Here is a 104,038-nt window from a genome sequence, read left to right as displayed (position 1 = left end):
TCTTAAGAAAAGTGACTCTGTAACGCGCCTTGAAGATTCAAGCCAACTCCTGTTCTAACACCTTGTCCGGCTGTATTGCGTATGTTAGCGCCCTCCCTATGTCTTTATTCGATTTTGTTAATCTAATTTTTATCTTGTTTGACTTTGGTTTGCAGTGTAAATTTGGTTCCATAAGTTTTGTAATAGCATTGCGGAAGCTAAAATTTACAAAATCATTGGGATGCCTTAAAGGCTTAAACTACAATTAACATATTCAACACAATATAAGCACACCCAATATCTAAATTCATATGGATCAAAGCAATCTTAACCAAATGCTTATAAAGTATAAAATTCAATACATTCTAAATTATCACAAATTTTATCGGACAATATTTTACTCCACCTATAGAGGACGGTTCACACACCATCCTAGGGTTCACAAACCCCTCCTAGGATTTTAGTATATTCCAAAATACCCTCTTGATATCAATTTTCGCCCTCTCCCGCCCCTCATTGAATGGGATCCCATTCACCATGGGTGGAGGAAAACTAAGTCCTACTTTATTTATAAAAAAGCCTATCAAATTTTAAGTTCTTGACCAACACCATAACCATCTCAACTACTAACTTACAATTGAGAAAGGTAGAGTAGAAAAGGGTCACTTTCGAAATCAAAGAGTTTTTACTAACCCAAAATTTAAATTGAGGACAGCTGCTAGCATACTTGGCTTGAGGTTAGTACTGTTGAGGCTAGTACAGTTGAGCTTAGCCTCCATGAGGTTTTGAGTTCGAGACCTCCTGTTCCTCATCTAATGTAGGACATTTAAAATAAAATACAAACCATTTTTTCCCGACTGCATTCGATTTTGCCTTAAAACATTTGATTTCGGTAAAAAAATTGGGAAAAATTACACTGTCACCCCCTAAGGTTTGTACTAAATACAGAGTGACCCCCTATGTTTTTAAATTTTACAGCCACACCCCCTAAATGAACGATGTTAAATAATACAATGTAAAATACGAACTTTGCCCTCTTCTAAGATCATTAACCAAAAATTGTTAAATAACACAATTTAAAGAACAAAAAGACCCCTTAACCATTATCAAAATTTGGTTTCAGTTCTTTTTTGGCACCCTTACATTAAATGTGTATTTGGTAGCTTTTTAAGAAGGAAGAAGCGAACCCAAGAACACCAGCCACCATACCAAAATGGCTTGTAGGGTTGACATATGAAATTTAAATATATATATATATTATTAGGGAGAGGGTTACCCACAATGCCAATGTGGGGATCTCCCATGCCATAGCAGTGGTAGCACGGATAAATGTATCATCTATATGGGACCCATATATCATATATGTTTAGGGTAGAGAAAGAAAACAATAAAAAAAATCTCATGTGAGAGGGTGATAGTACATTCGCATCATGGGAAACTTTTTTTTAATATTTTTATGAAGAAAGGAAAGACTCATTTGAATGGTTTAGCCTTAGATATGCTTATGAAGGTGGTCCATCTTATTGTGCCACATGGAATGATGATGCTTTGGATTAGCTGAATTTTAAATTTCAGTCTAACTCAATCAAATATTCTCCAGTGTAATAACATGCATCTTAAGCCCATTTATGTCTATGCACACTTACACTATTCCAACCAGAATTGTGCACTCTCCCATAGTCCTGCTTTTCAAACCTCTATTTTACCGTCTAGCAAATCTATATTTGAGTTGAAATTTTAAATGTGAAGGAGAGACCCTAAATCTGTCCCCCCATCAAATTTTCCATGTGGCAACCATTTGGGACTTTGGTTGTTCTGATAAGTTTTGCCTTTATTACAAAAAATTTATACATATATACAAAAAAATATGCTTACATTCACTGAAAATTTAGACCGATAAATCCAACCGAAATGACCGAAGTATCCCAAAATTTCATTTTCAGGGGACTTAAATAGTCACAAATTTATATTGGGGGAGGGGGATAATTAGAACGCATATAGGGGCATCAACATGGATATGATTTTTTTTTTTAATTATTTCAAGAGGGTTTGGGTGTTAATTTCACACACTCCTATGTTTGAGTGGAGAAGCACAGGACCAAGCAACGTTTCTCTTTCTTTTTCTTTTCTAACAAAAGACAAACTAACAGGACCAAACAACATTCTTTTTTCCTTTTCCTTTAACAAAAAATCCATAGAAGAATAATTCTTCTCCAGATAAACTAAGTTTACAAGACATTTGGGGTGGATATACCCACCAAACACGAGAAACACCTAAACCTGAAACTCCTTTAGCTACTACGGTTTTGTAGTTGAGATAAGCCAAAAATTTAAGATCCGAAGAACCAAAGGGGATGTTTCTTTCATCCAATAAATTGAACACAATAGCCTCTACATTGGCAAAAACCAAGAGAGGATAGGTCAAAGAGGGGTGTTTGGGGTCCACCAGTGAAATGACCTAAATACCCTTTGTTTTATATGGCTGGATCCTCCAACTCCTGCCACGGCTAGAGGAGAGCTGAATTACGGACCTGGCTCTCCACTAGCTGTGGCGGAAGCTAGAGGATCCAAGCCCCCCTGTAAATAATCCAAACACCCTTGTTTTTGCTGGACTAGATCCTCCAGCTCCCGCTACAGCTGAAGGACGAATTGCAAACTAACCGAGGGAGTTTAATTATCACGGCTTTAAGGGTGCTGGTTCCCATACACATTGGCCGGGGCCCATTAGAAACAAACTCTAAATTTTCTTCAGCATGCCTACTACCTGCCTGGCAAAAGAAACAAGAGAGGAAAAATCAAATGTAGAGCTCATTATTGGGTCTGATAGATACTTGAACGTCGAAGTCTTCTCCAAATTATGTTCGAAAGCACCATACCTCTACGGCTCTACTACTTCCTTTGGCCTCACGCGTGATTCCTTAGTACTTACAGAATGCCAGCTCCTGTCCTGTGGAGGGATGGATAGATGACTAGTGAGAGATATAGGGGGTAAGGATTGTTAGGTGTGGTGTGGAAGATAAAAATGAAAAAATGGGCATTTCTGCAACCATTGTTCAAACCTTGAAAAAGCTCCTACCAATCTCTCCACTCTCTTATGATTTGGAAAAATTATTGGAAAGATTTAGTTGATGGGTGTGTATCGATCACCGTCGATACTAATATCGGTATCAATATATATATATATATATATATATGGATCATATCGGATTAGATTGTTGGGCAGTTATGAAGCAGTACGTAGCTATTAAAGTTCAATGTCCTAGATTTTGAATCGATGTTGTATACCCCTCCTCTTTACTTTGCCCTAATTATATGTTCCTTCCCTCAACTTTCACTTTGCCTTAATTATACATTCCTAAAGTTGAGGGAAGGAACGTGTAATTAGGGCAAAGTATAGGATAATGGATGTAAATTTCTCTTTTTATTATTAAAATGTTATCTCTTCTAAGATCCATGCAACTGACTCCATTAAGTTGGGATAAGGCTAAGTTCTTGTGTTGTTGTTACATCGATTAGATTAAACCGTTTTATCCCTCGAAGTTAGGAATGTTGTCTTCTCAATGGATCCTTATAAAGCCCTGGACTGGATGGACCTTCTATATGCTTCTTTCAAAAAAAAAATTTCTCTTATACATAATGATCTATTTTTGCTAGTTTTTTTATTTTTTTTTTTAGTAATTGCACTCGTCCCCTTGAGATCAATAACTTTTTTTTTTTCATTGCCATGATGCCAAAACAACAAAATGCTTTTGAAGTAGACCATTTTAGGTCTATTAGCTTATATAATTTAGTGTATAAAATCATATCTAAAGTTTTAGCTAATAGTAATAAACTTATTTTTTTTCTTATCGAAAATGAGTAATAAACTTTTTTTGAATAGATTTATAATCATGAATTTTCTTGTCAATTAGGTTCAGCAATTGAAGCTGAAGGGAGTTGAAGAAGGAATCAAAGATGCAACAGCATAAAGGCATCCAGGGTATAGACATTTGGAAAGAATCAGTTCAGCTAGTACGGTGGTTATATACTGATCACATTGTGGAATGACTTGGTCTATGTTTGATTAATTAACAAAAATTCGGTTCTAAAATCTTCATGATCTGTAGAAATTTAAAAAGTGTAAAGGGTGCTTGTTATTGTTGCTCACAATAGAACAGTATAAGCTAGGTCTTTTTTCACATTTGTGCCATAAGGTACAATTCCCTTCCCTTCCCTTCCCCTCCCTCCCCCTTGTAGTGGTAAAAAAAATTCTCTTGTAACATAGACCAAAACTAAACTTGGACCACCTTTTCAGACTAGCAAACATGAATTAAACCTGAAACTCTTCCATTCGAATCTATTCTTGAATCCAATATTTTAATTTTCGTTACCGAACTTCAACATATGATTTGACCATAAAATGAAGAAAGATTTCCTTAGCAGGGTTAGGGAATAATCCAACATTGAGTATGTTAGGGGCTTTGGTTCACTTCATACACACTGTTGGATAATTCAACACCTTCAAGGAACTTTAGCAGCCAAGATTGGTAAACTTAATAATTGACCATAAATCCTTTTCTCTGTGTGCATGAAGCCCTGCAAAGAGAAAATTTAGTTGAAAATTATTTGAACCATTCCATGCCCTGGTAATGATAATTTACATTTTAAATTTTACTGAGACAAATTAACCAGGTGTTAAATTCCTTGAGACATGATTTTCACAATTTCATGCCCTCGCGCTACTCATGATCACACAGGTAATAAATTCCTCGTCCTCGTAGAACTTGCTGGCTTCTAAACAGCCCTCCTCGATGCAGCTACTACTGGATGTCTTTCTCTAGTCACCAATATCTTGCAAAGGGTATTTCCAAATATCCACTCAGACAATTAGAATGCATGTATAGAGTCTTAATTCTAAGCCCATAGCATGTACATTTTCTCAAACATTAGAGGTTACCTGTAGAATCTGGTTCAGGAAACTGGCAACACAAATATGTTAAATGCAAATATTTGGAAAAAGATAAGAAAGAAACATCATATCTTATGTAAACTTCAAAATGAAACAATATTTTCTAACCCAGACAAGAGAATGACAAGGCAAATCAGACCAATTTATTTCATAATTCAAATATTTTGTAAGATAATCTGTTTTACACAACACACATTATATATTTATATACATCATAGCAGAATATCTACCAACACCGTGGATATGGTTAATGCATGCCCTATTAAGCTTTTGAAGATTGATTGCTAAGTGATAGGATTGAGCCAGGAACAGAACTAAGTGCAATGGTGGATTGGTTAGGATCTTGGTTCAGGTTCAGGAGAGGAAACCAGTCACCAAAGCCCAACCCAATTATCGAGCAGGATTTTGAAAATGTTACCCAAATCTGGGACAGGAAAGCCAATGGCATTATCCAGCTTCACACAACAGAAAACCCATTTTAGTTATCAAGCAAGTTCTGTCACGCATCATGCCAATGATGTATGAACAGTTGGTTGGCAGGTGGGCCAGAAATTGCTGCCACTGTTTGAAGACATCTTCATCCACAGGCCTGGCAAGTAATCATTGAGCCAGTTCATGATAAATAATAACTATTTATCACGTTCAAGTTACTGACCAGTTTCATCGAAATTGACTTGCTCTCCAGTAGCAAAGATGTCCCAGAAGATAGCACTAAGAAAATATAGGAATGCTGTAAAAATCAGGAATCCACGAAAAGAACCCATGAGCTCGACAAAGAAACCAGCTCCAACAGTTCCCACAATTGCTGCCAATGTCCCAGCAGTATTTGACATCCCTGAAACAAAGAAAAAAAAATGTTGTTGTCATTACACATAAATTTCTTCTAATGCAGAAGTGCAAAACCAACAGTTTTACAAGGCCCTGGAACATCACTACACTTTTCTGATAGAAAAAGCATAATTGCAGTTTACAGGTATCTTATTCTTAACTTAGTTATTTTGCCCAAACATGGATAGATAGATCAACAGAAAAACATGAGGTAATATTGTGACACAAGACAGTCCATTTTCTGATGAGAACATCTAAAGTATCCATTTGATTAAACAAAGGATGCAGAGTGGTGCACCCCAGATACAAATAGGGGCTGTGCAAAGCAGGGGAAGAGCCTTTTGGTCCACATAATTTGATAAAAATATGATTCAGAATCACTTAAACAAACCATTTTTGTACTAAAAGGTTACTGTATTCATTTAGTAATAAGATGCAAACTCCATATGCATCATGGATAACATGCAATTGGGTGGCCGAGGCATTTCATCAGCAAATGCAAACATAATTACCAGAGAGAGAGAGAGAGACTTTATAGGATGGTTGGGGTCCAAACTTGGAATCCATCTGATTTACATTGGACCAGGTGGATATGAACAGGCAACATGGGAATTAAATGCTTTATCACCTAGATCCAATCCCAACAACTGATAGGAATACAAACGTCCAATGAAAATAATGCAATTTGAATTTTAATCAAGTGTTGCATATCATAGTTGGAACTTATCCGACAAATAGAGGAAAAACATGAGTGCCTCAATTCAACTAAGCCCCAGCCAAACTAAACTTGTTTCACCATTTAACTCTATTTAAAATCATGTTTTCCGTTAACCCAAGGCCATCCACATTTTTCTCACCATGTCCTCACAGTGTCTCGCTGCTTCATTTTTAGCCTGACCCTAGTTCTTTCAACTCTTAATCTGCAACATATAACTCCAAACCGGGAACTCAAAGGCTTTTGTGTGCATGCTCAAACCAACCCAAATGACTCTCCCTCAACTTATCACCTATCAGAACCACTCCTAAAACCGTAGTAAACTGAATAAAATTTCAATTCTTACCATCCCAAGAAAAAATATCTAACTAGAAATAACCTAGTTTATGTGTGTGTGTGTGTGTGTGTGTGAAAGAGTACCACGTAGAACATAAGATTGATTACATAAAATATGTAATGAAATGGATGATGAAGAGTACCATGTAGAACACCAGCATACTGTGGGGAAATCTCCTGGCCACATGGAAAGGCAGGGGAAAGATTAGAAAAATGAAAAATCCAGTGATGCCTTCTTGCTACAACTAGAATGATTTCGAAACAACAAACCTGAAAGTTCACGAGGAAACCAGAATGTCCAAAAGATTTCAAACCAACAGCTACTGTAAGCCAAGCAGATGCAACAGATGGATTTTTCGCTGCATTTAGACCAAGGAGTGCAATCCCCGGACCAAAAAATCCAATTGACTGTGTAAAGGCAACGAACTGATTGTTACTAATTATGTTAAGCTCAATAAGCATGTGGATGAGTAGAATGAAAATTGATAATAGAGGATGACTAAAATCTCAGCGTCCAAGTTTCCAAGCATTAGACCAATCTTTCCAACCACCATACTAACTAGTAAGCATCTCATCATACATAAGAAAAAAGTAAATAAACATAAATAAATAGAAGAGAAACAGAACAAAGACAAAAAAAAAATACTCCGTCAAGAAGAGTTGCTACAAATCATGTTGAGATCTTATCATTAAAAAGAGAGAGAGAGAGAGAGAGAGAGAGAGAGAGAGAGAGAAGGATCAACCAATGTACCTGCATGGGGAATAAAGAAACCTTCTCTAAGGCATCATAGTTCCTCATGACAAGTTTCCTTATAAATTAACCTTCAAAATTGCATATAGGTATCAATTCCTCTCTCTCATTGGAAGATCCATTGAAAATTTTCTTTTCAAAAGGATTTACAAAGTAAAGGTTCCAGGTCTTTCTGTAAATTATGGATAATAATTTCCACAAAACATGTGATATCTAAACAAAATTGCACCCTATTATTTCAAAGGATCTGGATGCTATCCGTTTAGGGGAACCGACTAATAAAGCAATTCTTTATCCAGAAGGAATGTCATTTTCCAAAATTGATGATCTAATAAAGTAATTCCTTGTTTCCTTTTCCTTCTTTTCTAGCTGCCATTTAGTATGGAGAAGGCTTGGATGCACTTAGTACTTCTTTTCTTTTGGCATCTTATCCATATAAATATGCTGTGCCAATCATGTTAAGATCATACTCCTGTTTTAGATGCAAATTATGATCCAGGTTTACTTTTCATTAGGAAGATGTCCGCAACTTATGAATGTGATCCACAATGAGAACTATGATGCATTAATGCCCTATGCAGATCTTAGAGCTCTGTAAAAATGATTTTTTTGTGTTGCTTAACGTCCAGAATATCACTTGAAGAAAGCATAATAAGAATGATATCTAGACTTTCGCTCACATACAAGATTGATGAAATAGACGGATGACATACCTGCATGACCTTACGAGTAAAAGTGACACTTGTACCATTGCGGATCAACATGTCTGACCAATCACCAGCCAAATATCCAAAAATTGCCATCATAGTCCATGGCACTGCACTAAACCATGCTGCATGTTTGAGGTCAACATGATAAATCTGTTACAGAGTGTGGGCATCTAATAATTAGTTCTCTTTACAATTGCATATTTAGGTAGACATCATCCCACATGGATTATAATTTACGTTAGAAATTAACTCTTAGAGACTTACAGTGTTGAAGTAAATGGGCATCCATGAGAGAAGAAGAAAGTATCCCTGCATATGCAGTCAGCAATAAGTAATATCGTACTGATCCTTGATATGTGCGCATGTTTGTACTCGTGTGTGTGTGTGTGTGAGAGAGAGAGAGAGAGAGAGGTTTCTGTGTACAATTAGTGATAGAGCTACATTTACATTACCCAGCTGTGCATAGCATTTGCAGAAATTACAGTCCAGGTTGGTAGCTTTGAAAGTAAGCGCCTGAACGGAGGGATCACTTTGGTTGTCTTAGATTTCTTCTCTGTAGATGGTATTGAAGAAGTTTTCCTCATACTCCGTATGTACTCTAACTCAGATTTTGATATTTGAGGATGGCGCTCAGGTGTACTTGATGTTGCAGACAGCCAAACCAAAACCCAAAGAAATCCAGATAGTCCAAATATTACAAAAGGTCCAAATACACCACCCTTTGACATGAGGATTGGAGAAAGCAATAGACCAATCACATTTCCAAGTTGGAATCCAGCCATTGCAATTCCAACAGCACGGGATCTTTCTGTTTGAGGGAACCACCTAAAAGAGAAGTCAGTTCAAACAGTTCAAAATCTGTCCCAGAAATACCATAAGAGCTAACATATCAAGAGATAAATTATATCATTAAATCGTGGAATCTTCAAAGAAAGAATATGAAACATTCCAATACCTTGCAATCATATTGTTCATGCTAGGAAGAGCCACACCTTCAGCAACGCCAAGAAGAACTCGTGCTGCAAGTAAAGCCAATAAAGAAGTTTCTGCAGCCCAAGGAGTAAGAAACGTAGCCAGGGACCACAGAGCCACACCCCATGCCATGACTACTTTACCACCATAATAATCCACCAGTGCACCCCCAGCAATTGGTGACATTAGGTATCCCCATAGGAAAGCTGACTGCAATTAGTAGTCGGTGAAAAATCAGGAAATAATGAACAGAAGCCAATAAGGGTTTTTTTTTTCTCTTTTAATTAATGATGAAAATTTTATTACTAATACCAAACAGTACACTACAAAATGCTTGACCTATGGACATGGCAATCTCAATAATAACTCAGAAAAGAACCACAGGGTTTTCTTTTTGTTTGAAAGAAACACATCATATCAGAAGAACTGTATCTAAATCTAGCCTTAGCTACCCTCTGTTTGGCTAACTCATCAGGAAAAGAGCTCTGAAACCTATTGCTAATCAGCAAAGGACTTGACAATCTCTCTCAGTTGTATGATGATGCGAATATAGACAGTTAGCCTCAGCACCTCAGCAGTAGCGACTAGTAATCAAATCCGATAATTTTTATAGAATGGAAAGAATTTACAAGATTACATCCTTAAACTGTTGAACCAAGAAAGGCAAGGACAACACAAAACATTGAGAAACAATAATTATAATGGTAATACATTTTAACACTAGCCAATCTTTAACTCCATTATTCTATATACTATCAGATAAAGACATCCTGCAGAACGTGCCAATCAACTGTTAATGAGAGATAACTACTCCACCTTTGACTTTGAGTAATCAAACACCAACCAAGACGAGAGTGGGTAAATGGCACTTGAGCATAACAGTTGACTGAAAATCAAACCCAGCCCTTACTTAAAACTAAGAAAGTATTGAGATAAGCCCACCAAGAACAAGATAACATTATCAATTTAAATTTAAAGAAAGAGTAGATTGGAGATAATTAAATCTGGGAAACATACCTGAACTATACCAGTAAAAGATTTGGTCCATCCGTGAGCCACGGACAAGGGGACAATCGCCACAGACATTACAACCCGATCTGCATTACAGAGAGATAAAGCCAGGCCGAGCATCGCAACCACCTTAACTCTTTCCGACGTGACGAATTCAAAAAAATTTGGCGCCTGCAATTCGTTCTCGTTCGACCACGAACTGCCCCGAAATGATTGAGCATCGTTTGAAAAAGCCCTAGTAGGTCTGGGTGAGTTTGAGATGGAACGAAGCTCAACTGCATCTTCCCGCAGTCGAATTCTCAGAGGACCCCATGAGGGGAGATTCTTGGAGAATTTTGCCTTGGATGACCTCGGAGAAAACGAAGAAAACTGAGAGGTTCTCGATTGAAGCTGATTCTTATGTCTTGTGACTTTCCGGGAGCTCGAAGAACAAAGAATTAATCGATTGCAAGGACATCGAGAACTCATGCTGTGCTCTCCAGGCCCAGAGAACGACAATGAACAAGAAAAGTGCAACTACATAATGGCTACAGCCTACAGCGGCTTGGGAGTTCCTCCAAAGTCACTAGAAATAGTGGACACGAAAGATTAGAATATATGTGTAATTCATGGTAAATCTCGGATTGGATCGGATCGGATCGGATTCGTATCGGCCTACGCCGATCATGATCGATCCTACTTGGTATTAGTGGATCGTTCCTTGGATCGGTCAACTCGGTCGGATCACCTAAATCTCGAGGTCGGTTGATTCACCTGGATCGGATCCATATCGGCCATGATTTTCCTATTTACTTTTAATTTTCATAATTTTTTTTTGGGAAGTAGTTTTCTATACGGGAGTGTGGCCTACGTTAGTACTCCCATGTGTCTCTCTCTCCTCCTTAAAACAAGGGGGCAAGGGTGTCTTTTCACATGGAAAAGAGAGAGATAGACTCATGGGAGTGTTGGCATAGGCCACACTCCCGGACAGAGATCTATTTCCCTTTTTTTTTATATATATTTTCTGACTGATGAAACCAATCCAGGAAAATTCGATTTTTGGTCTTTTTTTTTTTGTACCAATTTTGACCAATCCAGATCAATATCGGCCCTAGATCGGATATTCGAACCCACTTAATTGTGGATCTCATTCTCGTTGAAACTCTCCTATCTAATATTATGGTATTGGTATAGAATTTACTTACTTCCTTAAGTAACATTGAAAATAAATATCAATCATGAATGAAAATTCATCCAAACTCTGGCATCAGAGATTAGGTCACATCTCTATAGATAAACTCAAAAGGTTAGTGAGTAATGGAGTCCTAGAGACTCTAGACTTCATTGATTTTAGAATATGTGTGGACTGTATTAAAGGAAAGCAGACCAACAAGTCCGAGAAAGGAACTGGGCGTGATACTGAAACTCTAGATATTATACATATTGATATATGTGGACCATTTGTCACACCCTGTCTGAATGGTCAAAGATTCTTCATTATATTTATCGATGATCATACTACATAAGGGTATTCATGGACCATTTGCCGCACCCTGTCTAAATGGTCAAAGATGCTTCATTACATTTATCAATAACCATATTAGATACATGTATCTCTATCTTATGGATCATAAAGATGAGACACTTAATGTCTTTAAGATCTATAAAGCAGAAGTAGAGAAACAGACTGAAAATGTTATAAACATGATAAGATTAGACAGATGAGGTAAATATTATGGAAGGTACACAAAACTTGGACAGAGACCAGGTCCATTTGCCCAATATCTTACTGAGTAAGATATAGTATCTCAATATACCATGCCTAGGTCTCCAGACCAAAATGACGTAGTTGAAAGAATGAACCGAACGCTTATGGATATGGTAAGAAATATGACCAGTAACTCCAACCTTCCTTTGACCTTGTGGAGTAAAGCCTCAAAAGCAACAGTGTATACATTGAATATGGTACTATTGAAAGCAGTTCCAAAGACTCCTTATGAACTTTGGACTGGATGGAAATCTAACTTAAGGCATACACGTAGGGGTGCAAGTTTAGCCCTGTCAACCCTAATCCGCCCTGGCTCCTCCTAAGCCATAACAGAGTCTGGGCTAAGATATTTGGCCCTGAGGGTGGGTCAGGGCTGAAAATTTTTGGCCTTGAGTCAGGGTCGGGTCATGTCAAGGTTGAGGCCTCGGGCTAACCTTGGCCCAGCCTATCTGGACCCTATTTTAAGTTGTACTATAAAATATATAAATGTTACACCCCCATCCCACAAAGGGATAAAATACAATAAAAGAGGTATAATTAGGATGACACGTGTCACCCCACACTGCCAGGATCTCGATGCAGTGGCTTGAATCACAGTCAACTCAATACAACTCATATGTACATCAGAGTACGGAAAGAAATACATTTACAATAAAAGTAAATGTAGATGCAAAATAAAAGAAGCGTTTACAATAATAAGAGCGTTCAAAAGTCTATGCGATAGACAAATAATATATTACATCATTTCTCAAGAGGTTAATTAAAATTAAGAACAAACAGTAATTATTAGAGAGTTTATACCATACAATTGATGAAACTAAAAAGGAATAAAGAAATAAGTATCTCGATCCAAGTGCCCCATTGGCATAGTCATCAACATCTTATCAACATCATAGATATAAATCATCGATTGCACGTCAGCAACACCGAACAAAACACATCCAAGAGAAAGAGCCACATGAATTTTCACCAAAACATCAACTGCAATGCATCTAAAAAGGTTGCGCAAAGAGGGGTAAGCTCCACTGAGCCCAGTGAGGGGATGGGGAACATACAAGCAATAACATATAGTCCATGATGCATGAATTATTAACCAGTTATCCACCTAGCAAGCATATCTAAGTCACTAGGTACTTGCTACTGCAATAACTCGGGAAACATCATGGATCACTTATCTTATCACCGTCGATGAAACCTCAATTGTTACAAGGAAGCTCGCGCTGATAGAAGCCACTCGCCACCCAGAGGCAAACCTCGATAACCAATGATCTCACCTGACCTGGCCTCGTATCACTCCTTAGGCACCATAGGTAGCCTTGGTTACCCAACACCTAAACCCCTGTTGGTAAGTGGATCGAAAATCCTAACCATTCTATATGAATTATCGTGTCGAGAGGTATTCCGGCACATGACGTCCCATACCATCTTGTACCGGGTACCAGCACAACACGGCGTATGACAGACCATATAATAGCACTAACTGTATGATGTAATATGATACTATCGTATCGAGAGGTATTCCGGCACATGACGTCCCATATCATCTTGTACCGGGTACCAGCACAACATGGCACATAACAGACCAATTATAAGCATGATGAAGACATTAACAAGTCACATCCATAACGCATACATTCGTAATTTTCACAAATATAGTTATAAAAAAGTAAGAATGAGTATGCATGAGAAATGACATACAAGCACAACATAATGCAAAACACTCCCAAATTAAGTCAAATCCCAACCCCACTTACCTATTAGTTCGCGAATTCGTTTATTAGGATTCATCGTCGATCAACGTATGATAAGCCTCACCGTAAGAGTAATGGTGCCTAAAGAAGTGTAACAAAGTGAGTTAGGTGAGGTAAGAGGGGTCTCGAAGACTAGGCTTAAAGGTAACACAATAGAGTTTAGGTGGACTCTTGAGTGGAGGCACAGTGCCTGGGTCCACCCCGGGCAAAATACTCTAAAACCCATGACTGGACTCTTGGGTGGATTCTGGTCTGAGTCCACCACTGTGTCCAGCATAAACCAGCAAGCATGCAGACTCACAGGGCGGACTCTGGTTTGGGTCCACCTCTGGGTCCAGCGCGAACTAGTAAGCATGCGGACTCTGGTCTGGGTCCACTCCTGGGTCCAGCACGAACTAGCAAGCATGCGGACTCTGGTCTGGGTCCACTCCTGGGTCCAGTGCGAACCAGCAAGCATGTGGACTCATAGGGCGGACTCTGGTCTGGGTCCACCCTCTGCTGAATCCAAAAATCCTAAGGTTTGAGCTCCCAAACCCAATTTCACTCGGATTTTAGTCTGCAAGGACTTGGGGGAAGGGTCTTTAAACTACCTAGGGTCATAATACCTTAACCCAATCAAGGGATTGTTGGGTTCAAAGAGTAAATCAAACCAAATGATTCAAAATTAGGGTTTCTCCATCAAGAACCCTAGATCTAAGAAATAGATCCCAATAGAAGGTAAAGAGAGGTCTTAAAGGTGAGCTTCAAGCCCTCAAGTAAGTAGGATATCAAATCCAAAAGCATCCCTGGGTTCCAAATGGAATCCAAGGTCAAAACCCCCAATTGAATGGTTTTTCCCCAAACCCAAAAGAAATTCAAGAAGAGAGAAAGAGATAGGTTCAAGAACCTACCTTGCCAAGATGAAGACTCCTAAAGTAGAGTGCACAAGTCCAAGATCTCCCAATTCCCTTCTTCTCTTCTTCTTCTTCTTCTTCTTCTTCTCCTTTCCTTCTCCTTTTTCTTTTTTTTTTTCCTTTCTCTCCACACCTCCACGATTTGGCTAGGTTAGAAGAGATAAGGTTAGTGAGTGGGTGCCAAATAGTTTGTGAGTGGATAGGTTAGTTTAGCAAAAGTGATAAAGTAAGTGGATTAATAGATTAATCCACATAAATCCAAAAAATTTATTTGTCTTTAATGGGTCCCTAAGATATTTGTAATAGGTGAGTGGATAGTTGAATTATCCACATAACTCTAAAATCCTTATTTATCTCTAGTGGGTCCCTAAGATATTTTAAGACCCCATACTAAAATACAAAAGAAGATGATGGGATCCACGATACCTTATCCACAATAAATCATATGGCAGGTGTGGACTCATCATCGGATCCAGTTTAGGGTCCAGTCTACCAGAAATAGGATAAACCCAAGATAATAAATTTTGGACTTTGGCCCACCTTTCGAGGGTTACGAAGGGAGCACATACACATGATATTTAAAGATTAAATGTTCACATTCAAGCGGTCACATCGCCCATCAGATCGAAATTCCACCATTTTTATTTCAATTAATTCCTTGATTGTCACGACCCGTAATCACAGGTATTGACCGTTGACAATGCTGCAACACCTACCAGTGAAAGTTCAACGTGGTCCAAAGAATTAAGGTATAGTTTGGGTGCGGGTATAACATTCCCCCAACCTTACAAGAAATTTCATCCCCGAAATTTGTTGTACCTTGTAAGTTGAAAAGAGAGGGGTACCTCGTCCACAATTGTACAATAGACGAGTCATAAAGGTTAGGAACGAGTTGGCCCCACAAAAAGGGTCAAAACAAAGGTGTTCGCCTAATAGGATTCTCGGTTGAATCTTCCTGGGAGATGATCTGATCGAAGATCCGACGAATTTTTTTGGCTAAAACTTCAATCTTAAAAATTAAAGTTTTCACTTCCCAACCCAATTTTCAACTTTATAAATTTCTAGATTTTACTATCTTGGGTTCATTTTCAATTTCTCTTTGTTCATACATGTAATGGACTAGGTTTGTGTTTTTCTTTCTTTTAAATCCATACGCATCTAACATGCTAATGCATGCTTTATATTTGATTTAGAAAAGCCCAAGTTATCATCAAGTTTGAGATCAAAAATTTATAATCCAAAGTTGTAGCAAATTCTGTTGTCATGCTTTGTATATTTATTAAGGCATTGTTTGTAGTAATGTCCCGACTTATTTGTATTATGGAGGCTTGGTTTAGCAGTTCAGTCACAGATTTTACTCTTCCAAACCAGGACCCTACTTTCTCAAAAATCAACATAAGGTTCACCAGTCACAATAGGCTGAAACCTTGGTCAAAATTACACTAGGTAGCACTCACATACTCCCAAACTGTGTTCATGAATTTTGGACAGAGTTAGAGTGATTGAGGAAGAGCTCAACTCTGACAGAAAAGACAAAAATGAACATATGAAAGTTTCTCAATCACGACAGCAAGCAACCTCAAAATGGGTCCAACTCAGAATCTATTTTCACTCCTAGAAGGTCAAAAACCCCAAAATCTCATCCTAATCTGACCTACATTGGGTCTTGGGATTTGGGTCCGAAATATAGCTCCAAAACTCTAACACACCATAGGTTTTCAAAGTAAGGAAAAATTAGAACCTTAGTCTTAAAACAGAATGGGTTCCAATGCAACAAAATTAGAAATTACTTTAATGCAGAGTAGTTTTCAATGTAATAAAAATCAGAAATCAGCTTTAAAATAGTGTAGTCAATCTAAACCATCAATCTAAGTCAAATTTGGGAAATCCCTAACCGTACAATGATTCTCATTCTCTACCCGAATTCGACATGGTCTTATGTTTACTTTTCAATTTCTTTCATCAATTAAAGTCGTTGTGAGCATTTCATTTTAGTTTTAAGCATTTCAAACTATGGTCTCAACTTAAGGTCGAAACCTATAATTCTTAGTTTGCAAAATTTCTTGCTGCTGTGTTTTATCTCCTATTGGTACATTATTTTTGATTGACTTTTGACCCATTTGCTCTATGTGTGATTTGTTTAGCATTGACTTCATGTTTCTTAGCATGTTCACCAAGGGTTTTAAGTAATTTTGAGGAAAAGCCCCCTACTCTAGGTCAAGTCTTTCATAATCCTTGTCTTTTATAAAAGAAACAAACACAAAAGACATCAATCCTATCATTGGAGATTGATGTATACTGCCTAGATCATCCATTTACTGATTTCAGAATTTTTTGCACTTAAGTTATAATGTATTGGTACTTTTCTTTTTTCTCATAATTTTACTTAAATGAGGCTTGATTCTTTCCTTTAGTTTGCATTGATCATTCATTGTGCAAGTGTTTGTTTGACTCCAAGTATTTAGAGCTATGTCCTCAAGCTTGGGGTAGAAATTGATAAACCTAAGTCCTTTCTCAAAATCTACTATTATGGTTTTGTTTATATTAGGAATTGTTTGCAGCATAACATCAACCTATTTACGCTATATAAGGTTTATATAATACTACTTTCATAGACTTTGCATTTCCAAACCAAGAATCTAGACAAGGTTTTAAGAAAGAAACCCAACCCAAGGTTTAATTCTAAATTTTCTTGGTTATATACAGATTGGATTGTCAATGTAGGATTTTAATTGTGTCACTATAACTTTATACAAGTTGTATACGTTACACGTCTTCTGCTTCACCAATCAAAATCAGATTTTTTTTTTCTTTTAAAAAGGTACATAATAAAGTTGCTAGCATACTCTAAGTTGGATTTTTTTTTCTTTTATATGACATATCGTATCCTAAGCATATGTTAGCATTATAGTTTCAGGTTAGTGGTGACATTTGAACATCACCAAACCAATCTCATCTTCCTTATCTTCTTAAGTATTTTATACTTATGATTCAAGGATTTCACCTCTAAATTTACTTCTTTTTTATTTATTTATTTATTTATTTTTATTTTTTGCAAAATGACTTAAAAGTTTTGCACATGGGGTTGTTAGTCTTATTTATATACCTTACTAGGATTTCAGCATCCAAAACATGCAAGTTCCCTTTATTCTCTTCATTTACACTCTTCTTACTTATTATAACAGTGTACCATGTTCGATACATAGAATAGCATTAAAACTTCATTTTATGATTCCATTTGGTCAAAGTATAAATATTTCTATTTTTAACAAAATTTTGTAGGTCTTACCCTTTTATAGTTTAAGGATTAAATCTTTGACTTTGCTGTATTTTATAAAAGGATAGAGGGATTAGGTTCTTGGGTTTGTATGGCATAGATCTGTACTACTTTTCTTACAAGGCTTTTACTTTGAAGACTTTCACTTCTGATTCTCCAATACCTAACTCAACTTTAGAATGAATTGGAATATTGATGGAATCCCTACTGTTTACTCCCAATATGGAGGGGACATTTGGTGACCCATTACTCCACTCATATCCATTGTTGAGTAAAATTTTGTCAAATTCTTCAGTTCCAATTTTCATACTCTTACCCACGCAAGACTACAAAACCAACACCTGACACAATACCATACGCCAAATAAGCTTTGGGATTGAAAAGTTTAATCCATCGGTTTGCAGCTGTATAACTTTACCGAAGCTCAACTACGTGCCTACGCAGCATGAAAGAGAAAGGTAAAACCTCCTCTCCAACCACTAGACTAAGTAACAAGTCCTTCGGTGAATCCCTCATCGACAGTCAGACTAAGTACTAAGTGATTCTTAACAACCTCAGCCGGCAGCTAAGAGAACGCAGCCCCAAAAGATAACGCATGCACAGGTCATAGGTATAGATAAGGTACCTATTACGGTGCCCGGTGTTGACTCTGTCTTCTCTACAATCAAGGTGAAAAGCTGCCTTGGGACCTACCGTCCTATTGTGGCTACTCAGGATATGTGACATGTGGATCTGACACATACTTGGCTCCATGATATGGGCAAACCTTGGCTGTATGCCCCAGCAGATTGCAATCGTAACACTAGAAGTTTGGCCTAGACGACTGAAGGGTAACTGTAAATTGTGTCGTTTGGCCAGGTTGGTTTACATCCCTTCCACCAGAGCTTGTTAGAGTCGAATTAGGATAGGGTCCTTTGGGAGCCTTACTAGGTGTCTCAGACTCTCATGAGGTCAAAGGTTTCTTCTTAGATCCTTGAGTTCGAGGTGGCGGTATAGGTTTATCTTGAAGTGCATCGCTTGTAGATGATGCAACAACTACGAAGGAATTCCACCTAACACGGTCTGTGTCTGTTGTGCTGATTGGATCCGTGCATTCACGCTGGCCATGAACTCTTGTTATTACCTTCTTAAGGCTGCCAACATATCCTCCACATATTTGTCTTGTTATTGTTGAAAACTCATCACCATATCGTTCACTATGAAGATAACCTCATCAGTAGTGAGGGAAGGTTGAGCAGTAGGTACAGGAGGTGGTACTTGTGCAGGAAGCACTGGTTGCCTTTCTCCAGCCCGCATTACCGCTAGGAATTAGGCATTCATGGTTTGTATAAAGGCCCACTGTTCTTGTCTCATGATTCGTAACATACTCCCCAGTATTACCATCACGTTGCATTGCTTGGGTAGGACGGACGAGTGGTACAACCGTGTCTGAGGCATCTGAAGCCTCATCACAGGGAGGGGAGAAATTTTCATCTGAACGGGTGTGAACCATTATAAATATCTGTTCATAATTCTCAACCCATCACGCACATTTAGTAGGTTTCATAGCGTGAAAGAGAAATCCAAGTCTAGAGAGTCTTCACATATACACATACAACAAATCAAAAGTAGAGAGGGAAATCATAAGGAAAGAGTACTAGAACCTAGTTGGCAATGACAATGACATGAAGCTAGGCTTAGGGGCCATGACCCACCTTTATTATGTTTTATGCTCTTTACATTTATTAGTTTAAGTTGGAGTAGTTTATTAATTTCCTTCTATGTAAGAATAACAAGAAACCCAATTGAATTTTAGAAAATTCAATCTTAGTGGATGCCTCAAGGGTAGGTCTATATAATTAAGCTGAATCTACGAATGGAACGCTAATTCATCATTACTGTTTCATATTATTGTTGTTTTATTATTGATGTTTTCGACTTTCACGCCTATCTAGTCTTCTGCCTAGGTTTTATTATACAATATCATGTAAAGTAAATCGATATTCGAGCAAAATAAAAGAAGCGTTTACAATAATAAAAGCGTTCAAAAGTCTATGTGATAGACAAATAATATATTACATCATTTCTCAAGAAGTTAATTAAAATTAAGAACAAACAGTAATTATTAGAGAGTTTATACCATACAATTGATTAAACTAAAAAGAAATAAAGAAATAAGTATCTCGATCCAAGTGCCCTATTGGTATAGTCATCAACATCTTATCAACATCATAGATATAAATCATCGATTGCACGTCAGCAACACCGAGCAAAATACATCCAAGAGAAAGAGCCACATGAATTTCTATCAAAACATCACCTGCAATGCATCTAAAAAGGTTGTGCAAAGAGGGGTAAGCTCCACTGAGCCCAGTGAGGGGATGGGGAACATACAAGCAATAACATATAGTCCATGATGCATGAATTATTAACCATTTATCCACCTAGCAAGCATATCTAAGTCACTAGGTACTTGCTACTGCAATAACTCGGGAAACATCATGGATCACTTATCTTATCACCGTCGATGAAACCTCAATTGTTACAAGGGAGCTCACGCCGATAGAAGCCACTCGCCACCCAGAGGCAAACCTCGATAACCAATGATCTCACCTGACCTGGCCTTGTATCACTCCTCAGGCACCATAGGTAGCCTTGGTTACCCAACACCTAAACCCCTGTTGGTAAGGGGATCGAAAATCCTAACCATTCTATATGAACTATTGTGTCGAGAGGTATTCCGGCACATGACGTCCCATACCATCTTGTACCGGGTACCAGCACAACACGGCGCATGACAGACCATATAATAGCACTAACTGTATGATGCAATATGATACTATCGTATCGAGAGGTATTCCGGCACATGACATCCTATACCATCTTGTACCGAGTACCAGCACAACACGGTGCATAACAGACCAATTATAAGCATAATGAAGACATTAACAAGCCACATCCATAACGCATACATTCGTAATTTTCACAAATATAGTTATAAAAAAGCAATAATGAGTATGCATGGATCCCTAAGATATTTTAAAACCTCACACTAAAATACAAAAGAAGATGATGGAGCCCACGATACCTTATCCACAATAAATCATATGATAGGTATGGACTCACCACCGGGTCCAGTTCAAGGTCCAGTCCACCAAAAATAGGGTAAACCCAAGGTAATAAATTTTGGGCTTTGGCCCACCTTTCGAGGGTTACGAAGGGAGCACATACACATGATATTTAAGGATTAAATGTTCACCTTCACGTGGTCACATCGTCCATCAGATCAAAATTTTACCCTTTTTATTCCAATTAACTCCTTGACTGTCACGACCCGCAATCACAGGTATTGACCGTTGACAACGCCGCAACATCTACCAGTGAAGGTTCAACGTGGTCCAAAGAATTAAGATATAGTTTGGGTGCGGGTATAACAATAAATATTATAAATGGTAAACGTCATCCACATTTTATTATATAATATATTATATATGAAGACAGTAAAGTGATATAATACATTTTATTACAATGTTATTTTTTGTAAAATTGATAATTTTCTCCTCGGTCCATTACAGCCCATACATTTCCTTCCCCCTCCCCATGATCAGGGCCAATTAAGGTCAGCCCGGCCCAACCCTGAGGGTGGGTCAGGGTTGGATTTTTCTGGCCCTGAGTTAGGGTTGGGTCAGGCCTGGGCCCAGCTAAGGGGACTTAGGGTTGGACTAGGGTTCTATAAAGCCCGGCCCAACCCGACTCTGTTGCAGTCCTACATACACGTGTATGAAGTTGTCCAGTTGAAGTTAGGATGCACAGCCCACATGAAAGGAAATTGGACCTTAAGACAGTCAGTGATTTTTTCATTGGCTATCTAAATAGGTCTAAGGGTTAATAGTTTTTTTGTTCATACCATTCACTTACTATTGTAGAATCTAAGAATGCCAAATTTCTAGAGGATGACAATAACAGTGGGAGTTCGAAATTACGAAACATTCAGTTTCATAAACAACCAGTTCAGGTTCCATCTCCTGCACAAGAAAGTGGAGGAATCATTATTCCTCCAATCATTGTTTATATGGGTTCATTATCAAGTGAACCAGCACATCATGACAATGTGGTTCTTACTGAACCTTTTGCTGCTGAGCTTATTGTTCATCCTCCTACTGTAGAAAATGAGGACATAGAAATTGAACAATAAAATTAAGAAGATCCTAAAGAGTTTTTTTTTTTTTTTATGAAAAGAAAAACTGTATTAACCAAGATAAGAGGGTGTGTACATCTGTTTAGTGTCGTAACTATGCTTCCTGTACAGTTTAAAAACTAAATTAGCAAAGTTTTCAGTTGCCTCTACTAGGCCAAGAAAGAGGGATAGGATGTTCCAGGGTAAAGGGGATGGGGATTGAAATGTTAGAAAGTCAAACAGTTTTGTATTGCATAACTATATCTTCCTAATATTGATGTTTGCATGTTGTGCTTTCTCCCAGCCTTGCAACTGTCCAAAAAGCTCGCTTCTACTGCATCCTGCGTTGGAAGTCTACCTGCATCTGTTAGGACACTCTGACCATCTATCAAAATATAATAAGTCCACCTTGCTAAATTAAGATCTGGTTCATAAATTCCTACGACTAGCAAACCAGATATGTCCAAATTAAATTTAGCAAAGTAAGGGCCACTTTGTACTAAAGGGGTTGTATGGGTAATGGGCAAATTCCTTTAAGGGGGGTGAGATCCATATCTGCCATCCATCGTAATACATTGTTGATGACCACCCGAGGGTCAGCTTGAACATTGCACATGATAACTTTGTTCCTTACATTCCATATGAAATAACAAGTGATAATGAAAATAAAAAAAAAACCAAATTAACGAAACAGTATCCAAATGAAGGGAGCCACGCAAAGATGCAATAAGGTGGATGAAAGATGGGACAGAGAAATGCTCAGTTCTCAGTCCAAGAGGACCAGAAGCCCAGACAATCTTAGTCCAATCACAAGATAAGAATAGATGTCATATGGACTCAACACAAGAGCCACAGAGAACACATTGAGGCTCGACAGCCATCCATTTGAAAAGGGTGCCACGGATAAGGATCCCTGCATGTAAAACACAACAAAAAAAGATTTTAAAACGTAGGTGAATGTTTAGTTTCCAAAAAAACTTTCACCATTTGGATAGTGAAGGGTTGAGGGCATAAGTGTTGGAAATGAAATGGGCAGCCTTCTTTGAGAAGCAATCATTGTTAGTTAAAGTACACCTCCAAGAATCTTCATTCTATGATAAATTAAGTCTAAGAATGGCATGTACAGATGAAGGTTGGAAACAAGCAAGCAACTTTGAACGATCCCAGGTATTATTATGCAATAAATCACAGACAAATGTAAAATTGGGAGAAGGATGAATAACCTGGGGGGAGGAGTTACCTGATGTGGATGGAATCCACCGATCATACCAACATGAGGTAGACTCACCATTTCTATATGCCAATAAGATATGTTCTTCAAGTCTGGGAGTACCTTGGCAATACTGTTCCAAGTCCAAGACCCTCTTTTACGGGCAGTCTTGGGGTCAAAAATAGAGGATCTTGGGAAATATTTAGCCTTTAATACTCTGGCCCAAATAGAAGAAGGTTCAGTCAGCAATCTCCAACCTAGTTTGAGTATTAAGGCTTTGTTATGGACCGTTGATTTCCGCAGTCCTAGGCCTCCCAATGCGGTAGGCCTGCAGATTGTATCCCATCCAATTAAGTGGCAGTTTTTCCTGTCCCTGTGGTCATTATTCCAGAAACTTAGATAGTTGCTATCCAATTCCTTATAGGTTCTTTGTGGGAGAAGAAAATGGGACATGTGGTAAGAGGGGGTGGATGCCAGGACTGATTGGATCAATACCCGTCTTCCAACAAAAGAGAGGAGGCTAGCTTTCCAAGTAGAAAGTTTAGAGTGAACACGGTCCACCAAAGGGAGTAGGTCTTTGTGCTTAGATCTAGAGTAGCATAGTTTTGTCCCTAGGTAGATGGAGTTGGGGGTCATCTCCTTCATATGAAGTAAAGAGCACAAGTGTTTTTTGTGGTTCAAGGACACTCCCTTACTGAAGAAAATATCACATTTATTGAAGTTGACTTCTTATCCAGTGATGTCTGAGAAGAGGTCAAGTATGGATTTTATTGTTGAAAAATCATCCTCAGTTGCTCGACAAAAAATGAAAGTGTCATCGGCAAAGAGCAGGTGGGAGATTTCAGGGGCAATGTGGGCGACTTTAATTCCTTTGAAAAGTCCAATCTCCATAAATGCATCAAGTAACCTGGAGAGGACCTCCATACTTAACAGAAAAAGGTAGGGGCTTAGGAGGCAGCCTTGTTGCAACCCCGTTGAAGTTTGAGGTAACCAAAAGAACTACCCTGAATTTTGAAAGAGAAGGACGTAGTGAAAATAAGATAAAGCACAAGAAAAATCCAATGTTCATCAAACCCTAGAAACCTGAAGAGATTAGAAATTAACTGTCATTCAACTCTATCATAGACTTTAGACATGTCAAGCTTGATAGCAGCAAAGCCAGTTTTCCTTTTATGGTTTTTCAAGTAAATAAAGATTTTCTATGCAATGGCAATGTTATCCCCTATCTGCTGGTCGAAAACAAACGCAGATTGAAAAGGAGAGATAAAGGAGGGTAGGAGGGGCTTAAGTCTGTTGGCCAAAATCATAGCCAAAATTTTGTAGCTGACATTACAGAGGCTAATAGGTTTGAAATTTGCAACCGAAGTCGCATTATCTTTCTTGGGGATCATACAAAATAAAATATGGTTACAACCGGAGAGAAGTTCCCCGGAGAGGAAGAAAGAGCGAACAAAATCCACAACATGTTCCCAGATAAAGTCCCAACAGTGGTGGTAAAAGCACGCCACTTGTAATTTCTTCTAATTTTCATCAAATTGTGAGGTTGATGATAGATTTGAAGTAGATCCAACATCATTCTCACACATCATGAGCTGTACAGATTCCATTTTATGGCTTAATGCCATGAAGGATGAAATGAATTCTATGGCAAAGAATCAAGTTTATGATATTCTTGAGCTGTCAGAAGGAGCCATCCATGTGGGATGTAAATGGATTTATAAAACCAAAAGAGACTCTATTGGTAACATTGAGAGATACAAGGCCCGACTTGTGGCGAAAGGGTTTAATCAGAAAGAAGACATTGATTATAAACCAAATAAAGAGACTCATAAATGTTTTGTTTAGTGTAACAACTCTAGATCAAAATGGACTCTAAACATAATCCAAACTGAACCCAATGTTGTTCGATCTATTTTTATGCTTTTTTTAAACAAACCCGGTAGGAAAAAAAAAAGAACAATTGTGGCTATTTGATGAGCAATTTGAAAAAGATTCAAAAAAAGAGACAAACCTTACAACAAAGGGCCCAATATTACGAACTCTCGACCCTCCACCTCCACCGCCACCACACATGTCTGATTGATATATTCAACAATCTTACTTGGATGGCTAAACTAGTATTCTCAAATACGAGTAGTGAAAATATGTGCAGAATAGCATTTTATGTAATTTAGTGCAAGCAGAATAAATACTTCTATTAATATGGATTCCACCTGTGTTACTGTTCTTTCTTAATGGCAAAAATTTTAAAAAAAAAAAAAATTTTTGACTCAAAAATATTAATTTGGAATAAAAACATTGTCAAACAGCCCCTAATAAGTTACAAACGAGCAAAGTCTAGAATGGAAACAAAGAAAGCAGTTTTGATATCAACCCAAAGGTTGAAGAGATAAAACAATTTGAAGCTCAAATGTGGATTTGAAGCACGGATATGTTGAACTAAATCAAATAATCATTTCCCCTTTACCCACTCATCTATGGGTTGTTTTTTCATAACTAACAGCAAGCACCTAATTTCAAATATTGCGGAAATTATACTCTTACAGCATGAATCCAAGCTCTACGAATGAGAATGCCACCCATATCAGATTGATGTTAGCATGACAAACCCACATAAGAAATTGACAGTCCTTTATTTGGTGTTCTTCCTGTTAATCTATTTGTTTCCTGGTGGGTAGTGCTCTGAGTCTCTGAGCATCCACCAGAATCAAGTTGCTGCATCTTCAAGTCTCACATACTTATATTAAGGGAAGATGCATCAATACAGGTAGTGTAGACAAGTGAAATCAGATTGAGGCCTTGAAATCATAGCTATTAAAATGATGCATCTTTTTTACACTAAAATAAATGGATCATCCTCAGTATAAGCTGACCAGTGATTTCTTCTTACAGGACGAACTCCAACATCGACAATGAAATTAGGTAATAAATTACAACAACCTAAAAGGGGAAAACAAACAGAGTGAGAGAGAGAGAGAGAGAGATGTGAAACAAAGCCTTTGTCCACAAGGGTGTTAGAGTTGTTAGAGTATCTTGTATAAGGGTAGTTCTGTCATTGTCTTGTTAGAAGACATGACTAAGCTGTATTTTTTCTTGTTCTTATTTTATTTCCTTTTACCTCCCTAGGGAGGCCTATGTAATTTATAAGAGTTTATTAATGAAGTAAGTTGTGTGTGGAGAATCTCAACACACAACCAATTCTCTCCTAACTCTTCTTCTCTTCTCTTCTCCTCTTCTTCCCTTCTTCTTCCTCCTTGTTGATAACTCCTTAAACTTCCATTAGAATCGATCCATTGAAACTTTAACTTGGTATCAGAGCAAGCATCTCTGGTTTAAGAGTCGGCTCAGCTCAGTGGTTGTCTTCTCCTCTCTTTGGAACCCTATAAATGTAAAGGGGGTTCCATTAGAGGCTATATATGTGAAATACTATACTTCCCACAGTCTTGAGAGTAGTATTCTTCAAACCAAGTCCATATGGAGGGAGTTTTAAGAGCTGCAGAAGTGTTTTGAAGCCTTGGAAGATGTCTGCGCAGTTACCGTCAGCCTCTGAAGCTTTTCTCTTGTTTTTCCTTCTTCCCTCCATCTCTTGGAGTGAGACCTGGTACTTTTGAATCGCCTAGGGAAGCTGTAGCAGACCCCTAACTTCTTGGTTGTTGAGAGGAAGGGTATTTAGCTCCCAAATGTTGTGAAGCATTGGCAGAAACCTCTGTTTTTCCACCAGCAGTGGGCTATTTCAGGTTAGATGCAGCCTTTGGCAGATTGGTTTGTCTTGAAACCTGACTCATTCAAGTCGTATGGGAGTATTGTTTTGAAGCCCTAAGAGCTTGTTCTTGAAGGTGGAAGATTGGAAGGCTGCTGCTGTCTTTTTTACTGCTGCACAGGTATTAGCAGCTCTGTTTCTGCTTCATGTTTGCCTGATTTTTTGAAGCTTGTGCATCGGGTGCTTGTTTGTTGTTGAGCATGTAATGTGTACATCATGGTACTCTTGTTGGATGTTATGAACTGAAGTTTCTTGATTGTTAGATGGCTTTGGCCTTTTTTATGCTTGTTTTTTGCTCTCTATATACCTATTGTTTTCTAGGCTTGGTCTCAGCCTAGTGGTTTGGTTGATTTTGCACTATTTGTGTATTGGTTTGCCTACTTGTTTGGGTTGAGTATACTCCCCACTTGAGCAAAAACATTGTGTTAGTTGTTGAAGTGTTTGTCTATTATGTCTACTATGTCTGGACAAGATTCTGAAGTCAGTGGGCCTATTGTAGCTGGCAACTTAAAGAGTGGGTTCCCAACCATATCTTCCTTTAACAATCCCAACACCCAAATTTCTGTTGTGAAGTTGGATAACACCAACTACTTGGATTGGTCCCGGTTTGTGAAGTTCCTCCGCAGTAGGGGAAAGTTGGGATACATTACTGGGTCTATCACAGCTCCTGCTACTACTGATATAGGTTATCTAAAGTGGGAGACTGAGAACTCTACTGTTATGACTTGGCTCATATTCTTCATGAAACCTGAGATAGGTAGGAGGTTTATGAGTAAGGAGACTGCGAAAGATATCTGGGACAGTGTCTCCAAAGTTTTTGACAGAGTTGGAGCTGCAACAAAGGTGTATCAAATCCTCCAAAAGATCATCTATATGAAGCAGGGTGATAATAGTATCTCAGAGTACTACAACTCTATTATTAGCTTGTGGGAGGAGTATGATCACTATTACAACCTTCAGTTGTCCAATTCTATTGATCAGGCAAAGGTCTACAGGAGCCAAGAAAAGGAAAGGATCCTTATTTTGTTGGGTGGCCTTAACCCGGAGTATGAGCCTCTTCGCCTGCAAATCTTAGGTAGGTCTCCCTTTCCATCTCTGGATGAAGTGTGCAGCTACTTGCAAAGTGAGAAAACCAGGAGGACCACTATGGATGTTGCACCCTCCACTGAGAGATCTACTCTAGTTTCTAGTTCCCACAGGGATTGGAAAAGTGGGGGGAAAGGCCAAGGGCCACCTTGTGGAGATCACCATGAGCGATTCAAATGTGATCATTGTGGCAAGCTTGGGCACACCAAGGACAGGTGTTGGGATCTACATGGACAGCCCCCTGGTATGCGCGGTGGTTCATCTAGTACCCGTGGAGGTAAGCAATGGGGAGCTCAGGCTCACACTGTGACATCTCAGTCTGACCCACCTGGACCTCAGCCGGCTCCTGATTCCCTCTCACAGGATGATATTGCAGCCTTCCGTCGGCTGATGTCTCACCTTGGAGGGTCTGCTACTGCCTCTATCTCTGGAGGCTCTTCTACTTCTGCCTCAGCTCTGCAGGTCTCATCTGCCCCTTCTACTACACCTACCTGGATCATTGACTCTGGAGCCTCTAATCACATGACTAGTATGTCACAGTACTTTGATTCCTACTCCATTTGCTCTGACCGGGACAAGGTAAGGGTTGATGATGGTTCCCTTTCTTCTGTCTCTGGTAAAGGTAATGTGCGAGTTACTCCTTCTATTTCCCTTGAGTCTGTCCTTTATGTTCCTGATTTTGCTACTAACCTATTATCTGTGAGTCATCTCACCAAATCCTTACATTGTTGTATCACTTTCTTTCCTTCCTATTGTGTATTTCAAGATTTGGAGACAAAGAGGGTTATTGGCAATGGGACTGAGAAAGGAGGACTCTACCTTCTTGAGCCACGGTTACCTGCTCAATCTATAGCTGCAGCCTATGTTTGTGGTCGGAGCGATCGTAGTACTTTGGAGTTTGTTATGCTTTGGCATCACCGTTTGGGTCATCCCTCTTTTGTTGTTATGAGGAGACAATTACCCCACTTGTTTACTTCTTTCCCTTCATCTTATGTTTTTCAATGTGAATCTTGTATTTTTGCTAAACATTGTCGTACTTCTTACCCGTATCGTGGTAATAGATCTACTGCACCATTTGCTCTTCTTCATACTGATGTTTGGGGGCCTTCCCCTACTACTTCTTTGTCTGAATTTCGTTACTTTGTTTTGTTGAAGCAGAAGAGTGATGTGTGTGATGCTTTTAAGGATTTTTATCAACTTATTTGTACTCAGTTTGGTACTCGAATCCAACTTGTTAGGTCTGATAAGGGGGGTGAGTACATGTATGGGGGGCTCCAACAGTTCTTTACCGATAATGGTATCATCCATCAATTGGCTCGTGTTGACACCCCGCAGCAAAATGGGGTGGCTGAGCGCAAAAACCGCCATTTGCTGGAAGTCACCAGGGGTCTTTTCTTTAGTATACATGTGCCTAAGACCTTCTGGTCTGATGCACTCCTTACTGCTGCCTTTCTTATTAATCGGATGCCCACTCCACTCCTTGGCTCCCAGTCCCCCCTGGCGCTCCTTTCTCCTCAGTCCTCAGTTTTCTCCTTAACTCCCTGAGTCTTTGGTTGTGTTTGTTATGTTCATCTCAACAAATCAGCACATACCAAGCTTGATCCCAAAGCTCTCGAGTGCATCTTCTTGGGTTACTCTGATTCCACCAAAGGGTATAAGTGCTACCATCCTCCTTCCCGCAGGCGACTTCTCTCCAAAGATGTCACCTTCTTTGAGCCCATTCCTTATTTTTCTTCCCCTCAACATTCTGTTCAGGGGGAGAGTACTAGCAGTAAACAGAATGCTGATGTCATTCTCTTTCTATCTTCCTTGCCTACCTCCACTTCCCCATTCCTATTTGATATTGGAAAGTACAAAGAAGTAGATGGTGTTGTTGATATTGATGCTAGTAGTGATGGTGATGCTAGCAGAAAAAAGGAATACCAGGGAATAAGATTCAAAGAAGATGGTGTATTCACAAGGGGTGAATGCTTGTTGAAGGAAAAAAGGGAAGCAACCATGGTACAAGCGACCCTGCCAAAACCCCTCTTTGGATCCACATCCTCAGTCTCATCCTCCTCAGTTAGGTAATTCCCCTCCTTCTAAATTAGATCTTCCCATTGCAGTGCGAAAAGGGAAGAGGGCCTGTACTAATCCCATAGTCCAGTTTGTTTCCTATGACTCCATTTCTCCTACAGGTATTGTTTTTTCACTGCTCTAGAGTCTTCTTCCTTTCCAAAAAATGTCACAGAGGCCTTATCCGATCCAAAATGGATGCAAGCAATGATTGAGGAAATGGTGGCTCTAGAGAAGAACAATACTTGGACACTTATTGATCTTCCCAGGGGGAGAACTCCAGTTGGATGCAGATGGGTCTATACAATCAAGTATAGATCCGATGGTACAGTGGAAAGGTACAAAGCTAGGCTGGTTGCAAAAGGGTATAGTCAGGTGTATGGCATTGACTACCAGGAAACTTTTGCCCCTGTAGCCAAACATAACATAACTCCATCAGGGTCCTTCTTTCAGTGGCAGCCAATAAAGATTGGCCAATTTACCAATTAGATGTGAAAAATGCATTTCTTCACGGAGACTTAGCAGAAGAAGTGTACATGCAGCCTCCACCTGGTCTTAAGTGTCCCTCAGCTGAAGGGAAAATGTGTTTCTTGAAGAAAGCTCTCTATGGCCTCAAGCAGTCCAGCCAGGCTTGAGAGATTTAGACAAGCCATCCTCAAGAATGGGTATTCTCAGAGTCAAGCTGACCACACCTTGTTTATCAGGAGGAGTAATGGTACAGTTACCGCTCTCATTGTCTATGTTGATGACATTGTGGTTACTGAGAATGATGTTGCTGAGATAAACAAATTGAAGTCTTATCTGGCCAAACAGTTTGAGATCAAAGACCTTGGACTCTTAAAATATTTCTTGGGGATTGAAGTATCTAGATCAAGGAAAGGAATCAACATTTGCCAAAGGAAATTTGTCTTGGACCTTCTAAAGGAGACAGGGATGCTGGGGTGCAAACTAGCTACTTCCCCCATTGATCCGAATCATAAACTTGGTGATGAATGTGGCTCTTCTCTTATAGATACAAGTAAGTACCAAAGATTAGTTGGGAAACTAATCTACCTCTCCTTGACTCGACCCAACATCTCCTATGCAGTTGGGGTAGTGAGTCAGTTCATGCATGCTTCCAGGAGTGGACATCTGGATGCAGTGTATCGCATCATTAGATATTTGAAATCCTGTTCAGGAAAAAGTCTTCTATTTGCTAGGCATGACCATTTGCAGATTGAAGGCTACACAGATGCTGATTGGGCTGGTTCAGTCTCTGATAGGAGATCCACTTCTGGATACTGTACCTTTGTGGGTGATAATCTAGTTACCTGTAGGAGCAAGAAACAACCAGTTGTAGCTAGATCCAGTGCAGAGGCAGAGTTTAGAGCCATGGCTCATGGAGTGTGAGCTTATGTGGCTGAAGAGGCTTCTTCAAGACTTGAGCTTTACAACTGAAGGGCCAATGAGACTTTATTGTGACAACAAAGCTACCATAAGCATTGCCCATAATCCGGTTCAACATAATCGAACCAAGCATATTGAGGTTGATCGTCACTTCATCAAAGAGAAGTTGGATTCTGAGTGCATTTGTACTCTCTTTGTGAAGACTGATGATCAAGTAGCTGATATCTTCACCAAGGGTTTCCCTTCTAGTCACTTTAGTACCCTATTGTGCAAACTGGGAATGTATGACATTTATTCTCCAGCTTGAGGGGGAGTGTTAGAGTTGTTAGAGTATCTTGTATAAGGATAGTTCTGTCATTGTCCTGTTAGCAGACATAACTAAGTTGTATTTTTTCTTGTTCTTGTTTTATTTCCTTTTACCTCCCTAGGGAGGCCTATGTAATTTATAAGAGTTTATTAATGAAGTAAGTTGTGTGTGGAGAATCTCAACACACAACCGATTCTCTCCTAACTCTTCTTCTCTTCTCTTCTTCTCTTCTTCCTCCTTGCTGATAACTCCTTAAACTTCCATTAGAATTGATCCATTGAAACTTTAACTAAGGGAAGATTTAGACTTGCGAGAAAAAGCCAGCAATGTATACCTCCTACAAGACATTTTTATCAGCTTGAAGTGCCTACTGAGCTTCTCTGCTGGTGGCTGGTGCCTAGATGGTACACACATGAATTAACAATCCTTGTGCGAATAAAAGCACTAATTGAACCTTGGGTATTTAGCATTTTTGTTTCTTGCAAACGGTAGCCGTTGTTGTGCACCAAGGAATCTGAAGCATGATTCTAAAAACCAGAGTAAACCAACTGCTTGATCTAAGAAAATCAGAATACCTAGTTGGATGACAGTTATCCCAATTTGGTGCCAGGAGAGTTTTCACATCCAGACACCACTTTCTGTCAGAACACCTTATGTCATTGCCACAAAAGTACTTAATGAAACTAAATTAAATCATCTAAAGATTCAACATGTCGATATTGTCACCAGTAAACTATGAAAACAAAAATCCACCAATTTAACTACTCACAGGAGGCATGTATAATCCTTCTCATTTAACCAAAAAAACAAAAATTATTCATCTTATGAGGGTACTTTCCTTTTTCTTTTCCCATGACCTATCACTGAACCTCCAACAACTGTTTTGTCAATTGGTGAAGGAATACAAGGAAATATTGAGTACCATTACAAAATGTGCAAGCAGCCCGGAAAATTGCGGTTTCTGATTATAACGTCTCTCATGGTGTCAACTGCCAATTTATAGGACCTTACTCCCATTTACCACATCCGCTCTAGCCAATTCCACTGCCGTTCTAGCCAATTCCGCTGCTGCTCCAACATAGGTATGAGGAGTAAGCTTCAATAGATAAGACTTTGCTTCCTCAGGCAATTCCAACCCTTCAATGAACTCTTGTATACTTTCTTTGTTAACTGCCCTTCCTCTGGTTAGCTCCTTCAGCTTCTCATAAGGCTCTGGAATACCATATCTTCGCATGACCTAGACACAAGAAATAGTAACTCATGAGATACTCAAGAATGGGCTGGACTCTACAAGGACCATTGGACAAAATAAGAGAAACTGGAGAAACCTAATAATTCACCTGATTCCTGATATGTGTCAAAGTTAAACTCTTCCAACTATTCACAGAATTTACACAATAAGGACATGCAAGGCTCGTAATATGAATAGCCATCTCCTCTGAATGTACTAAAACATCGTATATAGATGTAAAGCTGGGGCCTACCACTCAAAGGATCCAACTTTTCCAATGGTGAGATCTTCTAGGGCAAACATTGCATAAATGCATCATGGCCGATTAACAATAGGAGCAACAGCTACAAAATTCTATCAGATTTGGATGGTTATGCTTCAGGATCATCAACTTAATGTCTTACTGAATAACCAATAAGAGGCATATAGATTGTAAAGCTTGAACTAACGTGAATAACGCTTACACTCAGGACTAGTGGACTACCCTGAATGTACATAACAATACTTACCAGTTTTCTCATGTATGAATTTTGATCATAAAACTCATTTGCATTTGTACCTATACCTCACATAGGAACTAGTAGAAACACTGGGACATCGTGCAGGAAATGTGCACATTGCATCACATTCTAGAAACAGATTTCTAATAAGGTGCACCAAACATTTTGAGTAGCATGTATTATGAAAAATATATATATATTTTAGAAAACAATATGAAATGCTTACAGTCTGTATTGGTTCGGCAAGCACCTCCCATGTCTGGTTTAAATCTTCACTTAAGCAAGCTTCATTTACCTGAAATCCAGATCAAATTGGTTAACTGAGATAATTCAGTTTAGAATCTGAGTGTTATGTACCAGATATTTAACTGGCACAAAAAATGAAATCTGAATGTCGACCCTCACATGATCCACCATTCCATTTAAATTGACCCAATCCAAAATTTCATGGAGATACTAACAGGGCAATTCATGAAGTAAATTGATCAAACAATAGCCTCACAGATGATTCCAATTATTGCAAGTTCAATGACCCATGAAAAATTTGTCAAATCCAAATTCTCAAGAAGTAGGAAAACATTAATTTAATCCACAATTGGGATCATTATGAGTAATATATGAAAACACTATTATTGTAAGCAAAGTAGTTTGCAACCAACACAAGAAGCTACTAGAATGATGCACAGTGTAGAAGAAAGCACCATAAGATCTTGCATTTATAGCTTACCTGAAGTTTGGTAATTCCCTGCAGTGCACTTCTGTAGGCAAGAAGAGAATGCCCCAATCCCACACCCACATTCCTTAGGACTGTTGAATCAGTCAGATCACGCTGCATACAACATTGAATAGCAAACAAACTGTTACTTAGAAACAGTAAGAGCAATTATTTTTTTAATCTTCAAAAGATGCTAAAATGACTCAGCAGCTGTATCAACAGCCGAGTAAAAGCCACTCCTTGCACTTGGCTCATAGAGGCTGTACAAAGATGCTCCATACAATTAGAATTTGGCGGGCAGGGGAGGGGGAACAACCGCTTGCAAGCATGGAATTTGCAATATGCATACTTGAAATGTCCTAAAACTTTCACAAACTTCAATTGATATGCTCAAGAAGACAATACTTAAGAGGCTCTTCAAGGTTACAACTTACAACCAACATCTAGGAGAATGAAGAAGAGTTTATGAGAGGAGGGGTGGGGGGAGGAAACCAATTAAGTTATTACCTGCCAGCGTGAAATAGATAATTTCATGCTTAGTTGGGAAAGAACTCCATGAGCCACTCCCAGATTACCCTCACTATTTTCAAAATCAATAGGATTCACTTTGTGAGGCATAGTCGAGGATCCGATCTCACCAGCCTTGGTTATCTGAAAAGTCATATCCAAGGATATACCATGAGGTATAGTTGAAGATTCAACAACAACAACAACAACAATAACAACAACAACATGACTCACCTGCTTAAAGTAACCTAAGGATATATATCCCCATATATCCTTGTCGAAATCCATCAAGATAGTGTTGAACCGGGTTATTGCATGGAAAAGTCTTGCCATGTAGTCATGAGATTCAATCTGCATATAAAATACTCAACAATCACAACTAAAATCAGCATAAATAGATGAGGAATCCAAGCTAAAGGTAAATGCATGAATATGCCTGCAAGACAAGAAGGTCAGCAAATAATGAATAGATTCGAGGTTGCTATCAACATGTCATGCTCCAGCTACAACGTAACATTTGTATCTTGAGTATTCCGTCACTATATCAATTGAAAATACCTTCCACTAAAGCAACGATTGAATCTGGGAACTTGGTACTTGCATTTTGTTTGAAGAATATGACCTAAATTTATTACTTACGCAGTAGAAATTTCTTGGCCCGGTACAAGACTGTTTGGAAGCCTAGACCGAGATGAACCGGTTCCAAATCTAGTTTCGGTCCAGTAGGATATTAGTTTCCTTGTTTAAGTTGTTTTCCAGTTTCTTTACTGGAGTCAATACCAGTTTTAGGAGAGTATTTATATGCAATTGTATTTATCGATTAACGAGGATTGAATATTGAAATGAAATTTTGATTGGAGTTGCGACCAACGATTGGCAGTGCGGTTTCTTCTCCCTTCCTCTTTCCCCTCGACCCAGTCCTCCTTCCCTGCGATTCTGAACCTTCTCTCAGGTGCTCTCTCTTATCTCTTCTTTCTTCCTTTCGTCTGTTAAATCTTCTTTCTTTCATTCTCCTGTTTCTCATTCTTCTTTCTTTCCTTCTCCTGTTTCTCATTTTTCTTTCCTTTTTCAATTTTTGTTATTTCTCCTGTCGTTGATAATACCATTGGGTTGAGAGACAAAAATTCAGACCTCGATTAAACCTTCACGTTCGACTGAGGTTTGGAGGTTTGTTTCCCTCCCAAGGAGACCAAATCCCTAAACTCTTGGCTCCTACAAATCCCTCTGCTGACAAAATAAAGTCTGGAACCTCAACAGGCCCCATTTTACCACCAGGTGAAGTTTCATAATTCTCTTGTCAATTTTTGGGCTTCAGATTTGATCACTTGTTGGGTTGATTTCATAGCCCAGTGGGTTAGGAATCCTCCATTAAAATTTCAGATTAAACTGAACTTGTTTGGGGAAGATCTCTTAATCTGAAATCAACACTGTTTCACTGCGTTTCCAATTCTATTGAGAGGCTGAAGAAGCCTAAGTTAGCAATTTACAACAAGCACTCTTCTCCCTGATTTTACCAAATAATCCTCATCTCTTAAAGCGAGTCAATTTTATTCCCATTCTTATTTAAAATTTCAGAAAGCCCTCCACTTCAAAGATTTAATTCCAGTTTGGCCCGTTCACTTATTACTTTACATTTAGGGCGCTGAACTATTCCCGAAATCACGAAAATGACACTCCTTGATTAATTGAGTTTTATCATTCAAGGTGGGCCCATAGCAACCCAAGAGGAGGGTTCTAGAACCCTAGTTGCATTATTTGGTATCAAAGCCTAACCTGGCCATGGATAATGTTATAATTATCAGAAACTAGTTAATCAGACTAGAGGCATAGGAAGAAGAAAGAAGAAAAGAAGGAATCCACGCAAATCCCAATGGAGGAAGAGACCTGCCGTAGAACTGAATGTTCTATCGCAGGTAAGCCACAGCTATATTAATAACAAATTAATAAATACTGTTAGGACAGAACTGCCCCTACATAAACCGACATAATGAAAAGCTGAAATAAACAAACGTAAAAAGACCTATCTGCCCTCATAAACACTTATTTCAACACTCCCCCCTCAAGTTAGAGCATATATATCACCCATGCTCAGCTTGTTACAACAAGACCGAAAACCAGGAGCAAATAAGGACTTCATAAACACATCAGCAATCTGACCAGATGAAGTGACAAACGGTGTCTCAACCAATTTCTTCAAGACGACACTGCGAACAAAGTCACAATCCACCTCTATATGCTTAGTCCTCTCATGAAAGACCGGATTACTAGCAATATAGATGGCTGCCTGGTTGTCACAAAACATCTTCATAGGGGTTGGAACTGGAAACCCCATCTCAAGTAGGAGAGATCTAATCCACATCAACTCTGCAATGGTATAGGCCATAATAGCTCTATACTCTGCTTCAACACTAGATCTGGCAACTATGGTCTGTTTCTTGCTTCGCCAAATAACCAGATTTCCTCCAACAAACGTACAATACCCTGTAGTAGACCGACGTTACTTGCCGAACCTGCCCAATCTGCATCTGAGTAGGCAACAAGCTCCATATGTTTATTTGGGTGATAAATTAGCCGCTTCCCGGGGGCTTCTTTCAAATACTGAAGAACCTGAATGGCTGCATCCCACTGAGACTTACAAGGGGATTGCATAAACTGGCTGAGAACCCCAACAACATAAGATATGTCGGGTCTAGTGACTGTCAAGTACAACAACTTTCCAACTAAGCTTCTGTAGGAGTGAACGTCCTTAAGACCCTCACCATCATCAGAGCCAAACTAGTGACTGTCAAGTATATCAGAGCACTCTTAATCAGATTAGAGTTTCCCCTCGATTTTCTGCTGATGCCTCTTTTTGATTTCCCCTTGTGGTGTGCAGCCACCCATAGCTGCTCCTACTTCCAATAATTAATGGAGTGATTTTATTACTACCTACCTGCGACTAGTTGCTGATTGGATGTCTACATCAACCACAATCACTGTTGCAAGGATCAATCTCCAGGGAAAACCCTGACAACTATCGATCTCTTATGGGAAGCTGGTTGTTGAAGCTCTGATACCATGTTATAATATCAGAAACTAGTTAATCAGACTAGAGGCATAGGAAGAAGAAGAGAAGGAATGCACGCAAATCCCAATGGAGGAAGAGACCTATGGTAGAACTGAATGGTCTATCGCAGGTCAGCCACAGCTATATTAATAACAAATGAATAAATACTGTTCGGACAGAAGTGCCCCTACATAAACCGACATAATGAAAATCTGAAATAAACAAAGGTAAAAAGATCTATCTACATATTTCAACAGATAGCAATGTTTTTAAGACCGGAGTTCGCTTGCCCAATGGAAGAACTGTTGTTTTCTTTATAGATGAAGGGAGAAGGGAGAAGTGAGAATTTTGTTTCATAGTCCGTGGTGGAGGTGTTGTCTTGTCTCAAACAAATGAAGCCGATGTATTCATCAAATTTTTTATTTCGCAATATTTTGATGGTGCTTATAGTGAGTTGTTTGAGTCTACCACAGACATCATTAAAGTTGGTCCATAATGGTTGGAAGCGCGAAAGGGTGTAGTTGATCACAATAGAAATTTGTGTACCATAAAGCCTTCACATATGACAGATGTTTCTTTTTCAAGAACTGGTTAACGAAATATACTTAAATCCAAAAGAGACAACAACAACAATCTAGCCACAAAAACAGCAAGTAACGGCAGAGGAAGACGAGAAGATTGTGGTTCATGACATGGATACAACTCTACCTGTTCAACCCTGATATTCCCAGGTTGACACTGAGAGGGGGTGAATCAGGGTCACAAAATTTCTCAAAAACATTCCCAACAAATGTTGTAACTCACCCTTGGTATTCCCAACAATGGTGGCACTGTATCAATCAACAGTGACGCAAACACAATGTCGTATGCACTTCCACCTCGTCACCACAAAGTGGTCAGGTATACCAAATAGTGCACACCTATCCTGTCATCACCATGGCACTCCAATATATCCAAACAAATGCAAACCACAAGAACACCAAATATAACATGGTTCGGCAATGTGCCTACATCCACAGAGTAATGGTCTAACCGAACTCAATGTTTACTCATACAAGTGATTTTTAATTGCAAGCTATAGCTCAAGAACACCCTATCCTGCTTCAACACTTGCCTGCACAAGTGCAAGGACAACAATCCCGTTTAGTGTATTTCAGCCACAACGACGACTTAGGAACACCGTCCTGCTTCAACCGTTGACGCAGCAAAGGCAAAGACTACAATCCCAAACCCTAGACAAGCCCCAACTTGCTAGGTTTACAATGAAAGATCAATAGAAATCAAATTCCCCCAATTACATTCATGGTCTAAGTTTATCAACATTAACCAAACACTAGAACAATAAAAATAGGGACTTACGAATGCAGATTACCTCAACCTATGTAATCCTGCTGACGACTGTCTTCCCTAACGTGTAAGAACCAAGCCCAATGCGCAACCTTCTTCAATGCAGTCCTCTCAATCACCAAAACCTTCCAACATAAAAAATTAGGGTTTTGGAATCATAGAATACCTCTCCCTAGGTATTCCCACACTTAGCAGCCTAGGGGTGGCAAAAAAGCTGGTCCAACCCTGACTCCGGACAGGGCTTAGGCCCTGTTTTTCAGCCCGCAGGGTGGGCATGGGCTTAATCCTTTCCTGGCCATAGCAGGGCCTGACTGGGCCTGGGTTGATGCCTCAGGTTGAGCCCGACCCTGCCCAGCCCGGCCCTATAATGCATATGCACGGCCCTGATTGACCCTGAATATATAATTACTTAATTACAATTACAATTCAGGGTCCATCAAGGCCTGGTCGGACCAGGCTAGGGTGAACCTTGGCAAGTTGGGCCTGGGTAGAGTGTTTTTTCGGCCCTGGCAGGGCCGTGCTGGGCTTGGGCAAACTTTAAGACCCCTAGGGTTGGGCTGGGGTTTTAAGATGTCTGGCCCAGCCCGGCCCGTTGATCCCCCTATCAGCAATGTCTCTAGAGGCAAATTAGTACGTTGCACGCTCCTCCATGTGCATGTGGATCAAGAAAATCACCATTGAAGCATTCTCTGTGAAAATCGCAGTCTTTATGAATATTTTCTCGTTTTTCTCTGCACAAGGACGTTCCTCTCGTTTATGTGAGCGCACAACACTTCGCGGCTCACAAAACGGAGTTATAACGAGAAAGTTATGTTTGTTTCAGTGAAACCCTGCGATCTAGGGGCAATTCTGTAATTTCTGGACGATTCCGTGACAATCCGCTTGTAACGAGATGGTGGCATGATAGTTCTATGCACCACGCGTTGGGCGGGTCAGATTCTAGCCGTCCAGTCTTCATTACAAAAGGCGAGCGATATTATGCTTCGGATGAGAATATTCTCACCAGATTTCATCGGGGAGAATACGGTGCAATTATATAGAATCTATGTGCTGATTTCCGTATACATGCATAACACGGTACCATTATTTAGACGGTTTGACATTGTGAATCGTGGCATACCGTAGTCAATACACCACCATTCAGGATGCTCTTGGAGGAATCTTTTGTCCACATACCGTGTGTGTTAGCTACACGATATCAGCCTTTGTTTCTCTTTGTGTCGTCATACCAATTCTCAGTACACCAAACCAATATCGAGGCACGCGATAGAATCTTTTGCGTCACATCGACATGTGCCTTTACGTGCCTTCATCTGAGCCACAATTCCAGCATCTGACGACATGACCTAAACTGGGTTGCATAAAGCCATAAATACTGATTCAGTGAATAGTAAAACACCAGAACTTGATCAACCCAACCAACCAATGTCCCAAAGCAGAATCTATCACGCTTCATGAGATTTTACCTCGAATTTCGAGCCAAGGACAGAAATAGAAAATGTGCGGAATGCTGCAACATATTGGAATACACATCTATTTTCAGGAAAAACTTTTAGTAGCTACCTTAAAGTCGTCCATACTCCCAATTTGCTACGTTTCTGTTCAGTCACACGGGAATCGCCATAACTCCTCCATCCAAGATCTGAATAACGTGAAACCACTTGCGTTGGAGCCATGACTCAACGAACTACAAGTTTCATTTAGAACTTTTCCCATTTCTGCCACTAAGCCTTCCAAAATTCGCTCTGAATATGCTGCTACTGCGTGAAGCTATGAATTTGCAACTTTTAATGTACAAGGCATTCACCTGCTACTTCCTCCTCAAACCAAACCCTGTGTAAGCACATAATACACTTTGATATGCTGCCAATGCATGCCATATGAATCTGGAAACATCTGTAACATTACCAAACCCTGTTCGCACCAAAATTGATCTGTCTGCTCTGCGAACTCACTATCTATCACTGTTGGAGCTGCCACAACACCTTTGCATCACCCAGACACGTTCAGAATGCCACACAACTTGCCAGCAATGACAGCCCATGATCCAGTTGGCCAACAAACCTTCTTGTGAAGAACATGAGGTTGTGGCCCTTGTGGATGAAGCGACAAAAGACTCTGCTGCAGTAGTGGACATTCTACCTATTGATTTTGTTATTCCACATATTTCAAGACGAGGATGTGCCATCAGTGCTTCATCTTCTAAACCTGGTTCGTGAAAATAGAGTGGAGCATGAGACATTCTTCACAGCTCTCCTATTTCAATTATCCTTGATTAATTGAGTTCTATGATCTATCATTCAGGGTAGACCCATAGCGACCCAAGAGGAGGGTGGTTTTGGACCCCCGGTTCATTAATTGGTCCATAGTTCGAGAACTCGCGAGATCTTGTCGAGTTTCTCAGTTTTTTGAAATCCCGAGACGAGACCGCCTACGAGTCTCAAAATGTCAATATCTCGCCGAGATCTTGGTCGAGACCTCGGTTTGACATAGGAAAATGCCCATCTAGGTCCTTTATATGAGTGCCAGATCTCGAGATCTTGCTGGAAATTCTTGGTATACAGACACCTATCTATGCCAAGAACCAAGACAGACAAGACAGACACTTATTTATGCCTAATATCATTTAAGTAAATGTTTCATTCACTTAAGATATTATTCATAAATAAGCAAATACCCCCCTATTTGAATCCAATAAAAATTGTTAAAAAAATCATATTCCAAAAGAAAAAAAAGTCAACCCCCCAGTTCAAGAACAAAAATTGGATTTTTGGCGGTAGGTGCAATTTTCAACTTTCTAATATTGGGGTTTTTCTCAATTTTAAAAATTCCATAAATCTTATTATGGTAAAACATTGCTAAAAACCAAAAGTGCGGTAAAATATTCATTTGTTTTGATATCCAAAAATATATTTTCATTTAGAGCGATTTTGATAGCATTCGCACACACCGAATTAAGTTTGACCGGTACATAACTCTTTCAATATAAATCAGATTTTAGCAATCTTGGACTTGTTGGAAAGCTTTCAACAAAGCTAAAATCTGATTTATATTGAAAGAGTTATGTACCGGTCAAACTTAATTCAGTATGCGCGAATGCTATCAAAATCGCTCTAAATGAAAAAATATTTTTGGACATCGAAACAAATGAATATTTTACCGCACTTTTGGTTTTTAGCAATGTTTTGCCATATTAAGATTTATGGAATTTTTAGATTTGAGAAAACCCAAGATTAGAAAGTTGAAAATTGCACCTACGCCGAAAATCCAGTTCCTGTTCTTGAACTGGGGGGTTGACTTTTTTTCCTTTTGGAATTTTATTTTTTAACTATTTTTATTGGATTCAAATAGGGGGTATTTGCTTATTTATGAATAATATCTTAAGTAAATACAAAAGCATTTACTTAAACGATATTAGGCATAAATAAGTATGTTTGTCCTATGCATGTCCTGGTTTCTAGCATAAGTGGTCTATGCTGCTTTCGCACTAACTGAAACTCCTATTTGGACTTTGTTTTTGCAAAATCTGATAGTGTCATTGTGTTTAAATGGCCTAAAATAAGCTGAATATCAAGTTTCAGACCCAAACTAGGTCTAAAACCCTCCGAGATGAGGCTTCGAATCGAGAAAAAAAAAAAGAGCACCAACTCGGCGAGATCTCGGCAAGATCTCGACTCGACTCGGTTTTTCAAGGGTCCGAGTAGGCACCAAGACCCGAGTTTTCGAACCTTGAATTGCTCTCGACAACAGTTTGGTGAATAGATTCAGGAATATTTTACTTTCATGGGCCATATTGACAGCAAAGGAAATATTAATTATAGTTAAAATGTGAAAGATGGTTGTCTCAAGTGAAAACATTCAAGAAAAAGAGGCTTCCCACCTTGGGATGAACAGAGTACAATCCCAGGAAGGACATTCTAGTGTATTGGAACCCCTTTTCCCTATAGGTTACTTTCCCACCAGCATTTAGTTGCCATACACAGCAAGAGTTCGTCCGTGCATGCCCGTGCTGATGTGTGAGTGTATGTGTCTGAGAGAGAGAGAGAGAGAGAGAGAGAGTATTCAGCTACCAGAAAGAAGAGGAAGAGAGGCTCCTGTGATAGCTTGAAGACCAGGGCCAATTCTTGTCCTGCATTTCATGGTTTGAACCCAGTTTTCTGGTTCAACTGAACCTGTCATTCAATAGATGGCTCAGTCCAATGGTGGGTATAGTTTGGGAGTTTTAATTTGATTATTTTATTGTCATTAGCTGGCTGGAATAGTAGTTACTTGATTCATATTTCTTCTTTATTTAGGTTGTTTGGTTAGACTAGAATACTTCCAAACACAGCCTTTCCTATTCTGTTTGGGTTATTTTCTTTCTTTATTTCAAGAGTTTGTGTCAGTTTAGAAGTACCCCATAACAGTAGGTTGATGGGAAAGAGTTGGGGTTAGATTAAGTCCAATTTTGAGTTCTGTTTTTAGAATTTTATTAGTATAAGGCTTAGCCTCCCCCACAATTTGATGAATATAATTGGTTTTCAGCCCTTCGGTACTGTGAGATTCAGAACTCTGTTTCGCTGTGAGATGCAGTGAAGCCTTAATAGGATTCCAATGAAGGCTAGTGGGACTCTAACCTAGGGTTTGCTGGGATTCCTGATTCATACCTACTCTTCTATTTACAGGTCTTTTGTAGAAAACCTAGGATCTGTAACCAGTAACTTTGGCAAGGGGAAAAGAGAGACAAGATGGAAGAAGAATAAATTGTAATGCTTGAGTGATCTGATCGATCAGACAAGCTCTTTATTTATAATAAAGAGAAAAATACAAAAGGGACAGAATTACCCCTACACTAGCCGACTCTATAAGAGGAGCAGGCTAAACCTAATAACATAACAAATAAACAACCTAAAAGGACCAGAATACCCCCACGGTATTCTGGTGTACATATTCCAACACTCCCCCTCAAGCTGGAGTATACATATATCAAAAGGAAGCTCCAGCTTGAACTAATAAGAAAAAAAATAAATAAATAAATGCTAACACTCCCCTCAAGTTGGCGCATATAAAGCACCAATGCCCAACTTGAACAAAATAGGAAGAAACTGAGTTGCAACAGAGTCCAGCTTGGCACACTAGCGGATGGATGAAGCTCCCAAATAATCATGGACATATTAAATCTTCAAGAACTGGGAGAGAACTGATCTTCAAAACCTAGACAGACTTGATCAGCAAACTAGGACAGGATTGTTCTGCAAAGCCTGGGAAGGGTCGATCTTCAAAATAGAGAGAAACACCGGTCTTAATAAAGGCAGAAAAAAGGGCAGACACAATCTTCCAAAAAAGGCAGCTTTCATCGATCTTCAATAACTGTTCAGTGATGAATCTCGGATCTTCACAGTAACATATAATCTTGAAGGTAAATAAATAGGCCAACAAACACTGGAAAAACCTGAATCAACCCAACTGTAAATCCTCAAATAGGCAACCAAACAAGATCCCAAAAATATCTTCAATGCTTCAATCTCCCCCTCATGGTAAATTCCACCCAATAACAAGAGATACCCAATGGCAATGGTGGAAAAAACTGATCTTCAATGTTTTACACAAATGTACTGCAATGTCTGCAGGGTTCTGCAAGTTCTGCAATGTTCAGCAATGGAATATTCAATCTCCCCCTCCCGTGTAGTGGTACACATGGACAAATAAAGGAGATGATACACGGAATAATGACAAAACTATAATTTTCCAGAATTTTCCAAAGGTGCTATAGGTAATTAAAAAAGGAAGGAATGGCAAATTATAATTTACCAGAAATGTCCAAAGGTGTTGTGGGTAAATACCAAAGGTTTGGGATTTGAAGGGAATTAGAAATATCGAAAGGAGACAGAGTTGGAAAAAAAGGATGGCATGGCTGTAATTTGGTTAAAATCCACTTTTAAACACAATCCAAGCCAAATGGCAAACTGGTAATAAACCAGGATTTACAAGGGTAAATTAGGTAGTCAAATAGGGGAATGGCAGAATTGCAATTAAATTGAAATCCAATTAAGCAAGCAATGGCATTCTAGTAAATAATTAGAATGTGCATGTTGTAATATAGATGAAAACTAATTGCAAATACCACCCAAGGCAAAAGGGTAATTTTGGAATTGAAAGTCATCAAAGGATGTGAGGGCATTAATAGTAAAAGGAGGAACAAATATGTAAAGAGGGCTTAAGAGATTATCTGGTAAAAAGGGAAGAACCAAATTCGTCTCCAACCTCCTACAATAAATAGAACCCAGCGACAACATTGCCACATCAGGCCAAGTCAAGGGAAGATCGGCAGCGGGTCGCAAAGAACCATCTAAGCAGTAGCAGGGGGTGATCAATTCAGCAGACGCCATCAACAAAAAAACCCAGAGATTATTTTACCAGATCCTTCAATTCAGAAAATCGACTCAGCAAGGCAGGTTGACAATTGCACAACGATATGAGCAAATAGCAGCAACACTTCGACTCAGAAGTTGCAGCAACAAAATTCCAGCAAAGGATCGATACCACCAGAAGTCAATAGCCAACAGCAGAGAACGACAGCCCATCCAGCAACTTATGAAACCCAACCACAACTCCAAACTCTCCTCCTCGCAACCGAGGAAAAGAACAGGAGGTGATCTGCAACTAGACGGAAATTGCAGCAGAGAACTAAGTAACCGCGAACATCAGAAAAAAGACCTTCTAATCTCCTCCGATAACAACAGGATAGCAATCAGGTTTCCAATAGACATCAAGTGTCCAATCGAAGAACCAAGAACAAGAGACTAGGGTTTTATAACCCAGAAACAGATCTTCAAAAACAAGAGAAAGCCGTTTTGAGTAAAAAAAAGGATAGCAGCGGCAGCCAGAGACAGAAAAGAAGGGGGTTCGAAGAATCGACAGCGGCAACTGGATTCAGCAATAAAAGAGATATCCAAAGTCGTAGGCAGAACAAACGACTGTGGAAGATTAAAAAAAAAAAGATAAAGATTAAATGGGCAGGAAACCCTAGTTCTTCTTTTCTTTCTATGAACTAGTGTTTCTCCATAAATCGGAGAACTTTGAACGACTCTCAAAACTGCAAACCAAGAAGAGAATCAATCACTGGTTACAACAGCTCTGATACCTTGTAGAAAACCTAGGATCTGTAACCAGTAACTTTAGAGAGGAGAAAAGAGAGAAGAGATGGAAGAAGAATAGATTGTAATGCTAGAGTGATCTGATCGATCAGGCAAGCTCTTTATTTATAATAAAGAGAAAAATACAAAGGGGACAGAATTACCCCTACACTAGCCGACTCTATAAGAGGAGCAGGCTAAACCTAATAACATAACATATAAACCTAAAAAGACCAGAATACCCCCACGGTATTCTGGTGTACATATTCCAACACCTTTCCTGTGCGTGCTTTTTCTTCAGTTCTTATTTCTGTTTCTTCTTAAATAATTACTAATCTATTCAACTCAAAAAAATAATTACTATTTTGATTTTTTGCCTTCCCGACCCATTCTTCTTCTATTTCAGTTCTGACTATCAGTTCTAAGTCCTGGTTTATGGTTTCTACATCCGAAATTCAGAACTTGCCATCGAATTCTTGAGTCCTATTGCTAGTCTGTTTCTAAAAACTGTAGAATCTGATTCTGATTTCATATTCGATTTATGGTTCTTTACTAGAAAAAATATATCCTGAAGAACTGTATAATCAATGGGTTTATACCAATGAAGAAAAAAAAGAACTTCAGTGAGGAGTTTTTAAATAGAATTTAAACCCTAGACAAAGAATTTCTTACTCTAGATGTACTTGGAAAAAAAATTCGAGTATGTAACGGGCTCACTTCCTGACAACCCAACCCACAGAAGGAAATGGACAGGCATTAATAAAAGCCGAAGCCTGGGCACATCGAGCCCGGGTCTAGTCCGTGGGCAATTTCATGCTCAAAATTCGATGAACGATGAAAAAGAATGCAAGTGGGTGGGTCGGTCAAGGGTGAAGGAGTCGGGAAAGAAGACTGGTCAGCAGTAGGGACTCGGTTCGTTCTTTGGTTATTTACCGTAACCGGCTAGATCTACAGAAGCTGTTACGGAATTGAGATTAGTTTATCATATTAATTCAGTTTCAAAATTCAAACTTGATTGTTTAAATTTGAATATTGAAATTCTGTTCTTCCTAGATTTTCAGTTTCCTAGTTCAAGTACGATTTTTACATGGTTCAGAATCTGGCCATCAGAATCTGATCTGACTTTGCAGAAATGTTCTCCAGCACATAAAAAGCCTTCAACCAGACTTATAGACCAATCATATCTGTTTTGAAGTTGTTTCTGGATATTCTCCTCAAAACTGATTTTGTTTCTTTAACTGTGAATCTGGTTTTCGTCAGGTTTCTAAGACCCTAATCTTTAAGCGGTCAGAATCCCATTAGAGAGATAGAGAGAGAGAACAGACCACTGATAGAAACTAGAGCATAGGTGGAAATATATTAATGCATCTCAAGGTAAGCAGAGACACATTTTTTGAATGTAAAAGATCAAAGGTGGCATTTGTATAAAAGACCAAACTGTTGGGCTGAATGAATTCCAACAATTCAAATGGACTGGCTAATGCAAACTGGGAGATATTTTCAATGGCAGTGTAGCAATTATTGAAGTCCATTCCAAGCAGCGAAAATGAGATAGAACAGAGCAAGCAACATGATTTTTTGTAGCACTAACGGTTCCCCTCAAGGCATTCTTAGAAATGACCCAGTAAAAGCGATCGAGCATTTCAGTGTCCACGGAAGAGACAGTGATGTAGTTCAAGAAACCAAGAAGGGCAGCAGCAAACCAGGCCATCAAACTGGACCAAGAATGGACTAATATGTGTTATTTTGAGTGTCCAATGGGTTGTATGACCATGGGCTTTATATTTTGGGGTTTACTTTTATAATGGGTCAATTCCATAAGCCCAAATATTAGTGATTTAAGTCATATACAGGATTAAGTAGTTATTTTCTGTTTCTTAATCATTAAAAATATTAGGTATATTTTGAATTTCTATGTTCAGTTAGAAAGTAGACTTTCCATATTATGTACTAACAATTTGAATTGCCCCAAGCTACTATAAAGTCCTTGGAATATTTGCTAGCTTCTTTCCTTTGGAAAGGTAATGATACTTCCAGATTTCTCCACCCCCTTCGCTGGGCTGCGGTGTGTCTGCCGAAGATTGAAGGAGGCTTGGGCATCAGAAGAATCAAAGAAGTCAACTTAGCGGGTATTTGCAAGTTAATCTGGAAGATTGCTTCTAAGCAAAAGAGCACCTAGGTGGACTGGATATACTCGGGGTACCTCCGGCACAATTCCATTTGGACAGCCTCCCTGTCGGCTAATTCTTCTTGGATTTGGCGCAAAATTTTAGAGTCCCGTCACCTAGTCAAACATGTCATCAAATCTCAGATTGGGGATGGTCTCTCTTCCTATCTTTGGCTGGATCACTAGCACCCGAAGGGGGTCCTCCTCCCGCTGGTTACTCCTCAGATCATTTATGCTTCTGGCCTACACAGGCTCTCCTTGGTGGCTGACATCCTTCTTCAGTCCGACTGGGCCCCCCCCTCCCACTTCCTCTCAGGACCATGCCACCATCTGGAATGACCTCTCCTCCATCAACAGGAGATCTTTTGACAACCATGACTGTGATAACTGGTTGGCAAACAATCCCCCAATCTGCTCCACCAAATCTGCCTGGGACATCATTCGGCACAAGGGTCCTATAGCCACTTGGAGAAAGTTGCTTTGGTTCAAGCACCACATCCCTAGGCACTGCTTTACCGTTTGGAGGATCTTCAACAATTGTCTCCCAACTCAAGCTTTTCTCCGGCACCGCCACATCCCAGTCTCCCCCTCTTGTTGCCTCTGCTGGAACAATTTGGAGGACACGGATCATCTCTTCTTTGAGTGCCCCACTGCAGCAGCAATCTGGAAAGGCATCTTGCTTAAATGTTGGCCAACCCCTAGAAGAATTCTTCCTTTCTCCAGGGAATGGATTTAGATTGACATGACCTTTGGAGGGTGCTCGTTATGTGACACTGTTGGGAAACTTGCTTTTTGTGCTACCTTGAACCACATTTGGATGGAGCGTAATATTAGGAAATAGACCTCCAACTCTAGATCTTACCGGCAGATTTGGGATTCCATTTCCTTTGATATTATGGCGAAATTATCGTCAGCCCCTCCTTCTTTTTGCCCTGACACCCCAAGGAACGGGCTTATTGTTGTCTCCTGGGGCCTCTCTTCTGTCTCCCTTGTTCCCCCCAACCAGCAAAGTTGAGGTTAGGGGTCTTCCTCATTTTTTGTTTTGTTGCTCCCCTTTGAGGGCACTGTAATTCTTTTTTCCTTCTTGGTAATGAATTTCTTATTCACCCAAAAAAAAATTTGGAGTCTTAGCCAACCCCATTTAGTTGGGATAAAGCTATGTTGTTGTTGTAGCAATATTGGAGTCTTAGTTTTTAGTTTGTAATGTTTCTAGAAAAGATATCTTAGAATAAGAGTAGTTTCTATTTTCGAAGTTTCCAATCTTGTAATGGTTGCTTTGTTATTTAATAAAGAGAATGGCTGGACAAAGGCCACGATTTGAGTTTGAAAAAAAGAGAGAAAGCTTGGCTTTGAAACTTGTGAGATGCAGCTGCTGTGAGAGATAGCTAGGGTGCGAGGCCCTTGAGGAGATAGGTGGGGGAACTTCTCTACGGTAGGTGAAATACCTACATATCCTTTTCTACTTTTCTACCTTTTTCTTTCTTTCTTCTTTCATTCACTGTTTCAGTTCTTCTCCATCTGCGATTCTGTTTCTTTCTATTGGTAAGTTTAGTCATCTGTTGGTTTCTATTTCAGACAAAACTTGCTCACCTCTGCATTCTGTTGATTCCCCTGAGTTTCAGGGCTCTGTTTTAATCAAGTCTTCGAGCTACTGACCTGTGCATGCTGATACAGGACCATAGAACTCAGTTGCTTTTCCCAGACTCTTTCTAATGTAGTTCTATATTGGTAGAAGACCAACTAGAAGCCAATAACCAGGATCTGTTCTTGAATGGGTAATTCAGCTAGGTCAAATATGTGAAAATTGTAAAATTAGGGTTAGGGTTTGATGGGACCTAGGGTTAGATGTTAGGGTTAAGATAGGAGAGTATGGATTATATAGGAGAGAAAAGATGCTGAAAGTTATAGTTAAATCAGATGACTAAATCTGAAGTTATTGAGGAATCCTAGTAGAAATAGGATTGAGGGGTAAATGGGTAATTTCAGACAATCGGCTGGGTGGATGCTGTGAAATTTGGATCAAGTCACTCTTAGGGTTTGAGGAGGATTCGATCAAAATTTCAGCATGTTCTAACTATTAGATTTGGCTGGGCAGAATTCTTGAGAAAATCACCTTGCATGTAACCTTCTAGAAGGGAGGAAGAATAATTGCAGAATTTCAATTTCAGACTTACTTGTTGTTTGAAAATATCTTACACCTTGCAGAGAATTTCCAACAACTGAATATGTTTCTTCAAGAGATCAGCTAGGGCAGAACTGGAACTTGAATGGAACTTGGATGGAGATCGATGGAATGGGGTTGGGTAAGGGAATGGCTATCTCAACCTGGGCATCTCACCCAACCTATCTCAGGATTTTCACCAAGGCTAAAGCCAATATTTCATTAATCAAATTCGTGTACAATGCTGGCCCCCCCTAACAAAATTATATAGAAGACTCAAAAATAGACATAAACACTAAAAAGGAAAGGCCTAACTCTATGCTTAACTAATAAGGTAACCTAAATTGACTAAGAAAGTGATAATAAAGAAAACAAACTCAAAATAGGACTCTAACTAAACTAAGGAAGTAAATCCCATTTTCCTATTTTCTACCCATTTTTTAGGCCCATTAACTTGGCCAGTTACAAAATAAATCCATGGGATCAAAAGCCCAACACCTACATAACCCAACCCAAAGCTTATTTTCAATAAGATAAGCCCTCTAAATTACTTATTTACATCACTTTCCCAATTAGTAACTTGTATTTTCTGGCTTTCTAATCTGGTTCTGAAGGTTAACTAGTGAGGTTTCTAGTTCTGCTAGTAACTAAGACTAATAATCACTGATCATGTTCTGTTTCCTGACTTTCTAATTCTGGGGTTGGTATACATTCTAATTCTGTGACAGACCAATAACTCCACATCCAGCCGTTGGATATTGATCAAACTTTGAGATTTTGTTTGGCATATCTCCTGGTACATTCAACCAGAATTCTGTCCCCATCCGATTACCCTGTTGTGAGTTACAGAACATACCTTCATTCTGGTTTATGTATTGCCCTGTAATCCTGGTTACCCTTGGTTTTCCTCATCACTAGCAATAGGTGATTAGGATCTCATTAGACAGAATGCAAGAAACTGGACTTAGATCTTTGTTTTAAGATGTCTAATCTCTTGAATATCACTTACATATCTCATCATGGATGAAAGGACACTTTTCTAATGTCATTCATTGTGAAAAGGGGGCCATGTCGATCAGCTTATAAGATTGACCAGGTGATGTAGATCACAAGTCCATATCTACCCGCACGAACAAACCCCAAAACCAGCCCAGCAAGGTTGTGGATTAGACTGCTATGAGAAGCAGCCTGGTCTAATGATGTGGCAAGTTTTTGTTGGTTCGATGGAGCATCATCACCTAAGGCAGCCCAAGCCCAAAGTGAAGCATGAAGAAGTTAAAAGACCAAAACACTGTTCACGTACTGTTCACGTGAACAGTGTCACAGCCCATATTTTCCTTGTGTGGAGATATTTCTTTGAAGCTTTTGTGGACCCATCAAGTGGAGAAAGATTCTATCCTAAAGCTGCCATAATTCAGTTTCTATTTTCAGTTTTAGAAAGTATATTAGGTAGTTTCTAATTTTAGTTTGTTCTATTTTTGTTTCCTTGCTTGTTTAGAAGGCTGAACTATAAGGCCTAGTAGTTTCTTATTTTAGTTGCCTTCTATTTTAGTTCGGATTTAGTAATTTCTATTTTCCTAAGTTTCTATTTTAGATTAGTTTCTATTTTGGAAAGTTTTTATTTTATTGTAAGCTTCCCTAAGCTATTAATAGGCATCACATTATAATGAAAAAACAGAATTGAATAATAGAATTTGTGGCCAAGCTTGCCATCAGTTATGGGAGAAATTTCATGTTTCAACAGCTGGGATAGCTGTGGGTAGGAGACCCAAGGTGAGAAGCCCATTCCCCCCTACCCCCTTCTTCTATCTTCTCTTCTTCCCTACCCCTGCTCGATCCCTACTGTTCTTTTCACTGTCTCAATCCTGCTGCAATCGATCTCCCGCTGGTTTCACTGGTTAGAGGTCGACTCTTGCATTACCAGGTCAGTTGTTCCAAGGTTGACTATAATTCTCTAACAATCCAAATACTCTTGTATGAAGTGATAAACAAGGTAAGCAAAAGCTATCAGTTCATAGATCTATTATACATACAAAAAAAGGGCGTACCCAGTGCACAAGGCTCCTGCCACTGCGGGGTCTGGGGAGGGTCATAATGTACGCAGCATTATCCCTGCTTCGCAAAGAGGCTGTTTCCAGAGACTCGAACCCGTGACCACTTGGTCACAATGGAGCAACCTTACTGTTGCACCAAGGTCCACCCTCTTGTCTATGATACACAAGTTTGTATATATAATGATCCTCCAACACAATATGATGAGGACGGGGGTTATGTCTAATATGTGAATGGTATGAAAATATCAAAGTTGGGATCATGAAATCAAATCAATAGATTTAATCAAAAAGGCAAAAATATGGCAAGTTTACCTGAGTAACATAAGGATTGAAACTCAATCCCAAAGACATGACAAATTCCTCTGCAATTCTAGGCCAGTTAATATCAGGATACGCAACAAGATGTGCATTGTAATTCCCAACTGCACCAGCGAACTTTCCCAGCAATCCAACTTGAGAAATCTCCTTCCTTTCTGTACTTAATCTGACAGCAAATATTGCCATTTCCTTTCCCAGAGTGGTAGGAGAAGCAGGCTACAGAGAAAGATAAACATGATAAATGAAACAAATATATTGGAAAACCAATTCACTTGCAAAACTAGATGATAATGACAACAGCAACAATAGTATGAGTAGTAAAGATAAATAAATAAATAAACAAAGAAACAATAATCACAGCAACTCAAAAATCACATCAAGGTGGTTGGTTCAAACAGAATGTTGAGATCAATCAAACTCCATATGGTAACAGAAGAACCAAATGTATCAACACTGTTCCAAAAAAAAAATTTTGGTTGCATATTCCTTCAAATGTATGGCAAGCCTGGGAAATGGTACACCATCCAAAATGGAAAAAGCAGAAAGGGGGAGGTCTCCAAAATATTTTTATATAATCACATATACTTGTGGTTTAAATCCTGAAGAATATAGTTTTTTTTTTAAGAAATGAAGAATGTGGTGTTAATCAACATATGAATACAATATCCTGATAGCATTCACTTTCTTACAACCTGAATCCCCATTTCCAATTCTTGCTTAAGACAATTAGGAATAAATTAGGATGAAGAGTAAAGTTGCACAATGGGCAGCGGCTTATTCCCTTTAAAGACATCCCTATCGTCCTTTTGTGTCTTGAATAGTCTCGCCGATTATCACATCAAATTTGTTATTTGAAGAGGTATTGAATCAGCAGCAACCCCCTCTGCTGGTAATGTGGACTAATCCCAAATCAGGAAAATCCAGTGGGAGATTAGCCCAAACAGGATCAGGACATAGGAATAAGAACCAGAAACATAAAAAAGTTATTAAGTTCAGCAAACTGAATCAGAAAAGCAAGAAACTTAAGTTGATGGATTATTCCACCAAGTAGAAAAGGCCTGCAAAGTTTGATGAAAATCTGACGGTTAGATGTTGAGATCTGGAGTAATCCTACAGCAACTAGGAAACTAGGAAGCAAGAACAAACTAAAATTTCGATTAGGATAGGTTCGAGACAGAAATTTAGAGATACGGAAATCAGAGAAATATTGAACAAATTGAAGTCAGAATAAGTGATCAGCAACAGGCCTTAAAGGTAATAACAGAATCTGAAAATTGAGAGCAAGAACAGCACAACCGCAAGTAGAGTAGATCTGACCTGATTTGATTGAAAGATAGAAAGATAAAACAGGTTATGAATCCACCTAAACCTCACTCGGAATCCACCAAAGCCTGCAAAGAGAATCCACTTTTCACTAAGGAATCCCCCTTAGTATACCCAGAATCCACCAGGTAACACCACTGAATCCCCAGAGATATGGTCCGAATCCACAGTAACAAAATTAAAAAACTGAACATTTTTGTTTCTTAAAATCAATGTTAATTGCACTAACAGCTACTCCAAAAGCCTGATGGACTAAAGAGAGAGCTTCCATCATTTAACCAATAGGAATAAGAGCTCCCATCATCTAACCAATAGCAAAGATCCAAACTAACATATTACAGTAACAACCAATAGGAAAAGAGGCGCCAACTCAGCTTGGAATAAAATAATCCCAAACCAAGATAAGCATTACAATAAAAAAAAGAGAGAAAATAACTTCTACAATACCCAAAACTAACTAATAAATCATGTATTCCTACCTCCTAATATTTTAGGCCCAATACATATGTAACCCAACCCAATGCTTATTTCCACTAAAATAAGCCCATTTTTCTGATTTATCTGCATCAGCTGGGTCAGATGAAACTGAACTCCGATGGGAATTCCTAGGGGAACCCAGGATCCTCAGCAGTTGCTAGAGATGCAAGGGGATGATTTTTGAAGTCTTTGCGGATTTGATAGTAGAGAATGATTTCATCAAAGTGGAGACCTAATCCTTTAAGAACGGGGTGGATATGCAAGGGGATGATTTTTGAAGTCTTTGCGGATTTGATAGTAGAGAATGATTTCATCAAAGTGGAGACCTAATCCTTTAAGAACGGGGTGGATATGGAATCTACATTTGGTAATTCCAAGACAGTGGTAGCTGCAAATGTCATCAAGTGGATTAAGCATTGATGTGACTGGCCTTGGTAATTCCATCTCATGTCTTTCTGTCCTCTTTTTACTAGGGCATCCCCCGTAAGTGACACACTGTGCTAATGCCCGAATGTGGTGATAAGTAGAGTTGGTAGATGTTATAAGGAGACGAAGGATAAATATCGCTTGTATCCAAGAGACAAGATGGAAGGGTAACAAAGCTAAGGTGTTGGATAACTTCAAACTTTGGTATACGGGAGACCATAGTAATAGAAGCAGAGTGGGCATAATTGTAGATAAAGATGTCAAGAATGATATAGTAGAGGTCAAAAGACTGGGACACAGGATTATATCCATCAAACTGGTTTTGGAGAAAGAGGTTGTCAATGTTGTTTGCGCTTATTTGGGAACACTTGGATGATCTATTGCAAGGTTTTGGTCAAGAAAGAATCCATTATTTTTTGAGGTGACCGGAACAAACATGTGGGAGGGATTGTAGAGGTTATGAAGGTGTATATGGTGGTTACAGAGCTGGGGAGAGGAACGAGGATGGGACCTCAATCCTAGACTTTGCGATAGCTTATGATCTTGCCATTGTGAACACTTCCTTCGAAAAAAGAGAGGAACGCTTAGTTACCTATAAAAGTAGGAATCATACCAGCCAAATAGACTTCATCCTAATAAGAAAGGCAGACAGAATGAGGTGCAAGGACTGTAAGGTTATCCCAAGGGAGAGCCTAACCACCCAACATAGATTGGTGGTCCGGAATATGTGCCTCAGTGTATAGAAAGGTAGGAGGAGGGGACCTATATACCCTAAGATAAGGTAGTGGAGATTAAAAGTGGAACTCCTGAGGACATTTACTGATAATGTGGTCAAACAAGGAAAGTGGGACTTTAAGGGAGACACCAATATGATGTCGAACGAGACGATGACTTGTATTAAGAGGGTTGCCAAAGATGTGCTAGGGGAAGTGACGAGTAATTGTCAGGCCACTAGAGAGACGTGGTGGTGGAGCAAGAAAAAGTGTTTTAAGAGATGGCAAAGGACTAAAGAAACAAAGGATAAAAAGAGGTATTATGATGATAGGAAGATTGTAGGGACTGGGGATGGCTAGGGCGAAGAAATATGAGGATCTCTATATCAACCTAAACACAAAAGAAGGGGGGAATATATATATATATATATATATATATATAAACAAACTCAGCCATATCCCAACTTAATGGGGTCGGCTACATGGATCCAAATAAAACAAAATATGGAAAACAGAGTTCTAACCAGGAAAAAAAAAGGGAAAGGACAAATGAAAGATGAGCAATAAATAGAAAAATGGACGATGAAAGATGAAAGATAGTAAGAGGAGAGAGGCATAGCCCAGCCCGTCAGGAGAATCTCAACTAAATGGGGTCTACGACATAGATCATTGACCTCCAATAGGCTCTGTCTGAGGTCATACTTGTAACAAGCCCTAGCCTATGCATGTCCTTCCCCACCACTTCTCCTATGGTCATTTTAGGTCTGCCCATAGTTCTTTTAGCTCCTTCAATCGAAATCACATCACTCCTCCTTACTGGGGCGTCACTAGGCCTCCGTTGAATATGACCATACCACCTTAAACGATATATATATATATATATATATATATATAGCAAAGATGAGAGAAAGGAAGAGTAGAGATTTCAACCAGGTGAGATATATCCAGGGTGATGATGGAAGAGTGTTGTTAAGAGATGAGGACAATGTGAAGAGATGGGAGAGTTTATTTGTAACCTACTAAATGGAGATAGGTCGAGAATAAATAATTAGGACGATTACATTATTCAACAAGATACCACACGTCATAGATATATACGAAAAGTTAGTGTGACGGAAGTTTAAGAAGCCTTGAGAAAGATGAAAGCAGGCAAAAACACCAAACCCATATGAGATTCCAATAGTAGTGTGGAAAACCCTTGGAAGTTGTGGGGTATATTGGTTAACCAATTTGTTTAACAGGATTATGAACACAAGGAAGATGTCAGATGAATAGAGGAGAAGCATTGTAGTCTTGATCTATAAAAATAAAGGTGATATCCAAAGTTACAATAACTATAGAAGCATAAAGATTATGAGCCACACTATAAAAAATTGGAGAGAAGGTTATTAAAGCCCGTTTGAGAAGAGAGACACATATCTTGGTGAACCAATTTAGTTTTATGCCAGGTAGATCCACGACAGATACTATCTACTTATTGAGGAGGCTCATGGAAAGATATAGAGATAGCAAGAAGAATCTCCATATGGCCTTTATTGACTTGGAAAAAACCTATAACCGAGTCCCTAGAGATTTAATTCAGCATGTTCTAGTAAAGAGAGAGGTATCAAATAAATGTGGATATAATAAAAGATATGTATGAGGCCACGGTAACTAGTATTAGATTTGCGGGAGGTCATAGCAAGGAATTCCCAATTACAATTGGGTTACATCAGGGTTCATCCTTAAGCCCTTATCTTTTCGCGCTTACTATAGATGACCTAACCAAGAGCATTCAAGACAAGGTCCCAAGGTATAAGCTCTTCACCGATGATATCATATTGGTGAATGAGAGAAAAGCAGGGATTAACGCTAAGTTAGAGCTTTGGAGATTAACCTTGGAAACAAGTAAGTAGCTTTAAGACTAGTAGAACGAAGACGAAGTATCAAGTATATGTTGTGCAATTTTAGTCATACTATGATGGATACCGACATGGTGTGAATTGCGGAAAGAGAGATACCGCAAAGTGACTATTTTAAATATCTGGGGTCAATCATAAATAAAGAAGGTGACATAGAAGAGGATGTTTCACACAGAATTAAAGTGGGATGGATGAAGTGGAGAGGTGCGTTCGAAGTGTTGTGCGACCAACGTATTCTTTTAAAGCTTAAAGGAAAGTTCTATAGGACTGTTGTACGACCAGCTATGATAAAAAATGTTGGGCGGTTAAGAAGTATCTTATTGAGAAGTAGAGATGAGGATGTTAAGATGAATGTGAGGAAAAACTAGGAAGTATAAAGTAAGGAATGATTACATTAGCTGACTTGGTAGTTGCCCCGATCAATGACAAGCTCCGAGAGAGTCGTTTAAGGTGGTATGGTCATGTCCAACGGAGGCCTAGGGACACCCCAGTAAGGAGGGATGATATGATTCCGATTGAGCATGCTAAAAGAGCTAGTGGCAGGCCTAAAATGACCATAGGAGAATTTGTGAGGAAGGACACGCATAATAGTCTAGGTCTTGTTCCAAGTATGACATCGAATAGAGCGTATTGGAAGGCAAGGATCCATGTAGCAGATCCTATTTAGCTGAGATTCTCATGACTTGCTGGGTTGTGCCTTTTCCTCTTGCTTTCCTCTTTCATCTTCAATCTTCAATCCTTCATTTTTCCTTTATTTCCCATCTTTCACTAGTCATTTTTTATTTTTCTTCTCTTTACCTCTTTTCCCATCTCTTCATTCTTTATTCCTACCTTGTTTTGTTTAGCTCCATGTAGCCAACCCCATTAAATTGGGATAAGGCTGAGTTTGTTGTTGTTTTGTTGTTGAGACTGACCTTCGGGAGTTACTCATTTAATTAAACAAGAAATTCACTAGGCATATTTTGCAAATGTTTCACTGGAAGCCGAGAGAAAGCAACAACTTAGCTGATGAGCTTTCTAAACAAGGCATAGTATCTTTCATGAGAGTTCAGCCTTATGTCCTGTTGTGGGTGGACTTAAGACAGTGCTGGGTTTGTCATTCCTAGACTGCCACTAATTCTTATTGTCTTTGTTTTGTTGTTGCATATTCACAATTTTTTTTTTAAAAAACAAAGGGCGTACCCAGTGCATGAGGCTCCCACCACTACGGGGTCTGGGATAATGTACACGGAAAAAGAACAAAGTAAAAAAGGCCGTACCCAAGCACAACCTTCGGAAAAAGAATAAAGTCATACATGCCAATACATTTGATGGTAAAAGCTGATTTTATGCATTGAGTGAAATAGTTCAGTATGACAGCCATAAAAAACCAATTGACAGAAGATAAGAATAAACAAAATATCTTCTCATGCAAAAAAAAAAATAGCTCAAATACCTGCCCATGAGTTCGAGAAAGCATAGAAATATGGGCATTCTCCTTTGCCATGACGCATATTGCTTCAATCAATTCACCCATGACAGGAAGCAACACTTTATTAAGAGTCTCTTTAAGCATCAGTGCATGGGCCATGTTGTTGATATCTTCGGATGTACAAGAGAAGTGGATAAATTCAATTACCTACAGAGAGGCAATATCATAATTTGATTACCATAAACTTCAAATAACTGAATAAATCAACCCATAAAGGGTAACTCGAAATGGAAATTCACATTAGTAGGAGTCCAATTTAGTTCAACCCAAAAGCGGAAAGATACTTCAGAAGCTCACGATACTGGATGTACAAATACTAACCTTTGCAATTTCTGGATGGGACTGGCACTTCTGTTTCAAGAAGTATTCTACTGCCTTAACATCATGGTTAGTCCTTCTCTCAATCTCCTTGATAGATAATGCATCATTCATACTAAATCCCTCAATTAATCCCTTCAAATAAGTTTGAGCTTCCTCTGTGAAGCTTGGAACCTCTGTGATTTCTGGAATTTGTGAAAGTTTAATCAACCAATTGATCTATAAGAGAATAAATCCAAGTTAATTTGAATCTAAATAACTTCCCACAATATGATGAATGTAACTCACAAGAACACAACTTATCATATACAATATTACATGGATGATATCATTTTTAAATAGTATAGAAAGAAGGCAAATATGGACAACATTCCACACAGCCTAGTTAACAAGTTAAACTAGAAAAACCAAAAATATAAATACTAACATAATTAGAAAACAGAATATCAAAGTCTCAATGATGCAATTAAGATTGTCCAACTAGACCTAATGAGTCTTTATTTTGGCCCATGGATGGGTTCTATGGGCCTAGGGCTTATATTTATGGATTTCTTGATGTAAAGGGCATCTTCTATAAGGCCATATTTGGGGTCGTAATTTTGTACATGGGGTTAAGTATATAAAAAAGATTGTGTGGGTCCCATGTGCTGTTAAGTTGGTTAGTTTAGTCTAGAAAAAGTCCTTTTTGGTTAAGAATTTTATGTCTTATTGTTAGTCATTAGTTTATGTCATTCAGAGTTTTTTATAGCAAGTATTTGGTCAATTTCAGTTAGTTTTTGTTTAGATAACTCAAAAGGATAACTGTATATTTGGTTTAGGAGTCCTGAAGTCATTTTATTTGGTCTTCATAAATAGGGTTGTAATTCTACACGAGCAGTGAAGAGAAATATTGGAGAGAGCTCAAGCTAAAATCATTTATTTATTTCACAAAAGGGAAAAGGCTGGGCACACCGCTTGTCTATCTCTCTTTTCCCCCTTAGCAATGACCCCCTTACCCTTCTTATATGATACTCCGTCCCATGCCCCCTTTTGGTGCCGCCGCTAGCTTACCGCACACGGGCAGTGATCCTATCCCTCTCCCTTCACAAAATCACCTTTAAGAGGCAATTCTTAAACTTTGTTAGCCTTTCATACTTAAACTTCCTTAAAAAAAAGGAAAGTTTAGATTGGATAGAGATCCCAGGCGACCTTAAAAATTTTAGTTATAAATCGATAAAATAATAAATAATAAAATACCAAAAAAATTATACTAGAGAACATAAAAACATAAAAAGAATGACGTAGCTTCAGATTGTTTTTGTCAAAGAGTTTCATCTTTTATAGTATCCAATGTTAGAATAGAATATGGGGTATTTACCTAATCAAAAGCTAATGTTTATCTTAAAAACGTTAAAAAGAGAATATACAAACCAAAAAGAATGATGTATTCAAAATCTTAAGTACATTTCAAAAAACAAAAAAAAACTATTAAAAGTGGTGTGAGCACATATATAAATATATATTTGGAAAGACACAAAAGATTTTGCCTATTTTACTAGGGCAATAATTTGAGTTGAATTGGACTTCCAGTTTAATAAGATTTACTTTACATATTCTAAAATGCTTAACTTGAAAGTGTTTGAGCTATTTTAGGACTCATTAACCATCTTGAAAAAATCGCTTTTTAGAGTTCTGTTTCTAATTTCTGATTTCAATTACTGTTGATGCTTCTATTACTAATATACCTGCATATCTAATTTTTCCAATACATCTATTCTAAGTGGCTATTTTTCTGAGATCAAATTCTGCTTCTATAGTCCAGTTCTTGAGTGTCCTATCCTCAGTAGGAACTTCTCATATCTCAGAATCTAACTTGAGGATTGATCAGAAATTTTAAGATTCTGTTCTCCCTAATTAAATAAGCCTTTGAACAGAATTTGGATTCTATTGAACTTAATGAGCTTGTGATATTGGATTTTTCTTGAATCTGGAAATTTCTCATAGTCAGAGAACCTGGCTTTCTACTGGTTTCTGAAACCTATCTATTAGGTGACCGAAACTGCATCACACAACTCTGTAACTGGAAAAAAACAGTTGATCCAAAGCCCGCTACAAGTACTCAACGCAGATTCCCTTGCCAGAGAAATGGATCAAATATGATGATGAAATAATAACAGTTAAGAACAAAAAATGTATGTGAACTGGAAGTAAGCACTAATTCCTACAAGTGTCAAATGGCATAAGTTGGCCATGTACATTTAATTATAGGCAAAAGGTGATACAATGTTTTCCCTGCACAGCCATCCATACAAGTCACTAATCCTAATGGAGACAATGGGTTCAAAATTCAAATGCCACCACAGAAGAATAAATTTCCAAGAAGATTAGTAGACACAACAGGAAGGTGAATTCAAAAACATACCTCAACCAGTACACGGAAGCGGATTAGACCAAATTCACTCATAAAGGGAGCTAAATCTTTGATTTTTCCCCAGTAACGACCATCCAAAGGAGATAAAGCCGTTAAACTGCAGAGGTCTAAATCACTGGAACATTCTACAGGCATCTTCCTCTGAAACATGAAAACTCAGAAATGAATTCATATTAACTTGAACTATTTTCTTCCAGGACAGACCAAAATGAGTTGAATTGAATGAAACAAGGAATTCAGCTTGTTTATACAGCATAAGCATTCTTCGAATAAATCACCTCCGCAATGGAGACACTGCTATTTTTTGGCGTGGCTCTGCAAGAGCAAATTCTGCAAGAAAAATCTTTGGACGTATGATATGACACATTCAGAGAAGGATGTGACTTTGAAAGTTCTCTCTGTCTGCAATGGCTTGACCTACTGGTGAAACCTGTTGGCTGAATGCTGTTCCAAACGCCCAGTGAGGCTCCTGACTCCATGGTTTAAACAAGAGAGTCCAGAGAAGCTGTGTTCAAAACTCAAATATCATGAAGAGATTTGCAGTCCTTTTTTTAAGAGCTAACAGATTTTATTGTGAAATCAAATAATAAAAAAGATACAACCTAAAAGAGGCTACACTGAGTGAAGCAGTCAAATCAGATCAGCCTGCAGGTATGGGCCCAAATCCCAAGAAATCGAGGAAGGATTCGAAGGACAGATCTGATTAAGACTTAAGTTTGAGATCTGATGATATAATAGAAGAATGTAAAATTTCAGATTTTAAACTATGGAACAAAAATAAAAACAGATATGGGCAATCGATGGAGGAATAGATGGGTAAAATGGTGGGTATCGTTGGGAGGTGGAGAAAGAGAAATTAAAGGAATAAAGATGAGGAAATAAGATGGTGTCGAAGGGTAAGAAAAAATAGGACCTAATTCAGATCTCAAAAGAATAGATGGAAGAAGTAAAGAGAAAAAACAGGAAATATAAGGAAGGGAGAAAGAAAGAACAACTAACCAGTCTGAAATAGGTGGTCCGGAATTTTTTTTTTTTTTTTTTTTTTTTGGGGGGGGGGGGGGTGAGAGAGCTTCCTTAGCTTATCACAGTTAATTTTGGTAACCAGCAAATACTCAATAAACAAATTAAAATACCCAATAAACAAATTATCAAACTCCACTATTGCAAGGGGGAAGTTTACTTATTTTTAGACCCAAAATTAAATGGGTCCTTCTATATGTCACTATGAAGCATGGTTTAAACTTTAAAGTACTAAAATACCCTACTCTACACATAATTTAAAAATAGAAAGCAAGCAAAACATTCAATTAATAGCTAAACAACTTAAATAAGCATTAGAAATGTTAAAGTGTTACATCAAACTGTTTAACAATGTTACAAGTTACAACTATCATCACATAAACTGAGTTTGAATCAAGTATTCACTCCCCAGTAGTGCCACATAGTCTTCCCATGATATAGTGTTGCTGCACTGTTGCATATAGTCCCCCCTTTGAGATGAATCTTGAAGATGTGTAGCTGAATCCTTCAAATGTGCAGTTGAACCAACTCTCCCGCAGGTTACAACTTCAAATCCAGAGCTAAAATGAGTCACAGCCTTCAAATGGGGAAGAAAACAGCTTTTGGACAAAACTCGATCGAGTTATGTGACTTTAAAGAGGTAGATGGGTCGAGATCTGAGTCGACCTGAGATCTCGGGCCGAGATCTCGACTGAGAAAGTGTAGTTTTTTAACTCATATACCAACTCGACTCGACTTCTCAAAAAAACGAGATCTCGCAAGTTCTTGAACTATGTCTGAGATGAAGGAAGCAACTTCGTTATCAAGGGAAGAAATAAGATACATGGAAGGGGAGAAAAGAGAGTGAGATCGATCTTCTTGGGAGAAAGAAGAAGAGAAGAAATCAGATTTTGGACACCAATCTCGTATGCACTGCTCAACAGCACCAAAACTCTTTACAAAAACTCATTCTTTATTCAAATCATCTCTAATTGATGGGAGATGTATTACATATATATATATATATATATAGATATATATATAGACCTTCTAAAATTCCTAATTTGACTCATAAAAGGACTCCTAATCACTCTAATACACTCAATAAAGTAAATAAACTCAAAACAGAATTCTATCTAGCTACTAAGTATCCTAATCAAACTTAAACACTCATTTTAACTACTAATCCCATGTACTAACACTATCCCCATTGTATAGGCTTATAAATTAGGCCCATTACATCAACAAACCCAAAAATAAGAAGCCTAAGGTCTATAGAACTCAACCATGGCCAAAATAAAGTCTTCTAAGGCCCAATTGATCCAATTGAACAATCTTAACTGCCACTATATTTTTCCCTACCCTCTTAAATCATTTTGGTGAATTGCAATGAAGGGTAAATTCAGTAAATTCACCTCTAATAGAATCTTGTAGGAAGAACTCAACAAGTCCTTTCTCTCTCTCTTGCATCCGACAACAACAGTGGATGAATCCGCCAGTCGTAATGGTGCCCTCTCTCCCAACCTGCTCCTCTGTCCATCTCTTGATTCTTGAATCTTCCTCTCTTCATCCCTTTCAATCTACCTCCCTCTTTGCCTATCATGTGTCCATCTTTGGAGTTTGGAGCATTTCTGTGTTCAAAACATCTACAGAGGATGATTATCCGTCTCAGGCAGCCTCTACAATTCTAGTGGATTTTCCCAACCATAGAGGGCTGGTGTAAATCACTCCCTGGTAATGGCATTGTTTCAGTACCCATGAACTCTCTTTTTGTATTTCCAATATTATTAAAGAGAACAGTATGCAGAAGTTTTGTATGCACGAAAAATTAGAGCAGTAATGTTTTTTTGAAGGCCTTTAAAGATTTTATACTCCTCTGAGAAATTTTTCGGTTTACAGTTGTGAGATTAACATATAAGTAGGTTTTCGGTATTCAGAAACAGTATAGAAGGGGATTCCTGATATATCTAATATTGCATGTGGATACAATCCCAGGTAGGGATCCCAATTGAAAGTTGATTGTACATATTCATTACGGGTTTAGTCACGCTGCAACTTGCGAAGAAGGAAGAAAAGAGATCTCAATTTGTCGGAGGCAGTCAAAATTCTGGTAAAGAAAGAAAGAAGGGATGGAAGCAGCCGTAGAAGCCTAAAAATAGAAGAGACCAAGAGAGAGTGGGGGATTTTACGAGCCCCACTTCGATGCTTAAAGACAGAGAGACCAAGAGAGAGTGGGGGAACAGGATGGCTTCCTGAACAGATGAGTGGCCGGCCGGACTTCCAGAGAACTCAGAATAAACAACTCCCCCCATTTGAAGCAAGAAATCTGTTAAAATAGTCAAATAGTTAAAGATGGAGAGAGGCACTGGGGGTTTACATGATGTCTGAACAGACTATAGTGGTGTATTCATTGTTCGCCGGTGACCGGACTGTGGTGGATTCGTCAATCCGTGGTCAAACTAGAGCTTTAGAAGAGAAGAGGAGAGGAGCGAGTAGGAGACAGAGGGGACTGATTTACAACTCTGGTGGATTTGGAGATTTTGATTTCGGTGTCTCATTAGATTTCTGTTTCGAATTGGGGGAGGGGAGGCAGAGGTCGAGGGGCACAGATGTGAGAGGCAGAGGTCTGAGGGTTCACGGGGCAGAGGAAGGCAGTAGGGGGTGTGAGTGGGCTTTCTGGCAGGGTTGCTCAAAGTAGGGAGGGAGCACAACAGGTGGCGGGGAGGGGCTGCTGCAGGGAGCTGGGGAGATAGAGTGGAGGAGGGGAGGGAGAAAGCAAGGAAGAGGGGTTGCTGCGGGATTTGAAGTGGACGGGTGAGAGAGAGAGAGAGAGGGGGGGAGTTGCAGAGGGCAAAGGGGAGCCAAGTGGAAAGGGACCATAGGGTTTGGTGCAATTTATTAGTGTAAAATTAGTATTCTACCCTCAATATATTGAATAATATAAATGAAATCATGGGCAAAAAAGTCCTAGTGAAGTGGATTGCTTCACTCTCCATCGTGTTGAGAAAGATAACACAAATTAAAAAGACTACTCTAAACAGGGGAGCAGTTATTTCACGCCCAATCTTGCTAGTTATATACATGTTGGGCCTTTGATCCATGGGTTTTCAACGTAATAGGCCACATTTATGGGCCTAAACTCTGGGTAATAAGGTTACATACGGGATTAGTTAGTAGATTTCTTTTTATTTGGTTAGTGGTCATGTGATCACTTAAGTGATCATGTGACTTGGTTAAGTGGTCATGTGACTATTTAATTATTATTTAAGCTGGGCTGGATTAGGACTCTATTAGTCCAGCCATGTTTTGAATCTATTTCCTTTGTTATTTCACTTTCCTAGTCAGTTTAGGTTACCTAATAGGTTAAGGATTAGGTTAGACCCTTCCTTTTTAGTGTAGGAGTCCATTTACGAGTCTTTTATATAAGGTTGTAAGGGGGGCAAACATTGAACACGAATTTTGATTAATGAAAAGCTAGTTGCTGCTCTTTTTCTCCATTGAAGATTTTTGTCTTGTGTTTGATCAAGGCTGCTGGGATTGGTGTTTGATCCAATCAACACCTAGCGGTGTGAAGCCTGGGTGGATCGTTTGAAGGAATCGGTGTTTGATCCGATTGACACCTTGCGGTGGGAAGCCCGGGTGGTCCAAATTGGTTATTTGTTTTCTCCATTGTTGTTACGTTCAAGTTCTATATCCAAGTTCTGATTTCAAGAGTGATTCTACATCATCAAGCATTGTTCAAGTCTACAACATCACCCCAAGTCTGATCCCATCTGTTCTTCATCCACAAGTCTAGAACTGAAAACCTGCAACTACTCTTCTTCCCTTCAAAAAGGTCACATGCAAGGTGGTTTTCGTGAGAATTCTACCCAGCCAAATCTAACTGTTAGAACCTGCTAAAATTTTGATTGAATCTGCCTCAAACCCTAAGAGAGACTCGATACAAATTTTTACCATCTACCCAGCAAATTTTTGGAAATTACCCTTTTACCCCTCTCTCCTATCTCTACTACGAAACCTCCATAACTCCAGATTTAAGTCATTTAACCATCTGATTTAACCGTAACTTTCAGCATATATTCCCCTCCACCCTAACTTTAAGCCCATTCAACCACCTGATTTCCTGTTATTATAAACCCTAGATGCCATCATCTTCCACCTTTCAAAAACCCAAAACCCTAAACCTAACTTGCAGCCAATTCATTCCAACACACATTCCTCCAAAAAAACTTAATGTAACCTTCACTGATAGACCCACACCTGCCTAGCATAACCAACACCTCAAACCCTAACCCTAATTTTGACCAAAAATCATATTTTGCCCTATTCGGACTACCAGTTCATATCAGATCCTGGTGTACTGGCTCTTAGTTGGTCTCCTACCAATCTAGGACTACATTAGGTGGGTGGGAAAGGAATATATGGAATGGACATTATTGATTATTACCCTTCGAATTTATTTGGAACTAATCTTGGAACAATTTTCACCTCCTAAACAGATGACAAAAAGCAATCTAAATTCTAAAAACTGACAAAGAATGTCTCAGAGATTTTATCCAAGACTAAAGCTTCCCTCTCATTTATATATAAGCTGCAATTCTCAAACTTCTATTAGAATCGAACTTCATAAAGCCAATAACACAATCATCCACTTGTATTGCAAGACACAATAACAGGGGAGGAAAACAAGGTTTCAAAATCCAAACCGACGAAATTCCAAGTGTTACAAGGTTTTGAAAGCATCTGAGCAGATCAATGATCAATCAAGACGGATCTGCAGGTGATGAGCCAATCAGCCAATCACCAAGATTCTGTTTCAAGGGATGATATTTCCTAGACCTACCAATCAGATCTAACGGCTATGATTGCTCAGATCTGATCTCAGATTTAATGATTAGGATTTGAGGGAAAATATCAACAGAAATCAAATATGATTTTCCAGATTTAAAGAAAAGGAATAAACTAGCTAAATATGAGAGGTTGATGGATATTGTGTAGGAAATTAACTCCTAATATTAAGATCTAAATGATCAGACGATGGAAGGAAGGAGGGAAGAGAGGGTTGTCAATGGGTTGATGAAGAGAGAAGATAATTAGAGGGAGAGAGAGGAGATAAGGAGAGAGAGAATTCCTATTACCAAATTGAAGAATGGAGAAAAAGGAAGAGATATAGGTCCAACTAAGCCCTTACCAAAATCAACAAAATTAAATCCATCAACATAATCGATGGACGGGTTAAATCTATTTATAAAAAAATTCCAACGAAATCTCCTAAATCTAGGACTCTTGAAGAGACTAATCAACTTTTCTAGTAAGTCTCTAATTTCCTTTTAACAACCTATAACAAACAGTTCCACATCTAACCCACAACTAGGACAGTTTGGCAGACCCCCTATTTAAGTAAACTTCTAACAAAAGAAAACTAACACCACTACCCTACACGTTTAACCATTGGGCCCCACAAACAAATTCAAAACTAAACTTCTAATTTTAAAATCATCATATAGTTTGGGCCCATGGTACTACAGTATTCTCTATTAACCAAAAAAAAAAAAATGAACAACCTTGATTTTGAGATCAAACCATATCAAACACATCTGAGATTACTCCTACATTAACATCACTATCAAATCCGACATGGAACCAACAGCAAAGGTTACATTGAAGTGTATGTCAAAGCAAAGCAATACAAGAAATGAATAGCACAAAGAAAATCCCCTGCAATCTTATACCAAAGAACTAAGTAGTGACGAAAGTTTCTAAAGCAATGTGCTCCAAAGCCTTTTGCTTCTGATCCAAAGGTCTGGCTGAATCATGAAAGAATCTATAGCATTACAATTAAGTCCCTACAATCTTATACATAAAAGGGAGCATGAAAGAATGGTGATGATTCAAGAAACAACTATAAAGCTCTATCATGGCGAGATTTTGGTTTATCAACTTTTTCTGAGTTTTAACTTTTAACAGCAGTCAAATTGATTTGACAAGATTCTTTACAGGAATTCATCATAATCGTTGTTACTAAGGGAAGGTGGTGCCTGGTCACTATGCTGCAGGCTTGGCAAAAGTGCTCTCTCCATCCTTGAACTCTGGCGTGAACATTCAAGTCTTTGGAGAACACTTTCACACCCAGATATTGGCAAAAAAATCCTTCCCCTTTCAAATAACTGTTCTATCTTTAGCTTATGGGGTAGAGTGGTAGATTATTGCATTTTGTGGATTCAACAATTACTCAGCCTTATCCCAACTAAATGGGTCGGCTACATGGATCCTTGCCCTCCAAGGCTCCAATCAGCTCTATTCGAGTTCATACTTGATACAATGCCTTAGCCATGCATGTCTTTCCTAACTTCTCCTAGGGTCATTTTAGGTCTGCTTCTGGCTCTTTTAGTTCCTTCAATCTGAATCAACTCATTCCTCTGGACCTTTATCCCCTGAGGTTTGTTGACCGGTACGGTTGTGCGGTTCCTCTCATAGGGGGGGCTGAAATGACCATTCCACCCCCTGACCGAACACACTGCCCGGGTGGGGTCCACCCCCTTTTATTAGAGGCACTAGGGAACAGTACCGGGCAGGGGAACCGCAGGTGATAAAAATTCCCATACTAGAGCATCCAAAAGCCTCCGTTGAACATGGCCATGCCACCTCAAACAACTTTCTCATATCTTACCATGTATCAGAGCTACTCCCAAATCAGCTCTAATAGTGGCAAAAAAATCCTTCCCCCTTTCAAATAATCATTCTATCTTTAGCTTATGGGGTATAGTGGTAGACTATTGCATTTTGTGGATTCAACAACAACTCAGCCTTATCCCAACTAAATGGGGTCGGCTACATGGATCCTTGCCCTCCAATCAGCTCTATTCAAGATCATACTTGATACAGGCCTAAGCTATGCATGTCTTTCCTCAGCACTTCTCCTAGGGTCATTTTAGCTCTTCCCCTGGCTCTTTTAGTTCCTTGAATCTGAATCAACTCACTCCTCTGTACTAGAGCATCCAAAAGCCTCCATTGAACATGGCCATGCCACCTCAAACCATAGTTATCAAGGTGGGAAGGCGACCATGGCGTTTTAGAGGGTCAAAATTCAAGGTGACACCGCCATGGCGGCAAGGCGCCCGCCATGGCACCCAAGGCGAACAAGGAGCCTAGACACCATGGCGACGCCTTGATAACTATGCCTCAAACAACTTTCTCATAGCTTATCATATATCAGAGCTACTCCCAAATCAACTCTAATATGACCATTCCTTACTTTATCCTTCCTAGTTTTGCCATACATCCATCTCAACATCCTCATCTCTGCTACACTGAATTTATCTACATGATACTTCTTAATTGCCCAACATTCCACACCATACATCATAGCCGATCGTTTGACTATCCGATTAAATTTCCCTTTAAGTCTTAAAGGAATACATCGATCACAATTCACAACACTCCGAACACACCTCTCCACTCCATCCATCCTATTTTAATTCTCTGTGAAACATCATCCTCTATATCACCTTCTTTATTTATGATTGAGCCCAGATACCTAAAACATTACTTTGCGGAATCTCCGTCTCATCAATTTTTACCACCTCATTATCCATTCTAAATTATTTCAATGGCAAAACGATCTTGTTCCCCTCGATCAGAGGAAAGGTGGTTGCAAGGTGGGTAGATTTGGGAGAGAGAGAAAACAGTTGGTATTGAGGGAAGTAAAAGGTGGGAGATTTTCAACATACAAAAGGATAATCTAGTAACACCACAAAATTTGGACGTGGAACTAGCATTTTGGCAACATTGGGCATGAAAAGAGCCACTCCCTTTAAACAAGATACTAAACAAAACAACTAACATAACGTCCAAGATTAGGACCCTAACTTGACTTACTTGCTAATTATGTATATTATCATCATAAAATAAAATAGGACAAATTACACCTAAGGTACCTCATGTTTAAATGGACACTTGGGGTACCTTGTAAACTGTTTTGTTTACAAATCAAACATATTTCCAATTTTACCCCTCCATCCCCACCCCAAGTTAAGCCACCGCCCCACTCCAGCTGCGCAACTTGCGCCCAACCCCTCTGCAACTCCCATCCCCACCCCCACACTTTTGCAACCCTCCACAACCTCCCACCCCACCCCTCCCTCTCCCCAACCCCCTCCCCCTGCAACCCTGCTCCACCCCCTTCCCTGCTCGCACACTCCCCTCCCCACCCCACCATGCTACTTGCAATCCCCCTTCCACCTTGTACAAACCATTGAAGTGACCCCATCTCCAACGGTCCGAAGAAGGAAATCGTTTCAATATTTTGAACCATTCATGAACATCACAGCAAATACGATTAAGACATTTATGGCTCCCACATAAATAAGGAGTTGTGCAACAGCTACATAATGGAAGTTCGATGGAATATAGAATAAGGAGTTACAGTACCTATTGGCCAAAGAGAAACCCTAAATGGAACATGAAAATGTGACTGAATTGATCACAGTTACTCTTCGGAACGGAGTGGAAGAAGGGAGGAGATTCTCAAACAAGGAAAAAGATCCAATGACTTCGAAATAATTGAACGAGGAACCGTATGAGGTAAAATTATCATGTACGGTTCTGGAGAATGACGATAAGGGTGACATATTTGTCAACTTTTCCAATATCAACCCCCCCAAGAGGAAAAAAAAAAAAACTCTTGCCTTACGTAAAGTTGTTAACGTACGGTTAACATTTGGATTTGAACTCACTACTTATATACCTGTATCGGCCATAATTCACAAGAACATTTTGTTGTCTTAGTAAGAGGAGGAAGGGTTACGGATTTACCCGATATGAGATATCACATTGTTTGAGGAATCCTAGATGTTGACGGATACCAACCCCTCCCCTCCCCTCCCCTCCCCTCCCCTACAACCCCACCCCATCCTCTTCCCTGCTCGGACACTCCCCTCCCTACCCCCATCATCCTCCCTGCAATCCCCCTCCCATCCCCTGTCGCAATTCCCGCCCCCACCTGTCCCAACCCCCCCTTTTTTTATGCTAATCGTCCTCTTCCACAAGGAAAATGATAACATCGCTTTAATGGCTAATGCCAAAGAAGATTACTTCTCAATTGATGCTTCCATTTAATTCGGAATGATTTTTATTTTGAAAGTAGAACCAATGACATGTAGTTAGGGGGATTGCGACAAGGGGTAGGAGGGGACAGGGGTGGGGCGGGGGATTGCGACCATAGTTGTCACGGCATCTAGGCGATCCAAGGCGTTGGAGAGGGTCCAAATTCAAGGCGACACCAACAAGGCACCCAAGGCGTCCAAGGCGCCTGGACGCCTAGGCGACACCTTAACAACTATGATTGCAACAAGGGTGGGGGTGGGTTTACAAGGAGCATGGTGGAGCAGGGAGGGAAGGGGAGGGTGCTGGAGGGGGAACACGAGAGAGGGGGATGGGGTGGTGATTGTTGAGAGGGGTGGGGGTGGGAGAGGAAGAACAGAGGGGGTAGTGTGGGTTGTGGAGGACGGTTGCAAAGGGGTGGGGAAGGGGAAGGGGTTGTGGAGAGGGAGAGGTAGAGGGGTAGGGGTGGGTACAGGTGTTGCAGAGGACGTGGGCTCGAGTTGTGCAGCGAAAGTGGGCGATGCTGCAAATGGGGGTGGGGGGAGGATGAGGTGGGGGGAAATTTGGAAAAACATTAGATATGTGAACAAAAACAGTTCATAAGGTACCCTAAATTTCACTTTTGAAATATGAGGCACCCCAAGTGTCCTTTTCTAAACATTGGGTACCTCAGGTGTAATTTACCCAATAGAATATTTTGAAATCAAAATCCTAATTGACACCACCTTCTAACAGCTAGAACGACCGGATTTAAATTCTTTTAAGACTAATTCTGCCCCCATAAATAAAATCAGATCTATCAGTCTGTGGAGCTAATCCTAGCCATTTTGGCATCTTAGATAACTCCTGCATAACTAAGGCGATGAAAAAAAAAGGTCCCACCAAAACCAGGTAAGTTTAAGTAAGAATCTTGACTGAATGAGTGGCAATCGCTACTCCAGTTGCAAGTTTTCGTCCACCATTACAAGAGGGGAAAAAACAAAGGTTGTGCGATGGAAGCATGTTTGGTATCACTTCTTTGCACTTGGGGGATTCTTTATTCTCTCTCAGGATCGCATTTGCCAAAGTTTTGGTCCTCTCAAGTGTTTTAGTTATTTATATATATCCAAAGTTTTGGTCCTCTCAAGTGTTTTAGTTATATATATATTTCTAGAGCAAGTTTTCCCAGGAACCCTTCCTCATATTCTGAAAAGATCACTCATGGTAAGACTCCCTCGTAGGAATGGTTTACATCCCTAAATGATCATTTATGGAGAGGATCATTTTTTGTAAGATCAAAGTATGTTTTCCAATTTCCAAAAGAATCACCATAGAAAATCAGGCCTGCACCAATCAAGGTCATGTTGTCTCTCTGCAGGTCATATGGAACTGTGGATGTCCAATATGGGGCTTCCAATATCTGATTCCTATTGTCATAGCAGGCTTGCAGCAGTGGCAATAACTAGCCCAAAGGACCAACCCAGCTTGAATGTTAGGGTCCGGTTAGGTCTTTCTACCTACTGTTTGAGTTTCAATAAGGGTTAGCAATTTTGCATACTATTCGACAGTAATTTGCATGAATTATTGCATAATTATGAAAAGATATTACACATATGAGCATATGTCATATTTTACAAGATAGGAAAATTCACATATTTTACCCACCATCAAATGAAGGAGAGAAGAGAAACCACACCTTGTCCTTACAAAATGTTGAAAACTCTAGCTAGCTGATCTGTCAAAAAGAGGACAAAGAGTGATTTGAGAGAAAAAAGAGGCACTAAGGGAGGTGAGGAAGAGCTGCTTTCCCTCAGTCAGCAAGCAAATCAAGTGTCCGTCGCTTCTAGCCCTGTAAGCCTGTGATAGTTGATCATTTAATTAGGTACATTACAAATTGTTTGCTATTAGAATGGAGCATAGTAGGTATTACAAGTACTGTGTTGGGACACAAGAAGGATTACAAAGTAAGTCAAAGCATTACACATTTATCATAATAAAGTAAATATATATATATATATATATATATATATATATATATATATATTTCCATCATACCCCTTAATCTGGGTCGTTTCATTACGCCTAGCATTCTTTTGCCACATGGAGTCATGATTTGGCAGACTAACCATTGGATGAATGGGAGAGACACTGGATATTCCACCTAAATTTAGTAGTTATCTCAATCATATGGCCATTCATATACTTATTTCTTGTTCAAACCTAATTCCCCAGATTTCCAAACTTGTTTTAAATGCTCACAATGAGTTTTAGAACTCTCAACATGTCTGAAATTTAGCATGTCCACCAAATTTGAGCCCAACCAAAATGTCATTTGGTAATGTGATGGAAACCAGCTCCAACATCTCCATATGAAAATTAATACTATATATCCAAAACTCTATTTTTACAAAATTGTTTACGCGGGTCTCAAATATGTATCAATTTATTTTCTTTCCATAATCATTAAGTTATGAAAAGAAACTCAAATCTCACCCCCCCCCCCCCCACAAAAAAAAAAGAGAGAGACATTTTTTTTCTGTTTGTAAAACAAAAAATTGTTTGTATATAACATTTACCAACATAGCAAGCGGCTTTTGAAATTAGAAAGGCACAAACAGTGTTTGTCTGCAGAGAATGATTTTTTAAAATACTTCACCTCTCCATGAAATGTATTCGAGGTTCAGACTTCAAACCCAACATATGGATATAATGAAGGAGAGAGAGAGACTAGCATTTCTCCAACAATCTCTTCCGTCACTTGGACTCTTTCGATTTTTATATAAGGAAGGTAATTCCTTAGTGAAGTCAAGTACAACAGATTAACAAAGATCCATAAACTCAATGCCATATGTATTCAACCATTTACATGGGAATCAAAAAAGGAAGTTATCTGGCAAAGAGAGTTTCACAAGAACTGCCAGGTTAGAAAAAACAATTAGGGCCCGTTTGGTAACGATTCCGTTCTGGGAACGTTGTTCTTCAACAAAATGATCTTTTACTGTTTCTTCATTGAAAGATCATTCATTACCTACTGTTGGGCGTTTGGTAAACTTGTTCTGAAACTGTTCTTGGGATCGTTCCTGAACTACAAGGGGAAAGATCATTCAACCGTTCCTAATGTTCTCATATGTATTGAACCAAACAAGAAAAAAACAATTGAAGAGGAAGATCAAAATCATGAACCACAGACTTGAATATTGAATGGAAATGAGATTGAATCGAGTATGCTCACGGTGTTTAGTGTTTGCGTGCTTTGCTGGTCGAGTTGGTCGATCATTGTTACCCCTCTTTTCTCCATTCTTCTCCTTTTATCTCTGGTTTTATCTTCCCCAGTCCCGAGTTCTGGTGTGTACAAACAGCCCTCACGTTTGTGAGCTGTTGTCTCTCATCTCCTCCTATTTCTTCCTAATATGTTGGGCATGGATTGTCTATCCATAGACAACCTTAATCTCTGAATCTCAGATTCAAAATCTCTCCCCGTGGTGAAATATTAAACTGCAATCATCATCCATACTGACCAATCAAAACTGCAACCATCATCCATTACTAACCAATCACTGGGGAAAAAAAATCAATCAACCTAAAGAACCCAAGATAAATCAATCTCTGTATAACAACCACCTATTTCGACTTTTAATCAGATTCTGCCCTTTTAGGCATTTTCTTGATACCCTAATGACTTAACCTACCATATTGATTTTTCAATCTAACAACCATAAACATCTGAATTCATAAAACAACCAACGTCTGAACCATGTCCTCAAACCAAATTACATCTTAAATCCCTAATTACTTTGAATTCTGAAGATCCTAAATCACATCCCTGGCCAGAGGGGATGATTGTCAAGGAGACAGAGTTTGTGTCTGTTTGGTATCTACCTGTACAATGTTTCCTTGCAGATACAAAATACTTACATATCAACCTAGATAACTAGATTGAAAGATCATTGCTTTAACGTCTATAAAGATAGTATTCAAAACAATGCTTTCTTCAATCAACATTCATGCAGCCACATGGAATATATGCAAATCTATACAAATTAACCCATTCACCAGGCCTCACCAAAGTGATAAACTTCACAAACCATCCCTCACACAAGCAGAGGATCAATATCATGTCAAAGAGATTATTTAATCTAGGATCTGCAAGGTAGATTGAGTCCATATTGATATAGTGATGTTCAAATAACAAGCTTAATGAATCAAGGATATGAAAAACAAACAGTGGACTTAAAAGAGCTTGCTTCCAAATGGGCAGTACCCAGTCATCTCCCACTTGTTACAGATCCTAGTTTTCCAATTCGAAGGATTCTGATTCTGTCCATTCCAACCCACAAATTGAAACGAATTCAAATAATGAAAATACACGGAGACGAGCAGATTTATGAAACCCTGGATTCATCAATTCAAACAAATTCCCAAATGGGTCTTTCACAGACACCTAATTAAACTCAACAATAAACAGGTGGAACTAAAATTTTTGCCAAAATATTAATCTCATTTAAGCATGAAAAACCACAACAGCTTCAAACGGGGTAAGATCCTTTGAATCTATTATAGTACACGAAAAATCTCCAATTTATACTCTTACACTGATTTACAACAACAAAATTCCGTCAAAAACAAAAGGAGTAGAAGCAAAAGTGGGTAAAGAACCTCACATACTAAAAAAGAAGAGTATCTAGAGAATTGGGCAGTAATGAACTAATGACAGATTTGATTGACAAAGAATAAACGAAGACACTCTGTAAGGGTGGAGGTTGAGAGAAAGCCTGTAGTGCCCATTAGTAAGAACAACAACCGATAACCGATAGATAGAGCCCTAGTAACAAGCAGTTTGTGTACATTGCTCTCTCTCTCTCTCTCTCTCTCTCTCTCTCTCTCTCTCTGTGTGGGAGGGGAAATGCAGAAAGAAAACGAAGAAGAAGAGGAGAAGGTCGCATACCTGGGCAGTGGGCACTCCAAGTTCGCAGCCGCAAGAAGAGGAGAGGAAAGTGATGTCTTTTTTCAATCGGGAGAGAAGCCAGAGAGCTTAGAGCTTTCGGATTAGAAACAAGCAACAAAACCCCAACTCTAAAACAGGAGGGAAGGCATAAATCATGGTCTATACCACTAGGGTTTTCATCGCAATTTGCACAGAGAGAGAAAGAATAAAAGGGGGAGAGGATTACCGTTTGTGGGTTCTACTATTTGTTCGTCCCACTTGCAGTCTGAGTCTCTTCAGTCTCTACTCTCTATTTCACAGAGCGGAGGAACGTTGAGAGAAATAACTACAACAGAATCTTTCTTCCTAGTGGAGATCTGATGTGGCTAATCTAAACCATTGAATAATTAGTGAAAGCCTCCCCCAACCCCATCCCTCTTTTTTCTTGTTTTTGTTGAGTGCCTATCATAATTCATAATCATGTGATTACTACTAAAAGAGCGTTTATTGGCTGGGTTTCGGTTTGATTCTCAATGAAATAGGTTTTTTTTTCGGGGCAAGACGTTAGGGGTGAGGGGTTAGGGGTTAGGGGTTAGGGGCTAGGGATGGGCACGCTGCTCACTTTTCGCAAGTTAGTGGCATGCATTAATTAGAAACACAGGATGGGTTGCGTAGGAATATATCATTTTACAGAGGGTGGGGAGAGAAACAGACACATAGTTGGGTAACCTGACAACAGATGACGTGTCCCACCTTTTTCCCAATAGTTATAAACTAAAACCAAACTATTTATACCATTCGACAGTTATTCAATTTTTCAATTTGATTTTAGTTTTGATTATCTAGTTTGAATTCAATTTGATCATCTAGGTGAATTTGGTTTCGGTTTGAATTTGATTCTATAAGTTCTATAATAATATTGAGGAAGATGTCATTGGGATAGCTTAAAGAATCATAGGGATGCCTTAAAAACTTAAACTACTATAATTTATAAATTCAACCAAAAATAACACACTAAAAATCTGAACTTTCAAAATTGAAAATTTTACGCGTGTATTGGTTTTGTATTGGGTTAACTAAAGTTTGGTACCATTTATATTTGATTTATTAGTTTATGGTTTCTATAGTTTTTGTTTTATTTATGGTTAAACCAAGGTTCGGTTTTATCAGTTTACGGTTTATTTGATTTTTGGTTTTATATGGTTTATTAGTTTTAAAATTGGTTTAGAACAGGAGGTTTTTTTGTTTACGACCAAATTGAATATTAATAGTCAAAATCAAAATCAAAATGATTAATTTTGGGTTAGTTTGGCTTTAAACGCTAAATTTCGGTTCACTTTTGACACCCTCAGTGTAATTAACTACATAAAATACCAAATTTGATTATTGAAAATTCACTTTACTTTGCTATCAAAATCCTTGTATATGAAACATATATTTACCAATTTTGGTAAGAGTTTTATGTAGATTACACAATTGTGATTATAAAACTTTTACTTTTTTTGTTTTCAAAAGCGATCTCCCTTCCTTCTATTTGAAACTAAATGAAGCCAAATTGAAATACGTTAGGACTTCTCAAATTGAAGTGTTTAGATGGAAGATTGAAAATATAGTTGATGTAAAATGACAGCAAAACATGTAACATAGTTGGTAAATACAAGTTTGGCAAAAAAATGAGTACAAATACATATGATTATTAAACGGACTTAAGTTGCAATATTTTGTCATTAATGAACCACATTGTGTCCAACCAATCACCGAATGACATGTTGTAAGTCAAAGGGATGGCTAAACCAGTGGCCCAACCCGGACTAAACCATACAAACCCTGGGCGAACCCAATTGTGTCGTAACCAGCACTCAAATCGGATATTAGACATAAACCCGAATAAGTCGCCCCGGCACTAATTACCGAGTTGACCAGGAGAGTGAAGTTGAGAGTCGGCCCAATTTACTCAGACAGCTCACACATATTTCAGTTAGCACACAACTTTAAGCCAGTCACGATCGGCGGACACATCAGACAAACCCTAGTACTTGAGCCACAAGCAAAAAAAGACTCATACAGTAAGTTAACCTGACCAGAGTATAACATCAATTAAGGTCACACCATCCATGTGACTCTCGGATCAATAGGTGTCGCTCTCTAGAGATGACACCTACCACTATATGGGACACCCCCAACCATCTCCAATCTGGGAAATCATATATTGATCTATCATCTCAACCCTATAAATAGCAACGTCTATCCCAGGTAAAATGGTCCTTCTCACTTCCTATTATTTGGATTTGAGTATTTTATCTATTGCAGAGATCTGACTTAGGCATTAGGGCATATTAATCGGTTCAGGCCAACACTCCTTTGTCAGTGTTGTCTCCTTATGCAGGTTAGCTTAGCCAAGTGGACATAAACTCAGATTTCGCCGCAACAATCATAAACAAAACACACATGGTAATAATACGACATGTGTTTAATATGGTTGTTCTCTAAAAGATTGGAAGCAAAATATAGGGGCATATATTAACTATGCAATATGCATATATATCGTTAAACAAACATGATAATAGCATTTAGAATACAATTATCATAAGAAACCTCCAAACTAAAATAAAATACAATATAACAACAAAGGAAAAGTGTACTTGAGCCAACGGCATTGCTTGCGCCTCCTTATATAAAATCTAATTAATTTATCTCTCTTCCCGAAAAAAAGTGAATACAAATATTTGTAAGAGGGTATAGGTTACCCTGGTGGCTCAAAGAACCTTTGTCCTTACAATTAATACTTAATCACATCATACAACGCACAAGATTATGATAAAGCATGTGTTAATTGTACGAGACTATGTTTCTAACAACTATTGTGCACTCTCTCCTCATCTTTGATTTTCAAATTAGCTCTTTTTTCCATGTGGTAAATCCAATACTTGACATGTGAGTAAGGGACCTAAAGGTCTATCTATAAACAAAATTTGGACCCTTTTTTATGTTTCCATGTGGTAATTGTTGACATTTAAGACAAATGGGTTTTTGGTCAAGAAACTGAATTTGTGTGTGGGAAAAATTACTATACTTGTACATATTTCTTTATACCCTCATTCACATAATAAACAATGAGACCCACACTAACATTTCTCTCTATTATTTTGACCATGTGGACTCATATGGGTGATACCATTTTCCAACCCCTCATTGGTTGTAGTGTGTAGATTCCTTCTTACATTGCCCTAATAGGAAACCCTATCCCTTATTTGGTAGATAAGAATGAAGCAATGAAGTTTTGTGAAAGCAAACTTCCATTGAAGTTGGGTGAGGCTCCTCTCTCTTATACTCCGCTTCACTCAATTGTGCTCCCTTCAGTCATCAATAGCAAAACATTTCTGTCTCCATCAACGGTTGATAAGACATGGATGATGAGATGTGGTTGAAGGTGCAAGAAGAAGCTCTGTGCGATGTGGAGCAAGAACCCATCTTGTCCGGCTATTAATTCTTCACGATTCTGGCCCGTGATTCTCTGGAGAATGCGCTGGTGACACCCTTAGGGATAAAAGTTGAGCAATTTTGACGACACAAGCTATGATTGTGATAGAATGTGGCAGGCGAGAGGGCAGAGCAGGTAGGGGTTTTTGACATGGGTGGGGGCGAGGATTGCGACAAGGATGGGAAGGGGAGAGGGCAAGATTAGGAGGGGTATTGGGAGAGGGGTGGGGGCTTGTGGGTTTGCAAGGAGCATGGTGGGGAGTGGGGAGAGGGTAGGGTTTGGAGGGGGATTGTACTATATTCTTTAAAAGTATAAATTCCATATATCTTTGGTATACATTTTCACTTGACTATAGCCATTCTCTACTTCCTCTTTTTTTTTTTTGCAGGGGGGAGGGGGAGAGGGAAGTGATTGTTCTCTGGTCGTGTAGCGCCAGCACCAACACGAGGGCCAATAACAAGATGTTGTTGTCACACCCCCATCCCTGAACCACGGGGAATGCAACTAGAGCGTACCAATACGCTCTCTAACCACCAGAATCACTGATGCAGTACCTAAGACTAACTCATTCACAACGACAAATAATAGGTAAAAACAAAGGATTAATATTAATAACATCAGAGTTAGCAGAAGCTAGGTGATAGCATATAAAATATTGTCTATTCAAATTTACCCCTTCATATCAATGGGTTCTAATCAGGATCTATGTATTATCACTGTATAATAAATACACTTATCAAGAGAGGAATAAAAGAATACACTTTTGAATCAGAAAATAGTTTATCAAAGTGTAACAAAAGATGGCCACCAGCCAAGAATCACTGTTCCCTTGTGGAACACATCTCACAGTAGCACTCCGGTCCATGATCCTCATACTCCGAAGTCCACCACTCTTCATGACCTTCATCAGGAGTCTTGAACTCCGTGCCATCATGTTTGAATGTTCCTGCATCAACTAAAAAAAATATGTTTTCTCGAGGAGTGAGTTCCAACTGAGCCCAATGAGTGGCTAAGCCACACAAGCATACACAATAATAATAATGAATGGGGTTGACTGCAAACCATACATGATGGACGGATACCAAGGTGTCCCATACCACCAAGGTAGACCGTACATCACATACAATTTACAATCATGCTACATGAATGAATGATGATGTATAGTTTTATTGTTATCCACCTAACACACAACTAAGTCGGTATAGTACTATAGCAACACCTTAGGTAGCATCCCCGACATCGGTACCATAAACGGATGGTATACCGGCGATGACAAACCCGAGTCGCGCTGAAGCCTCTTGCACGGTCTCCACCAAGAGATATACGCAAACCCCGAGTCAAATCCCGTCCGGGCGTTCGGCCCAAAATACGGTTGGCGCCCGAACTTCCCGGGTGGGTATACCCGAATAACGGTCGGAACCCACGGATTTGACCGACACCTAACCCCCGTCGGTAAGGGTCATAGTCTGGTAAACATTTATCCTAGCCATTCACCTATTGTATGAGTGAGGTACGCATGTGCATAGGCCGAGGCCGAGTCCATAGATACCGAAATACGGTCGGCCGGCTATCCTCTCGCCCCTCTAGCCCATACGTACATATACAAGTACGAGATGTGAATACCGAAGGCAGTCGGTCGGTCACCATCCCGTTTCCACCTAATGCAATGGACAACTCTAATGCAATTTCAAGTACGACAATCTCAAGCCCAAGACCCACCGGCACTTGGATCCCGCTCCGAAGCCCTAGATCTACATGCCATGAGTGAGTCCATATTATGGAATCCTCGGTCCAAGCACCAACCGCACCGAGTCCCATAACTAAATCCAACACCATTCGCACCATAGTGCAGAAAATAAATAATATCGCAAGACAAGAATGTAAAGTCCTATCAACATCTAAACATTTATATCGTCCTATATCTTACTAATAATTATATATTATAGCACACATGCATGAATGACATTCGCAAGACACGACACACAAACATTCCATAAATTAAGACGTTTGCTTAACTCACTCACTTTGATTCTCAGTCAATCGTCAGTACGGAGCTCTTCAAATCGGCGTTCGATGCCAAGTACACTATCCCACGTACTAATACGCCCTCGAGCCGAGTCAGTCAACCTAAAGAGAGTGTACAACGTGGGGAGAGATTAGTGCCTTAGGACTAGAAGAGTTGGGCCCCATAAGTTATCAAACAAGGCTAAAATAGGGGACCGGCACATACAGCAAGGCTATATCATGTGCCTGTCCATGTGCCTGTCCCTCTCGGGCTTTCCCACCAGCAGATCTAGGTTCTCAGGGACTGGCACTTGCATGTGCCTGTCCATGTGCCTGTCCCTCTCGGACCTCCCACCGGCAGATCTTTCTCAGGGACTGGCACTTGCATGTGCCTGTCCATGTGCCTGTCCCTCTCGGACTTCCCACCGGCAGATCTAGTTTCTCAGGGACAGGCACTTGCATGTGCCTGTCCATGTGCCAGTCTTGCTGTTCATGCCATTCCGAGAATGGTTTTGCAGCCCCAAAGTCTTGGGCTAAAATGGGGTATTCTTAGGGGTTTTTGGGGTCTCTTTGGCCGTGAGAACAACTCCAACCAAGGTGCCATAGCACACACCCAACATGGGTTTGTAAACCCCATGATCGATTAGGTTTTCCTCCATTAAAATACATATGGAAAGGAAACCCATGGGTTTGGGTATTGGGGTTTTGAAAGGGTCTTTAATCAATGTTATTTAACAACCCACAAACCACACCTCTATGGTCTTCCATGAGGGTTGGTGAAACCCATAAATGGAGGTAAATCCCCAACTTAGGGTGAATGGGTTTAAGGTAGGGTTAGGTGCTTCATAGTTAAGCATCAAGGATTTGCCATTAATGGCTCTTCTAATTGAGTAGATGGAGCACTCAAGGTGTGCTCAACCGATTCAAACCCTAGGTAATAGAATTAGGGAAAGAGAGATGGAGAGAGAGAGAAAGAGACTCACCAAGGGTTGATGATGATAGCTTGTGCTCCACCATACTTCTCCCTTCTCCTTCCTTCTTTCTCTTCTTTCTTCTTCTTCTTTCTTCTTCTCCTCTTCTTTCTTTTTCTCCTCTCCTCTCCACGATTTAGGTTTTCTATTGTGAGGTGAATAGTGGATTGACCCCTATTTACCTCACTTTAGTCTTAAGTCATGTTTGGTTGTCTTAGGTCTTTAGGTCCATTTTAAGTTATTGGGCCCATTATACTACTAGGCCCATAATATGATTAGAAGGAACATCAGGTCCTAAGCCCATTCTAGTATTTATACTCATGAGTTATTAGGATATTAACTTACTCCCAATCATCTATAAGTGGGAACGGGTACACCGGGCGAGGGCCGGGCGGATCCTCGAAATAAGGAAATGCTAGGAATGCACCCTCGAAGACAAACTTTCCCCTATCTCTGTCGATGTACCTATCCTCGACGACTTCTCTAGAGCCACGGTCAACAATCTTGTGGGATGGCTTGAGTATCATGGTCCATAGTTCACGAGCGTACTCCGCTCCCGGTTCTACATAAAAGGTTCAAACCAGACCGGTGGTCAGACCGAGTTTTAAACCGGGTTTTGGGCACGGATTTAACATCCTCCCCACCTTATAAGAATTTTGTCCTCAAAATTAAAACGTACCTGTCATGTTGAATAGATGGGGATGCGTTGCTCGAATCTCGCTCTCGCGCTCCCAAGATGCCTCCTCGTTAGAATGGTTTCTCCATCGTACCTTAACATAAGAGACGACACGATTTCGAAGATTATGCTCATTCCTCTCAAGAATCTTCACAGGCTCCTCGACGTAAGTCAGGTCCTCGGAGAGTTCAGGTAATTCTTGGGTCAACACGTGGGCCGGATCCGCAATGTACTTCCTCAACATAAATTTGTAAAATACATCATGAACACCGACTAAAGATGGGGGCAGTGCCAGCCTGTATGCCACTGGTCCAATCCCTTGCCAGGATTTCATATGGTCCGATGTACCTAGGGCTCAGTTTCCCCTTCTTATCGAATCGTAGCACGCCTTTCGTTGGTGATACCTGAAGGAACACCTTATCACCTATAGTGAACTCAAGGTCCTTTCTCTTAAAGTCGATAGCTTTTCCGCCTTGATCGTGCCGCCTTGATTCGATCTCTAATCAAATCTACCTTTTCACATGTGGCTTGTATCAATTCGGGCCCCAAAATTCTTCGCTCACCAACCTCGTCCTAGTACAGTGGTGTCCTACACCTTCTGCCATACTGTGCTTCGTACAGTGCCATACCAATGGTAGCTTGGTAACTGTTGTTGTAAGCAAATTCAATAAGTGAGATATGTTCATCCCAACTACCCTTCAAATCAATGGCACAAGCCCTGAGCATGTCTTCCAGTGTCCGTATGGTCCTCTCTGACTGCCCATCGGTCTGTGGGTGGAAGGCCGTGCTAAAGTTCAACAGTGTGCTCATAGCCTTTTGGAAACCATCCCAAAATCTGGATGTGAACCTGGGATCACGATCGGAGATGATGCTTACTGGAACCCCATGCAGGCGAACAATATTGTCCATGTACAGCTTTGCTAGCTTTTCCATTGGGTAAGTTACCTTAATCGGAATGAAGTGTGAGGTCTTGGTGAGCCAATCCACAATCACCCATATGGCATCAACACCCCTAACTGTGCGGGGTAACCCTGTGACAAAGTCCATGGTGATGTGCTCCCACTTCCACTCTAGGATGGGAAGTGACTGTAGTAATCCGTAGGGTCGATGTCTCTCGGCCTTTACCTTCTGACAGGTGAGGCATTTCGATACAAATGTTGCCACATCAGCTTTCATGCCTATCCACCAAAAGTGTAACTTCAAATCCTTGTACATCTTGGTGCTGCCGGGATGTACTGAGTATGGAGAACAATGGGCTTCACTCATAATTTCTTCCCTCAACTTCTCATCATTGGGTACATACAACCTACCCCTGAATCGAAGGATGCCATTTTCGGATAAAGTAAAATCCGATTCCTCCTCGTCTCTTTCGAATGCCATCCATCACTTTTTAAAATTCTCGCATCGTAGGTTGGGCTACTTTGATCTTCTCTATTAATGAGGGTTGTATTGTCAGGGCGGCGAATAACATAGTAGCATCACCAACTAACACTTCCAACTCCATTCTTCTAGCCTCCTCTATGAGCTGCCCATTGACTGTTAAGGCTGCCAAGGAAGGGTTTGTGATTTCCTACTAAGTGCATCTGCCACCACATTGGCTTTGCTTAAATGGTATTGGATAGTGCCGGATAGAGGGGTTAAAACTGTGCTCAACTTCCGCTCCGGGATTGCTTAGTTATTTAGCTTAAACTAAGTTGTATTGATTTGTCCTCTAATAGTATCCACCTTACACAATGGTACAAATCAATTCCGGTTTAGTTAATATAAAGTCCAGTGTATATAAGGACCCAGTGAAAATCAAACTCTGAGCTTATACTTCTAGAAATAGAGAGACGCAACTATTTCCGTATACTTCGTCTAGTATTTGTACTCCTAAAATTTTGGGTTGAATGACACAAGGCTGTACTACTTTGCTTACCTGGCTTTTCCTATGAGGACTTTCACTTCCGATCCTCCAATACCTAACTCACTTTAGAATGAATTGGAATATTGATGGAATCCCCTCTGTTCACTCCCAATAACGGAGGGGACATTCAGGGACCCATTACTCCACTTATATCTATTGTTGAGCAAAGTTTTGTCGAATCCTTCGATTCCAGTTCCTTTTTGTTCTTGACTGCACTTGGCTACACTAACACCCGATATAATACTGTTCATCAACTTAAATTGCTAGATCTATCATTCTCTTCCAACTACATGATATAATCCATACCTCCTAGCATCCGTCCTAAATTATCCTTTCTAGATATCCATCGGTTCGTGGGTGTATAGACATATCGAGATTCAACTACGTGCCTATATATATATATATATATATATATTTTCACCGTCCCTTCAGAATCTAGACACAAATCTAGGGTTTCCTACTGGACAAGGTCCCTGAACGTACCAGGCCCATACACCAAGCCAATCCCAGCATTCCCGGTAGATTTACCAACAAGTCCTAAAAATGGCTCTCCTGAGAGACATGTAGGGCCATAGGCTTACCCAAGGGTACTTAGGACCAATACTCAAAATTTCTAGGTGGTTCCCAAAGAAAGCCCGGGCCAGTCACTGAGGATACGAGAAAAATGAAAGATAATTTCCCCCTAATCATTAGCCTACGTAACAGGTCCTGCGGAGAGTCTCTCACCGATAGCTAGCTTTTTATGGTTAGGCTAATCCCAATTATCATTATATTTTACATCATTGTTCATGACTTTACCCTCATAAACCTTAGTATATATCTTCTTCCTCTTTTTTTTTTTTTTTTTTTTTTTTTTTTTTTTTTTTTGTAACTCCTAGGGTTTAGTATGTAGTTTCTCATCTTTTCTTCATTTCTAAACTGGTTTATGTTCTATGGAAGTCCCATACCTCTATTTGTATTATTAAAGCATTGTTCTATCAGCAAAATTTATATATTCTCCCTTGTTCTACTGATTCTTGTTTGTGGATAAGACTTTTAATATTTAACCCTAATTTAGAGTAAATCGGGTCGTGTGAACACTGAGTTAGTCCATAAGGTAGAGCATCGCGCTCTGATACCAAACTGTCACACCCCCATCCCTGAACCACGGGGAATGCAACTAGAGCGTACCAATACGCTCTCTAACCACCAGAATCACTGATGCAGTACCTAAGACTAACTCATTCACAACGACAAATAATAGGTAAAAACAAAGGATTAATATTAATAACATCAGAGTTAGCAGAAGCTAGGTGATAGCATATAAAATATTGTCTATTCAAATTTACCCCTTCATATCAATGGGTTCTAATCAGGATCTATGTATTATCACTGTATAATAAATACACTTATCAAGAGAGGAATAAAAGAATACACCTTTGAATCAGAAAATAGTTTATCAAAGTGTAACAAAAGATGGCCACCAGCCAAGAATCACTGTTCCCTCGTGGAACACATCTCACAGTAGCACTCCGGTCCATGATCCTCATACTCCGAAGTCCACCACTCTTCATGACCTTCATCAGGAGTCTTGAACTCCGTGCCATCATGTTTGAATGTTCCTGCATCAACTAAAAAAAATATGTTTTCTCGAGGAGTGAGCTCCAACTGAGCCCAATGAGTGGCTAAGCCACACAAGCATACACAATAATAATAATGAATGGGGTTGACTGCAAACCATACATGATGGACGGATACCAAGGTGTCCCATACCACCAAGGTAGACCGTACATCACATACAATTTACAATCATGCTACATGAATGAATGATGATGTATAGTTTTATTATTATCCACCTAACACACAACTAAGTCAGGTATAGTACTATAGCAACACCTTAGGTAGCATCCCGACATCGGTACCATAAACGGATGGTATACCGGCGATGACAAACCCGAGTCGCGCTGAAGCTCTTGTACACGGTCTCCACCAAGAGATATACGCAAACCCCGAGTCAAATCCCGTCCTGGCGTTCGGCCCAAAATACGGTTGGCGCCGAACTTCCGGGTGGGTATACCCGAATAACGGTCGGAACCCACGGTTTGACGACACCTAACCCCCTGGTAAGGGTCATAGTCTTGGGTAAACATTTATCCTAGCCAATTCACCTATTGTATGAGTGAGGTACGCATGTGCATAGGCCGAGGCCGAGTCCATAGATACCGAAATATGGTCGGCCGGCTATCCTCTCGCCCCTCTAGCCCATACGTACGTATACAAGTACGAGATGTGAATACCGAAGGCAGTCGGTCGGTCACCATCCCGTTTCCACCTAATGCAATGGACAACTCTAATGCAATTTCAAGTACGGCAATCTCAAGCCCAAGACCCACCGGCACTTGGATCCCGCTCCGAAGCCCTAGATCTACATGCCATGAGTGAGTCCATATTATGGAATCCTCAGTCCAGACCAACCGCACCCGAGTCCCATAACTAAATCCAACACCATTCGCACCATAGTGCAGTAAAATAAATAATATCGCAAGACAAGAATGTAAAGTCCTATCAACATCTAAACATTTATATCGTCCTATATCTTACTAATAATTATATATTATAGCACACATGCATGAATGACATTCGCAAGACACGACACACAAACATTCCATAAATTAAGACGTTTGCTTAACTCACTCACTTTGATTCTCAGTCAATCGTCAGTACGGAGCTCTTCAAATCGGCGTTCGATGCCAAGTACACTGTCCCACGTACTAATACGCCCCCGAGCCGAGTCAGTCAACCTAAAGAGAGTGTACAACGTGGGGAGAGATTAGTGCCTTAGGACTAGAAGAGTTGGGCCCCATAAGTTATCAAACAAGGCTAAAATAGGGGACCGGCACATACAGCAAGGCTATATCATGTGCCTGTCCATGTGCCTGTCCCTCTCGGGCTTTCCCACCGGCAGATCTAGGTTCTCAGGGACTGGCACTTGCATGTGCCTGTCCATGTGCCTGTCCCTCTCGGACCTCCCACCGCAGATCTTTCTCGGGGACGCACTTGCATGTGCTGTCCATGTCCTGTCCCTCTCGGACTTCCCACCGCGAGATCTAGTTTCTCGGGGCGAGGCACTTGCATGTGCCTGTCCATGTGCCGATCTTCTTGTTCATGCCATTCGAGAATGGTTTTGCGCCCCAAAGTCTTGGGCTAAAATGGGGTATTCTTAGGGGGTTTTTGGGGTCTCTTTGGCCGTGAGAACAACTCCAACCAAGGTGCCATAGCACACACCCAACATGGGTTTGTAAACCCCATGATCGATTAGGTTTTCCTCCATTAAAATACATATGGAAAGGAAACCCATGGGTTTGGGTATTGGGGTTTTGAAAGGGTCTTTAATCAATGTTATTTAACAACCCACAAACCACACCTCTATGGTCTTCCATGAGGGTTGGTGAAACCCATAAATGGAGGTAAATCCCCAACTTAGGGTGAATGGGTTTAAGGTAGGGTTAGGTGCTTCATAGTTAAGCATCAAGGATTTGCCATTAATGGCTCTTCTAATTGAGTAGATGGAGCACTCAAGGTGTGCTCAACCGATTCAAACCCTAGGTAATAGAATTAGGGAAAGAGAGATGGAGAGAGAGAGAAAGAGACTCACCAAGGGTTGATGATGATAGCTTGTGCTCCACCATACTTCTCCCTTCTCCTTCCTTCTTTCTCTTCTTTCTTCTTCTTCTTTCTTCTTCTCCTCTTCTTTCTTTTTCTCCTCTCCTCTCCACGATTTAGGTTTTCTATTGTGAGGTGAATAGTGGATTGACCCCTATTTACCTCACTTTAGTCTTAAGTCATGTTTGGTTGTCTTAGGTCTTTAGGTCCATTTTAAGTTATTGGGCCCATTCTAGTATTTATACTCATGAGTTATTAGGATATTAACTTACTCCCAATCATCTATAAGTGGGAACGGGTACACCGGGCGAGGGCCGGGCGGATCCTCGAAATAAGGAAATGCTAGGAATGCACCCTCGAAGACAAACTTTCCCCTATCTCTGTCGATGTACCTATCCTCGACGACTTCTCTAGAGTCACGGTCAACAATCTTGTGGGATGGCTTGAGTATCATGGTCCATAGTTCACGAGCGTACTCCGCTCCCGGTTCTACATAAAAGGTTCAAACCAGACCGGTGGTCAGACCGAGTTTTAAACCGGGTTTTGGGCACGGATTTAACAGCTGTCCTGTGTCTTTCCTTTAGTAGCCTGGCAAGATGGGTTTGTAGGGAGTATAGTGGGATCTGCTTGAATGGGATTTTTTTGTACTAGGGTTGAATGGTGAATCCAAATTGTCTTGTGTCTATATGCAGGAACCATGTGACCAGTTAGTGTTCTTTGTCCCCTTTCTCTCTCTCTCTCTCTCTCTCTCTCTCTCTCCCTCTCTCTCACACACACACACACCCCTCTCGGAAGCACTCTTTCACACACACACATCTTCTCTCGGAGACAAACCCCTCACCGAGGGGTGCATTAGAATTATTTTTCCCTTGTCAAGAACATTATAAAAAAGAATAAGGCCAAAATCCATTGGTCAAAAGGAGACAAAAGAATAGGACGAAGATCCCTTGGCCCTTGCAAATAGGAGACAGGATTAGACATGAGAGAGAAGGTTGAAAGATCGTTTCTCGCAATCGAATAATTATGAATAAATCCGGGAAAAAAATCATGGTTTTTAAGATTTTTTTTTTTTAAACATCGCAATAAACTTAGCTGAACCGAATTTTATGTGAATAATTGGGTAGATGGGTAGCTAAAGGGAGAGGGTTTCCTTCAAAGGAGTGTAAAAAGGAATCTGCACACTTCAACCAAAGAGGATTGAAAATTGGTAGCATCCAACCCACATGGTCATATTTCATAGTGGATCCCACTATTTATTATGTTGAGAGGGTATAAAAGAATCTCTACAAAGCCAATGTGGCAATCTTTTTCCCATCAGTATAATAAGGTTTTGCACTTATAATGTTTTGTCATTACGACTTACGAGTGAAGAGAGGAGAAGACTCCGAGTCGAGGGAGAGTGGGACTTGGGAGAGTGGAGCGACATAATGACCGAGACATTAGGGGTATCAATTGGTACGGTTATGGACTATCGGTCCGGTTCCTTAACGTTTTCGACTCTATAGGGTAATGATCAGAACCGGACCAATAAGCTAATTGGTTCCAAACCTGAGATCCATAACCATTAATTAATGGGTGGGCTGGTTCCAGTTTCCCACTATATACATATAATTCTATAACACATGCTACATATATCAAATAATATTACAATAAGATATTAATTTTATTCCCATGAGATTTGTAGCTCTCTCTCATTTTTTTTGCCTCAAATCACAAAACTAGTCCATTTTACCACTTGTTTTGTATTCAATTACTAAGTATGAACAATGGGACACTACCTCCCTCATAAGTTAGGATTATTTTAAGGTATGTTCTGAAGTTAGCATTCCCATATGGACCTTCAAATTAACAGTCAAATCTTTAGTAAAATAGCATATGAGACAAGTGGTACAAGACAACATGAAAGACTAAAAAAAATAAAGGGTTGACCTTAGCTTTCATGACCTTAAGTCATACAAATTATATAATATATAGGGTTAGGATGTGAATTTGTTTCAGTTCCAACACTTCCTAATTGGTCTATAGGTTCTGGAACCATTGGGAGACCAATAACTTAATTGGTAGATCCGAAACCGGACCAATAAGCTATTGGGTGGGTCGGTTTTGACCCAAAATTGACATCCTTACAACATTGGCACCTTGCTACCCGTTCAACTCTGGCCCCACTGCAATTGCAATCAACTCTGCTGTAGCCTTGCTTAACAACCCCGTCGTCCCTTCTCTGTTGTGTTGTTGCACCTTGATTTCTCTATCAAGTTTAGTCTTTTTTTGATAAAATAACACTTTATTGATGAGGGAACCAAGTTCCAATAGTGTCCGCATATAGTAGATTAGAAATAGAGGGGGGGGGGGGAGAGAACCAAAGGTGGGAGTCTTGGGAGGGCACTACCATTGTGGCCAATGAGTCCGCTACCGCATTTCCTTCTCTAAGAACATGGGTGAATGTAATATCCTCAAACATGTGAAAGAGGTTGAAACAGTCATTCAATATGTGAGCAATTCTTCACAAAGTGGGGCTAGAAGACCTGTTCAGAATACTGATAATTAAGAGATTATCATTTTCAATAATTACTTACTTGAGATTTAAGGAGATTGCAATCAGAAGAGCCGACTTTGCCGCAATTGCTTCTGCTACAAGCGCATGATTCCAGCCAATTCCAGTAGCAAATGCTAAGATGAAGGAAGAGTCTGAGGTGCGACACACCCCTCCAATACCAGCCATACCTGGGTTCCCCAAACTGGAGCCATCTACATTAAACTTCAGGAAATTAGGGATAGGAGGGGTTCCATCTTACCATTCTACTCACTCTTCTAGTACGAAAGTGATAGTATTCGAGCACCTCCTTGGCCCCAGAAATTGCATGAAGGGTAATTAATCTTGGATTAAACTGCTCCCTGGAGAATATCCATTTCCAATAACCGACCCAGATGTTCCAGACTATGTTGCAGCAGTAGGCTTGCATCAGAATGGTGTCCCTGTGTGAGTTGTGTTGACCTCTTATAAAAGAAGTAATAAGAGAGAGAATAGTGTGTTGATCCAGTAATCGAAGCAGTCCAGCCTGATGTCACACCTCCCTTACCCAAGTGCAATCCATAAACAAATGCTGGGGGGTTTGGGGGAGGCTTTGACAGAGAGCGCAAAGAGGATTAATCGCCAATCCTCTATTGAGAAGTAGAGGTGGGAGGGGCAGTCTTTGATGAAGTAATTTCCAAAGTAAATGCTGAACCTTAGGAGCGGAGAGTAGGTTCCAAATTTTTTGCCAAGGGAATTGCTGTTGCTTGTTCCAACCATTGATGGCTAAGCTATATGCTGACGCTACATAGAAGGAGGCAGTGGAAGTTGCCGCCCATACGAACTTGTCTGCCACCGGAAAGATAGGAATGGGGATTGAAAGTATTTGAAAAGCCATGTCTAGTGCCCACCAATGAAATATCAACTCCCTCTTCCAAGAACCTTGGCTAGGATCAATGAGATCAAACACCCAACTTGGGGCTTCACTGGGTAAAGAGAATGGAGCTGCTGAAGGTCAGTATGAGGGGATCCAATAGTCTAACCAAGGATTAATGGATTGTCCGTTTCTTAGCTGCATAAATAGGCCTTGGCATATAAGGTCCCTTCCTGAACATATGGATTTCCATCCCCAATAAGCCGTAGATGGGCACCTGGCAGCAAGAAAAGTGGAGTTTGGAAAGTACTTACCCTTCATTAATCTCTCCCACAGAGATTGATTCGAGTGCAGAAGTTCCCAAGGTTTCTTGGCCAGGAGCGCTTGATTCATGAAATTAGACTGTTTGACATTCAATCCCCCAAACCTTTTGGGCTTGCAGATGGTGTTCCAAGCGATTGTAGGAACTAAGCTCTTACTACCATTGGACCAGAAGAATCTTCTACTGGTAGCATCTAGAGACTTGTGAATGGATGCCGAAATTTTGAAGCAGGACATAGTATTCAACGACATAAAGGAAAGAGTTGACTGAATCAAAACCAATTTCCCCACTGGGCTAAGGAATTGGGATTTCCAAAGCAGAAGTTTCTGATTAACTCTATCCATGAAATTGGAACAGTGATGTTTGGTTATTTTCCCCCCAACAAAAGGGATACCAAGGTAGATATCATGAGCGGAGGAAGGACAAACCTGAAAGAAATCCCTCAATTGTCTCTTTACTGCCGCATCTCCATTCGGACTGAAATGGGCTCTCATTTTTTTAACATTAATCGCTTGCCCCGAATATCCGCAATATTTTTGAAGTGTAGCATTCAGATTTTTGACTTCATTCATGGAAGCTTCCTCAAAAAGAATGAGATCGTCGGCAAAGGCCATATGCGATATGCTTTCCCCTCCTCTGCTGATTTTAATGCCATTAATTTTCTTATCCTGTAATGCTAGTGCAAGTTTGGTGGATAATACCTTTGCGCATAAAACAAACAGGTATGATGATAGAGGATCCCCTTGTCTAATTCCTCTGGAGGGACGAAAGAATGGAAGTGGGGAGTCATTCAGTAAGATTCCCATCTGAGTGTTTTTCACACAAAACATCACTTTCTGCACCCAGTTGGAGTCAAACCCAAAACCGAGAAGGGCGCTTTTGAGAAAAGACCATTCCAATCTGTCATAGGCTTTATTCATGTTGATCTTCAGTGAGAAATAACCATTGTGTCCACGTCTGGTCTTTTGTATCTTGTGCATAATTTCATGACAAATAAGAACATTATCTTGTATATGCCTGTCCTTAATAAACCCATTCTGATTTAAGGATATAATTCTGTGCAAGATTGGGCTCAATTTGCTGACCATAATTTTGGAGATGACTTTGTACTTGAAATTGCAGAGACTTATAGGCCTGTACTCTTGGATTGAAGTGGGGTGATCCACCTTGGGCATTAACGAGATGTAGGTTTGATTCATCTGTAAAGAGAAAGTACCAGTTTGAAAGAAGGATTGCACACACCTGATAATGTCCTGACCTAGCTATCAACCCCCACAATTTCTGAAAGAACATTCCAAAGCATCCATCTGGACCTGGCAACTTGTTGGAGGGCATCGACATTACTGTGTTTTCTATCTCTGCATCGGTCATCGGCCTATAGAGAGAAGAATTGTCTACCGTTGTAACTCTTCCTCGAATAGGATCAAAATATACTTCTTCCTGAGGCATATTCTGAGAAGAATATAGTCTCTCATAAAAAGTTGTTAACTCTCTACCAATGTCTTCCTCCTCTGTGAAAGTAGTTCCATTCGCATTGATAGATTTGATTCTGTTCCTTGCTCGTCTCTTCACCGTAGAAAGGTGGAAGAATTTTGTATTGCGATCCCCATTTTTGATCCAGTCAACTCTAGATTTTTGTTGCCAGAGAATATCTTCCTGATGGTTCAATTGTCTGATCTATGCATGTTGGATTAATAGGAATTTTTTGTAATTTTTTATTATTATTTTATTTATTTGAGAAAATTACATCTCTTCCCCTATACTTTGCCCTAATTACACATTCCTCCCCTCAACTTTCCCCAATTACACCTATATCCCCTATAATTTATAGTAAATTGCTATTACATCCATGTCATTAGTGTTCGTCTATTAAGTTATGACGTGGCTTAGTAATATTTTTTTAATTTTCAAACTAACCCTTTTACCCTTTTGATTAAAAATGGTTCTTCTTCTTCCTCCTCTTGCAACCCCACCCACTTGATTCTGGATATTTCCTCACGCCATCACTTGAAGAGAGACCCCACTATCCTCATGCCATCCTCGAACTCGTGCTCATTTCGGATTTTGATTTTGGTTTGATTTCAATATTTCCATTACCTGTACCACTCATATTCTTCGAATCCTATTTTCAAGGTCCCAATTCGCAAGTTTTCTGAAGCCTTCAAACCCTAACTTTTTGCTTGTAGTTTTTCCGTAGTATCCAACCATATGGGTTCTTTAGTAGACGATGATCTAGAGCCTCCCGAATGTCTTGACCCTAACACCGTAGAGACAGACCCAACTGGTCGCTACAACAACATCCTTGGCTGAGGAGCTTTCATTACTGTCTACAGGGGATTCAACAGAATCAATGGAATCAAAGTATCTTGGAGCCAAATTGAGTTCGATTATATGTCCCAAGGACTGATTATTTCAGTGGCCATCTAGAGATCTATAAAACCCTATACCCAAAGAAATTTAATTTACAAAATTAAAAGTTGAGATCTTAAAGCACAAACTGCACCTCTTTAACGGAATTATTAAGCTTCAGTTGATCCAAGTCCCACAATTTTGAAGTCTTACAGAATCCGTTAGATTTTAGGGTTCTAGCTCCTTCTGAAGGAGAGGGATGGGTGGTCTGAGATGAAGCTAGAGATGGAGTTGGACGGTGAAGGGAGTGCATTGCAACATGGCTATATTTCTTCAATCGGAGTGCCGTTAATGGGTAGTCAGAGGTTGTAGCGATGAAACAACAAGAAAGAGAGAAAGACAGAAAAAAAAGAACATTGTGCTTGCGACTCTGTCATTTGAACAACAGTGTAAACACTCAGAACAGAGGCGGTGGAGGAGGAAAGATAGATATATGGGTGTTTTAGGTGGAAGCTGAAGATGAAGAAAAGGGTAGCATTGTAATTTTGTTCTGATGTTTTAGTACAAGAGTAAAATAATCTCTATTAAACTAAAACTAACAACAGACTAACACTTTCAGTGAGAGGAGTTTGGGTGTAATTGGGGAAAATCGAGGGGAGGAATGTGAGGACCTTTATCCGCTCCAGTATAGCAGCCGCTATTGTATGCATCATGTGGCGCAACAGCGGCCATATCTACACAGGTCTGCACAGTGGGGATCGCTGTGCACACATGGCTGTTGCTGCGCCGCACGATGAGTACAGCAACGCTGCCTGTACAGCAGTGGATAAAAATTTGGAATGTGAGGGGATGTAAAACCCTATTTATTTTATGGGAGAATGTTTTCTGTGCCGATGGCGTAGGCTGCACCCAGACACATGAGGGTGGATGAAATGACCACCCTGCCCCCTGAATGGCAGGCCCATGTGTCTGGGCGCAGATTGTGCTGCGGCACAGAGAACATCAACCCTTATTTTATTATTAGAATAGTAAGAAGGGAAGTTCAGTTTTTTCTGAGAATGACTTTTGTTTAAGAAATTGAATGAAAAGTTTACCTTGCTGCTGCCCAGAGCTGTGTGCGGGCAAATCTCTCTTCCTTGATTTTCTGTACCTCATCTCAGGTACTGTTCCTGCTCTTCCTATTCTCAATTGTTATCTTCTTCTTTCCTCCTTTATTTCTTTATGTCCCTTGAATATTAAATGCTTCCTAGTTTCTGTTTTGGCCATTAACGATTAGTAGAGAACTCGTTAAAACTCATTCAACACAGATCCGATTGGCTCGAGATTTTGGTCGAAGTTAGGGCTACCATATGCGAACAGGACCCTCGAATACTATGCTACAAAACCTTCCACTTCTGTGGGTAGATAAATCAGTTGCAGGTCTGACATTGCAAAGTACCGCCAGATTAGGTTGCAGAGGGTTTTCCTTGCTTGATTTTGTTTGTTTGTTTGTTGGGTCTGTATTGGTGTGGCCTTGATAGAGGCCGGAATTACGAACCCGCCTTTAAAATCTCCTAAGATTTGAAACCTGTCCTTCCCGCGCGCACTCTCTTTCTCAGCTGCTAAATTCAAGTCTCAGGTAACAAAATCTTACAATTTTGAGTTTTTTTGGGAGAATTATGAGTGATTTACCGGTAGGGCATCAATCTGTGATCTTTTTTTGTTTTAGAAATTCTAACTAGAATTCTAGAATAGGAATCTTATTTGGGGTCTATTTCTTAAACTGATATTTCTATTTATTTGGGGAAGACTGAATAGGTTAAGGCTCATCAGAGTTCTGTAATAGAGTCATAGCAGGAAGTATTTTTCTTAAGAGTCTAAAAGTAAAATTCGTTTGGAGATTATAGGAACCGGATTTGAGGGAAAACTCGGTAACTAGCACACTCTTGAATCCAAAACCAAATCACATTCGCAGAAATTTCTGCTGGAATCTCGGTCTAGTCAATCAATAAAACACATCAGCAAAGTTTGACTGAAATCTGATGGTAAGATTCTGAAATATTGAAGATTCCTACTGCTGTTAGGAACCAATACCCTGGCTGAAAAGTTAATCGATAGCAAGGTTTCAGAGTTCACAATTGACTTCAATAATGACTAGTTGATATCAGGATTTATTCAGTAAACAGATTCAGAAGCCAGAAACATGTAAACCCGATTCAGAAAGCCAATAAGTGAGAAAGTAGAGTATCAATAGGAAACTTGAAATCGTTTTTAGGGTCTGAAATTCTGTAACAGTTGGGAACTTTAAGTACAGAAAACAAACCAATTAAGATCGGAGAATGCTTGACAACCAGATTTCAGATTAAGAACAAATTTAAGAACAAATCTGAATTCGTTAAGATGAACAACTTGAAACCAAAAAGAGAGAGGCAATGCTTTTCTGAAAGTAGAGTATTTCAGATGTTAAGATGATCAGCTTGGCAACCAGATTTCAGATTATGAACAAATCTGAAATCAAGAAATTCTAACAGAATATTAATTGCAGGGTTTAGAGACTGAACTGAAATCTGAAAGAAGAAAGGATAAAAGATAAGACAGGAGAATGCTTTGTTGCTTTCAATCTGATGTGGATGTTTCTTGTTTATCCAAAACATTATAAGTAATTGACAGTTGATATTCAGAAATTTTGCTATCCTTTTTTGTTCTTTTTCTTACATTTAAGTTCTGTGATTCTTGTAGAATTTGGTTTCCTGAAATTAATTTGGAAGATTATGTGATCGATATTCTCTGATTTATTGCACTTCAGAGTTGTATAAGGTGTGGTAATCAGTCTGTCTAGGCCCACACTCAAATCAATCAGAGCTATTTCTGATTCAGGTATGTAACTGATCTCTCATAATGGCCATGGCGGCTTCATTCTTGCATTGCAGATTTTTTTAAAGGTATTTTAATTATTGTTTTATGTGTTTCAACAAATAGGGAAAATGGGAAGACAGAAAAACAAGTTTTGGCAACATGGTGATCAATTTGATAATGGCTATTTCAAATGTAAATTTTGTGAAAAACAATTTTATGGAGGGATCACTTGCCTTAAGTATCATTTGGCTAAAGTTAGTGGTCATGATGTTACCCCTTGTGAAAAAGTAGTTGATGATGTCCAAGCCAAAGCCATTCTTCTTGTTGATTCTGAGTCAAGTAATAAGAAACATAGGAGTAGCACTGCTGAGAGTGGGGTTGGTAACACAGCTTTCTCTATAACTAAACATGGTCAAAGGTAGTTCCCAATGGAAGAAATGATTCCTAAGATGGATAAGCCAATTTGGGAGAGAAGCCTCCTGTGAATTCTTTATTAAAAACAACATTCCTTTCAATGTTATTCAATCGGAGGCTTTCATCAATTTATTAAAGTGTGCTGCCCGTTATGGTCCTAGTGTTCCTATTCCAAGTTATTCTACGCTTCGTGGTAGAATAATCCCTGAAGCAAGAAAGGGCATTGAGGAATATGTTGAAGAAGTAAAGTTGTCTTGGATGGAAACTGGCTGCTCCATTATGTCTGATTCATGGACTAACTTAAAGAAGCGGTCTTTTTTTAATGTGATCACTTATTCTCCGGGTGGTGCTCTCTTTTTGAAGTCGGAGGAGTGTTCTCATGTTAGAATGACTAATCCATTTATTTTTGATATTTTGGATAGAGAAATTCAAAATATTGGTCCAAATAATGTGGTTTAGATAATTTCAGACAATGCTTCCAATTATGGAAATGCATTTGATTTGCTTCTTGAAAAATACCGGTGGTTGTTCAAGACTCGATGTGCAACCCATGAAATTAATTTAATGTTGAAGGACATTTATTAGCATGTTACATGGGTTAAAAAATTTTTTGATGAAGCAAAATACATTATTGAGCACTTGTATCATTCTACAATTGTCTTGCAGCTGATGAAGAAATTCACAAATAGGGATTTGAAATATCCTTGTAAGACTAGATTTGCTTCATATTTCTTAATGCTTCAGTCCATTGTTGAAGTAGAAGAGAAGCTTAGACTCCTTGTTGCATCAACTGAGTGGAGGAGTATAATACATTCTAGATTTGTTGGAGCAGGTACTGTGGTAAATATTATTCAAATGGATTCATTTTGGATCGAGTCAAAAGAGATTTTGGTGTTTATGGAACCAATTATTCGTGTTCTTCGTTTGGTTGATGGTGATGGGGCTACCTCAGGATACTTATATGAGGCAATGGAAAGGGCAAGAAAGGTATTAGAGAAGCTTAAGGAGGCAGACATTCGGTACAGCCAGATTTTGAAAATCTTTGATAGTAGGAGAGATGAAAATATTTTAGGTGTTATCCACTATGCAGCAGCTATTTTCAACCCTGCTTATTATTGTAGTCCAAGATTCAAAAAAATTCCTCAATTCAAAAAAGCAACAAAGTTCATTGGTGATCTATTAGTTTCACAAGATGAAAGGGTAGATTATTATGGACAGTTGGCATTATACCTAATGAAGTACTCAAGAATTTTTTCTTCTAGTGCCATGATAATGATGCAAAACTGTCATCCTCGTAAGTGTAATAAGAATTATTTTTATGTAAAATTTACTTGTCAATTGTCATTTGGAATTGCATACTCATATTTGTTTAATTTTTTACTCATGATAGGTGTTTGGTGGTCTCTTCAAGGTGATACTGTTCCTATCCTACAAAAGTATGCCATTCGAGTTTTAAGCCGATCATGTAGTTCTTCAGTTTGTGAGAGAAATTGGAATGCCTGGGATGCAGCACAAACAAAAAAGAGGAACAGATTATCAGCAGAAATGTTAGATGATTTAGTTTATGTTAGGATGAATTCGTTGCTGATGGAAAAGAAGGCTGAATTTGAAAAGAAAAGCATGTTGCCTATTAATATTGACAACATTAGTGTCAACAATTTTGATGAGAGCATTGAGGCCATTGATAAAGAACTAGAGAGACTGTCTGATGATGTGGATGATAGCATTGCTAATGACTTGTTATTTGGTGCAATTAAATTTTTTGTTGAAAGCGAGAATTTACTGCCAAACAACTTTATTTGATTTATAGTGATGTAATTACTGTAATGCTTTATTTATAGTATTTTTTTTTCCATGAATGATGGAATTATGTAGACTAAATGTTATAATTTAGAATTTTCTTATGATGAAATTAAATTCTCTCGCCCCCAACCCTGCTCGTTACTTGGTTTATGTCTCTCCAGCTTTAATATCTAATATGATCTTCATGCATTCTCATTACTTTTAACTTTCGACAGCTAAAATCTTTTCTTTGCCAAAATGTTGACTTACGTCTTAACTTATTTTATCTGCTTTGTTCATTTTTCGTGTTTGAGGGTAGGTGAGATGTCCCCCTGCTGATGGCCATGCCAAAGGTGGGGGGCTAGACTCTAGCTGCTTGCTTTTTTGTTTTGAGTTTTTGGTGTCTTTCTGACCCAACTTGTATATTCTTTCATTCCCTCTTTTTTCTCTTAATACATATGATCCTTTTAGATTAATAAAAAGGCCTATCTCGAAATAACCCTTTTGTTTATTTTTTCTGTCTCTGAAATTTTGGTGGTTGGTTTGTGTGCTGTCGAATTATTCTGTTCACATTCATATCTTCAAATGCTATGCTTCATTTACTTGGCGCCTTATAGTCTTTTGTTCATATTATGTATTTTTGATCTACGTGGAACTGAGTTTTGATGGAGATCATGGATTTGTTACAACTTTGGGTTTACTGGCCTCTCTCAATCTTTCTTTTTCTCCATTTAGTGACTTTCTTCATTGTTAGAGGCCAATTTCAACGGGCTTGGATTGGGATATGTGTCAGATGTTTTATTCTTACATTTATAGTATGGTGAACGACTGATCTTGGTTACTGTTTTATTTGAATTAGTTTGTAGCATTTTTAAACAGTTTATGTGATGCCACCAAGGCCCAAGCTCATTGAGAAACGTAACAGGATAGTTATCTACCATAACTATAGTAATAGGTTAGCTTACTTACTACAGCTCAGATATGTCTCAACTTCTCCAATTTTGATGTGTGTGTGTATATATATATATATGCTCTTTTTTATAAAAAATTCAAAATGCAGTGCAAAATGATGCATGTGATGAGAAGGATGGACTGATGGAAGTCAACAGTGAAACTGCTATCAATTATTATTGCTCCCCTTACTTACGACCCATGAACTTTTATCAAGAGTCAGACTCCACACAGCCCTTGGTATCTTCAAAATGATGTGTTTGGTTTTATTTGGCTTTCAAAGACACCTCGACGATGTTGTTCTTGGATTTGAAACCCTTGAGCCATTTCTTGTGAGTTCTATCTATCATTTCCTTCAAACATTATGCCATCCTTTTATTTTAGATTAGAATTTGTTAAAAAAAAATGGGAACCCATTTTGTAATTTTTTTTCTAATTTTTCTGTTAAACTGGTTACTGGTTCATCTGGGCAGAAGCGTCAAAATGTAACTTGGTGTCTTGGATGTTTGTTATTGCATCCATATGAGCTTTATACCCTCAAAGAGAGCAGCAAAACAGGATTTCCTGACTGAAATACTTGGAATCAGGTTTACTGATTTCATTAATAGAGTAACAAAACCATCTGGAGGAATCAGTACTAGAGAGTGACAACTATGATGAAAGCCTTGTTATGTGGGTGGCTTTGGAATTAATTGGAGGAAGATGATAGTCTATGAAGAAATTCAAAGCTTGTATACGTCGACAGTTTCTTGTGATCATCTATAGATTCTGAACCCAAAACTTGGAGAATTCTCTACCTCTTTATATAAGTTTACCAAGTTCCGAACTACAAGAGGAGTGTTTGACTAACTGTGGCATGCCCCTTATTCCCTATAAAACTATTAGAAAAAAAGGTTACAAATCTTCCCTCTCACTCTTTTAACTTTCATTAATCCTTGAAAGTTTTTTTGTGGTTTACTGCCATTTCCTTTGTAATATGGTTACTTGATATAAGAGTAGTCAGATTCTTTGGTTTTGACATTCATTAAGTATATTCCTCTGTTTCACCTTTACTCCTCTTATTATAGCTTACATAACCAAATCACTTTGAATCCATGTTGATCTAAGATCCTCATAATGAGGAATAACCATATACTTGGTCTGATATGCATTAATTGTATGTATTAAATAAATTATAGGGCTTTTTTGAAATTAGAATTGGGAAATTGAGATAGGACTTTTACATGATCTCAGAAATTGTCAAATGCACTACCAACAACATGGCAGCACTATCTGATAATTGCACATCATTTGAAGTAGCTATTCAACTTTAGTTGGATAATTTTTAACCTCCTTAGGTTCATAAAATCAGGGAAAATCTACCTTAAAGCAGATAAGAATTGAAGGTTTCTCAATGCATCTGTAGTGAACCTTGGAGATACAACTTTGCTAAATCTTCCAGTGACGATCATGTTGCTGGAAAATGTGATGCCTTTCTACTTTTTCAACCTATGTTGGAGGGAGTCAAGCTGAAGACTTGTCCATATTGGTAGAGCACAGAGCCCCATGCCCAGATAGATGTATTGTTGTTTGACAGAAGCATCTAAAAATGTTTTTCCCTGTATTTTTCTTCATCTCCTCATTTTATTCTTCTGTTGAATTCTGCAGTATCTACTTTCATACTCTATATACAAAACTGCTCGATTCTAATGAGTGGGATTTGATGGGATGCCTCAAGGTTTTGGACCCCAAAAGACCAAATAAACCAGCCTCTTCAATCTTCTGTTTCAGGTACACTTTGGAAAATTTTGACAGAGGTCAATTTCATTTGTTACTTTGATTGATTAACTTTGAAACTTCATTCAGAGATGGTCATTTTCTTACTATGACTGGCCAAATTTTAGATTTAGTATCCCAAAACAGCCATATGGCACATTACATATTGGGATTATTCCCTTGCATGTTGGATCATTAAATAGTCTTGATTTTAAACCCCTTTTTCAAAAGCTTTACCACTCCATAAACTTCATTTGGCTTGTAAGTGGGCAAACGGATAGAAGAGACTGGAGATTCAAATTCTTTCCATTGTTTATCAGCTCAGAATACAGTGGAAAATGATGCATTATTGCTACCCTTATTTATGGACCATGAATTTTTATCAAGTATCAGACTCCACACAACCATTAATATGTTCAACATTACATTGCTATATTGTTTAATTCCATTTCTTCTTCACTCAATTTGATGGAACCAACAAT

At 39.3% G+C, this 104,038-nt stretch overlaps 2 protein-coding genes across 5 annotated transcripts; both read right to left on the bottom strand.

The window, feature by feature from the left end:
* Positions 1-4,736: 4,736 nt before the first annotated feature.
* On the bottom strand, positions 4,737-10,764 carry LOC122652922 (probable anion transporter 4, chloroplastic). Of its 2 annotated transcripts, none has more exons than XM_043846807.1 (9): positions 10,257-10,764; positions 9,223-9,449; positions 8,720-9,092; positions 8,532-8,576; positions 8,271-8,417; positions 7,077-7,214; positions 6,950-6,983; positions 5,583-5,762; positions 4,737-4,937 (listed from the first exon to the last, which is right to left on the bottom strand). In XM_043846807.1, the coding sequence occupies exons 1-9, from the start codon at positions 10,716-10,718 to the stop codon at positions 4,930-4,932; spliced, it is 1,614 nt and encodes a 537-aa protein (XP_043702742.1). In that variant the 5' UTR covers positions 10,719-10,764; the 3' UTR covers positions 4,737-4,929. The 2 variants fall into 2 exon arrangements, with proteins under 2 accessions (XP_043702742.1, XP_043702743.1); XM_043846808.1 differs by lacking the exon at positions 4,737-4,937 and adding an exon at positions 5,221-5,537 and having other exon boundaries at positions 5,568-5,762; positions 10,257-10,763.
* A 21,955-nt stretch (positions 10,765-32,719) lies between these two features.
* LOC122652678 (adenylosuccinate lyase-like) lies at positions 32,720-74,939 on the bottom strand. 3 transcript variants are annotated; one of them, XM_043846483.1, is made up of 12 exons: positions 74,891-74,939; positions 67,461-67,464; positions 62,357-62,583; positions 62,070-62,219; positions 59,672-59,887; positions 59,315-59,497; positions 53,034-53,255; positions 35,066-35,182; positions 34,832-34,975; positions 34,337-34,438; positions 33,836-33,904; positions 32,720-33,115 (listed from the first exon to the last, which is right to left on the bottom strand). In XM_043846483.1, exons 3-12 carry the CDS (start codon positions 62,555-62,557, stop codon positions 32,876-32,878), a joined length of 1,644 nt encoding a protein of 547 aa, XP_043702418.1. In that variant the 5' UTR covers positions 62,558-62,583; positions 67,461-67,464; positions 74,891-74,939; the 3' UTR covers positions 32,720-32,875. The 3 variants fall into 3 exon arrangements, with proteins under 3 accessions (XP_043702418.1, XP_043702421.1, XP_043702419.1); XM_043846486.1 differs by lacking the exon at positions 67,461-67,464 and adding an exon at positions 68,269-68,275 and having other exon boundaries at positions 74,894-74,911; XM_043846484.1 differs by lacking the exons at positions 67,461-67,464; positions 74,891-74,939 and adding an exon at positions 73,855-73,878.
* Between the last annotated feature and the right edge of the window lie 29,099 nt (positions 74,940-104,038).

The sequence above is a fragment of the Telopea speciosissima genome, chromosome 2, assembly GCF_018873765.1.
Source record: "Telopea speciosissima isolate NSW1024214 ecotype Mountain lineage chromosome 2, Tspe_v1, whole genome shotgun sequence".
NCBI classification, from domain to species: domain Eukaryota; kingdom Viridiplantae; phylum Streptophyta; class Magnoliopsida; order Proteales; family Proteaceae; genus Telopea; species Telopea speciosissima.
Note: the sequence above shows the minus strand (reverse complement) of the source record. Positions and strands in the feature narration are given on the sequence as shown.

Excerpts from the sequence above, each read along its gene's own strand:
- LOC122652678 (XM_043846483.1), bottom strand. The coding sequence starts at position 62,557 with ATGGAGTCAGGAGCCTCACTGGGCGTTTGGAACAGCATTCAGCCAACA. Across the intron at positions 59,498-59,671 it reads CCCATCCAGAAATTGCAAAG|GTAATTGAATTTATCCACTT; the intron begins GTTAGTATTTGT and ends GCCTCTCTGTAG. Across the intron at positions 34,976-35,065 it reads CCTTAGGTTACTTTAAGCAG|ATAACCAAGGCTGGTGAGAT; the intron begins GTGAGTCATGTT and ends ATGACTTTTCAG.
- LOC122652922 (XM_043846807.1), bottom strand. The coding sequence starts at position 10,718 with ATGAGTTCTCGATGTCCTTGCAATCGATTAATTCTTTGTTCTTCGAGC. Across the intron at positions 8,577-8,719 it reads CAAATGCTATGCACAGCTGG|GGATACTTTCTTCTTCTCTC; the intron begins GTAATGTAAATG and ends CTGCATATGCAG. Across the intron at positions 7,215-8,270 it reads TTACTCGTAAGGTCATGCAG|TCAATTGGATTTTTTGGTCC; the intron begins GTATGTCATCCG and ends GCCTTTACACAG.